At 44.3% G+C, this 143,616-nt stretch overlaps 9 protein-coding genes and 1 pseudogene across 12 annotated transcripts in view; 6 read left to right on the top strand and 4 right to left on the bottom strand.

The window, feature by feature from the left end:
• Window positions 1-43,619: 43,619 nt before the first annotated feature.
• cdhr1a (cadherin-related family member 1a) lies at window positions 43,620-75,152 on the top strand. Its single transcript, XM_056609941.1, has 19 exons — window positions 43,620-43,637; window positions 44,233-44,305; window positions 61,847-61,942; window positions 62,391-62,536; window positions 62,728-62,778; window positions 63,026-63,115; window positions 63,347-63,433; window positions 65,009-65,125; window positions 65,436-65,579; window positions 65,990-66,068; window positions 66,564-66,664; window positions 66,817-67,020; window positions 67,879-68,031; window positions 68,271-68,435; window positions 70,031-70,098; window positions 71,547-71,775; window positions 72,179-72,433; window positions 74,386-74,669; window positions 74,802-75,152. Exons 1-19 carry the CDS (start codon window positions 43,620-43,622, stop codon window positions 75,016-75,018), a joined length of 2,577 nt encoding a protein of 858 aa, XP_056465916.1. The 3' UTR covers window positions 75,019-75,152.
• Window positions 44,866-44,985, top strand: LOC130405259 (5S ribosomal RNA; annotated as a pseudogene).
• chst3a (carbohydrate (chondroitin 6) sulfotransferase 3a) lies at window positions 49,060-56,589 on the bottom strand. Of its 3 annotated transcripts, none has more exons than XM_056609727.1 (4): window positions 56,100-56,589; window positions 53,866-54,086; window positions 52,827-53,312; window positions 49,060-52,719 (listed from the first exon to the last, which is right to left on the bottom strand). In XM_056609727.1, exons 2-4 carry the CDS (start codon window positions 53,943-53,945, stop codon window positions 52,011-52,013), a joined length of 1,275 nt encoding a protein of 424 aa, XP_056465702.1. In that variant the 5' UTR covers window positions 53,946-54,086; window positions 56,100-56,589; the 3' UTR covers window positions 49,060-52,010. The 3 variants fall into 3 exon arrangements, with proteins under 3 accessions (XP_056465702.1, XP_056465700.1, XP_056465701.1); XM_056609725.1 differs by having other exon boundaries at window positions 52,827-53,324; window positions 56,100-56,588; XM_056609726.1 differs by lacking the exon at window positions 56,100-56,589 and adding an exon at window positions 54,985-56,093 and having other exon boundaries at window positions 52,827-53,324.
• A 3,335-nt stretch (window positions 75,153-78,487) lies between the features above and the next one.
• On the bottom strand, window positions 78,488-81,337 carry lrit2 (leucine-rich repeat, immunoglobulin-like and transmembrane domains 2). The gene is made up of 4 exons (XM_056610276.1): window positions 81,222-81,337; window positions 80,109-80,899; window positions 78,712-79,425; window positions 78,488-78,660 (listed from the first exon to the last, which is right to left on the bottom strand). Exons 1-4 carry the CDS (start codon window positions 81,335-81,337, stop codon window positions 78,488-78,490), a joined length of 1,794 nt encoding a protein of 597 aa, XP_056466251.1.
• A 2,031-nt stretch (window positions 81,338-83,368) lies between these two features.
• On the bottom strand, window positions 83,369-86,427 carry lrit1a (leucine-rich repeat, immunoglobulin-like and transmembrane domains 1a). The gene is given in 5 exon segments (XM_056610243.1): window positions 83,369-84,069; window positions 84,072-84,449; window positions 85,015-85,320; window positions 85,474-85,934; window positions 86,306-86,427. Coding segments are annotated over 5 exon segments (1,968 nt in total).
• A 3,153-nt stretch (window positions 86,428-89,580) lies between these two features.
• Window positions 89,581-95,097, top strand: rgra (retinal G protein coupled receptor a). Its single transcript, XM_056610000.1, has 7 exons — window positions 89,581-89,809; window positions 90,153-90,309; window positions 90,813-90,934; window positions 91,674-91,827; window positions 92,405-92,522; window positions 94,230-94,343; window positions 94,934-95,097. The coding sequence occupies exons 1-7, from the start codon at window positions 89,731-89,733 to the stop codon at window positions 95,084-95,086; spliced, it is 897 nt and encodes a 298-aa protein (XP_056465975.1). The 5' UTR covers window positions 89,581-89,730; the 3' UTR covers window positions 95,087-95,097.
• Window positions 95,098-107,386: 12,289 nt separating this feature from the next.
• On the top strand, window positions 107,387-109,467 carry slc18a3a (solute carrier family 18 member 3a). Its single transcript, XM_056610028.1, has one exon. The coding sequence runs from the start codon at window positions 107,397-107,399 to the stop codon at window positions 108,954-108,956; it is 1,560 nt and encodes a 519-aa protein (XP_056466003.1). The 5' UTR covers window positions 107,387-107,396; the 3' UTR covers window positions 108,957-109,467.
• A 1,365-nt stretch (window positions 109,468-110,832) lies between these two features.
• chata (choline O-acetyltransferase a) lies at window positions 110,833-120,396 on the top strand. The gene is made up of 14 exons (XM_056609940.1): window positions 110,833-110,880; window positions 111,215-111,406; window positions 112,356-112,474; window positions 112,867-112,920; window positions 113,112-113,292; window positions 115,281-115,458; window positions 115,576-115,745; window positions 116,422-116,522; window positions 116,724-116,852; window positions 117,012-117,134; window positions 117,230-117,365; window positions 119,214-119,276; window positions 119,375-119,512; window positions 119,950-120,396. The coding sequence occupies exons 1-14, from the start codon at window positions 110,833-110,835 to the stop codon at window positions 120,394-120,396; spliced, it is 2,079 nt and encodes a 692-aa protein (XP_056465915.1).
• Window positions 120,397-122,802: 2,406 nt separating this feature from the next.
• Window positions 122,803-124,607, top strand: c15h10orf53 (chromosome 15 C10orf53 homolog). The gene is made up of 3 exons (XM_056609795.1): window positions 122,803-122,991; window positions 123,101-123,220; window positions 123,459-124,607. Exons 1-3 carry the CDS (start codon window positions 122,898-122,900, stop codon window positions 123,521-123,523), a joined length of 279 nt encoding a protein of 92 aa, XP_056465770.1. The 5' UTR covers window positions 122,803-122,897; the 3' UTR covers window positions 123,524-124,607.
• Window positions 123,637-143,616, bottom strand: part of ogdhl (oxoglutarate dehydrogenase L) — a 21,027-nt gene continuing 1,047 nt past the window's right edge. For both annotated transcript variants that reach the window (XM_056609793.1, XM_056609794.1), the window contains exons 2-23: window positions 143,574-143,616; window positions 142,942-143,112; window positions 141,017-141,119; window positions 139,634-139,749; window positions 139,008-139,162; window positions 138,483-138,629; window positions 138,037-138,127; window positions 137,658-137,837; window positions 136,962-137,090; window positions 136,134-136,313; window positions 134,953-135,105; window positions 134,274-134,376; window positions 133,946-134,074; window positions 133,001-133,151; window positions 129,872-129,999; window positions 129,140-129,318; window positions 128,667-128,738; window positions 127,547-127,672; window positions 126,360-126,432; window positions 125,361-125,524; window positions 124,928-125,082; window positions 123,637-124,775 (exon numbers count right to left, since the gene is read on the bottom strand). The exon at window positions 143,574-143,616 is cut by the window's right edge and continues 228 nt beyond it. In XM_056609793.1, the coding sequence (XP_056465768.1) occupies window positions 124,652-124,775; window positions 124,928-125,082; window positions 125,361-125,524; window positions 126,360-126,432; window positions 127,547-127,672; window positions 128,667-128,738; window positions 129,140-129,318; window positions 129,872-129,999; window positions 133,001-133,151; window positions 133,946-134,074; window positions 134,274-134,376; window positions 134,953-135,105; window positions 136,134-136,313; window positions 136,962-137,090; window positions 137,658-137,837; window positions 138,037-138,127; window positions 138,483-138,629; window positions 139,008-139,162; window positions 139,634-139,749; window positions 141,017-141,119; window positions 142,942-143,112; window positions 143,574-143,616 (2,872 nt within the window). In that variant the 3' untranslated portion in view covers window positions 123,637-124,651. The remainder of the gene's footprint in view (window positions 124,776-124,927; window positions 125,083-125,360; window positions 125,525-126,359; window positions 126,433-127,546; window positions 127,673-128,666; window positions 128,739-129,139; window positions 129,319-129,871; window positions 130,000-133,000; window positions 133,152-133,945; window positions 134,075-134,273; window positions 134,377-134,952; window positions 135,106-136,133; window positions 136,314-136,961; window positions 137,091-137,657; window positions 137,838-138,036; window positions 138,128-138,482; window positions 138,630-139,007; window positions 139,163-139,633; window positions 139,750-141,016; window positions 141,120-142,941; window positions 143,113-143,573) is intronic.

The raw sequence follows: 143,616 nt of genomic DNA, 5'->3' as shown, positions 1-143,616 counted from the left end.
AATGAGCCGGTACATCAGCATACATAACAAAACACATAATACCAGAAATACCAGTGTGATACCAGCAACAGTGCTTGTTTCCACTGTGTGTCCAGTGTTTGTCCAGTGTCTGTCCAGTGTCTGTCCAGTACATTCAGTCATCCTCCCCTGCCTTCTTCTCTTTCTTTCTCTCTCTTACTCACACACACACACACACGCACGCACGCACGCACGCACGCACGCACGCACGCACGCACGCACGCGTGTTTGTGTGTATTTCTCCACAGAGTAACAAAGCTGTTTTGTGCCCAGGAGATATGAAAAAAAAGCAGGGGAACCTGTGTACCAGCGAGGTCGACCACTCCATAAGCGTGTTGGCTCTTCTCATTACAAGCTGTGTCCGTGACAAAGGACAAACAGCTGGGGAAAGAAACGCGACATGGTGGTGGTGAGGGGAGGGCGGGGGAGAGGGGGGAGGACAGAGGCCATTTTCAGCCTGGCTGCTCAGACACTGGCCCTGGAGCAGTCCCTGTGAAGGCTGTTTACTTGACCCGCACAAGAGAGAGAGCCACACACACACAGATTGAGAGAGAGAGAGAGGGACAGAGAGAAAGCATTGACACTGTATGCCTCTCTCTTTTACTCCTTTCTCTCTCTTTTACTATCTGTCTTTTCCCCTCTATCTTTTAACCCCTCAACCTCACCCTGTCCCCCCTCTTCCCCCCTCTCTCTCTCTCTCTCTCTCTCTCTCTCTCTCTCTCTCTCTCTCTCTCTCTCTCTCTCTCTCTCTCTCTCTCTCCCCCTCTGTCTCCCTCTCTGGATCTCTCTCTTTCTCTGGCCGATGACAGAGATAAGCGCTTGAAATGACAGAGCCATGCTAAGGATGGGTCATCAATTACCCAGCGTTTCTCTTCATTAGCCCCACCTGCTGCAGCCACCACCTCGCTAAAACGCCTCATCTGGCTGCACTCTTGAAGTAGCACATATAGGGAGGAAGTTTAAAAGCAAAATAGAGGCTTCTATAGATGTAGTTATGTGGTAATAAAAAAAACACTACTTTTCTTGTTTATGTTGACTGCCTAAAGTTTAAGTATTTTTTTTAAATATTTAAATGGCTTGATGAATGCCAGTAATCTGCAGTGGATATCAAACTGTATAAAATAAATGCATATATTTTTTAATAAGTTAGAAAAGATCATCCAAGTGAAGTTACAAAATGTCATGAAACCCTATATCTCTTTGATAAATGTTTTGTTATAATGTTAAACAATTAACATTCCAGTATACATTTTCTTTTCTTTTTTCAGTGTACGTTGAAATGCTGCTTGTCTGAATCATGACAGGAACCTAACGTTTGCTCTATTCGTGTATTCAACTATTCGGCTCTAACATCTTTTCAAATGGTTTAAGTAGCTCTTTTTAAAAGCAGTTTATGCAATATCATATGTCACACTAGCGATCATTAGGAAGAAAATACAACTTAAAGTACCACAAGTGCCCACTTTTGTTTTACAACTGTGCAAATACATCTTCAGGCAAATGTCATCTTCGGTTAGTTCATTAACCCGCTGTTATTAATTAGCTATAATTCCACTTCCCAAATCTGGAGTCTCAACTTGCATTAAAGTTTTTTTCTTTCTCTTACACCCTTCACATCATTTTAAATACGTACTTAGCCTTATGGGATTTTTAATTAAGCCTTACTACCACCAACAGACCTCAGCAACATAAAAATCATCTACCAGTACCAAAGAAATGCTTTTTGACTTTTAATGGTGCCGTTTCAAATGGCTACTAATTAAAAAGAGAGCGAGAGAGAGATAATGCGAAGGTGTCTCTCTCGGCCCAACAGTCGCTGTTGATTATTTTGGGGAGTGATTTTAGTTCAGGCACCTTGACAACTTCCTGTTGGAGGGAGGACCCCTACTGGAGGGTTCTTTGTCGGAGTATTTCGCTTGCCAAATGCTTCATTATTCATGCGAGTTATGAGATTTCTTATCTCGGCTGACCCTCTGTGCCTTTTCTGTGTCAGAGCCGGCTTTCCTGATGAGCAGATATTTGTTTAGCTGATTTGAGAGCAGCAGCATTCTGTTGTATTTCCATTTTGTTAATCTGAATGATTCCAATCAAGGTCCCCTCTTCACTCTCCAAATGTGAGCGTCCTTACGTGTTATTGTGGGTGGTTTGGGCTAGTTCTTTCTAAAAAGGTAATTTTCCATGTTGCCTATATATTTTTTACCAATAAAATATAGGATAATAATAATGTCAAATTTCAGAAATATTTCAAAACAATGGAATATGGCATTGTTCACGTTATGTAAAGTGCTCAAAATAACTTTAAAAATAATATTCTGACCCCTAAAGTCACAAATTAAAAAAAATATTTTAACTGATGGATCTATAATGTTGATAAATAATATGTATTCAGATGTATTTATCAACACTCATTCCTAAATGTCAATATCGACTTGAATCAATATCCGGTGTACATGTTAATATGAACTAATGAGTATTAAGAGTAACTTTACATTAACTTTACAGTAACTTTACATGAACCCTGCGTGCGTCCTACTGGTTGCTCTCTTTCTGCCATGTCCATGGTATCTGTTTCAGAAGGACACATGCAATATTAATAATACATTGGATATGTATGGAGACCCTAATTCCCAGGAGAGAATGATTTGTCTAGGAGTATTTAAAAGCTATGTGATGTCAATCATAAGCTTCTATATATTTTTCTTTAATTATTTATGCATGTGTATATTGGTAATTAAATACCGCCTGAATTATTAATCCTATTGTGTTGAGTCTGCTGCATTATGCGAGTGTAGCGCTGTTTAGACGACGAACAGACTATTGTCTCAAGAAATGAGATATTAACGGAATTGAAAACCATCCCCGGTCACATTTGATAATTTATTTGCATAATTAGGTCTTAATTTTAATTCACTATGCAAATATATTCCCCTTTTTAAATTGCATTTAAATGTGAACTGGATCCACTGTCAGCCCTAATGTAAATGTATTTAATTTCATTATCTGGAAAGCATGAAGAATTGTTCAAGGCTAAATGAGAGAAAAAGAGAGACAAGAGGTGACATTACAACGCAGTGGAAATAATATACTGCGACGACAATATTGGATGGCGTTTTCTCTGTGTTTAAACAAAGTTCCCTCGGAAAAAAAGTTGTTTTCACACTGTCCTAGCCTTGGTTCGTGTTGATGTTTGGGAGAATTATACAGTATCTGTTTCTGTTTGGCTGTCCCTTCCACGCAAGGGAGGGTCCTCTCTTGTTTCACTCTGAAAAATAAAAGTTGCTTTGAAAGCCACCATCGGCGTCTATTATTCCTCAAAATCAAATGGCTGGTGGGGTTGAAGGGACGAGAGAGAGAGAGAGAGAGAGAGAGAGAGAGAGAGAGAGAGAGAGAGAGAGAGAGAGAGAGAGAGAGAGAGAGAGAGAGAGAGAGAGAGAGAGAGAGAGAGAGAGAGAGAGAGAGAGAGAGAGAGAGAGAGAGAGAGAGAGAGAGAGAGAGAGAGAGAGAGAGAGAGAGAGAGAGAGAGAGACTGGTCCAGTCCAATAGTGGCCTTTGTGAACTCGGGGAACACAAACTCTGAGACGGGACAAAGTCAGGAGGAAATTGACCTGCTTGATCCTTTCTGGGAGTGCAAGGCGGTTCTTCTCCTTTCATCCGGTCCCCTGGGCCCGGCTCTCTGGGCTATACTTAACAAATAAAATACTGTCTGGGCCCTTCACTCAGGGGGCCCCCGGGGTTGTCCTTGTAGCAGGGGTGGGGGAATAGGGGGGGGTGCTGATACCGAGGGTGGCAGAGGACTGGTATAAGGAGCTGGGGGAGGGAGGCAGGGGGAGTGTAGAGTGGGGGTAACCCGAGACAGACAAGCCTCTGGGCCGGGGATGGAGCCAAAAGGGACAAATTAGCCTGAGACAATAGGGGACCTCTTTCCACCGGGGGGATAATTAAACGTTTCTTCATCAAAGCCCAGACAGTTTGCAAGCTGCTGATTTTGTAATTCTATCACGTTCGCCCCAGAGAAATGGCTTCTCTATATTGTCCACACCCCCGTCCCCCTCCAGCTCCCCTCCATCCTTATCACCCGGCCCCATCCACTTTAAGACCCTCGTCCGCAATGCATAGCCATTGCTATTAATTGAGATTGTGTTGGATCTCTCTGTCGGGGAGCTGTTAATTATACAGAGCCAGCCGGGGTGTAATTGCCATCGGTGGAAACAGAGGCCCTCTTCATTGAGGTCAGCTCCGAGATGTTTCCCCTTCTGCAGCGCGCGCTACACAATGACCTTTGTGCTCTCTTCCCAGCCGACACAGGACCCAGCCGACCACGGCCACTTGTTGTTGTGGATGTGAAGAGAACTCTTCTTCTTCCTTTTCTTGTATCACTGTGACAGATCTTTGTGTAGGATGACTAGGCACAGCATCTGGTGTGTTTCTTTAAGTAGAGGTGACCGTGAATGGTGGCATATGTGCCGAACGCATCCTGTTCCATTCATCTGAGATCTGACGATCTGAGGAGACTCAAAGTGTAAACATTGTATCATGGGAGATTAAACGGTGTGTTGTAAAGCAAGGATTCTAGGCATTGTGTGTGAGTGTGTGTGCATGCATGTGTTTCTTTCTGCATGCGTCCATACGCCGAAGCATCTCAAGCAACTCAAGGTGAAAGATTGTATCATGGGAGATTATACAGTATTAACCAAACAAGTCTATGCTCTTGGATTGTTGATCGGTAAATTGTTTGCTTGTGTCTGCACGTGCATATACACATGCTTGTGTCTGCCTGTGTGTGTTTCTCAGTGCGTGCACCTGTGTTTCTGTAGTATGTGAACCACATGGAAGTGAAGGCTGAGGCTTGAGGTGTATATACATGTGTGTGTTTCTTAGTGCATGGGCTGTCTTTATCCATACATGAACATGTATTTTGTGTGCGTACGGGCATGCAGTAGCAGATAGGAGAGAGCTGAGGTACACAGACTGGACAAGGGGTAATGTGCATACATGTGTAGGAAGACTGTCTGACGGCCTCTATTTCTCTCAGGCCGTTGAGCTGTTGCGTGTGCGTGTGTGTTGTGTTTCTGTGTTTAAGTGTGTGTTGGTCTGTTTATGTGTGTGTGTGTCTCTCTCTCTCTCTCTCTCTCTCTCTCTCTCTCTCTCTCTCTCTCTCTCTCTCTCTCTCTCTCTCTCTCTCTCTGTGTATTTGTTTGTGTGTGTTATGTGTCTGTGTATGTATGTGTTGTGTGTGTGGGTGGGTGTCTCTCTCTCTCTTGTGTTTATGTGTGTGTATCTATCTGTGTGTGTGTGTGTGTTGTGTGCCCCTGGATCACAAGGCAGCAGCAGCTGAATGATGTTGCCTCAGCTCTCCGACGAAGAGAGGGCCACGCTCGGCTGGCCTCAGAACAGCCCTAACAGGACATCACAGGAGAAGCTGTGGCTTTTGTCCACACCTCGCTCCCCCCCCCCCCCCCCCCCCAAAAATAACCAAAGGAAGAAAGAGAAAGCGCTGTGTGGTGTTGGGAGGGAGTTTCGTTCTTTCTTTGGAGTTAGTGTTTTTTTTTTCAAACAGATGCTTGAGCAGTGTGTGGCTGACGCACCCCAGTCGCCCATCTCCACAATGGCGCCCTATCTAGCGCCGTGACATCATCGAAGTGCCATGCATGTGTGGGTTCATGCTGTGCGGGGGGGGGGGGGGGGGGAGAGAATGCCTTTACAACGGCAGCAACATGCCGTCTGTTAGGCCACGGCTCGACTCCACTCCCGGCACCCCGGCCTGGAGGAGGATATCATCACGTTACTTCCTGTGTTCTGCATACGGAGTATGGTCAGGACAAGGTAAACCCACACAGGTATTATTATGATTACTATCTTCCTTTATGAACAGAATGACAAGATGTGTTTTGTGTTGAATAGGAAGTGATCATGGTGGAGGGTGTCTCACACTCTTCTCACTTGACAGTGACATAAGGGTTGCTAAAGGCATCAGTTGAAGTGAAGGACGCCTTAGTGCAGAAATATTTGGTTGCTCTAAGCGCCCAATTCATTTTTTTGCTTTATTCGGTTATATTTGTATGTGTGTGCATGCATGTGTGGATTCATGAGTGTGCATATGTGTGAGCATTTGTGTGTTTCGTTTTCTTATGCATGTGTGTGTGCGCGCCTATGTGCCTGTGTTCATCTGTGTGCTTTTGTATGTGTGTGTGTGTGTGTGTGTGCACGTGAGCGTGGTAACCACGTGCGCTGCATTAGCGCTGGGGGTAGAGCATTACGGAGTCAGGCAGAACACTTGTCAGGGTATACCCATGCTGGGAGCAGCCCATCTCTGGGCCCCCCAGCCCCGGGGCTGTAGACAAACCCCTGGGACCAGCTAGGCACTCAAGGGCCTATTTGTTCAGCAGAATGTGTTATTCCATCACAGCAAGCCTGTCACAGCAGCAATCATTCAAATACCCACTCCTTTCTGGAATCCAGGGAAACCTTGAGGCCTCCTGCGCGGCGTGGCAATAAGCCTGCTTCAACATTTGATTGTGAGTGTGTTTTCTAGTGGATTTTCAATCGTTTATCTGAAATAAATGTGCAAATAACAAACGTTTATTTGGCTGAATATTTAATTTGTAAAAATCGAACGTTAAAAATAGTTGAAGCCGATCATTCTTTGGGGTTGAGTATTTTAAGCCATTTGTTCATTTAAAAAGATAACAGAAAAAAAGTGTTATTCCCTTTGAAACCATAGCCGTCCTATAGGTTAACCTATTCATTCCAATTAGGAGCGGAGCGAGCGTGATGTGCGTCAGATGAATTACAACGTTGATCCGACGTGTAATTAAATCTGCTGTCTTCCATCTTGAGGAGTAACAGATGCAAGCGGGGACTGACTGCTATAATGTCACTACAGGAACGGTGGTTGGGATCTTTTATCCATCCCATCATTCATTTTATTTACCTCGCTTATTCCTGGGGAGGGTCCTAGGGGAGAGGGGGGTGTGGTGTTTATCCCACCACACTACAACACTCTTAGGGAACGGGGGGGTGATGAATTGGCAGCCGCTAGTACCAATTTATTGGGTTGGATTTGTACTCTCTTGGTGCTGTTTACACCTAAAAGCAATCCAGGGCCTTTAAAGAGTCTGTAATGCATGTCTTTAGAGGTGAGCAGGGGAAAAGGGACCCATGGCAAACACGGACCAACCTTCTGGCAAAATCGTCCTTTAGGTTTAGTCTTTAGGAAAACTGAAGAGTGGATCGTTTGTTGGAGTGTAATACCACTAAAGACAGTGAAAAGAAAAGAGCTTTCTGGAAAACTTGAGGCTAGATAATGTACAACTATGAGGGCAAACACTAGACTCAATCTGATGAATAATATACAGTATATATAGGTAAAAACGAACAGACCGTTTCATGGTCAATCAAAATTCCTTGGTTCATTTTCGTCAACAAACCCAAGCTAGGTTTTTTTCTGTCTTGAATGCAGTACTGGAGTTTAAATAGCTGTCATTGTACAATGACTGCTGCTGTGTTCACCTGAAAACGAACCTCCAATTGCTGCTTATGAATGTATTTCTAATCTAAAGTGGTATGACTGTGTGGGTGTGTGTTGGTGTGGCTGGTTAGAGCCAGTGAAGAGTGATATAGAAGTACAATAGAGCTGTCAGGCTTGAGGGCTCTCCAACACAGCCAGGGTATAGCTCCCCAGACCGAAGCCAATCACAATAACGGGCCGTATGTAAAACCACCAAGACTTGGAGCGCTGTCCCTCTACCAGGCAAACAATTACTCCATCACATACATACTCAAACACACAAACACAGACACACACACACACAAACACCGACACACACACACAGACACACACACACGCCCAGGTATACCTCCATGTAGAAACAGTTATGGTGTGGGTGTGTGTGTGTGTATTTATGCCCGGCACGCACACACAAGCACCACATACATAAACACGCGCATACCTCCACGTGCACGCAGTGGCGGGAACAGCATAATCACAAAAAAACAAACTTAAGCAGAAGGCAAATAAACAGGTGCCTTCACACACCTACCGAACAGACGATCGATAGGCCTAATCTCCTGAGAGAAGCCAGGATTGGTCAGGTCAGGCTGACATGCATAACTGGCGTGAGAGTGAGTGGTGTTGAGTCGGTGAGGTTGTTGTGAGTAGGCGTGCATATCTTTGGCTCCTGTGTTCGTGTTGTTGTGTGTTCTGAGGTTGTTAGAACTAGATGTTGTAGGGGGGGTTGTGAAGTCTGGGGGGTGTGTTCGATCGATGGCCGAATGCCCCCCCGTGGGGCGGAGCCAGACTGGCTGGTGATCACACCAGTGACACAGATTAGCTGGTTTGAGTAATGCAATGACAAGGTAATGGGATTCTTGTGGTCAGGTTTGGTAGGAGTGATGATGTCGTCGATGGCGGTGTTAAAGTTGCATTGGCGTCAATAAGTCACTCAGGGTTGGATTCCTAACCCCCACTTGTTCCTAAATAACCTGCATTGGATTTGCGCAATCGCAAGTTACTATCAACTGAAAGGTACTGGGTTCTGTTCCAAAATGTCTGCAGTCTATACCTGTAGTCATCCATGACCAGGATACCCCAAAGACCAGCCTTTGCATAAACGAGATGTCTCCAAAAGTATTTTCCCTGTACATGACTTTGAAAGTGTTAAATGAGGTTACAGCCCCAGACATTGGGGATCACGGCCAGTACCTTTGGGCTGGTATTCACTAACACCATCCAGCCAGACAGTAACTAACTAACATAGGCCACCGTACACCTGGCGAGGTGTCGCTATTAATCTTCTGTTATCCCATCTTGTAATGCAAGGGATTAGGTCGTGTCCAGATAATGTTTCTCTGTTTTATTCATTCCATAACTTTCATAACACTAACACCTAATCACGTGCAGAGGTACACGCACCCACATGCCTGCGTGAATATTTTAACTCTAATCTTTGTATTAATTTACCGTTGAGCCACTTAAACAAACAAAACAATACACCCCTCCGATGCCAATTAATTAGGTGCATATGAATATTTCAGTGGCCCCCCTGTGATACAATGGCAGCTGTGCACAGATAGAATTCACAACAACCACTAATTAAATGTTAATAATGTAGGGATGTTATGTGTTTGTTTCTTGGCCTTCAGTGAAGGTGGAGGGAGAGAAGGAGAACGGGTTCATCCACTGGTCAACCTCCTCCGATGTGTTGCCCACTAACTATTCTGTCCCAAACGTTTTTTTTGGTGTCACTCAGCATTAAAACTTTGTGAAAGGGCTTAGTAAAAGATTTCAATTGATTTGTTTCTGTGCCTTGCTTCAGCAATGTTCTCATGAAAAACTCTATTCATGGCTCTGGCTTTTTATAAGCAACCAATGATTGATTCTGCACTTGTGGCTTCGAGAAACTATAATGCTGGGATTAAAACATAACTCTGTTGCCAACCATAGCAATGCATTAGACCTCTGGTAGAATAGCCTCACAATGTATAGAATGCTGGCCAATTGGAACAAACAAACAAGGAAATGAATTGATACAAAGAAATCCAAAATACTAACTACATTTAAATAAACAATTTCTAATTTTGCCATTTTACCAAAATGCCTTCAGAAATAAATATAACCACTGAGTTTGTTGTTTGTTTTTTGTTGTTTCGCAAACCGCTGAAGCTAATACAACCTAATACAACCCTACACAAGGTTTTGTGAGATATAGGGTATTTGATGTATACAGTTGGTTTCTACGTAGGAAACAATGGCCTACTGCAAAATATCTAGTGGACATGTACGGTATTGCAAGCAAACAGACACAAACAGCTTGTCTATTCCCATCAGCGCAAATGAGATCTGTATTTGGATACAGTCCTGAATTAAACAATTTTATTCATCAGGACTCCAAACCATCCAACAATTATCTCCACAGTTTACCAGGCCGTGTAGTTTCCGTTTTCAGCGTCATCCCTTCCGTTCCTCCGCATACTGTATATTGTACACTAAGTGGATGTACGGACAGAAAGCCGTTCAACAGAAGTGAGTTTCTTGTTGTTTAGCTTTCTCCTTTTCCCGGGCGGATGGCGTGCAGCCTGGCAGGGCTCGTGTTATTCATGGACGTGCTCATTTCCTGCAGCAGCCGCCGCACGGTTCAGCGGCGAAGCTGTAAAACAGCGCCAGCTCGCCATAAACACATTTGATTAAAACAAATTAGGAGCGAGAAATAGAACTGACGGAAAACATAACAGGCGGCAAAGGAATCACATTAGCGGGGTGCTCGGCGTAAATAGATTCCGTGAATGGATCAACGCGACATACGATGCAGCCCCCGTGTTGGCCCAACATGTATTTATAGCTTAGATCGGAGCACTTCAGCTTGGGTTCAACTCATTTCTATATTAGAGTTCACAGCTCGGGTCACCTGTTGTCGTAGAGACGCTCAGAGGAACACCTTTTTGGAGGATGGTTGGGAATTCGTAAAAATGGAGATAATCTTTTGACAACATGCGACGAGAAGTCTCTGTGATTTGTTGCCGTGAGAGAGAGAGTACTATTCTTGTTAATGAATTTTTAATATCCTTAATGACAGGAGAGGAACGATGTAATTAAAAGAGCAAGTTGGAGGAAAAAAAAAATCGCTGACTCCAACTCTTTATGGGGTTTGTTTTAATGTTAGTTTAATTGGAAGTAACACATTATCTTAATGAACAGATTGCCTTGGAGGGAGACACCGTTTTCCCTCCCCTATAGCAAAACTGCAGCTCGCCAGTGTGCATACAAAGACATTCCTTGTGCATTCAACAGGGCAGAGGATGAAAGGTACAAAAAAAGAATTGTGTATTCATTGTTTCGGATTCTGTGTGTGTGTGTGTGTGTGTGTGTGTGTGTGTGTGTGTGTGTGTGTGTGTGTGTGTGTGTGTGTGTGTGTGTGTGTGTGTGTGTGTGTGTGTGTGTGTGTGTGTGTGTGTGTGAGGTGAGAGGCTAGCCTATCAGGGGTCCAGAGCTGTGGCAGTGGCTTGGGATTGTCAGTTCGTTGCCCGTAATCAATGGCATGTGAATGAGCGAAAAAAGAAAAGAAAAAGGTCTTCATGCAATGCATGAAATACATGCATACAGTAAAACGCAGCCAGCCGGCGGACACGTTGACCCCTGTATGACCTTGACAGGGGGGGGTGGGGGGCACTTGGACAGCCATCACCATGACATCCACTTCCTCCATCCTTCCCTTCACGAGACTTGGAGGGAAACCTGGGGTTGCTGGATGCCGGTGAGGGTGTGTTTTTTTGATTGTGTGTGTGTGTGTGTGTGTGTTTGTGTGTGTGTGTGTGTGTGTGTGTGTGTGTGTGTGTGTGTATGTGTTTTGCACGCTGGAAGGCTCTGGGCAGTTGAGTTTAATTTGGGATTTACAAGTGACATTGTGCCCTCATGGCTGTCCGGGTGCCGCGCTGGGTTTATGGGGTGGGACAGCCGGGGTCTTTTTCCCCGTGATTAGGAGGGCCTGCGGGCGGCCATGCACAGAGTATTATGGCTCACGGTATTATGTATCAGAGTTTACAGACCCTCCTCTCCGCCCCAAGACCCCTTCATCAGCTCCCAATCAGCCTCCTCTACCGCCACCACCACCTCCATCACACACACCCGCACACACCTTTATACACACACACACACATGGGCAGGCATGCACGCACACACTTACTTGACAAGCACACACACACTCACATCTTTTAACACACACGCATACACATACACGGACATAAATGCACATCCTAACACAAATACGTACACACCTTTACACTCTATCTCTCTGTCACACAGGCACACACACACACACACACACACACACACACACACACACACACACACACACACACACACACACACACACACACACACACACACACACACACACACACACACACACACACACACCTCTAGGGAAGGTCAATGCTCTGAAACAAGGCAACAACAAATGAAGATGTGCTGCATCTCACAGAGGAAATGTAGTACAGAGGAATAAGGACGTTTGAAAGAGGAAATGACCGGAGAGAGAAGAAATTATGAGCTGGCCAGGAATATTATTAAATGATTTAGAGGGCTTTTCCACTGTAGGGCGGCATGGGTGGTATTGGTTGGTGGTGGCTGGGCGGGAGGTGGTGTAGTGACTGGGAACAGCCATTTTGACGAGAGCGAAAGGGCTTATCTGGTGAAGGCTGTTTGGCTTAAGCCCCGGCATTAATACACTGATAGCCCCACAGCATAGCCAAGCATAAAATGAATGTGAAAGGATGAAGAAACAACAAGAAAGAGCGGGAAGAAAGGGGATGAAAGTGGTTTGGCCTCCAGCTTAGCGAGCCTCAAATATAGAAACCAGCAGAAAGCATCACACACACATACACGCTCATTGATATGAGCCGTATTCTGAGACATGAGTTGAGTTTTTTTGACTGCTTTACAAACAAACAAACAAACAAACAAACAAGCAAACACAACAAACAACCTCAAAAAGACAGGCAGAAAAATAGATTGAAACCAATTGAAAAAACTGGATATCATATTGTTGTGGTCTCAACGTGCACAGACTATCAACTGCTGATAAACTACAGCATTTGAAAATGCACAGCGTCATCATTGATTATTTAGTGTCAACAAACACGTTGAGATTGTGGGGGGAAAAAAGCCGAAAATAATAAAAAATGATCTTCCCCGCCGCTTTTCTAACCTCTAGGCCAGCCTTTAGTATTTATCCCTTTCTTTTATTGATTATTATAATACCCCAGTAGCACTAAAAACGTACAGTCTATGATTAATGTCCCTCTCTGTGAAAGGAATTACATGGAATAAATTAAACTACTGCGGCAGTAAATTGAAAAATAAGAATGTAAATGAGCTTCGAATACTTAATATCATCGAGAAACACAGGCAATGAGGCCCAAAAAATGATGAGCGATCGGCAAAGGCAGATGACATTACTTCTAATAACGACGGGGAGCAGATTTCCACCGCTGTCAAACAGTGAACCGTCTTCTGTGGTGCCAGGTGTATGATTCATCGTGACGACAGCCCGTGGAAAGGTCTGTCCCCAGGCTCTACATAAAAGCCTTAAAACCTTTTCTCTGTGTATGGGAAATATCCTCACACATAGCGCTCACACAGCGGTCCTAGAGAACAATTCATAAAATATTGGAAAGATGAGAAGAATATCGGTTCTCAGTTGATAACCCTGCTTTTAAGTATTTGTATTAAGAGTGAAAAAAATTGCGCGCACCCTTCTTCTTCTTCGATCTTTATTTAGCCAAAATTTTGGATCTTCCTGAAATATTGTTATTCAACACATTTATTTTTCGACACACAACATACTTTCGCTTTCGGGAAAGGTGTCCTCCTTTGCCTTCCTCCCACCCCCCCACCCCCCCTCCACCCTCCCCCATCGAGGAGACCATCGCCCCGGCCGCCATGGCTCCCTCGGTTGGAACCTTTAATTACACAGCCCACCGTATCAGTTACAGAAACCTTGCGGAGATGCTAAAACCCTCAGAAGCTTGGCTACTCTTCCTTACTTAATCTCACCAAGGAACGCAGTCCCCTTACCAGCGCCTTCCCCCCCCCCCCCCCCATAACATCAACCAATTAAATCAGCCCGTTGTCGGTCCACAGCAGCCCCCCCCCCCCCCCCCCCCCCACACACACACACCACTACCTGCGTAGACCGCCCAATCCCGCGCTCGGTACACAACACAAGTCACATGACCTAGCTGCTTAGCGTCCTTTGTTCTTTGCATCTGATATTGTTATTTGCTACTTCCTCTTCCTCCTCTTCCTCCTCCCCTCTTTCCAGCGGGAAACGGCGAGGCCTAGCGCGTGCCGCCGAGCTAAAGACGCTATAAAAATTGCTGAGGTATAAAATGGAAAGTGCTCAAGCTGTCTGCAGCTGGAGCGTGGGGTGGTGGTGGTGGTGGTGGGGGGGGGGGTGCGGCTGGTTGACTGGGTGGCGTGCGGGTGTGGGTGTTGGGTTGGGGGGGGGGGGGTCTCGTTGTTGGTAGCGGGTGAAGGATCCCCTCAGCCGGGACCCAGCAGGGCTGTAAATCAGGGGAAAGTTTGAGCTTGTTTGTTTACATACAAGCCAGCCTTTACATACTGCCTCGCGCGGAGGAGCTGCGCGGCCGGGCGGGGTGGCTGTGCTTGTTCTTGTTGTATGCTTCATAAAACTAAAGGAAAACAAGGCTGATAGCCCGCCTCCGTTGGCTCCTCCGGTCGGCCCGCACAGTGCGGTGGTGGTGTGTGTTTGGGACTGGGTTTGGTCGGGGGAAAGCCTGCGCTGCTGTCTATTGCCTCCTTATGCTGCTGTTATATTGTATTATTTTTTAATTTTCCGAAGTGGTCATTGAAAGAATTCTATTTAATTAAAGGGATGATGAGAAATTGTTGAGGCACCCTAAATGTATGAACAATCTTTGAGCACATTATATAAATAACTAGAAATAAAAATATATTTTCAATATATTGTTTTAAGATTTCCAGATTCTTTTAAGATTTTGTAACATGATGTGGGTATGGACTTTCACATTCCAAACATTCCACAAACAATCCATGGTATCACTCGTTCATTCCCCTGCGTTTTCCAAAGCATGTCCCTCTTCCTCCCATCACCAACTGCAACAACATTTACACTAGAAAGAGCACACGTACATACAAGAGGCGGGTACAAAACGCACCACGAACTGCCTGTTCCCGGTCCGCTATGCGGGCTGTCGCTCCTTTAAAAAACACCCAGTCGAGTGTTGCAGCCCACCTTCGCAGGTGTGTACCGTCAGCCCTAAGCACTTATCCATGAGCGACATCAGGCCTGCCCTCCTCCCATCTTATCAGCCGCTACAGTGTACAGAGCTGGCTCAAGGCAGCCGGTCATGCAGAAGCTGCCTCCGCGGGGTGATCATGCAGACTGTGGAGATCACTGGGCGGTTACAGTCTCTCTCTCTGTGTGTGTGTGTGTGTGTGTGTGTGTGTGTGTGTGTGTGTGTGTGTGTGTGTGTGTGTGTGTGTGTGTGTGTGTGTGTGTGTGTGTGTGTGTGTGTGTGTGTGTGTGTGTGTGTAACGCCGTGTTTAAGGGCCTGTGTGTAAACTTGCGTGTGTGTCAGAGAGGCGGAGAAAGAGATGGAGGAAGTGATCGTAGTGAAAAGTGTTGATGCAGTGTGTGTATCCATCCGTGTGTGTGTGTGAAGGTGTGTCCTTTACATGTGCATCCTTATGTATGTCCACGTGTGCGTGTCTTAGTCTGTGCCCATGTCCATATATGTGTGTGTGTCTCACCACTGCTTCAGTGACAGGCGAGGACTGAAGGAGACACTGGATGGTGATGCTGCAGTTTAGTGCCAGCGGTGATCAGAGCAGCTGGGCAGTCACAGTTGAATCTGTTTAGTTTCTCGCGTTCTAAAGAGGTTTTTTATTGAATCGAAAGGATGTTTCTCCATGGCAGATCTGTAGAAAACCTACTGCAGACCACCATGATAATTCGAAACCATATGGATTGCGAATGATGTGCGTGTTCAATGGTTACGTTGCTGTGCTGCTGGTTGTATTGGACAACGTTCTTCATCATTACATTACATCGGCCGTCGTTACTCGCTCACAATCATGCAAACACACACACACACACACACACACACACACACACACACACACACACACACACACACACATTCAACCAGGCACGTGCACAGACATGCACCCAAACAATCATGCAAACACACACACACACATTCAACCAGGCACGTGCACAGACATGCACCCAAACAATCATGCAAACACACACCAACACACACATACATACATACACACACACGCACGCACACACACACACACACACACACACACACACACACACACACACACACACACACACACACACACACACACACACACACACACACACACACACACACACACACGCGCACACGGTGACACAATGCAAAAGAAGGAGAAATGAGGGATGAGGGCCGGAGACAGGTAAACAATTCCTCTGTCATCCCCTGTGCTGTCTTCACTGGGCCACTTGGCATTTTAATGGAAGGGAATGTGATGTAACACACAGTAGTAACTACAGCGGCAGCATCCCCCGCCAGAGGGGCAAAACTTAACTCCTCAGACCTATGCATTAAACATATTGTAGAATAGAGTGTAACATTTATCACTGTCATTCCTACAGAGTTTGTGTAAATTTAAATGCGCTCAAGCGTGCTGATTCCCCACTCCACACCACCAGCACTACCACCACCGCCTCCACAATGTATGCGCACAATGCCAACCCCAAAGCCCTCTTTTCCCTGAAATCCTTCTCATTGTTCTGCACCACCATACCACCAAACAGCTATTCATCTTTGGGGAATATGCTGTATCGAAACGTCTTTGTATTTGTGCGTGTGTGTGTGTGTGTGTGTGTGTGTGTGTGTGTGTGTGTGTGTGTGTGTGTGTGTGTGTGTGTGTGTGTGTGTGTGTGTGTGTGTGTGTGTGTGTGTGTGTGTGTGTGTGTGTGTGCTGGGGCTCTCCTCCGGCCGTGTGCCATGTTTCATGCTAGAGAACCTGTCCAGACGTTTTTCCCATTTGGAAACGGAGCAAAAAAAATACCCCTTTAAGTGTAAATGAGTACATTTAAAGAAATAAATCTTCTCATTCGTCTTAAAGGCACAAAACATACAGTAGTATATATCGATTTTTTTTTTTTAACAAACAAACAAATGTTATTATTTGTAGGATGTTGTCTTTATAAGAACGATACTTGTTTTGTGGACCTTATTTGTTGAGGAATTTATGCACAATGTATTTCTGTCACTTAAAAAATAAGCTTTTCTGAAATGTATTCTATCTCTATATAGAGGCAGTGTCCAAAAAAGGTCTCTAGACAATTTATATAAAACATTTTAGATTTCCCTGAACTGCAGACAGGAGTCAAACGGCGCCTTTAAATATGGAATATATTGAAATAACACGCCATGCTAGTGTGAACTGACACTTTTAACATTAAAACAAATCGCCTAACCTTTACAATGTGCAGTGACGAAAAAGAGAAAAATGATAGATAATGGCTTATTATTCACTATGATATCCTATACATAATAATGATGTCATCAATAACGGCCACGGCTCCTGCGGCTTTTAAAAAACATTTAGGGGAGGGATTATGTTTCTCTTTTTGTCCCTTCTCCCTTTGAATCATCGCTCTGAATCTGGTCCTTCGCCGCTCAACTGTAAAAAAAATAAAAAAAGAGAGAAGAAAAGTCCCCTTTTGAAAAGCACTAAAGACCGTAAGAGACAAAAAGGGGTTAGGAGAACACGGGAGAGAGGGAGAAAGAGAGGGTGGAGGGCATGTTAGAGAGGGGGAAAAGGAGGGATTCAGGCTCACAATTGAAGAAAGTAAGAAAGATGTGGCACATTATGAGTCTGGAAGGCTGCTACCAAATGGCACTCATGAGTCAATTTGCCAAATATTAATGCAAGCAGAACTTGACTAAGGGGGCACATCAGTACCTTTAATGTGCATGGGTGTCACCGGCCAGCGGACCCCCCATATATCTGGGTTGACAGAGAATAGAAATATCCTTCAGCGATGTGGCGGCTAATGGTGGTCTTTCTTCTCCTTTGTGGAGCGGGGCTATAAAGGAAATCACCGGGATGGGGGTTCAGGAAGTCAAAACGCTCCGACGTAAAACAAATAGGAAAACATCGCCGAGACGCACGCTCCTCCCACACACGCGCATGTAAACACGCGCACACACACACACACGCACATGCATTTATACACACACGCACACACACACACACCACAGAAGGAGGATGCTCCAGCGCGCGTCACATTTCACTCGTGTTGTTTTAATGAGCCTTGTTCCTTTGAACACAAAGAGCAGCAGGCTCAACCCAGGGGTAAACTGCTTAACACAAGCCCACCGTCACTTTGCTCTGTGTGGGTGTTGATGTGGAAGGTTTGTGAGGGGATTATTTTTGTGATTTTTGTTACATCTGATAAACCTCAGCAATCCCAATTTATGGTTGCAGTTTTTGGGCTTTCAAACATGAACACTTTTATATTTATAGCACACATTGTAATCGCACACACTCGAACGACACTCATTATGAGGCATAATACAACCGATAGTATTTTTCAGACAAGGGTCATTTCCCCCAAAGGTAGAAGAAGCCGTGTACTCAGAAAATCTTCAAAATAAATTTTATTGTCTGCATCCGGCGTCAGAAATGACTTTCTGCATTTTGCTTCATAATTAAGCTCTCTCACATCCATAAAGTTAAATCACTGCGCCCAGCTGCTGAGGTGTAATTAAAGCATTAAATATGAGAGCGATCAGCTCCGCACTAAACAGGGTGACACCGGTGCTCGCGGTGAAATGAACGCTGGCTGGGTTTATCTGCCTCCATCCTCGAGCCCCAGCCACACACGCCCGCGCTGGGTGGCGGGTTCTGTTTCCCCCCCCCCATCCGTCCCCTCCTCTCCACTCTTTTTTCTCTCGCCTCCTTCTCGCAGAACGCACACCCGCGTAAAAAGCCGTCTGGGTCGCGACTCACACCACACCTCCGTCTCCCCACTCTACCCTACCCCACATGCGAAACAAGCACAAAATACACTCAAAAGAAGCTGCTGGAATGATGCTAACACCATTAGCTGGTGATTTAATGACACTGCAGATGAGGACAGCTAGTTCTCATTTTTTAAACCTCTGTCTCTCCTCCCCTCCTATCCCAGCCTCCAGACTAAGGATATGTCGAAGCGTGTGTGTGTGTGTGTGTGTGTGTGTGTGTGTGTGTGTGTGTGTGTGTGTGTGTGTGTGTGTGTGTGTGTGTGTGTGTGTGTGTGTGTGTGTGTGTGTGTGTGTGTGTGTGTGTGTGCGTGCGTGCGTGCATGTGTGCCCGAATGTTTGTGTGCGACCGTGTGTGTGTGTGTGTGTGTGCGTGCGCCTGTGCGTGTGGCTTCTTTTCTTTTTTTCATCTTTTTTTCTGGAGGACGAGGAGTGTGTGGGGCTCGTATCTCACAGAGCTTCCATTACGCCAAGGTCACCGCGTTGCTTCTCCCTAATGTGATCAGGGAAAGTGTCACTTTTGCAGTTCTGTGGCAGTAAATAAGAAGCGGCTTCTAATTTGAATGTAGTGCACCAGAGGCCCTTTATGGGCTGTTAATTTAGTGTTTAAATACATTTAACAGTTGAGAGAGAGCACTGATTAGGGACAGCGCTACCACGGAGGCTACTCGGGGCTCCTTGTCACCGATTATTGTTATGGAGTGATAGATGCCGCCGCACGCGCCCGAATTAAGAGACACCTCAAAGTCAAAGTGGAAAAAGATGCATTTGTCAATTTTATTTTGTTCTTTCATTAAACGTAATAAAGTCCTATGTTTTAATTTTCGTATGAACTTTTTTATACTTAAGTTATTGCTCATAATCTGTTATACTGCACTGATGATGTGTTGAGGCGTGCTCTATGGGCGTCTGAACACGCAAGATGTTAATCTTACAATCGCTAGTAAGATGTGGATTTTGGACAATTTTCAACCATGTAAAGGCTAAAAATGCTGATTGGTTATTTTGGTAATATACCTTAATTAACTCAACCTTTAAAGCTCCCTTGCCCACTCCCATGCGTAATAATTAATAATATCACAGTGAAAGAACAATTAAAGTGTTTTTATTCGAGGGGAACATCCAGACCGAAAGTACCACCGTGGACAAAGCAGTGGCGCTCTCCCTCCCGACCCCACCACCAGCCCACGGAGTCCTTGAGGCTTCGTTGGCTGTTATTATTTTCCTTTTTAAACCCGTCATTTGTACCCATTTCCTCCCCACCCGGCGGGCGCCAGGCCGTGGCCATGAGAGCCAATCAGTCGGCAGATAACCTAGCCGCCTCCTCCGCCACCACGGCACAGATCCCTCCTGACACCCAACGCCAGTTATGAAATTGGGGGGATAAGTTAATGTGTCACAGCGGCATTGATTTTTCATTTGCTTCCTGCTACCCCCCCCCCCCCCCCCCCCTGTCGCCTCCGCCTCCTCCCCCAACACCACCTCCACCACCACCTCCTCCACCACCACCACCACCACCACCACTCCCAGCCCACCTCCGCCCCCTCCTCTGTGGTTTCAGGATGGATTACTGCGCCCGTGGTGGAGCCGGAGCTCAGAGGACTGACATGGGAGTCAATGCAGGCGTTCATGAGGCAGTGCCACACCTGATTACAGGTGTCACCCGGACTGCGACAGTCGTCCGCGACGGCGCCAGGGCATAAGCGTCGAACATCAGTAGCGCTTTGGTTCATACAGAGGACCTATAGCTCAGAGGAGAACACACAGAGTAGCCTTGGTATAGTTCCCGTTCCTAGAACTATTGCAAAGAAGCGGCTACAGACAGCTCAGTGTTATTGAGGATCGGCTAATATGCGTTGAGCTCACACTCCAGTGACGGCCGTTTTGAATGACCGTAGTTGAGAGGGATATGTACAATTCCTATACATTCAGGGCTGCATCGAGGTGAACTTAAAATGTTAAATAATAAATACAAATACGGAAGAAAATAAATATCAATAACTTTTTAGTTTTTTGTATATTGTGACAGACAGCATACACCTATAATAATGATCCAAAAACATAAAAATATATAACGCTATAAATATTTTATACATAAAAATTGTTATGGTTGATATCAATATTAGACATTAAAAGTCCTCTACAGCTGGAATGACAACGGAGCCTGTGTGGCTCAGGGAGTGTGTGGCTGGTTCCTCGGAGAGGGGGAGAGGAACACGTAACAACAGCACTATGCTCAATGAGCTATGTCCTCAGTTCCATATGAGATCGGTTAATACAAAAGCTTGCCGGCGAAAAACAGCGTCCTGCTCCCGGTGACAAAGACAAAGTGCCTGTGTTTGGCGCACGCGAGTCAAAGGGACAGGTGACAACGGGGAGGGAATTTGAATTTCACATCTACGAGGAGGCAGCGCGTCATTAAAAAGCCTAATTTCAGTGTCAGGTAGACTTACAGGTGATCCATCATGTTGTCACAGGAATTTTATTTCATTTTTTTCATTTTTTTGAGGCAGTTTTTTTTTTTCTATTGTTCAATTCAACGCAGATTTAAAACACAATTAGCAGAATGTGTCTGATCAGTGGGATACTATATATAATATATGTGGATATATATTTGTATATCTATATATATAATACGTATCTGCTCAGGCAGAATGAGTGGAAAACTATCCAATAAACATTCAAATGCAAGACATTAATCTCGGAAATATAAAAAAAAACTGACATTTCAGAGACATATTTCTTGTGGGTAATGAAAGTTTATTTCAAAACCTTTTGGAAATTGGTCCTATAATTTACCAGTTAGCAATGCAGTGGCGTAACACAGCTTCTGCCTCTTCTTTTAATATATATCGCCGCCATCAAACCGCACATCAGCAACCCATGAACGCCATTTATTGGTACATTTCTAAGCGTTAACGCCTGTCAACTCCAATCCCTCCCAAGCTACCCCCCTGTTTTTTTTCATTCTTCCTTTCTTTTGCGTCTGGGAAATCTAAAAAATGCGTTGGAGGCGAAGAGAGAGAGAGAGAGAGAGAGAGAGAGAGAGAGAGAGAGAGAGAGAGAGAGAGAGAGAGAGAGAGAGAGAGAGAGAGAGAGAGAGAGAGAGAGAGAGAGAGAGAGAGAGAGAGAGAGAGAGAGAGAGAGAGAGAGAGATATGAGTTAACTCAGATAGGCTGTGACAAAAACACCATTACCATCCCCTGCACTCACTGCGTGGTTCAGGACAGCGACGGGCCCCTGGTCCCTGGGCGCAGCCCTTCTGAACGAGAGGCTCTCACTGAGGCATGGATACTGGGGCCTAACTGTTTTAAACTGCTTTTCGAGATGCCCTATCGCTTTTTTTGTTTTTGCCTAAGGGCTACCCCTGACACAGACGCTCACCAGATCCCACAACATACTGGACATTTTACAACAGTTTTTATAAGATGTTGTCACCTTGTTTTGGGGGTTTGTTTATTAGTTGCTACTTTCTACACAAATATTTGTTCTTGTATTTAATTAAGAAATAACAATTCAATTATTTGAATTGAATTAAACCGCATGTGTATGCATTCAAAATATGTTTGTTTGATATTTAACTTTTAATAAATTTTCACCTGTTGTTTGCAGCATGTAGACACAGAAGTATTCTAAAATGTGAGATCTAAGTGTGGGTTTGACTCCTGAACACACAAAACATATAGGGTGATGCTTCTTAGCCCATTTAACTGGAGAAACAACAGTGATTGATACTGGTTCGATTTTATCAATAAAGCTGTATATGGCAGCATCAATGAACTGATAAAAAACCCAAAGAAAACCCCAGGCAAGCGGAATAAAAATAAATATTATGGCGAACAAACCCAAAGGTTTATTAGCAACAGTTTCTGCCCAGCATGCTTTGCGACGACAAATGATTGACTTGGAACAATATCTAAGGCGATAAGGATAAAGCACCCGCCATTTCAAGGCTCAGCAAAATTCTAATTCTAATTAGACCTTGCGCCACATTCCAAATAAAAATGGTTCCCAGGATAGTTTAGCCTATCAGGTGTCCCTCGCTCAGACCACTGAAACAAAACGAATAATGAAAATGATTAAAGCGATAACAAAGGCATAAAATCCAAATGATTGCAGCATCACATCTGGGATCTGTATGTCAATGCAATGCTATTTCCTGTTCTCTCTCTCCTTTTGTATCCCTTTGTTTTTCTCTCGCTTTCTCCCTTTGTTTTTCTCTCTTGCTCTCTCTATCATCTCTCTCTCTACCCCCTCTCTCTTGATTTGTTTTCCTCTCCACCTTTCACGGTCTCCCTCTTGGTTGCTCTCTACCTTTCTCTCACTCTCTCACTTATTCTCTCCCTGTCTCTATAACTCCCTCGTTCTCTCCTTTAACTCTGTTTTCTCTACACATGCCTACTCACGCACGCACGCACACACACACACACACACACACACACACACACACACACACACACACACACACACACACACACACACACACACACACACACACACACACACACACACACACACACACACGCACACAGGCACAGACACACACACACACACAGACACACACACAGACACACACACACAGACACACACACAGACACACACACAGACACACACACAGACACACACACAGACACACACACACACACACACACACACACACACACACACACACACACACACACACACACAGGCTCAGGCACAAACATACATGGAATTCCTTTCTTTTTGCATGAGGGCAGTAAAAAAAGAGCAGAGAAGAATGGGTGAGAAAGCTTGAGAGAAAGTGGGAGCTATAGGTGATATACAGGATGAGGGAGCGAGTGAGAGAGAAAGAAGGAGATGAAGAGAAATGGTGAGGAAGAGAGAGAGAGAAAGCCAGAGGAGGACAATGAGACAGGAAGAGACGGAGATGGATAGAAGAGTGGGGGATAATGAAAGAGTGAATGAGACTGAGAGAGAGAGAGGGGGGGGAGATTGTAAGAGAACAGTGAGGGCGAGCTAAAGAGAGGGAAGTGAGAAGGGGAGAAAGGGAAGGAGAGATTGAAAGAGAAGGAGAGAAAGGGAGGAGGAGAGTGAAAATGCAGGGAAATTAAAAGGTATAAAGCGAAAAGGCAGAAAGGGCTCTCAGCTTTAAGGTTATTAATGACTCCTCAAAAACGGGCGACTTTTCCAATCTCTGGGAGAAGCGCTTGAAGGAGTCTGCAGATGAAGCTGACCTTCACAACGTTCCTTGGTCTTTAGTTAAGAAATTCACTCGCCATTATGGCATCATTAGGGAAACAAGGATAAAATTACTCCATGCTTAATGACCTATAGGATCCCCACCAAAATTTGTTTCAGATCTAATAAAACTGTGCTTAACACAGTAGAATGAATTATGGGGACTGCTACATAGGGGTATTAAAATGTGGGGTGAGCTTGAGGGGAGGGTGGGGGAATAGATTTTCCGAAGCTTGGAGGACTGGACTTTTTAGAATCTGATAGTAGAATGGAATTTTCTGGGCAATAAATTCTACCATGTCTCAATTTGATTTTTTTTTTCGCAGAATTTCCTGTGATGGAATCTGTGAGTGGGGCGGCCTCTAAAAATTCATTGCCATTTGCCATCTCCTCCTCCATCCCCTTAAGGTAGCTGGATTGATGGATGAACGACCAAATGGGCAAATAAGTGAAGGAAAGTATAAACCCAATGAAAACCCAATGTGTGATGGAAATAAATGATTAGACACACACAGAGATACTTTAATATCCCATGCGGCATCGCAATGAAGCCGGATATTGGATAACTAGCCCAGTGCTTTAAAGAAATCATATCAAAGTGATGTAATGCCGGTGCAGATGGTGTCGGACGCGGATGTGCGTTTTGTCCAGTGGACGCCGCGGTGACAATGAGTTGGATCTAGCCGTGGTCCTCAGGGCCTGAGAGCTGGCGTTATTAGGAAGAGACAAGCTAAAGAGGCAGGACGTTGAACTATTAGTGTCTCCTTTATTTCTGTCTTTCTTTGCACAAACACACAAGCACACCCACCTACCCATGCACACACCCACACATACCGGTACCCACTCAATAGCGTACACATATACGCCCCCCAACCCCCCCCCCACACACACACACACACACACACACACACACACACACACACACACACACACACACACACACACACACACACGCATACCCACCCAAAAGAAAACACTTACCAACCCACACATATTCACACACCCACCCCATAAAAAACACCCACACCCACAATAACACACACACATACGTTAACCCACAGACATACCTTGCAGCTTTAGTTTGTATACATTTGTGAAACTGTTCTAAATAAAAGCGGGTAAAAGAAGCTTTGGTGTAGCATGGCTTGGTAGCTGCCCCGGAGACGGGTTTGTGAGCTAATGGCATTTGCTCTCTTTAAACTTTAATCTTTCCTATTAATTCTCTGCAACTGGAGAATGTGCGAGAGTTAATGTTCCATGAACGTGTTTCTCACTCCGCAATCTCTTCAAGCTAATTACCTTCAGGTGCTAAATGGGGGGAAATTGCAATCCATTTGGAAGAGAGAATTTTCGCCTCCCCTTTGCCTTACCAAACACAGCGGGTGGCGTTAAAAAAAAACAAAAAAACAAGAACGGAAATCAAATACGGAGGAGCCCGGGTCTATACCGCATCTAATCCAATCCACAAAAAAAAAACACACCCAAAAAAAACAAAATAGGCAGGCCCTTGTCGAAATCCCCTACGCCCCACCCCTCCCGTCCCCTACGATTGGCTGGAGGACAACAAGGCCAGCTTTGGGAAGCGGTAATCTGCTTCCTGTGTGTGTCCCTGCATGGCTGCCCATCGCCCGGGTCAGCTGGGGGTCAGCAGGTGCATGGCTGGACGTGGGGAGGCTCGGGAGCAGATGTTTGATTGACATGGATTATGCATATTGCCCATCAAAGTGCTGCGGTGTGAGAGCATGGGCGAGGCCCCACGGCCGTTTCGCAGGGTAAACACTGAGCAAAGATGGAGGCCGGGGAGGTTGGCATCGGGGCTTTGGGATCGGCCTACGGTAATAGAAAAGTAAATACAAAATTGAGTGGTCCAAACTGACAAATTGAGACGGATTGGCATCAAGCTATTTTTAATAGGCAACATGATGCAGTAGTCTAGTAAGGGTATGACCGTCTAATCGATAGGGTGTTTGACTCCGGGTTCAAACCCCATTCTCGTACTCTACCTGTAGGCCCCCCTGAGAAAGATGTCTTACCCGACGTAATAAGGTCTGCAGGTTGGGTCCAAAACAAACAAAAGACAAAGCACGAACGACAACCGTAACAGTGGATATCTGCGGGAGCGCGACGCATCGTTCGTTAGGCCAGTCGTTGTTTGATAGCCTCTGTTGTTTTTCTCTCCCGCGTCGAGTGCTAATAAGTGACGAGATGTGCACAGCTCATTGCAGACAAATAGCTCTGATAAGAGTTACCTCCAGGGGTGTTGGTGTTGGGGGGGGGGGGAGGTCCCCTGTGGAGGAGGGCTATATACCAAGAGGAAGCCGAGAGGGAGAGATGGTGGCAGGTTGAGTGAGCATCAGAGGCTGACTACCCTCCTCCTCCTCCAACAGAGAAGAAGAGACGTTTGGAGCGTAGAGAGGGACACTTTGTACCCCCCCTGCCCACCCCCCCCCCCCGGCCGAGCCGTTTGATCTCCGCCTTCAGATGTCACCGCAGGAAATTAAAGTTGAAAGGGTTTCCGACTACTGTCTAATAAACACAGAGCCCGAGTGTCCTCAATTGTTGCCCGATGTCCGGTCTACACTATGTGGGGCCCGGTGGGTGATCTTTTCTCTCCCTCTCCCCTTGCAGTGAGGCTGCGCTATGGTCTGACCAGGAACTCATATAGACCTCTAATGGATTAGCAACGCACCTTGGGGAAACAGAGGAACTGAATGTCCTCCTTCTCACTCCTGATGTTCAGCAGTACCAATTTATTTACGAAAAAAATACGAAACATATTTTTGTTATTTCAAATATCGGATTAATTGAATGCTTGCAAATGTATACTTTTCATCATCAAACATTATCTAATGCATGTCCTATAGCCAATGGACAACATAATTTATGACAAATTAGAAATACTTACTTACATTTTTTATGAAGAACCTTATTTTTTGTTATTAGTTCCCGTAACTCAAACTAAAGAGATCCTTCGGCGTGATAAACACAAGAAAGGAGAATCACCCTACACTTTTTCCCAGGCATATTTCTTGCGGGCAATATTAAATGAATTAGTAGTAGGGAGTACTACAAACAGTGTATATCTTAGACAAACATTCACAGTGAAGGCGCTCAGCTCCCACTGTGCAGAGGAATCTCACCCTCACCACATACTCCCTCCTCCCGTCTGTCCCGGCCACGAGAAGGGCGGGAAAATGGAACAACAGATAATTGTACTTGTGTTATTCTAGGGCCCTAGCAAAACCACCTCTTCGTTTACAACCAAAATGTTTTTGCACTAAATAACTGGCAGTAGCACTTTGGGTCGTGGCTGTTGATGGAGATACAGCAAACAATTTTAAAAGTGCATCATTCACAGATGCAAGATATTGGTGTCACAGCAGAAGAATAACAGAACAGTTAAATAATAAAAAATAGATAAAAAGACATATAGATAATTTTAATTTTTATAATTCTAGAGTGATCTCTTGGCTAGAAACTGAAAATTGAAAGTGAAACAAACGGTTGGAAGTGTCACCTCGTGCACTGTCAGTTGATAACTGTTGGCTTGAAGGCTTTAGTTAAAACTCTAATGTTGTTGTTGTTGTAGTTTGTTTTTCACACCGTTGTTACTATTTGTTTCAACGACTCCAGATGCTATGGGCTACATTGGTTCTGTCCTTCTGAAATGCCAAAGCTATTTTGTTGAATCATTACGGGTGTTTATGTGTCTGAAGAGGCTCAGTCTAGTCCTTGGTGCGCGAGTCGCCTAAAGTCAGAGATGCTCCCTTGCGTACTATTGAAAGGTTATTTTCTTCATGAACACTTGAGGGTCCACTGAACCCTTGCTAGTGTCTGTAGAAAAATGCATTGACATTTTATGTGAATGGAGAAAACCCTCTCCCAATTGACTCTCTTCCAATGCTCCCCAGGTTTGGACCATTATCCTCACAATAGAGGGATCGCTCAACCTCGTTGGACGAGAAAACCGCGTTCTCTTCCCTGCTTTGGTTCACCTTTAAACTCTTTACCCAGAGGAGCCTTCCTGAATGTGTGAAAAGGTTTGTCCTGGTTTAGTGTCCCATTTTTATTATTCTATCAGTGGTATTTAAAAGGCTGAGAATGTTGTCTGCCTGGCCAGAGAAATTGGCTTTTAGAACTTCACTCAAATGTGACTTTTTTTGGAAAATGGTATTGAAATACGAATTTGTATTGATATGTAACAATTTAAACATTTTCAGATTTGCTCATCAGATTAATAGGATATGAGCATCATAGGTCAACATGGGTCATTGATTAACCTGTGATTGATTGATTGGCACCCACCGTGAAAGTAAGGTCTCTTCAATCCTAATGCTGCACCTGCTGTTGGTTGTGAAAGCATTTGCCATTTTTTTGAGAAAAAAACGGATAAAACCCATAATTTAGAAAGGCAGCCTCGCCATTTCACGCACCAGTATCTATCTGTAAATACCAGTATTCCAGACTGGATAGTCTAGTGGTTTGGGTGTTTGACTCCCAGCCAAAATGTTATGGGTTCACTCGCCAATGTCCTCAGTCTGCCTCTAGGTATCATTCAGCAAGATGCCCCATACCCCAACCTGCTCCTTAATGCCATGCATCTATAGTATCACTGTAGGTCGCTTGCCTAACAGCTTCTACTAAATGAGTCACTCATAGATAGTAAATAGCAGGGCTGAGGGAAGGGAGACAAACACTGGATGTGAACGGAAACAGAGGCTTGGACCTGGACCGGTTTGAACTGGTTTACGACTGTCTCGGTTTAGAACGAGAACGTCGTTTTGGTACTGCGTTTATGGAAGACTGAGGCCAGATGAAACTCGCCATGCGTACAGATACCACAAGCCCAATGTCGCCCCTTCTGTCTGGGGAAAGGAAAGTCATTTCTTCCACCAGGAAGTCATGAATACCGAGCTTGAATCCAAATCCGCTTTCTTTTTTTTTCACTCCACACTTTTATCAGTGTGTGACCCACCAACAGGGGAGGCAGCGGAGGGGTGGGGGGGGGGGGGGGGGGGCTGGAGGGTGGAGGGGTAGACCGAGGGTGGGGGTTGGAAGGGGTGATCCACTCAGCCGAGACCCTCCACTTTAATCCAATTTACAGCCTCCCCCAGCAAAAGATAATTACAAGCCTTAAACCAGCAAGAGAGAGGCTCGGAAGAAAAGGGCCTCACACACCAAACTGTGCCACCGGGCCCCCAAGTCTCCACCTATGAAAGAGAAGAGAGGGGGGGGGGGGGGGGGCAGTGTCAGCAGAACTCAAGCAAAAGGCCTTGTGACAAACTCTTGTGAATGTGTGCAGCTAATGAGGCAAAGTGATTTTATTCAGCTTTTTTTGTGTTTTTTTTGTCCCGTGCTTTTATTGTGTGTAAATGGATGCCCATCAGGCATGTTTGCTCATTAACATTGAGCACAGATATAAGGGGGCTGTGTATTTTAGGTGGTAATCTACATCTGTATGGAGCTCATGAATCAATGCATATTTAAAAGGAAGGCGAGACATCAACATCCGCTTTTTTTTCTGTCGCTACTAGAATGCAGCAACGCCTGTGGTCCGCATTTTGTCTTAGGAGACATTAGGGCCCTCACATCCAAAGTAGCTTGGGTTTAAAATGGACCCAGCATTGCTGCTTATTGGTGAAATTCATGTATCAGTTTGTTTTCTTGACTGTGAAGCCTGACTGTAAAGCTCGCAAGATGATTGGCTGTTTGATTTGGAAAAGGTATATTTTAAGGATGCATCATTACATATATTTTAACATAAATGGCTGTGTCATGATATATCCATTTATTATGTGAGTTAATATAGTTGATGAATAGAGTAAGATATTCTTATTCATGCTTTATTACACATTTATGCATTCTATATTGGTTAAGAATATACCCTTAATAATATAAAATGTAAATTTGTTTAATTTTGAGAACCTTTTTGTTTTGGAAAAGTTGTAGTTTTTTTATTTTATTGATTTTTATTTTTTTGAGTGTCTCACTCTCTCTCTCTCTCTCCTCTCTCTCTCTCTCTCTCTCTCTCTCTCTCTCTCTCTCTCTCTCTCTCTCTCTCTCTCTCTCTCTCTCTTAGGAGACATTAGGGCCTCTCTCACTCTCTCTCACCTCTCTCTCTCTCTCTCTCTCTCTCTCTCTCTCTTAGGAGACATTAGGGCCTCTCTCACTCTCTCTCTCTCTCTCTCTCTCTCTCTTAGGAGACATTAGGGCCTCTCTCACTCTCTCTCTCTCTCTCTCTCTCTCTCTCTCTCTCTCTCTCTCTCTCTCTCTCTCTCTCTCTCTCTCTCTCTCTCTCTCTACGGTCTTTGAACTGAGAGCAAGTGAATGAGGTTAACTTTTCTTTTTTTTTTGCCCAAAAGAATGTGAAGAAATAATAACGATGGGGCACACGGGGGGAGGTGTGTGTGTGTGTGTGATTGGGAGGAGGGGGGCTAGGGCGGAAACGCCGGGCCAGTCCTAATTAACAGAAGCAGAGACACTCCCGAAGTCCCTCATTCACAAACTCACAATGGAGTCCTCCGGAGAGCCAGAGCCAGAATGGGAGTGCTGGGGCATGGGGGGGGGGGGGGGTCGTCAAGCCTCTCTCTCTCTCTCACTCTCACTCTCTCTCTCTCTCTCTCTCTCTCTCTCTCTCTCTCTCTCTCTCTCTCTCTCTCTCTCTCTCCCTAACCTTCTGCCCCTCTACCTCTCCCTCTCCCTCTCTATTCCAACTTCTGCTGAGATGCTACCAGAACTATTGTTCCACCTCCTAACACCAAACCAGCACCACCACCCAAACCTTACAACGTATTTTTCTGCTCGCTCTCTCTCTCTGACTCACCTCATACCACACACACACAACCACACATATATACACACACACATTTATACATACAGTTTATATACATAAATATATATATATATATATATATATATATATATATATATATATATATATATATATATGTGTGTGTATATATGTGCGTATATCTATATATTAATGTGTGTATTACACACACACACACACACACACACACACACACACACACACACACACACACACACACACACACACACTCACACACACACACAGTGTCCTACTGCTATTGGAGGTGAGCTGCGAATGACTAGGGTCAAGGGCACTGGGGCAGCCAGTGGGGTGGCTGCTGGTTCTGCAGTCAAGTCACTGGAGGGGAGAGTGGGGGGCGAGTGAGGGGCAACAGTAGAAGTGTGTACCCACCTGCCACTACTTATCCCCCAGTTATAGGGTTTAGACTTGACCTCTGAACCCCAGATCCGCCCCACACCACTAATCTGTTAATTAACCACGAAATGCCTTGGAAAAACTCTGCGCCTTTGTCTGTGTGTGTTTCTGTGTGTGCTGGGTCAAATATGCCTGTATGGATGTGTGTCTGTGTTTTGTTTGCCTGTATCTGTCTGTGGGTGTCCGTGTGGTGTGTGTGTGTGTGTGTGTGTGTGTGTGTGTGTGTGTGTGTGTGTGTGTGTGTGTGTGTGTGTGTGTGTGTGTGTGTGTGTGTGTGTGTGTGTGTGTGTGTGTGTGTGTGTGTGTGTGTGTGTTTTGTGTGGTGGTGTGTATGCTAGCACATGTGCTATTTTGGGTGTGTCTGTATTTTCCCCCCCGTTTTGCCGTCTTTATGTGTGCCCGTGCCTGTATATCTACATTTTTGTATCTTTGTATGAGTGAGTGTGTGCATGTGATGTTGAGCACGAGTGAGTGCACCGTCAATGAAGTGATTGACAGAAAATGAGAGAAGGAAAGCGAGAGGGAGAGAAAGAAAGAAAGAAAGAAAGAAAGAAAGAAAGAAAGAAAGAAAGAAAGAAAGAAAGAGAGAGAGAAGGAAAGCGAGAGAGAGGGAAAGAGAGGGAAGGAATGAGAGATTAGTTGAGGAAGGACAGGATGTGTCTAAACACATGCTCTCCATATCGGCATCAGTAGCTAAGTGGGACACTTCAGCTACGTGGCGCTACGCGGCTAGCTCTCCCATTGTTGGCGGTGTATTCATTTGTCCTTTTCCCAACTGCTCCGAGCCTCATTGACAGAAGGGGACGCTTTTTTCTCCCGCCTGACCTCTGACCCCTAAACTGTATCGACGCGCTTAACTTCTGTGGAGTGGATATGAATGAACGCGCAGGAATGTAAAAGGGGCCTCTTGTTTTAGGTTGCCCGGGTAATGCAGGCGATTGTTGTCACTCCTAGTCTGAGTGAAAATAGAAATGTATTTTAGTGGAAGATATAGATGTTGTAACATTTGATGATATGACATTATTTTCTACAGTTATGATCCCTGTCGTGGTCAACCAGATTTTCTGATATACCAAATTTGAATGCATGAAATGTAATTGATAGCATAAATTATTAACATTTGTCAATATCATTCTGTATATATATATATTTATATATATATATATATATGTGCATGTGTACAAATGTATATAAAATCAATGATTCGGGTAAATTATTACGATCAAAATCAATAGATCTCAAAAAGAATATTCCGTTTTATATCAATGATAATAAACAGACATAATATTGGTGTTGATTTACACCTGGTCCTCCGAGTTTACCTGACTGCTGAGGCAGCTGATAAGTGGGACAGGAGAAAAAGAGCCAATTATTCCTGTGTTTATTAGTATGTGACAGGTACTGGGTCATGCAGAATAACTCCGGCCCAGGCAGGAAGATAGGACAGCGGTAATGGTGAAACATGTTCGTCCCCACCACAAAGTAAAAGCCAGCCGATACGAAGACAAAGACAAAAAGTCTGCTCACTTAATTATGTGGATTAATGAAGTTCTGCTTGATTACTTGGTGATGGCATTAAAACGCCTATTTTTTTTCCCGCCCTCCTCCTTCCCCCTGAATGTGACATAATGGACAGTCTTAATACACATAATGGCACTCGTGTTGATTAAAGAGACTAACACATTGAGTGTTATGAAATGATCCCCACCTTAATGTCTGCGATCGATTAATTAGGCCTTGCGAGGGGCCTTGATGAACCGGCTCGAGGTTTCATTTAGGGGTTTGACCTCTAACCTTCAGCCCTTTCTGTCTCTGAGGTTATTGATTGGGTTGAAGGGTTTATTTTTTAAGGGGAACGTCAACACCATTGCTCTGAGAAACAGTAGGTGAAACAAGTGACTCTTTGACCTCAGTGAGGTACTTTTGACGGTGGGTTTTTCGGGTAAAACACTTTTGATCGACTGCCTTTCTGAAGCATCACATTTGTACTCTAGATAACTATTGAGAAACAACCTTTACTCAACAGGATCAATGCAACTCAAATGTTTCTGTAGGCAGTAGATCCTGTTATCTCAGAATAAGATAAAGAAGAATGGAATAAGATCACATTTTTCTGTTAGATGTATTCTCTATTTACATCATTGCTTAAATTGTGTCCCTATCTATATTTGTTTTAATTTCGATGTAAAATTACCACTCTGTCATGAAAATGAATTGATAAGAAATATTTTATCAAAGTACATCCAAAATATGCTCCACACATTGAGTGATCCCTGCCACATGTCGCTATGACCTGAGGGCTTCCAACACGAGGAAATGATGTTTGTCAAAGATACATATGTTTAAGTTATGGTCAACATGAATCTATCTATTTTAATGAATGTCATGATCCCTTAGCTTGGGCCACTGGCAACAGTTTGCAGCAAATTAAGACTATTCAATTATAAATGAAGTATGATTATTTAGTGAATGTGTTTAAAACTATTAAACAATTCAGTGCACTTTATACCCTTTTCTTTATGTTTTCCCACTTTTTCCAAAAAAATTGATCGATTAACACTTCTCCAAACATCACCAACTGCCCCTTTATCAAGTTTATTCCCACCACCACACGGTTTTATATATATATATATATATAAAAAAAAGAACTTAACAAAATCCCTGGAGGAGGATTCAGCAACACGACGGATGTGTCAACACATCAAGTAACACGCAGGGGGAAATGCCACGGCCATATCGGGGGCTTGTTTCGCTGCTTGTTGAACAAGGTTGGTTGGGATTGCTCCCCCCTTTGCCCTGTGGTCCCTCCTCTAGGGTGCAGGTGCAGTGGAAGGTGGGGGGCCAGGGGGGTGCTCTCTGTCCCCCCCCCCCCCTCCACCAGACACCCCAGGGGCTCCGCTGCTAGCCGAGGCAGCTTAGCAAACTGTAAAGGCTTCAACTGAGCAGCAGCAGCAAGCACACAAACAGTTTTTCCGCTCCCTACAAAGAGACAAATGTCATAAGCCTATAATGAGATAGTTGATCTCAGTTGTAGAAAGAGGAAGAAAAAGCCCCCCTGCTTCTTTCCCCGCCTCTGTAGTCAGTGGCCATCAGGGACAGTGAGACCCCATAAGAGAGAGTATGGTATTGGGGGGAGCTGTGCTGTTGTCTTAGGACCCCTCTGAGCGGGGGCCGGCATGACAATGGTGGTCAATTAATTGGTCAAAAAGTGAAAATCCAATTAATGTGTATCAAGCTGGCGGTTTTTGCATGATGATGGCTCATTAGGAGCCCGGTGGCTGTGCCTGAAAGACTGGCTTAGACCCCCCGACTCATTACAGCTCTGTGGGGGGGTTTAGAGAGCCGGGGGGGCGAGGCCGGTGTATTTATGTAACAGGTTCTCCTTGAACAAAACTTTGGGGGGAATGGGGCTCATGATGCTCATTTGGGTGGGGTTGATGGCGATGTAGTGGAATTTATAAACGGCTCGGGACAGTCTCTTGTCGGGGACGGTACCCACTGCCTGTGGTTGTGTGTCTGTGCTGCAATGTGTGTTCACGTGGGTGTGCGCACACACTTCTTTGTGTGTGAACACACAAAAGTGATAGGATAAGCCACTGCTTTAATAATTCCAGACAGGGAATTCCCTCACACACACCGAAACAGACACATGCAAGTTCCATATAAACTCCAAAAACGAATTTGTTCCCAATCTGTTTGGAAGTCCTCTAATGCCCCTTCTGCAAACTCTTAATTCAATCCTGTCTTCTGTGGTCAGTTGTTTGGCCTACTGCTCACACTTTAGTGATAACATCAAATTTGGGAGACAAAAAAAGGGGTAATAGCTCCCTGAACACACTATAGGACAAGATAAGGGCTCTCTCTTCCCAGGATTCCTCCGGGCTCCTCCGCAGTATCGCTTGTGACACTCTATAAAGCACCTCCACCCTGTGCTGCAGCCCGGACCACGTTTATCTCAGAACCTCCACGCTGGATGTGGGAGATTGATACGGCTGCCACAGTTTCTCATAGAATAATGTCACTTTAATCTTGTTTGGTTGGGAGGGGGGGGGGGGGGGGCGCTGAAATTCCAAGTGTGGAGTGTGTCTACTTGTTTCCCCGAGATTACTTCATCTTTCTTGGGCCAGCGGTGTGTGACTGCCCTGCTGTCCCCCTGGCTCTGGATGTCCCATTACCCTTCGCACGCCGCAACTTTCTGCTGTCTGCACAACACTGGCCACAGGACTCACCACTAGACGCTGTGTACCACTGCTGTTTGTGTGTTTTACCTTGCGATGGGGCTGCTTGTTTGTGTGTTGCACCTAGCCCTTTGTCGTAAATTGTGTTTTAGCCTCAGAAAGGGCTGTTTGTTTGTGCGTTGCACCCTGCTCTCTGTTGTAGATTGTGTTTTAACTTCTGATAGTGCCGTTAGTTTTCGTTGCACCTTTTCCCGTTGTTTCCCGTTACCTTCTGACAGGCCTGTTTGTTTGTTGCACCTTTCCCTGGTGTTGTAGTTTGTGTTTTAGCTTCTGATAGGCCTGTTTGGTTGTGCCTTGCACCTAGTCCTATCTTATACTTCTTCTGATAGGGCTGGTTCTTGGTTTCTTTGAGTTGTACATCGTTTTAGAGTTGTTTGTTTTATGTTTCACGCTATTTTATATTATCGTTACATTTCTATTTTTGCCAGTTCCAATCTCTCACTCGCGTTTGTGTAATTACGTTATACTATGATAAACTTAACGCCAAACAACAGCAATGCGTGTCTTCGTTGCATTTGTAACAAGGGGTTATAATTAATGTCTTGTAGTTTTACGACTAAATATAATAAATAAACATCTTTAGTGTAGTGGATTAACCGCAACCAAAGAAAGCCTTGCTCGTGTGTTACTTGATTCCATGAAAATCAAGCTACTGCATTTTAATTAAAACCAACGCATGCAAGTGACCACAGCTGTTAATTCAGTGAATGTAAAAGATTTATTTCACTTCCCTGGTGGATTGGAGTGCGGTGTTCAAACATAGTCTTCTTTTTTAGCCAGTGAGCCTGCCGCTGTTTGGAGAAGGAGTGTGTTTTTCCCCTCTCTTCCTAATAATCTATTCTGTTCAGCCAGCCGCATACATTGACAAATGTTTCCAGCATTAGGTATTTACCCGCTGAAAGGTAATAGATGCAAGGGTCTAAAAGTGCCTCCTGCAAGAAACAGCATGCGAACACTGGCAAAAAAAACAGTTGGAGGCTATTGTTCCGTTCCTTACAATGGGAGAACCGTGTATTGGTTATATCGAGTGAAAATGTGATATAGTTGTTTAGTTCCCAGTTAGCCCCTCCTTTTCTGAACATCTTTTTTATTTCTCTTTATTTATATTTCTATATTGTCCAAGTATTTTTTTACTCCAAACACCCTTGTGGCAATAGAGATGTCTTCATAGTGTTTGTTAAATTATGTTTGTTAACCCAGAAGGTTGTAAAAATTCCAACAAGATATTTGCTTACATTTTTCACATTTAATCTTTAAACTCTCTGAGAATGTACAGTACTTGGTTGTCGTAGTTAGTCTTTACATTTATTTGTGAATCCTGTTTGTGTTTATGTTAGAAATAACTAATGATAATGATAATGCTAAAATACAACTCCCAGTCACACAGGTTATTGCAATTTCCGGTAGGGTTAAGACAGGTTTCAGGTTATCTGTATCAGGTTTAAAAAGAGATATTGGTACAGTCTATGGTTCTTTGTTTGATTTTTACAGGCTAGTTTTCCGTTGGACATGACGCTAGGGCCTTGTATAAACCACACACTGCTTTGTTTCAACTCCCCTCCTCCCCTCCTCCTCCCTTATCCTACCCCTCTCCGTCACCTTTCCTTTCCCACTCCTCCATTCTCCACACACTTTTCTCTTCTCTTCCTCTCTGTAGTGTAAGGCTGCTTTTAGCATGTAATAATATTTTGATTAAACACAGCCAAAGGATTAGTGACTAGTGAGACATAGAGCGATAAGATTAGTTCAGAATTTATGTTTTTCATACTATATCAATATGATACTCAACCTAGAGCAGAGTGTACAACGAATATCATACAAATCTGCAAATAAACCACCCAGCAACTGGTGAAGATTAGATTGTAATAATCACGTGACACATGAACAGATTGTTTTTGAGGAATAATGCTCCTGAACAGAATGCAGTGTTTGAGCGCATTCGGGCTTTTCGGCTGGGGAAGAGAGTTAAAGGGAACCACAGCGAGTTAGTGGTTGGTGGTACACACACCTATACTCCCCACTCATAACCCAGTCTGGTTAATGGACAACTGGAGTGAGAGAAGCCTCTGTTCTTAGGCAAGACAACAATGACCACAGGCAGCTGAAGAATTTGGCGGTCAGTGACTGTAGCGTTTTCCCATACATACATTATTATAGCAATAGCAGGAGTGCTGATTGAATTTCTGACCTTTTGTTGAAATGGGAAAAGGGAGGGAGGTGGGGCGAGGGGGGTGAGGTTGTGGTGCGGGTGGGGTTGTATTTCAATTTTTGTTATGTCATTTATGTCTTAAAATAACTACGGGGATGAAAGATCGTGATTTGATTCAATTACTTTGTTGTGTCAAGGGCTAAAGATTACTGTATTCTACATGGCACCTCACACACACGCAGCCCAGAGACATAACCTTGGATCTTACTCGCGGTTCTTTTTTTCCACACTCACCATTTAAATGGATTGAGGAGATTAGAAAGCTGGCAATATACTTCTGGTCTTCCAGGGCACGTTTCGAGATCTCATTTGTTGGATTAAGTCCTCAAATCGCTGCTGCCATTTGGTTATTTTTCAACCACACTCCCACTAACACCATCCCCACAAAGGAGAGGGGCACAACAGTCTCCACACAGAAACACACCGGTCACCAGGACTGAGCACAATTCAACTTTGCACGTCGGCATATCAAGTAAATATTTTGTCAATATTTTGTCAAGATAACAAACCTGGCATCAAGTCCTCCTCTGACACTAGGTAGAATCCTTTTTTTTTTTAAAGGGGCGGGGTTTAGTGGCTGAAAAACCTGGCCAGCTCAACCAATCAATCGCAAACTTCACATTAAAAGCTGCTGACAGCTGTGGGAGAGAGTTGCAGCTTTCATGTGCGCCTCCCGTTCACCTCGCCACCACCCCCTGATCGCCGCCGCTGCCCTCTCTTTATTAACCCCCCTCCCCCCCTCCTTACATCCCACAATCCACCGGGCCTGGGGCAACGGCCGTACCATGTTGGCTCATCTTTACCTCATTTATTTTGTTGTGTATTATTTTACTTTATTCTTCCCATAACTGTCACACCGCTTTACTTATCACAACTCGTGCTTTTTTTTTAACTTATGAACTACACTTTACCTGATACACTTGAACTGAGAGACCTCCACTCCCTACCCAGCGAAGCCCACCCACCCAGCCAGACTCAACCCGCCAACCTGTTTGCTGAAAGAAGGGTGTGTGTGTGTGTGTGTGTGTGTGTGTGTGTGTGTGTGTGTGTGTGTGTGTGTGTGTGTGTGTGTGTGTGTGTGTGTGTGTGTGTGTGTGTGTGTGTGTGTGTGAGAGAGAGAGAGGGGGGGAGCGGTGGATGGGTCGCAACATGTTTCATGATTATGCGTGATTGTCCTATCCTTCTAATCGCAATTCCCAGTGTATCTATAGGCCTACAGTACCTTTCAAAATAGGAGTAAAGTCGGTCTACAGCAGCATTTGAAAAGACACACAAACTCAAGCGCATCTCATGCAAAATATAATTTCATATGATGACATCATTCTGTCGCCGTTAGTGCACTTTTTTTTCACGTTTATGTCTATTTAAAAATTGTGTCGGTAACCAATAACATGGCAGTACTCCGCTAGAGCGAGAGAGAGCCGACTTCAGCGGTTATTGTGGGCCTCTGCTGCCCCTTAGAGGCGGAAGAGAGGATGACACCTAAAATCATGAACCCGATTTGTTGTGTTTGAATATTGGTGTATATAATGCTAGGCATGTGTTGGACATCAAATATGGATGCAATGAGCAATCACTTACTTATTTATGTGTTTCTAATTTTGATAAAATAGCATGATTCTAATGGTCAATTATTGGTGCTTTGATTTTGTGTGTTTAGCTATAGCTTGCGGTGTCAGAGCCAGATGTGTGTGTGTGTGTGTGTGTGTGTGTGTGTGTGTGTGTGTGTGTGTGTGTGTGTGTGTGTGTGTGTGTGTGTGTGTGTGTGTGTGTGTGTGTGTGTGTGTGTGTGTGTGTGTGTGTCTGGTGTCTAATCCCATTAGCAGTGCAGAGTGTGAGCTGCTGTGTTGTGTCTCTATCGGAGGTCTCTTTATGTCCGCTGGCCTGCAGGCTATCTGCTTGTGTTCCTCAGTAAATAACTACCAATAACACAAGCAAGTTCTACCCTTGTTATTTTCTCAGGTTCTCTTGTAAACCTATTTGGCCTGGTCAGTATATGTCGATGTCTAGTTTTAACCCTTAACTGTTTTCCAATATCTATTTATGGTCAATTGTTTTTCGCTTGTTGTATGCGTTATGTAAACGGCTGACGCTGCCTCCTTAGGTGACGTATTCCTCTTTCAGAAACTCTAACTCAGGATCATGTCCCATTAAGGAAAACAAATGCACATTTTCCCAACTGAACGGAAGGACCTTTTGCTAGAGGCGTCCCGCCACATCATGACCTGCGAAGGTGTTAAGTTCCCCTTTCTTTAAAGAATTAGTACATGCACTTAACCTTCATTCAACCGCCTTCCACCCCCAAGGCCTGTTACCTCGGAAAGACTCCAGTCTCTCTCTGTGCTGATGAGACCCCCCCCCCCAAACCCCTCCACACACCCCCACCGCGTCCCCACCACAAACCCCCTTGAAACATGTCAGGAAGAGACAATGCGGTAGGAAGTAGCAGATAGAGTTGCCCGGGATCTGTTTCTGCGCCGTGTTTATTTGCTGTGTCAAGGATTGAGAGATTACATGGAGAGGAATCTGGTGAGGCCTTCGCCTGAGGCTGAAAACGTCACTTAAAGAGCCCAGAGGAGGACTGCTGACACCTGCACTAAGGATGGAACTCCTGACTGGGGAACATTTAGCTGGGAGTAAGCAGCTATCATCAATCATTTATGGGCACCTTTTTTTTTTTTTTAACATTTACAGAGGCCAAAGGGTTTATTTTGGGTTATAGACACATGGGATAGTGGGGAAGTTGTTTTCAAATAACAGGTATATCTATAGCATAGAGTTGAATGAGTGTAGTGGGATATTGTATAGGCTGTGGTTTCATAAAATGGCAGAAAATATTAATGCTAATACTTCTATTGATAGTCTGCATTCATGAAGAGGATTAGGGTTACTATTTATTTAAAGCTTTGTTTATAAATGTATTTTATCTCTTTGTACAATGGATACAGAAATGTCTTATTTTTGTAATTGTGAATTTTTTTTACATCTGTACAATTGTATCATGAACATTCTTTCACTGTCAGACACAAAAAATTAGGGCTTTGATTTTTCTTTCAATTTGTGAAATATTAACCAGAAATCCAGAAAAATCCAGAAAATGCATTTGTAAGAAAGACCAACTTCGATATTGCTTATCAAGGAACGCTTTGGAACATTTCTTGTATGAGTCAACATAGAGCATTGGTGTAGTGAATTAGTTACATTTAAACCTACCAGAGAGACCAAACATTAGCAACTTGACCCCTGTGTATGTCTGTGTGTGTGTGTCTGTGTGTGTGTGTGTGTGTGTGTGTGTGTGTGTGTGTGTGTGTGTGTGTGTGTGTGTGTGTGTGTGTGTGTGTGTGTGTGTGTGTGTGTGTGTTTGTCTGGCTGCGGAAACCATAAACTCCTGGGCCTGTCAGTGTAGCGTGATTGATCACTGAGAGATAAACATCTGATCAGCCAGTGAACGGGACAGAACATTGATCCACCTGAGATGACTTGTAAAGCACATGCGCACACACACACACACACACACACACACACACACACACACACACACACACACACACACACACACACACACACACACACACACACACACACACACACACATACATACAGACACACAGACCATTATGCACACATCTCTGAGACGTGTCAAAATACCACAGTAAACCTGGAAACTGTACCTGAGTGACTCACAATGACTAACACTGTGGCTCGGACCTCATCTGACTCAGAAAATGACAAGACATTTCTCTTTGTTGTGTTTTTTGTCTGTTCACGCTGAAAGTTGGGTTCGACTTTGGTTCCAAAGGAAAGTAATAATGGGAGATGAATTATTTAAATGTCATAGGAACCGGGATCCCGGTGGTTAAAGGCCCTTGTCCAGGAGCCCGAGGCTAAACCGCAGAGGCCCATGAAGTATTCCCTGTCGTTTTCCTCCTGCTTTTTGTCTCTCTGATGGACCAAGAAACGGGCCCCACAGTCATACAGGACGCCCCGACAAACAATCCCAAACACAGAAGCTATTACCTTTTAGTCATTATGACACTTTTATACTGGGAATCATTCTTACGTTTTTTTTAATTGTATTATTATTTCAAATTATAATCCTAAACCAATATTAACAAGCAGGTTTGGGGTCCAGACTCTCTGTCAAGCGTGCCTACAGTTATTTCAAACCCGTGACCTTTCGTTACCTCTGGGCTTTCCAGTCCCATGATCCACAATGGCCCACGATATTCAAGTTCATCTACAACGACTAGCTCCTCCCTGGTCTGGAGTTTTCAGGTCTCATCATAGCCTCTTCAAAAATATATATTTTTACATCATTAGCAACAGACCACATGCAAGGCCGTGCTTAAGAACAGGAAAAGGAGTGAAAAGACGAAGCAGTAGCTGTGACAAAAGGGGGCCAGTCCTGTGCCGACAGGAAGAAAAGCATTAGGGCCCTTTATGTGTATGGCAGCGGATTTCCGCATGCTCCACTGTCACTGTGTTTTCCCCTTAATTAAAACAGTCACAAGTTTCATTGAGCGGCGAATCAAAGGTTGGCTACACCCAGAGAGCAGAGTCAACTCTTTAACCCTGACTGTGTGTGGGTGTGCGCACTTGTGTGTGTGTGTGTGTGTGTGCATGCACGAGACACTTATGCTCACACAGGGACTGGGATAAAAGAGATTTAGACTACAGCCATTCCCATGGTCAGTCGAACACAATCGGTCATTACCGCCTTGCTTGGATGTGAAAACGTTGATTGGGAATTACTTCTTTCTCAACTTATTTTTTTTCCTTGCCCCACATGGTTCCAGTTCTTCATCCAGGGTACAGAGTTGACCAGTGTGCTTTCCTCAGTATAACAAGGGATTCGAGTGCTCCATGATCGTAATGCAACAGTTCAAAATGCATGTTGAGTGCATTACTACTCACTTCACTAGTGTCAGTGAGTCCCATGACATCAAAGACTTATTGGAATACAGAGGAGAATCCCCATCAATAAGACACTCTGCTTCTTCTTTGAACAAAACAAAAAGGTCAAAGGTCATGCCGTAAACTGCTCAAATTCATAGCGCCCTATCCGGCGGGCATCTCCCGCGACTGTCCCCGAGCAAAGCGCTGTGTATTCAGGACAATACAGGGTCAGTGGAACGAAGACAAAGTTAAAAGTGATGTTGCGCGTTAGCCGGCGTGAAGTCTTCCCCCTGTTTGATGGCTTTGTTCTGCCGCTCGGGTTGGGGGTGGGTGGACCCCTATCCCCTGACGGTGGTGCTGAATGGTGGAACACTTTCCACACCGTTGTTCATACGCTCAATATATCCGCCATATCTCCCCCCATCAATTATGAATTCCCCGGCGACGAGCGGGATTAAAAATGCAGCATTACGTTGTTGTGTTTCGGTCCGCTCGCTCCAAGGACACTCCCCCCGTGTTTTTGTCCGGGATATCCCCTCCTCCCCTCCTCCTCCTCCTCCTCCTGCTCCTGCTCCTTAGAAAAGGAGGACAGTCCAACAAGGAGCTTATCCCTTACAGTTGGTCATGCATAATTCACACAGGAAAAATAATGGCAGAAATTGCTAATCGTAGCTGGGGTAACTGAAGACGGCTGCAGTGAATGGGTGGTTGGGAGGGAAGGGGTCAGGTGGAGATGGGGTGACCAGGGCTGTTATTAAAGTTTTTAAAGTTTGGTCCTTAAGTTTTTCATTAGGCTGTCACCTGTAGCTGTTGCAGTAGAATACAATAAGAGGAGGAGTTTCATAAGGCTGTGTGTGTGTGTGTGTGTGTGTGTGTGTGTGTGTGTGTGTGTGTGTGTGTGTGTGTGTGTGTGTACACTAAGGTACTCATTGAGATTAAATAAAATAATGCTCATTCCCTAAAATTAATATCAAATCCAAGTGGGACTGCAAACAAAAAACCGGTCAGTGCAAATAAAACAGAATATAAAAATAGGGGTAATACCACCAAATTTTACACAATGACTTATGGACTGTTGTTAAGATTAGGGTTTGTCTGGTGTTGAGGGTTATAGTTGCTTACATCAACTGATTAAAAAGAAAAAACCTTATCCTGTTTGTTTTCTGAAGGTAGAGTTGAAAGAATGTGGTGTTGCTGCAAGCGGCTGGAATGGGGCGTGCAACTGACGATGACGGACGCAACTCAAGTGAGTTTCTTCTTAAATCTCTTAATTTCCAACCCTTTGTTTCACATCACTGTATCTGCATGCTAAGTTAATATGACTTGGCTAAATGCACGATGCAGAATACCTGTTCGGACAGCCAATGGGTTATGTACAACTGTGGACAAATGATGTCAAGTATCATACAATTGTGTGATTTAGACAAAACCACACCAGAGAATTTACGATTTACGAAGTATATGTCGTATAATTTGATAAATCACCTAATGAATTCAATATCTAAGTTTGCAAGTAGACACAACGAGATGAAAGGCAAATTTAGACGGAAATAACTTAAATGTTTGGTTCGGTAAATTCACCCCTCACTTTGTGTTAGGTCTTTGCAGGAGAATATATAGCCCATATAGTTAACATGCCATATAGTCTGTGGGCTACTTAGTTCAATGAAATGCACCAGCGTTAAAACCAACTGCCGATAGAATAGGTGGATTGTTGTGAGCCAGGAGTAACGGTAACCGCGTGCTGGCTCCTCTTCTCCCTGACACCATGATGGATTATCTGTTTGACAGCTGCTCTGATTCTCCTGACCCCATTGTATTCAAACAACACTGGCCCCTAGAACAGGAAGAGCAGGGGCCCAAACAACACAGACCCCTCACACAGGACGACCAGGGGCCCAAACAAAGGGGCAGGTGAGTCTGAGGAAACCCCCTCACACACACACACACACACACACACACACACCCTTAGGGGCCAACACTACCTGTAGCTGATTATACCGAGAGAGAGAGAGAGAGAGAGAGAGAGAGAGAGAGAGAGAGAGAGAGAGAGAGAGAGAGAGAGAGAGAGAGAGAGAGAGAGAGAGAGAGAGAGAGAGAGAGAGAGAGAGAGAGAGACGGAGAGAGAGGGAGAGAGAGGGAGAGAGAGGGAGAGAGAGGGAGAGAGACGGAGAGAGAGAGAGAGACGGAGAGAGAGGGAGAGAGAGAGAGATGTGTCTCTGTCCACACCGCTATAATAAGACGCAGGTCTCTGTCTCGTCACTACCTGAGCTTATTATACCTGTGTCGAGAGAGAGAGAGACCTGTGTCCGTCCACACTTCTATTATAAGGATACAGGTCTCTCTCTCTGTCTCCACACTATCTGTGGCTAATTATACCTGTGTCGTGAGAGAGAAAGAGACCTTTGTCTTATGATAGATTTGTGGAAGGAGTGATACATGAGTCTTATTATAGCTATGTTTCATTGTTAGAGCGAAACGGCCATACCACCCTGAACACGCCCGTTCTCGTCTGATCTCTGAAAGCTAAGCAGGGTCAGGCCTGGTTAGTACTTGGATGGGAGACCGCCTGGGAATACCAGGTGCTGTAAGTGGTGTCGGGTGGTGGCCAATAGGTGGCACTCTTCCCTCTGGCCCCTTCTCTCATCAATCCCGATGCCCCAGAGCAGTGACGGGGACACTGTGAGGTGGAAGGTGCCATCCTTCGGAGGAGACGTAAAACCGAGGTCCTCACTCACTGTGGTCATAAAAGATCCCAGGACACTTATCGCAAAGAGTAGGGGTTTTCCCCGGTGTCCTGGCCCAATCAGGCTAAATCAATCTGGCCCCACTAATAATCCTCCTGTACAATTGGCTGACTCATTAAGTCCCTCACTCTCCACCTCAAGCTGGTGTGTGGTGAGCGTTCTGGCGCAGATTGGCTGCTGTGCATCACCCAAGTGGGTGCTACACACTGGTGGTGGTGAGTTAGGTCCCCCCCTTCACTGTAAGCGTCTTTGGGTCATTGATAAGCGCCAATGAATTATTATTATTATTAGAAAGAGAGCTGTGTTTTATGCCTGCGTAGAAAGAGAGAGAGAGAGAGAGAGAGAGAGAGAGAGAGAGAGAGAGAGAGAGAGAGAGAGAGAGAGAGAGAGAGAGAGAGAGAGGCAGGACGTGTCTTAAACCACTGGGTTCGGCGTGTGTGTTGGGTGACTGTAGTAATTGTAGTATCAGCTTTTCATCACTAGAGGGCGGCCATGCTCAACCAAAGGAAGTTCCTCCTTTAATGTAAAACTACTTCATATGGTCTTGGCGTTCCCACATTCCTCCTTCTGCAGTGAAAACATACAAGCTACCTTACAAGACATTTAAATTACTCCCAGCTTTCTCATGAATGCCTATGAAATACAAACATGGTCCATATTAGAACCCATATTTCTAACACTCAAAAGATTTTGAGCAAGCGAGGATGTGAGCGAAGACCCTTTTTTTTTTTACATATAAAAGCACAAGTTCCTTGAGTTGATAAGATTTGTGGGAACGGCAACATTATCATGAATATGGGCCACTTACCCATGGCTACAGGGCTGATAACTTGATAATGTTTGTTCAATGGAGTGATAACGTCCGAAATGGGTGCGATAGGCATTCCAGCCTCTATTAGACACCGCCATCATCCAGCCTTGCTTGTTGGTATCCTGAAGTGATCCAGCTGGGACACATTATTCAAGGATTAGTGCCCCCGCTCTAATCTACCACACTTTCGACCCATTGAGCCCCAGGGAACAGTTATCTGATCATATTCTGACACCGTGGTTGGGACAGACAAACGAGTCAAATTCTCCTGTACGGAGATGGAAAGGACATCCTAAAAGAGATGGGTAAAACATTAGGGGCCGGCAGTGTCTGATAAGGAAGAAGAGGGTACATACACACACACACACACACACACACACACACACACACACACACACACACACACACACACACACACACACACACACTCATATAACGCAATGCATGCTGACAGACTGTCTGCAACATCTCGTGTGAAGAGATGGTTGGCACTCCAATTGGGCATCGCGTGGCGTGCACTGCTCCCTAGAGGAAAAACATGAAACTACACGTATGAAGTTAATTATAAGTAACGAATTTATGTGGAAGAGTTCAGATGTAAAGCTCATTGCTGTCACTCTTATGGAAGTCCAATTGCTGGAGATTTCAATTTTAGGATGTACCACAAAGCCGTTCTATTCTCGTATGCTAGTCTGTGGAGGACATGTTGGCCTCAAAACAAGGTGGCTTTTGAGTGGAGCAACGGCAGAGGGACATGAGTGAACACCCTGTGTTCCACCCTGACCTCAGCATTTATTTACCTTGAGAGAGAGAGTCAGAGAGAGAGAGAGAGAGGGGTAGCCAGCTTTGGGGGGGGGGGGGGGGGACTTAGAGAGAGGGAGAGCCACTCAGAGAGGGAGAAAGAAAGAGAGACGTTAGAGAGAGAGGTAGCCAGCTGGGGGGGGGGGGGGGGAGAGAGAGAGAGAGAGAGAGAGAGAGAGAGAGAGAGGGGTAGCCAGCTTTGGGGGGGGGGGGGGGGGCTTAGAGAGAGGGAGAGCCACTCAGAGAGGGAGAAAGAAAGAGAGACGTTAGAGAGAGAGGTAGCCAGCTGGGGGGGGGGGGAGAGAGAGAGAGAGAGAGCGCGCCTTAGGGGAGAGAGAAATGCAGCCCATTAGGGGCGAGAGACTTAAAGGTGGTCTAATTTATAGAGAGGGTTCCAGGGGTGGATATGGGGGAGGGGAGAGGATTAGCCCCCACCTCCAACTAGGCCCCAGATGTAGAGGTCCTCTATAGATGCATAGAACTCCACCCACCCGAAATAAACGTCTGAGCAAACCAAGCAGTCACGATGTGAATATAAATGAGTTTTATAAATGAGGCTTTTATGAATGTTCGTCATTGCTGTACTTTTTGCTCGAGTTCCAGCAGACCTCATGTGTGGATGCAGTAAATATTAAATGTGTTTTGACTTTTTGATTTTGTGCCTTTACCGACACAGCTACCAATATACTTTAGCCTTTTGGTGCAGACACTAATGGGTAGTCATGGAAACGATTATAGCTATGGGTCAAATAGCCAAAGACCATCCAGACAGAACAAAGATTGATGAATTTCCGGAATTCCAATGGAACAGAACTTTAATTAAATTGACAAGAATGCCATTTTGCAAAGCTGAGGGATGTGAACATCGCCTGATCCAGCACACCATTCCCCGTGAGCACATTGAGGCAAGAAGATAAAGGAACAATAAGGCACTTTATTCCCAAATGGGCTGCTTTAAGGAGTTTGGATAGGGGCAGGGTAGGGGATGTTTTAGGAAAGAGAAACCTGAAAGGGGGACAGAGCAGGGGGATTGAGTAGACAGATATCCTGTTTGCTTGGCGCTGTACCCTTCCCTCGCACCAGCACAGAACCACCATTCAGGCTGCCATTGAATACACAAACTTACATCTGGTAGTATGTGAGATATGCAAGCTGCTTGTGCAAATGCTAGTCAAGTCGGGTGCCACATTTCATACTATCTAATCACTTAGCAGACTCCTTTTACCACAGTTTACTGTGGGTTTGTTTTGAAAGACATCTTTCTTTAATGAGATGATCTGTATACGCATCTTGCTCAAGGATGTCTGGACAAGGCGCAGTGTGTGGCTCAACCCATGGTTCACCCCACAAATGAGCTAACTACAAACAGAATGTTTGTCATAGTGACCTGGATCCGATTGCCGATTGCCACTTATGCTGACTCTCATTCTCCTTCAACCCTTCACTTGCATGTCTCTACCCGCTCTTATTCCATAAAGGAATAAAAAGACCATGAAATATTTTGCATATAAAAAGGACGCCTAGAAACATGCAGAACCTTCAGTAAACAGCTGGGGCAAACCAGCCTTACCATCAGACTATCCTGCTGTCTCCCTTTACGCCATCATGTGTCCTTTGAAAGGAAGACCTACAGTGGGACCCACAGTCTATTCAGGTGGCTGAGGAGGATAAGGTAGCAGACAAGGGCAAAGCCATGACAACTTTCCAGTGCACATGAATGGGAGTGTTCAGGCCCCAATGGAAATATTTTCTATCTAAGCTTCCCTCAGTGCATTCACAGTTCTCGAATAATATTGAAATAAACTGCAGAAAGGCACTGAAATTATCTAAAAATAACTTAGGAGTACTGGAGGACATATATGGGCACATTCCTGACATTAGTCATGGAACCATTTCTGCCTCTTCCTGTTAGTGTTTGAACCTCAAAGGGGCAAAAGAGATTAGCTGATTGTTCCTTTAAAAAAATAAACTCAAATTCCCAAGCAATGAGCTTCATGACATTTGCTTTTTGGAACTGACTCTTAAACAAACATTGCTTGATCTGTGCTTCGAATGAGGCAGATGACAGGACAGACACCGAACTCAGACTGAAACGGCTGTGTTAGTATTACGTTGAATGTTATTGAGTCATTCTGACTTCTACTGCTCCCCTCCCCTGTTAGGTTGATGAAAAGACTCCCTTCTGAGTGGTGATATGGTTTCTCCATAACTTCAACTGGTTTGTATGCTGTGTTGTGAATGTTTTATAGCCCTATGTATATAGGCTATTTCCTTAAAGATAATTTAAAAAACAATCTGAAATCTGAAAATGTGTCTATTGTTTAAGTGTCATTGGAATATTGGTAAAATATGTTGTGTTTCGGGAATGTGCATTGCAGTAATGAAAGACCATGTTTCAGTTATGAACACCAACACTCTAACAGCCAAGTCTTACTAAAATAAATGAGTTTGGCCACTCAAAAGCAGTACATTAAGGCACCAACAGAGGTTTTTTTATTTGGTTTGTCAACAACAACAACAACAACAACAAGTAGTTACTTGATAATTATTAAAAAATGGACATCAACTTGCTCCTCATAAAGGCCACCCTTCTTTTTTCCGGTCATTCTGGTTTCAGAGTATTGTATCTTACACATGACTGAATCGAGGTAGGCCTTCTCTTATGAGTACTGTAAGCCACTGTATGGTGGCTTACATAGACAAAATGGTTTTCCCCTCCACCTCTGAGGTCCAACACATTACACATTACTTCCCGAGGTGTTTGGGTTACACTTTGCAGAGAATTTTTGTTTCATGGCATTTCTCACACCTATCTTCCATGTTATTTTTGGAGAGGTGTATTGCGATTAGGTGGGTTTCAAGTCACCATGATGTAACATTACAATGTATACTAATATGTTGGTTGTATTGTTTTGTTGTAGGCCTATTACATCTTTATAACATTTGTGTTGTTAAACCGTTAGCTAGCAACAGATAACTGCGTTTGCTGTTGTCATGGCAACAGCACCCTGTAACATAATTCGAAAATAATCTGTTTTGTTGCCATTTTTATCTTGAAGCTAATTATTAGCATCATTGATGTACATCCAAACAATATTATATTGCAACCTAACAAAATTACCAATTATCTAACAACTAATACTTTTCTGTGTGTACATTTGTAGGTCTATAATTTGTAAAATAATGTAGGCCTATGCCAAAAGAAATGGCACAAATTGTGAATGATTATTGTGGGTGTGAGTTTAAAACCTTGAAGTAGAAATATTGATGGGGTTTTTGCAGCTGTTGCCGGTCTGAAAAATCCCAAGTCACCAATGACGACTTTGTGGAAACATCTGCATCACGCTATGTTGCTATGGAGATCGACTAGCATTAAGGAACAGAGTCTGAGAACAACAGCTGTGAACTCTGGGTGGCAGGGAATGAAACAGAATGGATGCACGCATGAATGGAGGCACTGTTTTTTGCCTCTGCTCTTTCCCACACAACTTTAGGCGGAGGAACTTTAAACGACACAGAACACTGATCCCCGGTGAGACTGTACCAGTACTACACCCATGTACAGAATGAGGCCTACACACTGGGCACTTCTTGGTAGGCTAACTTTCTTAATTCACAGAGCTGGGGAATAACATACACACATACACTTCAAATTATCCTTTTATGAAAGTGTGCTATACACTACACACAGAACACCAAAGTACTTTATTCATGGGGTGGATGACTAGAATTTTTTTCGAACGAAGGAAACAGTCAGGAAATGCTTAAAAAAGGAACAGGAAAGGACGACTCACGCCAACTTTCTCTCTCTCCGTTATATTATTATTGCAGTATTAGTAAGTGTCATATACAGTAGGCTTTTGTGATTACGTGGTTGCGAAAACCTTGCTTAAAGTGTCTTGCTGTTCTTGAAAATGCTACAAGGAGTAGAAGCTCACTGTATTCACGTGTCACACATATCAAATAGCAATACTAGCACAGCAGTTTCGGCGGAGCCTCAGCCAAGCTGAAGATAAAGCAGCCATTGAAGGGAAATCACAGTGCTTACCTTCATATACCATAAAAGAGCTGCTCTGAGGGCTGGCCTTGACAGGACCTACATTCACCTTCAAGCTATACAGTAGCTGCATTTTACGGAGATCTTACAGTTCAATGGACGTAAAGGCTACCCTAATGTTATAGGATGTGTGTATTCTATATTTGGAATAGGAAAATATAACGTCTGGGATATAGATTTGTATATGGCTTAGGTATCGGGTTCCTGTGCAGAATAACGCTGGTCTGACCTCTAACATTTGTTAAAATTGTTACTATATACTATCATCCTATTTTAGTGCACATCGATAAAACCTCCCTTTCTTCATCTCTTACTCAAACACTCACAGACACAAACCCAGACACACATACACAACCAAATTACAAACAAACATCAGTCCCTTGAAAGGTGTTGCAATTAAACATACAATAGTTTAGTCGAATGACAACGCTCTCTGATTACAATACAATCTATGTTAAGATATTTCTACCAATACATCTGCATTAATACAAATGAATTCACTACGGTGTCGGATAAATGGAATTGACGTAGAGATCACGTCATATTGACCTGTCTTTTACCTTTGGGTATAAGTTTAAGATTCCCTTTTTAACCCTTTCGCCTGACCAACCTTGTAATCTATTGTACACCCAAACGTATCCATCCTGATTCGTGTATGACTTAAAAAAAAATATTTCAAACTTGGTACGGTAAACCTGACTATCTCCAAGCGAATAGAGTTACCTGACCATTTAACCGCTCCGACGAAGAGCCTCCAGGGCTTTGGACATGTGGCGGTCGCGGTGCGGTTACGGTTTCACTCAGCACTGAAAGCGACTCCTCAAGCCTAATCATATAAAATATAGACTGATAAAAGAGCTTAAAATCTCACAATAAATACTTATCTTCTTTTTCCAAGTTTCCCATTTAAAACATGAACTGGTCTTCAAGTGCACTACATCCCTTATGTTTACATGAGGCACGAAACGACAAAGCTTTAATTTCTTTGCATTTCATGGTCAAATGAAAAGTTAAATACGATCCAAAAATATCCAGTCGGAGTCAGTAATGCAGTTCATCGTCCGACCCTTGTTTACCTACACCTTGGTACGCACAAAATCCACCTCAATCTCCTTCCCTGTTGCTAACCGTCCTACATCCTGTTTGGTCCTAGGATCAATCCTGTGAGATTGATCACAGGATTGATCATTGATCATTGATTGGTCAATCCTGTGAGAAGCCAAACCGTCTCTCCTCCAGCAAACTCAGGGACCTGTTCAGCAGCGCCGTCTCGCTATCCACAAACTTATACCCAAACATCTTCATGGCGGGTCCACACAGCTTCTGCACCACCAGGGCTAGCTTGAAGGGGATGCGATACCGCCACTTCTCCGCCTGCTCCGAGGAGTTCTTCTGCGTGGAGTAGACCCCGCTCGCCCCCCTGGTGGTTTGGGTGTTCTTAAGGATCCAGTTCTTGGCCTGGGGACTGAACGGGATCCCGGTGAACTTGTACATCTCCTCCGCCTTCTGCATGGGGAAGTGCGCGATGTCCTCGTATCTCACCAGCATGTAGCGTCCCTTTAGCCAGCTGGGCAGACCCAGGCCCAGCTCCGCCGACATCCTGATCTGGTCGCAGGTTCCCTTGAAGCGCTTCACCTGCTCCACGTCTTCGGGCACGTCGCCCTCCTGCGCCCAGGAGTTCCACGTCTGGTACTGGGCCGAGAAGGCCACCATGCGGGACGCCAGGACGGCCCGCGGGTCTCGGACCAGCTGGATCACCATGACGTCCAGGCGCGGGTCCTCCACCAGGGGCCGGAGCGTCTCCAGCTGCCGCACGCGCACGGTTTTGATGGCGTGGTGTTTCTTCGACAGGCAGGACTCGGCCGCCAGGGTCAGGTTGAGTGGGCCACAACGGCGGGTCCTACAGTGGTACCTGCGACGACAACAGTTGTAGATGTGTTATTATTATTTTTTTAACGGCAAATAACTCATAACGAAGTACATCAACGGAATAGCCACCGAAGAAAAAAAATACTATACCTCTCGAAAATGTCCTTAACGAAGGGGGAGCAAACCGACTTTTCACAGAGCGACGAACTGGACTCTCTACGGAACAGCGCTGCGGTGACGTGGTCCTGAGGAGCCGGCGAGATGTACCTCTCCAGAGAGCCGAAGTCACACAGGAAGAGCCCCTGGAGAACGTCCCGGTACATCTCCGTCAACCCCGTGACGTTCCCGCTCTCTGCCGCGTCGGCCAGCTTGCGCTCGATGTGCCAGAGGGGCTCGAACATGTAGAACATGTTCCCGCCGTGCTGGTTGAAGAACTCCCCCACAAACGAGGAGCCCGACCGGGTGGTGGCCATGAGCAGGATGTGCTTGTGTGGGTCGCTGGCGTTGTAGTTTCCCATAGCTCTATCTCTCGGGTCCTGGTCGTCAGCGAGGGCATTTTGGGTCGTTTCGTTTTCGTACATGGGGCTGGATGACGTCTGCAATGGAGTCTGCCTCTGGGTCAGCTTATCGGACACCCTATTGAGAGTTCTGCAATGGATTATCATGGATCAAAAGCACACACACATTATGTCCCCGATACAATTGAGTTGTTTCGTAAGATTTCCGATTTCAGCCCTTATTGATATTACATGATTGCCTAGTGGTTAGGGTGTTGGACTCCCACCCATAATGTTCACAGCATACCTGTAGGTGATCTGAGCAAAATGTCAAAACCCCTACTTCCTAATCAATCAATGATGCATAAATTAAAATGAACAGTTATTAACTTTGGATAAGTGTGTCTTCTAAATGACTAAATAGTATTGTATTGGTTTATACTAGCCAAGGGATGCGTCTGTCACTGGACATTTGCGACCAGTCTAGGAAACGACAGCCCTCCTTTATAATTGTTTTAGGGTTTTATTGGTGGCCCTAACAGGAAGGGGTAAACAGCATTATCAGCATTATTATTGGTTCAATTGGTGTAAAGTTTTTTAAGCAAAACACCCTTGTCTTCCTCAAGAGCCTGACCATTGTGATTCATGAAAATTAACACATTTCAGCATTCAGGGTTGATTCATCCAAATACCTTGACAGTATGTTGCTCTCCTTCTCGATGATGACCAGGGCCACGATAAAGATGAAGACGATGGCATACTTGGTCTTCATAATGAGTGGGGATTCTTGGATTGACTAAAGAGACCGTTGGAGTTGTGTGTTGATAGATGGGGGGGTTGTCATGCATACGTCAGCTCACTCATTTCTCAGCGCTCCTTTCATGTCTTGTGATGTTATGGACGAAGCCTGAGTCTGGAATCAGGAAAAAAGGCCATGATTACTACTCAATGTAAAAACATTAAAGTAAACTAAGATGATCCAAGAGAAGTCCAATTTTAGGGCATAATAAGCAAGCACAGGTGACTTATTTTAGAAACTTTTTTTGTCATATTTGTATATATACTCTTTACACACCAAGAGCAATCAATATTTAAAATGCTCTGTCCAAAAAAGCAAACAATGTGGTGTCTGTGGCTGTCGCAGGCCCTTAGGAAATGACTGGCTAGCCTACCTGGTAATCAAATAATTTGTTCTACCTACTTACCTGTGCACCTGTGCACTGATTGTGTGCTCTCATTGCGCATGACCAGAGTCTTCCACAAGACTAGGCATACCTTTTGCTGAAGCTAGTCAGCTAATCGCCTGTTTTTGGGGAGTGCGTTTGGAGGCAGGCCTGAAGGGAAGATGGGTGGGATCTTTACTAAATCTAGATTTCCCTTTTGGTGTCACCAAGCCACCTACCCTAATTTGAATGTGATGTAATTGATAATGTTAGTACATATAGATACATTATACTTCATATGGATAATGTATAGGCTTGTTATAGCATGTTAACCAAAAACATCCCTTGGAGTATGCAAATACAGAGGGAACAAATCCACAGTTATTAATGCATGCTTGCCGATGCCCGGAAGCTTACTTTACATGAATCACAACCGCCCATTAAGCAGCAGGAGTTAAACAGAGTTAAACGTTGAACAGGCACCGACATGTGAATAGTCCCATTCAGTTTTTCTTCCTGATACATACAATTGTTAATGTGCACAGGATGAGCTAACGCTACTAACATGTCTGGGCCTGGAAGGGCTATAGGGTCTATAATCCTTCCAGGCCCAGACATATATAGAGCATTGCAATGTATATTGCTCACCTCATGCCAAACATACCAGCCTCAATAAACAGTCACCAGCAAGTATCTTTCAGCAAGCGGAGTGATGCCAAAACACATACAGTATCGCTTTAATGATTAGCTGGACCTGTCAAATCAGGGAGACTCAGTGGGATCTCTGCAAATAACGGAGAAGACACTTTTCAAGCCTTTGATGAGTTCATGTGTGAGAGGCGTCATCGTAGTACAAACACTAGTGTAGCTCATAACACTAATTATGGGTCTGCTCCTTCTATGGACCACGGCACGGGTAGAAGAGATTCACTAGTTTAGACTAGTACTCGTGCCTTGGTACATAAAAGGAGCGGACACATAATTGGTGTTATGAGTGACACTTGCGTATAATCCTACGATGATGCTTCTGTGAAACTAGTGTCTTTTATCTGAGCTTATTCCACCACAGCCATCAAACTGTCAGGCTGAAGGCGCGTTTGCGGCGGAGGGCTTTTGCATATTCAACACTCACTGAAGCGTATGGCAATTTCTGACTATCTGCTGGAGCAGAAATACACATCACCGTGTTTATCATCTCAGTACATATTACGTTAATGGTTGCCTTCAAGGCCTTGAGGCAGTTCCACATGGAGATGTCGTTGACTAAATGGCTGATGATAAGCTTCCATCGCCCACTAGTTTGTCGAATTTAACTGATAATTGTGATGGGGTTTATTTATTTTATTATTCATCATCTTCATCGTCATGTTGAATTAGTCTATGAATCGATGTGTGTTTCTTTGACATTACAACAATATAACCCACATACCCAAAGTAACAACATTTCATTCAACAGACACAAGCCCCTTGTGTGTGTGGATAGGGGGGAGGTGTGTGATAGGTGGTCGCACTGACAATATCGTAAGGATCTCCCTTGCTTACGCTGAAGATATACTTTCCACTTCATTCGGACTGGTCACCATTATTTTGTATTCATCTCATAATGTTGCATATGTTTCTGTAGATTGGCAATGTATAACCCACAAAAAAAACTATGATTATTTGCGTGGAATATAGCCTGTCGTGTCCGAGCTGGTTTTACACGCACAGCCTCAGAAAGATGCAGGAAAAGGTAAGGAAGGTAAAGAAACCAAGCTACAAACCTTTATCTGGCTCCTCGGCAGTAGAGCCACAGTTCACTATCATACATCCGAGTGTCCCTCGTAGCATCTTGCTGCATTGTCTTTGCATTGGGGGCTACACACTGCCCCATTGTATCCACAGATGCCGGATCCTTTCCCCCATGTGAAGAGAAATAGGGACGAAAACTGGACCAGGCTTCTGCGTCTTCAGGAACTCGTCGCTCCCTCAGGGAGGTGTTCTTTTACACATGTCGTCTCTCAGTGAAATGTCCGAATGCGTAACAATAAAAGTTTTCTTTTTTTATTTCATCTCAAAAAAAGGATGAAACGCGTATTTTCATGAATAGGCTACGGTGGCCGTTGTACACCTCTGCATGGCTTTAGGGAAAGTCGTAACGGTGAAAGTGGAATCTAATCGTATTGAATGAAGAACTTTGCCGTAACTTTTCCTGCGCCCTGCTGCTCAGTAGTCGAGGCTACACAGGGAGCCGCGTACGCGCTGTCCTCAGTCCCGTACATGCATGCACGGTCACGTGGTGCCCAATTTACAAGGAGTCCTTGGGGTCTTTTTGGGTTGTTTTCTTCCACACAAAAAAATGGCTTGTGGACGTGCTGTTATCTTTCTAAAACCTGTTGCGTAGAAACTGCTTTTCTTCCTTTGGCCTGATTGCATTTAGTTTATTCACAGTAACGTCCGATTGCAAACCTAGATTACTGGTTGTGGCACCAAACCCATCCCTTTATCGGTAGCACTGTTCCATAGGTTATCTTTAATTTGCTACCCATATATATTTCCTACACAATTTTAACAAATTGTTTTCATTTGATTTCCAAAGCAATTAATTATACATCTTTAAATCTAAATCTATTTTTTTTCTTCAAATTTGCTCTGATATTTAGTGAATGAATTAATGAAAATAACGGAAGCCCAACTCCATCTACTGCTTTTGACCACCTGGTGGCAGCAACGGACAAGAATCCGCACCAGCGGTACCTCTTTCAGCAAGAAGGCTTATTTATGTAGTGTTAACATACCCACACTAAGAAATACGCCTACAATTCATGTTTGGTAAATTTGGGAAAAGTAGCTTTGCTCTTTGATAGAAAAAAAAATACAAATACACTGAACGAGTAACAGATACGAAAATATTGTATATTATTGCTAAGAGAGACTCTGACTGTTTCCATTACCACTAAGCTGTCTATGCTTGCAGTTTGACAAAAACGAAAAGACTACTTTTGATCTGTCTCTACTGTACATGGTGGGATTAAAAGAGTGACCTAGTTTTGGGGGTGGAGCAGAACTAAAAGATAACCCTTCCACCCCAGGCAAACCGCACCACAGATTATCATTAATAATAATGATAATCCAAAACAGTGAAGTCCAATGGGTAGCTTGAGCTCAGGTATTCTGGATTCACAGGTTATTCATAGATAAAAAAAATCCTACCAAACCGGTAACATTATTTATTGTTCACAATTTTTCATAACATCGATTTCCTGTTTTATAAAAACAACACCATTTTAAGAAGCACATATTTTATCCCTCTCATTCAATTGGTTTGTTACCGTGACATTTTGGAGCACATTCAAGATTATTCTATTTACAACGACAGGTTGGTTATCCTGGTAAACAACCTGTTTGGAATTGTAAACACAAATCATTTCTTAGAAATAATCTTAAACGTAAAAATATCCTGGAAGATCAACCTATTTATAATAGGATAGGTTATGCTACTTTTTTATTATTATTTATCACATTTACCTTTGAAATGATATCCATGAACTGTCAGAAATATCCTCTTGTGTGATAAAATTATTATTATCATCAACATGTTTATTTCCGTGTTCTATCTGTATTGTTTCTTGACTGAAAAGTCTATTAGCTTCCATGTCTCCCATGACATGAGACCATACCCCTTTTGGGCACCGCCAGACATGATATTATGGGATATCGTTCTGCGATGGCCTGACGATGGTAGATTTAGGCAGATAAGAATGGAGAGAGTGAGGGAAAAAAAGAGGCAATACTGATCCTATTTGACGAAGGTCTGTCATGGCTGTGCGTTGACGTCTCTAATCTCCCCAGATGATGCAGAGTGAGGGATGCTGATGCTTTTTGCGTTGGGCTCCCGGTGAGATTTCCCATGGGCCAGTGCATGCTGGTGTGTTTGTAGACAGGGGATAAGAAAGTAAGAAGATGACGAGATGGGCAAAAGAGTTGTGCGATCACCTCGTCATATTATATTCAAATCACTGGTTTAGATTTATTTTAGAATTTGCCCATTGGAGGACATATAGGACTATGTTGGGTATTTATGTTTTACAAAAAGTCCACCTGATAAAATCAGACAATACTTACTTACTATTCCCAGACAGGTGTTTTTAGGATAACTGATATTAACCAATAATACAACATTAATACTCTGAGATCACATGTAGTTGTATTTTCTTTAATACAAGTCTTAACTTCTGAGCTTCTGAATGACCCGGGGTCTCAACCACAGACTGGCCCGGGCTGCCTTACAAGCCTAGCATGGGTTGAAGAGCAGCGGGTTAATCTGAAGGCCGCTGCCATCTGCCAGCAGTCCGGGATTTAAACCTGAAACCAGGGCCTTGCCCACTGTCACTCAGAGTTTGAAGTCGGTAGGTGGTCTCATGCGGTCGGCTGAGTGATCGTACAAAAATCAACCTATAACTTTACACAGCAATCACATTGCAATTTTTTCACTTATTATTATATATTATTTATTATTTATATTAGATTGAAAAAAATTAGAACTAACAACATGTATATCTCATGAACTGGCTTGTGACCTTCGGGGTGGCTGCAATGGACAAAGGACAAATTACATATGTATGTGTCTTGTGTGAACAATGTTAACATCCTTCGCACATAGACTTACTTTTGTATTCAACCCTCTTTTGTGTAAAATTCCCTGTGTAAGTAATTCATTCATCAGTCACTCTCTACCCCCACCAGACAGACTGGCCTGTTCTTTAGGGGTTAAGGGTCGATGTGTAGTATTTGGCTGATGCCAGATGGATTAGAAAGCAGATTTGATTCCCTTCCATAAAAATGCACAGAAAAAGGTTTATCCTTTGTATGCAACATGGAACATGGAACATGTAAGGTTAGCATGCAAACGCATCCATTCTCTTACAGATCATCATTTGTTTTCTCCTTTGTTCGTGTCTACACCGAAACCGTGTTTTCAGTGCAATAATTACGGTTTTATAAAATAGTTGGTCTTATGTTACTGAATGGTATCTGCACTACAGTGTTGTACTACAATGCAACAAACTGTAAAGAATAAAGGTACATTATTTAACCATTCATTAAAATGAGTTAATGCCGTAATAAACATTATTATATAGCACATCTAACCTTCTACTACCTTAGTAAACATGAAAACCATTAGCCAATGATTACTCGACCATTAGTTAACTGTTAATTCATTCATTGTTAACCAATGCTATTTACTGCATTGACTATTGTTATGTCATGGTTAATGAATGTAACCTTTTTGTCAAGTGTTACCACTTTCTTTTTCAATGCTTTACGTTTTCCTTTAGGTCACATGCTGGAGTCTATTCTTTGACGGTAGTTTTCGAAACCTAGCCTGAGCAGCCAACAGATGTGTGGACGACAAAGTGATCTTTGTTGTTGTGGTGGATGTTATCTGTGGAAATAGGATCAGTGGTGGAGAATTATGCAACACCTGCCTTCTGTAGTACACCCCACGCAGCTGATTAAGATTATCAAACAACGCCATTAAGCCTCAGTGCCTTAAATACCACGGGAAACTTGCCAGTGTGATAAGATTTTCGACTCTACACTTGTTGGTGAGACGGAAATCAATAAAAAACAAAAGAGGGAAAGAAATAAAGAAATATAATCAAAGATCCTGTTGAACCTCTGAACAATCTTAATTTGTGCTACAGTCCCATAAATCCTTAATTTCCAAGTTTTGTGATAAAAACCCAACGTCATTTTCTAATGAAAACAGAGAACACTGCATTCACCTATGCCATGGATTGCAATCACATCAATTGAAATTCATATATTTATTATATAAAATATAGGTTGTTTCAGTTTGTTTCCGAGGTGGACAGATGGCTATGGCCTGCAGAGCAGATGCTGAGCACTATAGGCGCAGCCATCAGTAGACTTATGATGAGAGTTGATGGACAGGTTGAAGCCTCCTGCCATGTGCATTGGGGAGCCAGACACGGCACCACCGGTATTTTTCTTTATATCAAAAACACCATGTCCTCGTCGTTGTCATTTATTGAACATGTTTGCAGTTAAGTTTTAAAACATGAGGAAAACTGTTGAATACAAAGAGCTCTTTTGTTGAGTAATGTATTGAATGATTTGATTTTTAATTGAAACAATTGTATGCTACATTATGGCACGATATTATCATTATTATATAAATAATATAAAAATGATAAAATATAGGTAATAGAGGTATTACGTTATATTCCATAACATAACAGGTAAAAAAAATTAAAATAAATTGACAACCAGACAAAACAACACAAGACAACAAAAGATAACACATTAGGCTGCAGAAGATCATGCATAATCATTGTTATAACTGTACACATTTCTAAACTTTATGCGAATAAATATATAGAACAGAATACCTGTCAACACTGAGTATGTTTGCCCAAGGCCTTGTCCTTCTCTCCTCTGTGAGGATCTGTGCTGGTATGACTGTAAGGCCCTATGAGTGGCTCTTCGTGAGACTAAGATGTGTCATTGGATTAACCTGTTAGAGACTGTCTCAGCCTTTCTAGTGATCACTGGTACAAAGATCTACCTCTTGCTCTAGCGGATTGCCATCACCTCGACACGGACATTACATGCCAAACACTCTCTTTCCGGCCGTCTTTCTTCATGGTGCGACTCAACCATCTTGTTCCTTAGGATGAAGATTGCGAAGAAGTTAAATATTTCAATTGTTGTCACAGTGGTGCACTTCTGCATTGGTGAGTTGTTCAGACAAAAGAGGAAAACTGTAAAAAAAATGGATGATATATTTAGAATAATCTATGATGTTTGGTTTGTCATTTGAGTTAACGGTTCATTGTGAATGCATTTACGTTAAGTTTGTCCTGTTTTTTTTGCTCCTTTGCTATTCAATTCTATCATTGCTAACTTTCCTAGCAGTCACATGTGAGTGTTTATATTGTCTCTAACTATTGTACTATTATTGTTATTGTATTGTTTTTTTCATCTGTTGCATTTGTTTTATAGGCTTGTTAATGTCAGGTTTCTTGGTATTGTTATGATCGTATAGCATTTCCGAGACTAGGTATGTCTTTCCCTTTACACAGAAAGGGTATTTTAGGACACTGACGTAACTCACCTGTAATCCCAGTCAGAGGGATAGAGCAGGCAGGGGGCTTCAGGCTCCAATAGCCGTAGTAGATTAGCTTCTACCTGGCTTATACTCGGTGGTTCAAGGGATATTTAGAAGAATATCAAATACATGCTGTGTTATGAGAAATATTCACATAACAGAAAACAAAGAATTTGCCTTATCGACCAAGCATCCTTTGCAAGGAATATAAAAACATTGTGTAATTGTGGGCGTGTGTGTGTGTGGTTGTGTGTTTCGATAATTTATAGCACAGTATTGAAGAAATTATGAAATAATTGATGGTGAAAGTCTTTTGCTGAACGAGTGTGATGGCATATGGGAAGTGACGCCCTTTTCCATAGTTTGCTCAGCATCCCTCTCTTTCTTTCTTCACAGCACAAGCTGACTTCGCTCCGTATTTCTACGACAACGGACCCTACATCCAGAATGGAAACCTGGCTCTGTTCAGCCTCTCTGAGGACACAGCAGTCGGTGAGACACGCACACCTGGAACAGCCACAACATTTAGCTTAAACTGGGCGCCGCTCGATAGTGTTTCAAGACAACCCTGAGCTGGATGGAACCGGGATCGATCCTGATAGTTTGCGGGCTAACCTTGAGCAAGACGCCCAACCCTCTTGCCGCTGTTGACATGTATCTTAATTCACCGTTGGAAAAAAACATCTCAATGTCTCGTTGCCCAGTTCACTAAGTAATCAACAACATTTAATCTATTACTCATTCAAATAGGAAATGCCAAATAGTTCAGGTTTGTTTTGTGGATGTGATGATGCCACTCATTGAATTCAACGAGATGAGCTTGATATGAAAGCCTTTGTGTGCACAGCTCCCCAGCCACACCTGACGTGATATGCATCCTTTTTGAGACTATATATACGAGTGCAGAGTATTGAAGGATGATCCTGAATTCTCTCCACAGGCACACACATCTATTCTCTCAACGGGACAGACCCCGAGGGCCAGGAGGTGAGATACGGCCTTGCCTTTGACCCCGGCTCCAAACAATACTTCAGAGTGGACCCGGTTTCTGGGAACATTACTTTGGTGGAGAAGCTGGATCGAGAGGTAAACCTCTCACATTTTCCTAGATGACTGGTTACGGTTTTGGTCCTTATTAAAGGCTTTTAAAAATACAAACAGATATGTTCTTGATTCTTGATGATTCAATAATTATCCTCCTCCAACATTTGTGCATGTACTTTTGTTCTAAATGATCCAAACTGAGGCATTTCTGATTTAGTTTTCATTATTCGTAGAAACAAGATTCCATCGATGTTCTCGTCAGCGTCACTGATGGAAGAAGCAAGGTATGTACTGATGGTTTGAGGCTTACCATATATGGTCCATTGATGTACAGTTGTAGGGTTAGGGTTACCTTGTAGCACATGTAGACCATGTGCTAAATGGTCTACATGGAAGACATTTGTTTGTCTAGGTCAATTGTCGTTATCAACTGTCGAAGTGTAATTTACACAGTTATTATCCATTCACTTCATGTTTTTGTCCTAGACTGAACCTTTTAAGTGGTAAGCGTGTCCCTGGTGTCCCCCACAGGTGGTGGAACGAGTCACAGTGTTTGTGATGGATGCCAACGATGAAAAACCAGAATTCCAAAATATGCCGGCTATTGTCAATGTACTAGAAGTAAGCGATCCAACTCCAAATATATGCATGTTTGAATAGTTCTTTATTGATTTATTTAGAGACATCCTATTTATTTTCTTGATTTGCAGTGTTTCGTCCTTTTGACTATTAACTCCCCCCCCCCCTAACCCTTAGTCCTGGAGCCAGAAGGGGGTCATGAAGCTCGTGAGTGATTGTTCCCAATGCCCTACATGCTGTGACCCTGTATTATCTCCCCGTGTCCCCTCCCAGACTGCCCAGTCCGGAAGCAGCCTCTTCCAGGTCCAGGCACTGGACAGAGACACGGGCTCTGGGGGGTCCATCAACTACTACCTCCAGGTAACCTCCCCCCACCCCATCACCTGACCACTCCACCCAACACGCTGCCACTAAACCCTAGCATAGTCACTAGGTTAGGGGGAGGGAAAAAACCGTAGTGAACAATGTGGTAGGTATCATCAGTGGGTTACTATCGTGTGTGTGTGTGTGTGTGTGTGTGTGTGTGTGTGTGTGTGTGTGTGTGTGTGTGTGTGTGTGTGTGTGTGTGTGTGTGTGTGTGTGTGTGTCTTTGTACATATCTTTGTGTTTGCACGTAGTACATATGGCTTTATGTGTGTATGGTCATACAGTGCATGAATGTGTCTATATTTGTGCGTGTGTATTTGTGTGTGTGTATGTGTGCGTGTGTGTGTGTGTGTGTGTGCGCATGCATTGTTTTCTGTGTTCATTTTGTGCGTGCGTGCCTGTATGTGTATGTGTTTTCATGTACGTTCATATGTCTGTGTGTATGTGTGTGTGTGTGTGTGTGTGTGTGTGTGCGCATGCATTGTTTTCTGTGTTCATTTTGTGCGTGCGTGCCTGTATGTGTATGTGTTTTCATGTACGTTCATATGTCTGTGTGCCTGTGTGTGTGTGTGTGTGTGTGTGTGTGTGTGTGTGTGTGTGTGTGTGTGTGTGTGTGTGTGTGTGTGTGTGTGTGTGTGTGTGTGTGTGTGTGTGTGTGTTTTCATGCAGGTTCATATCTGTGTGTGTGTGTGTGTGTGTGTGTGTGTGTGTGTGTGTGTGTGTGTGTGTGTGTGTGTGTGTGTGTGTGTGTGTGTGTGTGTGTTTTCATGTAGGTTCCTATGTGTGCGCCTGTGTGTATTGTTTTTTCATGTACGTTCATATGTGTGTGTGCCTGTGTGTGCGTGTCTGCTTATGTGGCACTCGTGCTATGGTGAGGCCCGGGATTAAGTCACAATTACATTTGTGTGAGGTATTGGGGGCTTAAAGTACTGCTGCTGCTGCGCGGGCTGCAGGGGGTGGCTCTCTGCACTTTGGGCTATTAGGAACAGAGGACAGCTGGTCCGCCGGGGTGCTAACGCCCAACACATCTGGACCCCGCGGCTTTCACCTGCCCGCCCGTCCTCTGGGCATATGGGCTCTTATGGAGAGATGGAGGGAGGACGGTCTCATGTGGTCAGGATGTGGCCTAATTCAAGTGGCGGTCGGGCGGCCCGCTTTTCATCTGGGTCCATCTGAGCCGTTTCGAATCAAAGCTCACGTGAGGTTTAGGGTTTTCCGAGGGAGGGAAAGGGGGAGTGAGGAAGAGAGAGACAGAGTGAGAGAGGCTTTCTGCCCTGACCTTATCTGAGTTGATCTGTTTGTTTTTTCAAAGGAGCTTATAAAAAAGCACCTTTTGTTAACTCTCTCTTTCTATGCCTCTCTTTCTCTCTTCCTCTCTCTCACTCTCACTCTCACGGTCTCTCTTCCTCTATTTCACTCTCTACCTCCTCATTACTACCCCCTCTATCTCTATTCCCCACATTTGCTCTCCTTTTCCCAAATCTCTCTCTCTCTCTCTCTCCCTCTCTCTCTCTCTCTCTCTCTCTCTCTCTCTCTCTCTCTCTCTCTCTCTCTCTCTCTCTCTCTCAGGGGGCTCAGTCCAGTCTGTTCTCTATAGACAGACATAGTGGGGTCCTCCGCATCCGATCCGGAGAGACCCTGGACTACGAGAAATCCAAAACACACTTTGTCACGGTGATCGCCAAGGTAACGGTTCTACGGCGGCACGGCAACGACCATCATGCTACGCTGTTACTGCACTTTCACTGAGCCAACCCTGTTCAAACTGGGAAAACCGAAGCAACCTGATAATGTGTTCATATAATCAATATCCATACTATGTGATCAATTAATCGACTGTATAATCTATTTATAAAGGGACATTAAATATGATCACGTCTAGAATCATGTATATTTATGTCATTCATCCATGGTTGAACCCGCTGGGCATTTTAATTAAAAGATGCACAGTAACACACATTAAAAATATCTAACCAATCCCAAACATGTGTCCCAGGATGGCGGGGGGGACTTCAATGGCAGGGAGCAGTTCATGTCGTCCTCCGCCTCGCTGACCATCAACGTTGTGGACCAACAGGACACGCCCCCCTCCTTCATCGGCACGCCCTACTTCGGGTTCGTCTACGAGGTCTCGTTGCCCGTGAGTACGATGCCCTCATTGGCTCATACCATTCATCATGTCCCGCTTGGACCGAGATCCGTCTCCAAATCGGATAGGGACACATCTTAGTGGATGTGCCACTAAAGGAGCCTTAATTACATTGGAGCATTAATTACATTGAGTCGTAAGTGTTTTTGCGTTGTTGAATCCCACATCTCATATTTTTTACGGGCATAAATATAGTACATAACATCGCTATACCATTTTAGAAAGTGTGCTATAGGCACATCAACCCACAAGTGTGTTGATGTGCCTTCATAGCACACTTTCTAAAATGGTATAGTGATGTTATGTACTATATAGAGTAAGGAATGTGTTCCTTGGATATATTAACACAAAATGACCAGAAATGACCAAAAGAACTGACAAAGGAAGACATGTTTCCTCAGGGCTCTGAGGTCTACAGGGTTTTGGCCAAAGACGGAGATGCAGGGAACCCAAACCCTATCGTTTACTCCATGGACGACGGTAAGAACCTCCCCCTGCCAGCTCCGATGGTCAGGTGATACAATGAGGGGGTTTGACTCCCAGACAAAAGGTCATGGGTTCCATCCCCAATGTCTGCAGTGTAGTACATCCTTGAGCAAGATGCCGAAGGCCTACCAGCTCATTAACATGTATCTGAAGTCACTGTATTCACTTTGGATAAATGTATCTGTTTATTGAAATACTAGTTACTCTTACAGTCTGACAACCCCTTAGGGGGCAATTGGTTTTGTCCGGGGGTACTTCATTTACCCTATCTAGGCATGTACTCATCCCAACTGTAGGCATTGTTGTGTATGTTTTCTAACTTCTACACGCTCATTAATTTATCGGAAATCACTGTAAGTCGCTATCGGTGAAAGCATCGAATAGTGAGTAAATTGCACTGGTTGAAGTGACTTTGATTAGGCCAGTGATTTTTTTAAGGCTGAGCCTGCTGTGACAGGCCTGTGGTTTGTGTGCTGTTCGTCTCTGCAGGAGACGACGGTGTGTTTGGCATCAACAAGACAAACGGCCGCATCACGCTGCTCACTCAGCCCGGCAATCTGAAGAGAGAGATCTTTAACATAATTGTTCGGGTAAGAGGACATAAATAAAAACTATGTAACCGCATTTTATCAACCTCCGACGCAATGCAAAATATTACTAATGCAGGACAACACCAATGTAGGACAATACAAAACAGTGATGTAAATGTTTGTGTGTTGTTGTTTGTGCGCGTGCCCTATAGGCCTCAGAGGTGGGTGAGAATGGCAAACTGCTGGATTACGGGACGACCCCGGTGGTGATCCGCGTGGTGGACCTGAACAACAACCCGCCCACCTTCTACGGGGAGCACGGCCCCCAGAACACCTTCCAGCTGACCATGAACGAACACCCCCCCGAGGGAGAGATCCTCAGGGGCCTGAAGATCACCGTCAACGACTCGGATCAGGTGGAGATGTAGCTCACAGTGTTGGCTGTTAATAGTCTGTTAACATGGCATATTGTTAGCATAGCATTTAAGCATAACATAAAAGCATAGCATATTAGTTATGGCTCGATATATTGCAGATAGAGAGATGCTCGATGCTGCTTTACTTGACTACAATTGGAGGTAGCATATATTTGGCCATAAATGGAATATAATTTTGACACACTGTATTGAATTTGTGACTATAGTAGTGGATTGAAATAGGTTGGGGGTTTGTGATATTATGCTCATGAGACTAACATAAATTTGAGCAAAGCTCATTCTTCTCTACAATAGTCATTGACATATTCCTAAGTGAAACACCTACATTATAAAAGTAAGACTAAAACAATTACAAATAATGTACTCATTTATACACGGATGCAAGTGTAACTTTATGACCCTACTGCCACTCAAACATAACCTCCAATACTGTGCTCAGACATTAATAAAAATGGGATAGGGAAAAGTAGGCTATTGGTTTCCGTCTAATGGATAATACAATAAAGACAGACACAGCTTTTATTTTGATTGAATGGACAACACTACAGGGATTATCGCCGTCTCTTTCACTCACACTGTTATTATAACAAATGTTGATTACATAAGCTCATGTTTGAATTATCATGGGTTGGCCGAGTTCTGCTCTTTCTAATTTTAGCATATCCATTTCGTGGAAATTGTAGCTTCAAATGTTGTTGATTTTTAGTCAATGCTTAACATCGTGTATTAGCCATGAAAGTTTGCTGTTGATGTTGTTGTTGTTGTTGTTTTGCCAATGGTAACTGTTGTGTATTAGCTGAGAATACTAACTACTGTGTCTATGGTGTGTGCTTGCAGGGGGCTAATGCTAAATTCAACCTGCGGCTGATTGGTCCGGGGAGAATGCTGAGAGTCGTCCCACAGACGGTGCTCAACGAGGCCCAGGTGACCATACTGGTGGACGACTCTTCCTCCATGGACTACGAGAAATACCAGTTCCTCACCTACAAGGTCAGAATCTGAACTCCAAACATGATGGCACTCGGGAGGCAGGATAAGTGTATTGGAGTGTATTGTAAAGCAGTTTGACCCCAATTTGAACCATTCCGGGTTCACAACTAGTACATTTTAAGCCTCTACCTGCTCAATATTCACAATTATCCCAAACAATTCACTGTAAGTCGCTTATGATGAAGGTGTCTAAACGATAATACCAAAGTCACGTTGCTAACACGTTGTCGTGGTCTCAGCTTCTGGCGGTGGAGATCGACACACCAGAGAGGTTCAGCGCCACAGCCGACATCATCATCCACCTGCTGGACACCAACGACAACGCTCCCAAGTTCTCCTCCGACTACTACATAGCCAGGATCCCCGAGAACTCCCCCGGAGGCTCCAACGTCGTCTCAGTGACTGTAAGAGAGCGTTCATCTGACCTGGCTAGAAAGAAAAACTGCCCCTCTCAATGTTGAAAACACAGCCAAAACAGAATGCTAAATATGTAAAGATACAACAAAAAAAAGAGGTTAATTCCCCGATTGAGGATGTTTTTGGGCGGTTTGCGTAAGAGACGAGAGAGGAGAGAAGCTGCCAGATGGCTATCACTTTCATTTTTGTTGTGTAATACAAAATACCCGGCTTTTTGTTTTTGCTAATGCTTAGCCGCAAAAAAAAAAACGGTGCTGTTCTATTCTGGTCGATTATTACTGCATTCTGAAAGCCATACGGGACATTTCATTGGTTGATTTCCAAATCACAGCGACATATTCTTTATGAATATATCATCCCTGATATCAAGCTCATTGTGTTATGGTTCTACATGGCTTAAAATCCACCTTAACACAAAGTTAACAGACGGGTAGCCCACGTCAAATAGGCCACCGGAGTCCCTGTTTCCCGTCAGCACAGTGAGTCAACCTTTAGTAGAAGCTACCAAGCAACAGGAGGGGAGGGGCGGATCACTGCTAAACCCTGCCCATGCATGAACGCTGCAGAGGCTCATCGCTGCGATCTCAGGCAATTTCAATCAGATAGAAATGTAAAAGCGCAGCCAGCCAGTGACCTTGAGCACACAGACAGATAGGCCACTGCCAGACAGTCCTGCACTGAGAGATTAGCTTCTAACGCGATGATGACGACGTCGACGAGGATGTTGGGGATGATAATGATGACGTTTCATGCGACATTGAGTCCAATTCTTTTTTTAGCCGGCCCCCCTACCTCTCTCTCCCCCCGACGGCCCACCCAAAGACCCGTTCGGTGTAAGATTAATTCCATGGCAGCGTTCGGCTCCCCTACTCCCCACCGTTCATTCACGTCAGCTGAGGAATTAAAAATGGCAGATCTCTTTATTTTTTAATGGAAGGATTATACGTTTTTTAGGCATCAAAGTAATTTTTTTTCAGATTTAGACCAATAGATTGAGAGAAAAATGAGTTGGCCTGCTGCACGGTGTAAGCCGTCAAACTCAACGTCACAGCCACAGAACATGTGGTTTAGCCGACTGAGCCTCAGAGTCCCCTAAACCCTAAGAAATACATTCTGAATGAATTGTACAAATTGTACTTGTTTTATCTCTCTCTCTCTCTCTCTCTCTCTCTCTCTCTCTCTCTCTCTCTCTCTCTCTCTTCCTCTCTCTCTCTCTTCCTCTCTCTCTCTCTCTCTCTCTCTCTCTCTCTCTCTCTCTCTCTCTCTCTCTCTCTCTTCCTCTCTCTCTCTTTCTCTTTCTCTTTCTCTCTTTCTCTCTCTCTCTCTCTCTCTCTCTCTTCCTCTCTCTCTCTCGCTCTCTCTCTCTCTCTCTCTTTCTCTTTCTCTTTTCTCTCTTTCTCTCTCTCTCTCTCTCTCTCTCTCTCTCTCTCTCTCTCTTCCTCTCTCTCTCTCGCTCTCTCTCTCTCTCTCTCTTCCTCTCTTTCTCTCTCTCTCTCTCTCTCTCTCTCTCTCTCTCTCTCTCTCTTCTCGCTCGCTCTCTCTCTTGCTAACTCTGTTTTGCCTCTCCCTTCCTCTACTCCAGGCTACAGATCCAGACTCGGGTCGATGGGGTGAAGTTAGATACTCCATTTATGGCTCTGGAGCTGACCTGTGAGTACATTGTATGCTCCATTAGACTTTATCATAGTCTCTCTCTCACTTTCTTTTCATTTTCCAGTCTTTCTTCCATGCCGGTTTGTTTCTATCACTGCGCAGATCTTCCATCGCTCATCCACGTCGGAGTGTGTTTGTCCTTCGTGAAACGCTAAACCTTAACCCTTTTATATTAGGTTACCCTGAATATCCACAATTTGTCAAAGAAAAGTACACGATTCCCACCCAGAATCTGGTTGCACAATTCCCACCCAGAATCTGGTCACACAATACAGTGTCAAACACTCCCATAACAATGCCTCAACAGAAAACAGTGCTTGGAAGTAAGCCACTGATGTGATCTTCACCAAGTTATATGAGGGACCATGAATGAGAACCACATGCCCTTGTGTCATACGCCCTCATACTTAATCTTTAGACAGCTCTGTCTTCATCCGTGTTTAGGCCTCCCTCACACTATCTCCAACATGGTAGACATATTCTACTTCCCTCTCCTTTATACTGATGTTAAATCCGGTTCTGTCTACTTCACCCACATATAATTTATGATGAGTCCTGGCAGAAATAATTAGGGATCAATTCTGTCCCTTTTCCTCATGTGTGTTGTAATGAAATGTAAATCATGTCAGCTAAATGAGTCCAACCAACAATGAGTAAGCAGGCAACATGATTGTTCTTGCTCTATCTCCGTATGCCTCAGCCTGGTTATCCCCATGTGTTCCTGTCGCTAGCTCGTCTTCGCTAATACGCTAATAGGATTGGTGGAGAAAATAGTCTGTGTGCTCTTTGCTTCCACTTACCTGCCATGTGACGGTCACAGTGGGTCACCACGTCACTCAGGGGAAAAGGTATGGTGGCGTCTAGTGGCGTATTCCAACACAGATATCAAAGCTCATTTTAAGTTTCAGTGCCACTCGCTGATATTGAGGACGAGGGATGCAAGTCCTTTTTTCAATCATAATTAATTCAATTCAATTCAAGTTTTCAAAAAGTATATTTTAAATAATTTTTAATAAACACTATATTAAACGACGTTGTTGACACACCACTTGGCGTCATATGAGCCTCTGTAAACATTTTCTACATTAAAAAATTGCACAGTTGACGAGCTAAACCTTAATCTACTGTCTAGTGATATGCACTAGAAAAAGACAAAGCATATGAGAATGCGTATCTTTTTATTGTGTAATTATTTCAGCCCCCAGACAACCCACTTTATCCCCTGCTGCGACACACTAATGTCTCCCAACCCACAGCATAAACACCACCACCATAGGCCTTATTCACGTAGCGGCCATCTTGTTTTCGAAGATGGATGGGGAATCTCCCCACCCGCTGGCGTTTGGAAAACCAAGATGGCCTACAGCCCATAGAAACCATATTCTAAATTCGTCCACAAGCCACAACTTCTCAGCCTCTCATCCTCTCCTCTCTCCGGTCTCCAGGTTCCTGATCCAGCCGGCATCGGGCATCATCTACACCCAGCCGTGGGCCAGCCTGGACGCGGAGCTGCGCTCCAAGTACAACTTCTACGTGAAGGCGGAGGACACGGAGGGGAAGTACAGCCTGGCGGAGGTGTTCGTCACCGTGCTGGACCTCAACGACCACTCGCCCGCCTTCAACCAGAACCTGCTTGAGAAGACCATGGTGATCGGAGCTCCCGTGATGATACAGGTGGGTCGCCTTCTAAAGGGGCGGGGCTCCTCACTCTGAGGTCATTTCCTGCAGATGTTTAATCACGCTGTTTGCAAGCGTATAGGTGTTACACAACCGTTGTCACGTAGTGTGATGCAATGTTTTGGTCGTTTCAGTTCATGTCAGTCTCTCAGTGTGAATGCTCAGACATTTTAGTTCAGCGTCCATATCCGGAGCACATCACACTTATATGCGTCAACTTTTTAAGTGGCCCATTTTAAAGAAATTCATGTTTTTTGGCCTCCATTTTCAGATGTATCTCCTTTGAGAGTAAAACGGTCAAATTAGACAAAAAGATTGACGTTACCATATTTAGGGACCATAGTTGGCACATCGCCCAGAGAGTCAGAAACATCTTAAACGTATGCCCCCCCGCCCTCAGGCCGTGGACGAGGACGCGGAGGAGCCCAACAACGTCATCGAGTACTCCATCATGAAGGCGGACCCCGACAACATCTTCGACATCAACACGTCCACGGGGGAGATCGTCCTCAAGTCCTACGTCAAGTCCATGGCCATCGTCCAGAACATCACCAAGCAGAAGGAGTGCATCTGGTCTGTGGTGGTGCAGGCCCGCGACCAGGGCCAGCCCTCCTTCAGCACCACCGCCGTCCTGAAGATCGACATCACCGAAGCCGTGAGTTCTATTGTTATTATTAAGCCTTTATTTATTCAGGGAAAGGCCACGGAGAGCAGGCTCTCTTTTTCAATGACGCCCTGATTCGAACATATAAAAATATATATAAATATAAAAACATATCCAAATGCACAACAGATATGAACACTGCAATACAGAAAGTAAATAAATAATTAAAGGAATGGGTTGATAAGGTAAAGCATAGTGATAAAATAATTATAGATAAAATATATTATATTTCTGTGGATTATTGGGGATTTTGTGTGCCTGTGATTAAGATAAAGAAGAGCTTTACTAATTCCAGACAGGACATTGGGTGTCACAACAGAAAGTAAAAGACATTAATATTCATTGAAAAATATTCATTTAAAAATATATATTTAACAAGTATATCTGTAAAAAGAAGAGAAAATACAATGGGATAACAAGAAAAAACATTAAAAACATGACAGTCCTCATCCAATGCGATTGTGAGCCTGCCTCACAAGTTCAGAGGCAGGCTTGGCTGTGGTTAAAACGTGTTTATAGATTACTATGAAAACCAGGTGTGAGGTTTGGGGTTTGCCTGTTTGACTCCCAGCCTGAAGGCCGAGGGCTTGGTCGACCGTGGATGTAGTCCACCTGTAGGTATCCTTAATTAAGGGGCCTCAACTCAACCTGCTCGTTAAGGACATGTGACTTAAAGCGGGAAAAAAATCGTAATTGGTCTGTTTTGGAGAACCCAAAACCGGAACAAAGACATCAGTGGTCCAGCTTTTAAGGGATTTTTTTTGCGGGGAGTGAGTTGTTGTTGCAGAACATGATTTAGCACAACACGCACATTGATTTTGCACTCTCTTATTTTTGAAAATAGCCAAGCTTAATGTTTCTCTTGTAGTTTTGGATGTAAGCAGCTGCTAAATGACTAAATCTGCTGTTTCATTAAAGAGTCTTGAGTTAGCTGATATGAACCGTTTTACATAAAGGACTAAATCAACCATGTATGCAATCTTCTGTTTAGCAGTTTGAACCAGCAGATGCTCAACTTCAGTTAAAACAAAGCACAATTTCAAACGCATGCCATTATTATGTTTTCAGGTCAAATCCAGATTTGTCTCATATGTCTTGGGCCTAAGAAAACGTCCGGGGGCTGTGTTTGGGATTTGCTTGACCCTGGTCTCCATCGCCATTTCAGTGACTGTCTTCATTTCAACCCTAATATACTGGAAGTCTGTTAAAAAGACACGAGTCCATCCTCAGGGCAAGATCAGAAAGATTATTAGGAGGCTTTGAGATCATCCAGCAACTCTTTTTTTTCTTTTCTTGAATATCTTTTTTTGTTTTGTTGTATTTGGAGTAGTTGAGTCTGTAAAAGAGTACAGGAGCACATTAGAAAATCGAGTTATGAATGTTTTTCATTCTCATTAGACATTCATCCAGTTATGGAATACATGCCTGAAGACAGTTAGATGATAAATCATTGTCTGAATAGAATACGCAAAAAGTTATTCCTCCGAGCAACACAAAATCATGGGAAAAACCTTTTATTCTCCAAGGGCAACGGCTATACTTGGCATCCCATTCACCCTTCTGATCTTGTCTTGATAATGATAATGATAGAGTTATTCAAAAGCAATAAGAAACTAAAGACATTGCTCGTATTGTTGTGAAAAATATGAATGAAATATAGTCTAAATATAAGAAGGTTTTTAAAGGATGAATTTCTAAATACCTTCAACTCTTATAGTCGAGCTAATGTAAACTGTGGGCCAACGCCCCTAGCTTATGTGCACGTTAGAGTACATTAGAGTTAATTTATAATGTACAGTACAACATTAATGCAGTATATATTGCCTCCAAGCCAAATCAGAGTCCATGCAGTACACTGGGGACCAGGTGGGCGACAGATCAAGAGAAAAGGACGGACTAAAGTGTGTTTTATTCATCAGTCTTCTCCCTGTGCTCTTTCACAGACCCAACTGGGGGGTGGGCCTCTGTCTACGTTTTTAATGCAGAGTAGAGACAAACCGTTGCAAATCCTGGCCATGCTGGCCGGGGTGATTGGCACGATGGTCGTAGTCACGGTGACCATCTCCACCGCCACCTTCATGCGTAACAAAAGGTCCAACCGCGTGCTTCCCCACCGCCGGGTCAGGCGCCGGCCGCAGAAGCCCAGCCAGGGCTGGTCCACCTGGACCCTCCCCCGGCCCTTCGGCCGGGGGTGGGGGCGGGGGGGCGGGGGCGACCCGGCGGACAAGTTCTCCGTCTCCCGGGGGGAGGAGGAGGGGGTGGAGGCGGAGAAGGTCAAGGTGGAGGTGGTGGAGAACATCAACTACAACAACAACGTGACGGTCGGCGACGTGGGCTGGGTGGGTTTGGGGTCGCTCAGGCCTCTACCGCTGGCCCATCCGCCGCCCCCGTGCGCCCCGGCGCTGCCCCCGCCCGCCTCACAGTACCACTGGGCAGTGCCCACCGTGTCCGGGGGGGTGGCGGTGGCGGCCAAGGCCAAGAGGAAACAGAGGAGCAAAGAGGACCTGATGAACAAGGCGCTGGTGTCTGAGCTCAAGATGAGGCTGGAGCAGAAGAGACTGCAGAACCAATACTAGCGACCGGGGGACACTGTGTGTGTGTGTGTGTGTGTGTGTGTGTGTGTGTGTGTGTGTGTGTGTGTGTGTGTGTGTGTGTGTGTGTGTGTGTGTGTGTGTGTGTGTGTGTGTGTGTGTGTGTGTGTGTGTGTGTGTGAGAGAGGGGGTGTGTTGGGGAGGCATGGGTTGGTAGGAGTTAGTGTGTTTCGGTTATGTTATTTGTATCTCATTTTGAGATTTGTTTGTATAGTTTTAAAAAGTGAAATAGATTCCATACCGACTTTCATACCAAAGTGTACCAAACATTTTCATTCATATTTCTCTGCATTCGTGGCTTTTTCATTCAATGTTGTTTGTATTACATTTTGTATATTGCATTGTGTTTTGTTCTTCAGGTTTGATTATCAATCTGTTGAAAATTTGACACTCAGCTCAACGTTTTTATCTGAGTGGAACAGGTTAAAAAGAGGAAAATGAAATGTTCCATGTGACGGTTTGAGATATTACCCTCAGGTCTGGTTTGATAGACAAGGGAAGCATTCTTTATTTAGCTTCTTGAGGTTGTTGACCAGATCTTAAGCTTGAAGAGCGAAGCCAATTAGGAGAGAGCTTTGTAAACAAGCATGAGATCAGCTGCATGACTAATAAAGTTTGAAACTTCTTTTTTTAAAGATCACATTTGTGAGATCATGTTGTTGATGTCAATTTCTCTCTCATCAGAATTATAATAAATATATATATAAAATATATTTTATTTTTGTGGATTATTGGGGATTTTTTTGTGCCTGTGATTAAGATTAAGATGCACTTTACTAATTCCAGACAGGATATTGGTTGTCACAACAGAAAGTACAAGACATTAATATTTATTTTAATATATTCATTTAAAAATATATATTTAACAAAAATATCTGTAAAAAGAAAAGAAAAACAGTAAGAGATGGGTCCTGAGATAAGCATTGAACACAAATATAAAAGCCAAATCATGCTTCCTTCTGATTTAAAGCATCCGCAAATACAAATCATTTCCAAGCCAAATTCATGGTTGAAGAGAGTTTTTACCATTCATAAATTGTTTCGTGCACACAACCAATTATAAAGCTACACCAAACCACTGAGTGGATATTTATGTAGTCTGCCGCTTAACATGCACACCATTCCAAAGTTACATAAAAAGTAAAATCAATTGCAGATTACTCTAATCCAAGACGCAACATGTTCATTTTTGTACAATATTGCATCTCTGGCTAAAGACCAAAAGAACATCTGTCAGTCTGTGTTTGTGAAATAGTTTGGACACGCAATATGTGACTGACTTTAAAGGGATTTTATGAATGGAGCTAGCCTATATATCCTATCAATCTTATAGGTGAAATTTCTTATTATATTATTATGTATGTATTATGTATGTGTATGAATCTGCTTTAAATTATTATTTACTAGAAATGATTGAATTATTAGCATTTCATTAACAAGGCAAGCAATGTTCCAATCAATGTTCAAACCTATATTAGGGCATGTGTCATATATGAAGATGCATGCAAAAATGAACATGCAAACACACACACACGCACATAACCCAGACGTTCTACTGTTTCCAGAGGCTTTGACCCGTGAACGAGACGAGAATGAGGAGCAGTCCAAAAGATCATGCATTATAACATAGAAGTGGGGGCTGGGATTACGGAGCTTTTTCATACAGGATTATCAACTTTCAAAGAGCATTTATGCACCAGAATTAAAGAAAGCTATGTCCAATATTTGGGACATTTCACATTTGAACAGGCCATTAAAGCCCATGCCAGACGTTGAGGACAGATGACAAATGAGTGTTATCGTGCAAACATTGGTTCATATCTGTTATATCATATTTTACTCTCAGCGCTGGCCATGAGAGCCATAGTGTAGCGTGGTGTTAAAATGGAGTCTGCCCTTCCTGTTATACGATTGTCTTTTACTGACAGTATCACAATGAACAGAAATCAATACTACGTCGTTCAATTGAAGAAACACATTTTTTAACATGCAACAGATCAGATGTAGGGATAGACGCTTGCTGGCCAAACAGACTGATAGACGGGCAGACATGGAGTCTGATCTAATGTCTTCATATTTGTGTTGCTTGTATTCCTAACTGATCCTTATCTGCGGAGCATGGATCTAACAGATACCAACTGATCTTCTTGCGTCACAGGTGGGGGGGTGGGGGGGGGGGGGGGGGATGTATGCATAGAAACAGAGGGCACTGGTGGGCTTGTTGTGTCGTCCAATGAGATGGAGGAGGAGGACAACGGGGGGGGGGAGGGGTCGCAGCTGAGGGAAAATGCCAGTGTTGAGTGGACTTACGTCAAATGAACAATGCCATTGGCTGACACATATCCCCGGTGCCATCTGCCCGGGGGCCTGACAGAATGGTCCGGGTTGATGACGCAAAGCCACATTTCACGTGTGCCGCGATGCCCATTTAATATACACACATCTAAGCACTGACGCATTTGGGTGTACTTAATGTTGTGTGTCCAGTGTGTGTCTGTCTTTAAAGGGAATGAAGGAGTGATCCAGGTTCAACATGCTGCATCTGTTTCCCTGATTCCTGATACGGGCGGGTGGTGATCTGCAACTATAAATGTCAGGGTTTACTGGTGGACTTTGAACAGCCCTTTACAAAGGCAAAGACCATCAGCTTACAATAAGGTCATCAGCATAACCTAGGAAGTAGCAGATATTATCAGGATTGAATATTTTTATGGTGCTCATAATAACGCACGCGCACACACAAACACACACTCATTGAAATGCCATTGACATGGGCAACAGGTGCATGTTCTGCATATATTTGCTGCATATAACTTTCAAATGCCTTTGAAAGTTATGGTTGTCAAGTTGTTGCCAAGAAAACAGGAGGATTGTATTTAATTTTAAAAACATTTAAAAACATGCATTTACTATCGACAGCTTGTTTAAACGCATAATAGCATTGCTATTACATTTTGACAAAAACATTTGACCATAACTGCCAATCAAATCACAGTCATTGCTTGCATAATTTGTTTACAATCCTGTCAATGCATGCACAATTAATATATAACAAGATGAAAATAGGGCTTATTAGAGAATGTGATGCTGTGATTAATACAGCATCACATTCTTCCTTCATATCAATCATAAATCTTCAAATCAGTAATAGCAGTCATCGTTTCTCCCGGGCCTAGAACAAAGGAAGAGAAAATATTAAAATAAAGGCAAACTTTTAATCAATAATAAATATACAAAATGCTTTGTATGAACATTTTGTAATATTCTGCTCAACGACAGCATTTTATAACATGCTTTAATGTATTTAACAGCAAGTTATTGCTTGACTAACAATGTGTTGAAGGAAGAGGAAGAAGGAAAGGAGACTTAATACAAAATGAGGGACGTCAATTCATAAAAATAACAACCCAAAACAAATCCAGCCGCCCTCTCTTGTTAAACCCACTATTATCTTCTAATACAGTTCCGCAGTGAGTCTGCAGTGGTCCGCCATTTTGTTCTTCAGCCCCCTATCTTCAGACCTCCTCCTCACCTTTCGGTCTTCGCTGGACTCCCTGTTCACCAGTCCCTCGTCGCTGGCCGCCTGCAGGCTATCAAACGTGCTCTCCCTCTCCCTGCCGGCTCCCCCTCCTCCCCCACCACCTCCTCCACCACCACCACCCCCACCACCCCCTCCACCCCGATCCCCAGCCCTCTGCTGCCTGTTCCTCCAGGCCTTCGCCACGCCCTCGGGGCAGGCCAGCTTGGCGTCCGTGGTGCACGCGTACATCCCCGCCGGCACGGCCAGCACCATGGCCAGCACGATCACCACGATGTGGATCAGCTTCTCCCGCTGCTCCTTCTCCGTGACGTCACTGCCCGTCACAAACACCAGGCACTGGCCCGGCCGCGGGCTGCGGTTCTGCAGCGTGACGCAGATGTCGTACTTGGTGGCGGGCAGCAGGTCGGACACGGCGTAGGCGTTGAGGCCCGGCCCCACGTGCACCGCCTCCCGGGCGCCGGGGGCCCCGTCGGCGCGGCCCAGGTGCACCGTGAACCAGGTCTCCGAGGGCCGCTCCAGCGTGGCGTACCACTCGATGCTGATGCCGCGCACCGTCTGCTTGGCGATACGGATGTCGATGTACACGTTGTCCTCCTCGCCGCCGCCGCCGCCGCCGGGCACGGGGAGGCCGGAGCGGGGCCGGGGGCCGTTGGGGGACGACGGCGACTTGGCGTCGGAGGAGGAGGAGGAGGAGGAGGAGGGAGAGTGGAGCACCTCCAGGGCGATGCTGACAGAGGAGTTGCCCAGGAAGTTGAGGGCGCTGCAGGTGTAGAGGCCGCGGTCCACGGGGTGCAGGGCGGGGATGACCAGGCTGGTTCTGATGATGTCGGCCGAGATCCATTCCTGGGATTCTGGGAGGAGGAAGAGGAGAGAGAAGGTCTGTATTTAAGAAGTTGGAGCAATCACGTTGTGGGAAAGGGGGTGCACAGACGCACAGAAAAACACAGACATGGGTGACACACACACACACACACACACACACACACACACACACACACACACACACACACAGGCAAGACACACAGACACTTAGCCTATAAACACACACACAGACCTACACACACATCGGCAGACACTCAAACAAGCTGTCTTACAATGTCTCATCTGACATGGAGGCCTATGTAAATACATTGAAATGAAAGGCTCTTTAATTTCCCTTTAGTGGGTCAGCAGGCTGGGCTCTGCTGGGAACTCTACAGCGGAGGGTTTAAACGTCTATAGGCCTAGTGACGCGCTGGTTAATTACAGTAGGTCAACACCACGCGCGTATTAGGTGGCGCACGCTCCACCACCGTAATCTCCGACATCTCCTAATCAACATCAGCGATGTACTTGCAGATTAAGAGAATCAGTGGTGATTAAATTGCGGGCAGGCTAATATCTCTAGATATGTCCTTCCCCCTCTTATGGAAAGGCCGCAGCCCGACCCCTTGGTCAAATAAGAGGTTTTGCATCCAAAGTGTGTATTTAAATGTATAATGAGATAGCGGTGACGCTTATGGTGTCATTGGACGCGTCGACATCAGACTCTTACCGCGAAATCCTCTGATTATCTTCAGGCCATATGTCCACCACACCGCGGGCTTGGGCCGGCCGCGCGCCATGCACTGCAGGGTGATGTTCGCCCCCAGGGGCATGCTGATGTTGGTGAATGGGGTGGAGACCACGGGCCTCAAACACCTCTCCAGCTCCGTCTCGTGGAAGAACTTCCCCGCTCTGACGTCCGGACCCGAGCAGGTCAAGTAGGAGTTCATCAGGAGGATGGGCGGGCCAAGAGACTTGGCGAACTCCACGAAGCCCGCCAGACGGCAGTCGCAGAGCCACGGGTTGTCATGCAGCGCCAGCACGACGTTGGGCCCTTGGTGGTTGGTCTCCTGGCCGCTCGTGCTCTGTATTCTCTGGTAGAGCGGCCAGTTTAGGAAGACTTCCCTCGAGATGACCGAGAGCTGGTTGAAAGAGAGGTCTAAGTAGGTCAGACCGGGCAGGTATTTTAGCGCGTGTTCGGGCAACACGTCTAGCTGGTTGTGCTTCAGGTCCAGGATCTTGAGCGCGGGCGTGTCTTCGAAGGCCGTCCACGGCACCGATCGTAGCCTGTTGCCTTGGAGACGTAACTCGGACAGGTTTCTTAATCCCTCTAAAGCCTTTGAATTGATCAGAGTGATGTCGTTAAAGTTCAACCACAGGTTTTCCAGGTTTGGGACGGTTAAGAGGGCTCCCTTGGGGACTTCGGTGAAATGAGACTTTTCTATGCGGATTTTGATCATGTCTACCGGAATGTTGTCCGGTATGGCTCCGAAGGCACTCTCCTCCATGCATATAAGTGACCTGGGGTGGAAGGGAATGCCGTTTTAGTGGCCTACTCTTTTAATTCACCTACTTCTATTATTTGCCTTATCTTTCCTACTCAACTGAATTCAAAGACAGACATACATAGAATAACAAAAAAAATCTCTCTTACTATTTTCTGGATAAAATTAAGTTATAGTAAAATAAAAAAATATCTATATTAAATACAATATAAGATGTTTTTCAATGTGAATCGCGTTTAGTCATTTCAATAAATAAATCATGACAACAAAATGTGCGAACATTTGCAGTGAAAACAACTCTTAATACTAGTGTCTAATTCTGGGTTAACACTTCTTACCTGCCATTACGGTCTGCCACGCAACTGCACCCTGTTAAACATTGAGTCAGAGACTCACATACTTGCACGTTCACGGTCAACACAACTATTAATAGTAGTCTACAAAATATGTCCATAGTCCGATGCAATTCCCTTCAAAGACATGTGCGGGCTACATTTGTGGTCAAGGCATGTCGAATGTTGCAGACGAGAGAAGCCTATTAAGTCTTTAATCCCTTGTGTTCTACCTAAGACACTAGAGGGATGTAGCTCTCAGGAACAAGATGCATGCTTAACACCTGACGCTGGCGGCTGGGCGGACCCGATTGGTCTTATTCCCCTACCATCCGGCTTGGTTCTAAAGGCAAGCTGGCTGGGGGAACTGAATGCAGAATTTGGCCTTCAGTCTCCCCATGGACACCTGAAGAACTCCATTGGTGAGGTTTATGAGCAGGTTGGGGAGTTAGGGCAACTTCTGGACATATGGGTTCTAAACCGAGAACCTGCCGGATGTGGATGACTACCGGCTGGCAGGTTCTGGGTTTGAACCCCAATGTCCCCGATCCCTATCCTGCCCTCAGGCCACTGTCTTGCCCGGTTAGATAAGGATAAAACCGATCAACAGACCAAAGATAATCAATAATATCAATACATCTGTGTTTTTAATCTTTATGTAAACCCTTCCCAGATTACCTTCATCAATCCATTGATCAGACAACAATTGATTAATTTCACGCTACAGACAACGGAATGAAACCATGAATAATAACCCACACGATGCTTCAACAACTCTAAATATAAAAGTTTATTTAAATCCATTCAAATAAACATACTTGGGGATAAATAGATCTATATTTATATGGGGCATGGCACAAAACAGGGGAGCGTATCCAGAGATATGGTACGAAACGCGAGCGTTTCTCGTCCAACCTCGCCTGTCCATTGCCACCTATTTACACAGAGTCTCGCTCAGTCCTTTCTGCTCATATCTCTCCAGCTTCAGCTTTGCCACTGCTTCCTGTGGTGTGTGTGTGTGTGTATGTGTTGAACCACTCCTCGCTCGGTGTGTGTGTCTTCTCCTCCGAGACCACTTGATGGATATATATACTGTATATATATACAGAGGTAAAGAATATGCAAGTGTAAATAATCAGGGGTTTGTATTTACAGCATCACACGGGTACACAAACAATGGAATTCCCCGCAGCGGTCGCGTTCCCCTTTCACGTCGGGTCAGTTTGGTGGAGGTGTCTTTGTGGGTTGTCCGTAAAATGATCGGAAATACATAAACGATTTCCAAGATTCTCAGATTCTTTATCCTTCTATGAGTTTCTTTAGCAGGCTTTGGTTGTATAAACAATATGCTGTACACTTAAAAAATAAACAGTAGTTGCTTCCGAATAGATTCATGACACTCAGTGTGGTCATGAGCTCCAGCCTTTATATCATTGAGTTGGATGTCACCCGTGCACGCGTCATCTTTAAACCTCTAGGGAAGTGAGTAAAGTGAATGAAATCCTCCAAAGTCCCCCCCTCTAAACCGATATCTCCATGATGGTGCACCGTGCGAACGTCCTCCGGCAGAAGTTGACGTGCTGCGGGCGCGGAGGCGTGGGCGGCATCACCCAGCGGGGGGCCGCCGGCGTCGGGGGGGAATCCCAGGGCTGCGGGGTGTGTGAGCGGGTGGGGGGTTGGCTGCCCTCCGCACGATGGCGGGGGGCGGCGGGGAGGTAGTGATGGGGGTGATGGTGCCGCTGTTGAGGCGAAGGGTCCCGGGAAGGAGGTTGGTGGGGTGCGTCTCGGTTCTGTTGACGGTGAGGATGGGTCGGAGGCGAAGGGTCCCGGGAAGGAGGTTGGTGGTGTGCGTCTCGGTCCTGTTGACGGTGAGGATGGGTGGGAGGGGGCTGCTGAGGCGAAGGGTCCCGCGACGGAGGAGGGTGACGGTGTGCGTCTCGGTTCGGTTGACGATGGGGATGGGAGGGACCCGGTGGGTGCTGCCGCTGGGGCGAGGGGTCCGGCGGAGGAGGGGGGGCAGCGTGCGGGGTGTGAGCGTGCGGGTTCTGTTGAGGACGGCGATGCTGATGGGGCGGAGGCGGATGGCGGTGCAGGTGGGCGCCGGGCAGGTGGCGCACGGCGGCGGCGGGGAGGGCTGAAGCTGGAGCATGACGTCAGCAGAAGTACTCGTTGGGCTGGCCCTCGATCTTGGCCGTGGCCTCCGAGTCCAGGCTGGAGCGGGCGGACAGCAGCCGGTTGGACTCCTCCGGGTTGAGCCGGGTCAGGTACTCGCCCTCCTGGCCCTTGGCCTTGGTGGCGGGCGACAGCGTCTCGAAAGTCACGTAGGAGTCCTGGATGTCCTTGGACTTCTTGCCCCAGTACTTCTGGATGCGGCGCTTGAGCGCGCCGCAGCACACGATGACGGTGAGCGGCACGGCGATGATGCACGCCACCGTGATCACGATGACATTGATCAGCTTCTGGGTGCCCGTGGCGCTCGCCGCCTCGTCGGTGGAGAAGATCACGCACTGCTCCTTCTTGGGGATGAGCCCCCGGACACACACGCAGGCGATGTACTTGGTGCGGGGCACCAGCCCCTCGATGGTGACCCGGTTCTGCCCAGCCCCCACGTTGATCTTCCTCATGTCGCGCTCCCCGAACACGGCGTACAGCACGCTGAAGGCCGTGGTGTTCTTGGCCTTGGGCGCCCTCCAGTTCAGGGCGATGGTGTTGTCCGTGTCGCCCACCACCTTCACCGAGCGCACCACCCGGTCGGGGTCCTGCTGCAGGGACGAGGTGTTGGCCGCCAGGTTGCTGAGGTTGGTCTTCTCCAGGTCCAGCAGGCCGTCCTGGGCTGAGGACGTGGCGGGGCCGGCGCCCGGTGGGCCGCCGTCCGAGCCGTCCGACGGCCCGGCGGCGGCCCCGCGCCCCGGTCGGGGGCCAGCGGGGCGGCAGGCTCCGGGGCCGGAGGGCGGGGGGTGGTGTTGGTGGCCGGGAGCGCGTACCGGGCCACCAGTTTCTCCTGGTAGGCGGCCTTGCCCATCGGGTTGGGTTTCTTGGCCTTGGGTTTGCGGTCGGCGCCGGTCTGATTGCCGTCCGCCTTGGGGCCGTTGGACACCATGAGGGAGATCACGGCCTCGGCCTCACCGGCGTAGTTGACGGCCTTGCAGACGTACTTCCCCGAGTCCCGGTAGGACACGGCCGGCACGCTGAGGATGGACCAGGTGATGCCCTCCTGGGAGATCTCCTGCTGGACTGTACAGGACAGAGGGGAACAGCGGCTGTAGGAGGTGGGTCTACTCGCATACACACAAACTAAAGCGCAGCTTGGCTTTCAGAGGTTAAAGTAGACCTGTTTTACTACCTAGACGTGGAAAAATCGGTCAATGACAGTCTTCTCAGTGGACTGTAGCGAATGGTAGGCTTATCTATCCATCCTTCAACTAGGTGGACACGCCCACTTGATGCCACTATGTCACAGGGCAGGGTCGATTTTAATATGGCTTGTAATGGATAATCCCACTCACACCTGGTGGTCAAATGTGGGGCCCTTTAAGAAAACATTATTTAAACCTTAATTGCGTTTGTTGAAGCTATGTTTATTTGTATATTTATTTATATTTTAATATTTTATAGTTAAATATTGTAGAAAAAAGTGCAATATGGTGATTTAATGGATCGTTTAATGGAGTGTAATCCGTTATATATATATATATATTTAAAAAAAAAGATTTAGCCAAAGCGCAGGAACAGTGACCATTCAAGGAGAGAAACGAAAGTGCAACTAACGCAGAGCAAAAACGACGAATCTCAGACTCACCGGTTCCGTTGATCAACTTGCCGTCCGCCCTGCGCCACGTGAGGTCTGGGATGGGCACTCCGATGGTGCCGCAGCGCAGCAGCACGTTGTTCCCCACTGCGCTCCGGACGCGCGCCACCGCGGTGTGGATGCGAGGGAGCTGGCACCGGCGCAACTCCACGTCGCTGAACAGAATCCCGGACTCGCTCTCCGGAGCCGAGCACCGCAGTCGGGTGTCTATGAACGCCACCGAGAGAGTCGGCGACTTCTGAAACTGGACCAAGTCGTAAATCCGGCAGTCGCACACCCAAGGGTTGTCATGGAGACCTGAGGGGACAAAAAAAAAAAAGTGAATAATGGTTAAAAATAAAATGGTTCCCATGAAACCACACACGCGTCAGAGATTCAGACGTTGATTTGATGATCCTAAATTAAATTAAATTTGTGTTGAGCGTTAATATTTAGTACTATCTTCATCACCTAGTATTAGTTTGGAGCTCTCGGGCCCTTGCGCCGGTTTGACGGAGAGCCAGGAGGCCAGCAGCTCAGCAGGCAGGGTCTGCAGGCTGTTGCTGGACAGGTCCAGATAGGTGAGGTTCCTCATGTACAGGTTGGCCTCCAACGGCAGAAAGGTCAGCTGGTTGTTGTGCAAATCCAGCAGTCTGAGGCTGGGCATGTCCATGAGGGTCTCCCAGGGGAACGCGATGAGCGCGTTCCCGTCCAGCCGCAGCTCCTCCAGGGTGAGCAGGCCGCGGAAGCTGTCCGGGCTTAGGCTGGACAGCGCGTTGAAGGACATCCACAGGAACTCCAGGCTGGAGAGGTAGTTAAAGGCTTCGCCCGGGATGATCTGAATGGCCGTTTTCTCGATGCGCAGTTTGGAGGTGTCGGCGGGGAAGCCGACAGGCACGAGGGAGATGTCCTGGTCGTTGCAGATGACGCTCCTGGGGGGGAAAGGCGCACTTTGCAATTCAGATGCGCATCATCATAAGAGATCACGTTTCTACAACTGACAATTAACGCCGTTTTTAGGCCTGTGTGCATTTGCAACATATCCATTGTGATAATAATAATTGCAACATGCAGCCCTAATCCTTTGGATTTGTATAAAATATTACGTGAATAGTTTGTGTTATTGCGAGGTATTATTTTATACAGTAAAATTAGATGACCTTTAAATGCAGTAGTTGAAAATGGCTTTGGGAGATAAGCCAGCGTTTAACAACATTCATCTTTTTACGTCAAACGACCCTCAAACAATCAGCACAAAAAGTGTCAGAAAAACACTTAAATAACTCAATAGATTAACCCTTACCTTGCTTTAGACCCGTCACTCAGGTTGTGGTAAAAACAGCTGCACTGGGACGGACACGCGCCCACCGAGGGGAGAAGCGCACCTGTGGCCAGGTGGAGCCCCAGCACCAGGAAGAGGAACATTTTGGCGCGCGCGTTACATAAACATACACACACACACACACCACACACACACACCTGCCCTACATGCGTCCCCCTCGCGCGCCCACTGAAGTCTCTCAGACGGTTTGGTTTTGTCTCATCGACCGGAATATCACCCGCATGGCTTTGTACCACCGCTCCGCTGTCCCATAGTGATCTGACCGCTTCGAGTCCACAGATAAAAAGGATAGACGAGGATTAACGGAACGACTGGCGTTCTTTTCATTTGGATGCGTATTCCGCATCCCAGAATCCGATAGGCTACACATACACAGAGACAACCCTATTTATTACCACAGGGGGGAAAAAACTTCCGAAATGGTCATAATCCACTCTGATGCGCGCTTTTTTTTTATTGCCTCAAATGTAGCTTGTTCATTTGAGCCCTACTTTCCGTGCCATGGTAATCTGGCAGCTGGACTGAGTTTGCCACAAGGTGGCCCCTATATCATAGTATGTGGCTCCTGAGGCCACTGTGCCTTCATATGCTTACAACACGAAGAACTGAATGGGTGATTAACCCCACTCATCTTATCTAAATTATAACCGATACGATGATAAAAAAATTGATGAAGTCAATTATTCGAATAGTAGGCCTACAATATAAAATTAGCTCAAGACACAATTATTATAAACGTTTTAAATGTGATGTTATGAAAGTCAATCTAAACAGCATAGTAAAACAATACAATACCATTAGTCACATAAGCATTTTACAGCACTCAGTAATTACATTTTAAAACTGCAGCCTTTTGATTAGGTTCCAGCTGAATAAGAGGGCTAAGTAGCTTTCTGTAACTCTCTGTAATTATGACCAGTTTTTATAGACTTTGCCAAAAAAAGAAAAGCTCCTGCGTTTTGCAATGGATAATCCTGCCACTTTTAGACCTCTACATTTAAATTTCCTCGCATTTAAAGTTTAGTGTAACACTTGGAACGCGCTGAAAAGTGTGCCGGCTCTGGTCTGAAGCAATTGTGAACTGATCAGGGCTTCAAATGAGGGCCATAGACCTAATATAGTGTGGGAGGTGGCAGCAGAGGCTTTCTGCTGCCACCTCCCACACTGTAACAGGGCAATAATAGGTTTGAGTAGATCGACGACTGAAATAGGATTCCAGAAGTCAGAAGAATTAGTAATTAAGTTTAAAGGTATAAGAAAAAAACTATAAACACTGTATCTCTCCTTTGTTATTCTCTAATTTAGCTGTGTGTGATTTGTGTGTGTTTGTGTGTGTGTGTGTGTGTGTGTGTGTGTGTGTGTGTGTGTGTGTGTGTGTGTGTGTGTGTGTGTGTGTGTGTGTGTGTGTGTGTGTGTGTGTGTGTGTGTGTGTGTGTGTGTGTGTGAGTGTGTTTCTGTGCATGTGTTTCTGTGCGTGTGTGTGTGTGTGTGTGTGTGTGTGTGTGTGTGTGTGTGTGTGTGTGTGTGTGTGCGCGTTTGGTATGAGTGTGGGTGTTTGTGTGTGATTAATAAAGCACATGCACAGTGTGTTTAAAGTAATATATTGAGCAGCCTTTTGTCCTCCCCTCTGTCCATAAACATTCCTTTCTATCCTGTTTTCTCTTTCAATAAAACCAACCTCACATCTCAGCTATTTTAAGATTTATCGACAGTCTCTTTAAACTGTTCTCAAAATCTGTTGAGCAATCAGAGTCTTTATGTCCAAGGTCTCAAACATTCCATACCGTTAATCTCATCTAAACAAATGAAGTAAGCCTTTTCATTCGTTCGTTCTATTGACCAATGGGACAAGGATTATTTTGAGTTAGCCTTCACCGTTTTATTGTTAACTTATATATATGTTGTACTTCTCATGGGATTGCGACAAATACGTGTGTAACTATCACTGGTTTGGTATTCAAATGTTAATGAAACAAAACATAAGTGATAGGTGTCTGCCTGTTAGATTTATATTGCTCTTTATGTGTATATTCTTTATTATAAGGCATATTTTAAGAATACATTTCCGATGGATTTATGCATCATTATGTTGTAAAGGCATAAGGAAAGTGTTTTAATGGTTTCATATGAGGCCATATGCTTTGTAACATTGCCTGGCCAAATGGTTTTAGATAACAAAAAGTCATGTTTGGCTTTGAATATAATTCACAGCAAACCTAACCACATGTTACTTCTGGTACAAAGAAGTTGGCTCCACATGAGAAAACAAACAATCAAGTCCATTTAAAAAAGTCTTCCTTCAGTGAAATTCTTCATGTTTTAAGATGGTTTTTTTTAAGCCAAGCAAATCTGTTGTTGTTATTCCTTAATGCAAATAGTATTCCAAATTGTGTCTGGTCAAAAAAACATACTCAATGTTTCCTATTCTATTAAAAATTTGCCATGTCATATGATTTTTAAACTTTTCAACACCCCGGGGTCAACAATTTTATAATCCGGAAACCTAGACCTCACCGAAACAATGTCAGGCTTGTCTAACACAAATAGGCTATAGGTCTTAAAAGCATTGGGGTGTCGCAACTTCAACAAAAGAATGATTAGGGATTAGCATTATAGACGTCACAAAGTTGAGCAATTCCTTTTCATAGTCCATTCAATGCATTGCATTGAATCTACCTCCCAAATCTATTATATAGCTTAAATATCATCTATATGCCATCTAATTGATGCCATATAAGGGGATGAGCTAATGTAATGATAGACTAAATGTTAGTAAAATATTTTATATAGAGCCTATTTCATTTTCAATACGACAATAAGCAAATCACAACATGAATTCATTTATTAAAATGTGATCATTAACGACCTATTCAATCGATCAATATCCAATCGATAGATAAGTGAAGGCAATGGAAGCAATCTCATAATGTTCATCATTGCAGTCACGACCGTTTTGCCTGTATTTATTTTATGCATCATCCTCACGGACACCTGTTGTCGTTACAGAAGTGAATATGTGTGTGGGTCTATTTAAACACAACAAAAAAAAACATTGTATCAGACTTCAGGAACGGCAGCGGTGGTCGCGCACACACACAAAGGCTTGTTGTGTAACTAATTGAGGGCTTTTATCTGCAGCGGCGGGCGAACGCGCATTAGGGTGGTGGTTTGTGCTGCTACGTTCATTAAGGCATTCTTCTACAGATTTGTCCAGAAAGGAGGGGAGGAGAGGGGGGCTTTACATAATTACATGCATGCTTTTCACGTGAAATACCCCTTTAAAAGCCCCGTTTCCTTGGAGCATATTGAGGCACATCATAACAAGTGGACAGTAAGCAGTCAGTGGTCTCTCTCTGGTCTCTGTTTAGTTACACTTCGCCGTCAGGATGGTCTCGGCTTACCCTTTACCGGAGGGCTTCTCGGACTTCGATGTTTTCTCCTTTGGATCATTTCTGCTGGTGGAGGGTAAGCATTTGGATTGATTTGTGATGGACTTCAACCCGAAACAATGCGATGCATTGTTGTTTTCCTCATAATGTGTTTAGCCCATGACCGGACCCAGCGCCCGTCTGTCTTGGGTTAACAAGACAAGAGCAATAGGGCAGATAGGGCAATGTTTACGTGTAATGCATGTGTTATTACCTATGCAGCAAGGAATATTCCATGGATAAATGTATGCGTAGCCTAGGCAATTTTTAAAAACAAAACGTAGGCTATATATTGCGCATCGCCGGGCGCACTGAGTGCGTTCATTTGAATTGATGCTCATGATTTGGAGACTAACGTCTGTATATGTTGTTATGACCAGGACTCCTTGGAATCATCCTCAATGCTGTTACTATCGTGGCTTTCTGCAAAGTGAAAGAACTGAGGACCCCCAGCAATTTCCTCGTTTTCAGTTTGGCAATGGCTGATATTGGAATCTCCATGAATGCCAGCGTCGCGGCTTTCTCCAGCTTTTTGAGGTGAGTGACGTCACGTCCACGTTCTGTGCAATAATCGATTTGTTACTTTGATATAGACAGGGATGTGGGTAGTACTAGGGACGAAGGCGCGGTGGTTGGAGCAATGCTTCAGCTGCTTCGTCAACACTTGCTGACACTAATAGGATAGGGTTGATGATGTTATCTGTCGGTTAAAAGTCAACAAAAGCGATTCACCAGCAACGCTACTACGCTCCATTCAACAGCAACGCTACTACGTTTGTTTGTTGTTTTCTGTGGAGCTCTGCCCTTTGCTGCTAAATCCTTGTCAGGTGATGCACAGAGGGGAGGGGGAGAGATAATGAGAGTTATAGAATCACTACGGTTCACCAGCTTACACACCATCCATCATTTGATAAACACACGGGTCAAAGGCAGACCAATTCAATTAAAATGCCCTATATTAACCCTCTGTATGACATATTTATAAAATTGTTTCCATTATTTAAAAAACAACTATGTCGTCTTGTACTGTGTTTCTAAAGGTACTGGCCGTATGGCTCCGATGGTTGCCAGACCCACGGGTTCCAAGGTTTCACAGTAGCTCTTGCCAGCATCCATTTTGTTGCCGCCATCGCATGGGACAGATATCACCAGTACTGCACCAGTAAGCCTCAATTAATCATCTCCGACCGACCCAATTCATCACCCTTAGCCATACCCTCTTGTGAAGATTAAGCTCAATAGGAGATCATTATTTCCCAGACATCATCTGCACAAAAGGCTATTGGTATTTGAAAAATGCCAGTCTATTCACTATGTTTAGGCAGCCTATAGGACTTGGCTCTAGGTCTATTTAACAAGCACATGTGGAGGCACATTGAGACAGCTGTGAGCCCAACACCCCATCAACTACAAAGTGCATCAAAGGGGCCAACCATGCAGACACAATGCAATCAAAACAATAGCATTTAAAGGCCAACCCTCTGGGATTGGCAGTGAAGTTAAGGCCCAAGAAACTTTACTGTCATTGTACAGCTGTACAAGACCACAACACAACACAATTACAATGGCAGTCCCTGGCATCAACATAGAATTGTAAAATAAATAAAGTGGTTGGACAGTCAAAACTAGTCAATATTTTTTTATTATTTATTATCCACTTTTATTCATGTGTTAAAATTGAACACCTAGAATATATAAATCCCAACAATGCTAGTTGTTCCCATCCTACGAATAAACTGAATCAATTACCCAGTGTATCATTCATAGCATAGCTTTATCAGCTACCAGTGGCACATCGACTATTCTATTTACTAACAAGGGCCATTCTTCATCCTCATCTTATCAATGTATTATTAATGTAGGATTCACTAATGAACGTGTTCTTCCTTTGTGTTCCCCAGGGACCAAACTGCAGTGGAGCAGTGCCGTCACTCTGAGCGTGTTCATCTGGCTGTTCAGCGCATTCTGGTCCGCCATGCCCCTGATCGGATGGGGAGCGTATGACTACGAACCCCTCAGGAGCTGTTGCACCCTGGACTACACCAAGGGAGACCGGTAAGACACACTGAAGGGTGCAGTCCGTGATAGAACCTCTCAAGTCAATATCCCATTCCATTCAGCATTCTAGCAGATAGAAAATAACACATTGAAGCAACCCAGTGTATATCGGGTCTAACGTGTCATCTCAATCGATCGTTATTAACCGTGGATGTGTCTTTTGTTCAAGTCAAGCCTTGCTTGTATGGTCCTTAATCATGGTCACAGTCTCAAAGGGCTTCACACAGGCCATGTTTACGACCCAACCCTAAGCCTAGCCCGAAGGGCAAAAACAAACACATACAAAGAAAGAAGCTTTGACAAAGAGAACAGGAGAGGGATGTTCTGCCTCCTCCTGCTTCTGGGGACGGTTAGGCAGTGCTTATCCAAAAGTATTTCCTTTGGCACTAGAGAAAAAAAATCCAATCAAATTGTTGAATTGGCAATAAAGTCCTGAATCTTCAATCTAGTCCGATTCTTCTGCTGCGACACTCGCATTCCCCATCTGGGAGGAATCAAGTAGATATTGTATCATCTTACTTTTGTTTGTGAGCGACATGAAAAACAATGATTGTGATTCCCCCCTGTTGTGTAGGAACTATGTCTCTTACCTGATCCCCATGACCGTCTTCAACATGGTGGTCCAGATCTTCGTGGTCATGTCCTCCTACCAGTCCATTGACCAGAAGTTCAAGAAGACCGGAAACCCAAGGGTGAGAACCCACTTCAGCGCTACAGCACTATACCCTGACCGCCTCACCACACACTTTATCCACCACCACCACCATCACTACCATGACCACCTAGCCACGATCACCACCCCTATCAACACACAACACCTCCACCACCACCATCACTACCATACCATTCTCACCACCAACTCGCCACACGACCACTACCTTCACCACCACCCCCACCAGCATCACTGCCGTGACCGCTATCATGACCACTCTTACCACCACCAACACGCAACCACCCCCTCCGTCACCACCATCGCTACCATGACCACTATCATCCCCGCAACTCACAAAACGACCACCAACACCACCAGGAGCAACTACAGCCGTACAGCCCTACCTCCACCGTCAACATGACCACTATCATCCCCATGACCACTATCACCACCCCTAACACAACAACCATTATTACCATCTCAAACATTACTATATCCATCAGAACAATCTCCACACACAATCTCAACCTTCACCGACGCCACCCTAACAACCAATTGTAGGGCCCCCTTTCATCAGTTCTCTTCTGGTCCTAGCTCGTAGTAGTAATACCTGAAGGAGAGACAGAGTCTCCTAAGCCCTTAACTCTGCCCTCCGGCAAGAGATGAAGATCTTTCAGCATGACTGAACATCTTGTTTTCATTGCGTCGTAGAGGAGCTGAATGAACCGCGGCAATTCAGCCTCGATGTAGGTCATGGCTGCAGGGGGGACCAGCTTTAGTGTCTCAGTGTGTGTCCAGTAGTGGGTTGTGCGTGAAAAGGACAATTTAAGTAGAGAGGGTGTGAATAGGGGGCCCTGTTCGTGGGCAACCTCAGGCCCTGGATCAGGTCTTTGGAGTGTTTGTTGTTGCGTAAGCTCATTACTCGCAGTTATTTGAGTGGCGCATTTTACAACCAAGCACAAAGAGGCAACGTGGCTACAACACACGCATTCCTCTCTTCAACCACGGAGTTACGTAATCCCTAGCTGATGTTGTTGCTGTCAACATCCAACTCCAAGACACAACAACATATTGAATGGAATTGTTGAGTGTCCGCTGCAGTAGTGACAGGGCAAAGCAGAGTCTAACAGCAAACCTCCTAGCAGTGATGGGGAGTGATGGGAGATGACCAGTGTAAATACACTACGACTTAGAGCCCTGTTCACGGTGAACCTGGACAGAGATTAGACCTCTCTCCGCACAATGGCTAGCTTCTTTTGGGGGTTAATTCCCCCAGTTTTATCCTCGACATGTGACCAGAAGCCATGCATGCAATTGAGCTTTTTGGCATCAGGGTCTTATTCTCTAATCTTTTCTTTATTGTCACAAGGGCACCGTTTTGTGCTCCTGTTTCTATTCATCTCATCCCATGTGAGAGTGATAGGAATCTATATTTTCCTTTCATATTATTTCTTCCACTCTCTCTCTCTCTCTCTCTCTCTCTCTCTCTCTCTCTCTCTCTCTCTCTCTCTCTCTCTCTCTCTCCTCTCTCTCTCTCTCACTAACTCATTCTCTCACTCACTCACTCATATGCTTTATCTCCTCTCTCTTAATGCCCAACCCCCCCACCTTTGTATTCAATACTTCCACGCACTCACTCACACACTCCATTATCTACACACACCATCACTTGCTCACGATTGTTTCTCTCTCTCTCTCTCTCTCTCTCTCTCTCTTTCTCTCCATGGGTTGATGTATGGATCTGCAGTTCAATGCCAGCACCCCTCTGAAGACTCTCCTGTTCTGCTGGGGTCCCTATGGAATCCTGGCTTTCTACGCTGCTATTGAGAACGCCTCACTGGTCTCCCCAAAGCTGAGGATGGTAAGGAAGCCTTTGACCTTTGAACTATCACTACCGACTCCCTTGATGGATAAGATGGATTTCCTGAAACAATAGGAGAAGAGATTTGCTGATTGGTCAATAATAAGCTGGGAGCAGTTTCAAATCTAAATTGTCTTATACAAAGGCTGGCACAGTCCACTCTAAACACAGTTTCTCACAGAGCATTTCACACTACACTATTAGCTGACGGATGGCCATGTCATTTACAAGATACTACACTGAAATAATAATTGTAAGCACTGAAATATCAAACTCAAGCAAACCTTCTGGATGGACACTGATGAATTTTATGTCTGAATCTGGTTAAGGCAGGCAAAAGATATCTTGGTGCACCTCTTTAAATGTATATACTTATCTAATAGCCAGTTACCACTTAACAACAGTACATATACTATTTATTCCCCGGTCATTCTCTGAAATGTGATATAATGAGTGCTCATAGTCAACCTAGCCTCTGTGACAAACAAAGTCCTAAATAGAATATCTAGTCATTCATCCATTCATCCATCCATTCATCCATTCATGTGTGTGAAGTATTTGAAAGGGTTTGCGTGCCTGTTCCCCTACAGATGGCTCCTATCCTGGCAAAGACAGCGCCCACCTTCAACGTGTTCCTGTACGCCTTGGGAAACGAGAACTACCGCGGGGGCATCTGGCAACTCCTCACCGGGGAGAAGATCGTGCCTCAAGAAGTGCCTCAGATTGAGAACAAGTCCAAATAAAAACTCAAGTAGTACGCTCTCTGCCCTGGTCATTTCTCTTTGGAAGGTACTTTTGATATGTTTGTTTGTTTGTTTCAAGGTTGTGCGTGCTCGTGGGTGTTGTGTATGCGTACAGTGGTTTAGTGGAGTGTGTATCGTGGATTCGTTGTCGGTCACTACTGCCGGGGCCCCTGTAACGTTAAAGGGGCCCTATTTTGCCTATTTTCTGGTGCCCCCTCATGGACTGTCTGTCAGACATCTGGGTGGACACTTCCACTTGTGACAAATTAATATATTTATAAGTATTTCACATATGACAGCCTTTTGCACCAGCATTTCTGCCACTGTCCGAGTTTAATGTTTAATGTTGATACAGGGAAAAGATGTAACGCCCTTGAGTATCAAGCAGATTTGCCAGGGTTATTGCAGGGTTTACTGTCATACAACTTTGACATGATTTATTTTATGATCCATGTACTGTATGTTTGAATCCATTCCAAGGTGGACGAAATAGATTGCAAAAAAGTGTAGCACAAACAATTAGCACAATCTTATCTAAGTACAATGGCAGCAACACATATTGGGGGATAAATACCATAGCAACAAGATTTCTTCCGTCAATTATCTTTGTGCATTGGTGGAATATTTTTCCCATTCCTTCCCTCTCTTTCAGTCAGCCTAGTCTTAGAATTGGTTTAATAAGAGACAGTCTGTTTGCTATATAAATAATAATCCTGTGAACAAAAGCATATTTTATAAAATTCCTTTAGTTATAGCTATACTTTGGAGATTACTAAGTAGTCCAGGCATGTCTCTGCTTTCAAATTTAGATCTAAAAAAAGAACAAGGAGATCTGGTGCTGAAAGAACGATGCCAAATATAAGAATATCAAGAAATGGCTTTTTAGTGAAGTGAGATCTAGATAAACATCAATATCAACTGAATTAGGAGTACAATTACATTAGGCAAGAGTGAGGCTCCAAACTAAATTCTGAAATCCACTCAGTCTGTTAAGAAGATCCAGTCTCTAACTTCATCCTCTTACAGCGATACCCTAAATGCTTGTCGCTACCAGTAATATGCTATCTACTTCACAGTTGCTTTCTCAAACAAATTACCTCAGACTAGTTTGCAAAGATAACCCATATTTAATTTATTTTACGATTTTGTCCGACCATCCATTCAATAATACTTAATCACAAATGCCTGGCCATTATATAATCAAGCCATACTTCTAGTCGGTTGGGCTCCTAATGCACTGAGCTCATGGATAGGATTATTCACAAACGCACGTTTTGGGTACCGTTTTCATTTAACTGAATGCAACCAGGCTGGAAAATTGCTGCTTCGTTCATAGGCCTACGCCATCAAAGGGGTAGCTTAGGCGATGTTGTCACAAACTCAAGCTTTGACAATCACAGAATGTAAAGGTGTGTAATGACATCACCAAGCAGCCTCAATACCATCATTCCTCCACCCATCAACCATTGAGTTCAGCTCAAGATGGTGGCTTTCAACACTTCACTTGTAGTTATTGTAATGATTCACTTGATGATTTTTCTCACAAGATATATATATATACACATAATATATATATATATATATATATATATATACACATACATGTACACAAATATACATGTGTGAATATGTATAAATGTGGTTCAGCTACACACACCCTAATTCGCTCTCGTCATTGATTGCCCTTTCATTTTGAATAATAATGTTGTGTATCAAAGTAATTGTGTTATTTGAAGAATTGTTTGCTTTATTTCTGTAATGACCCGCCACAATTGGTCTTCTATGAATTGTTTGGCCATGACAAAGGACTTTATGAAGATGTCTTAATCAACTAAATAATAAACCAAACTGAATGTGCAAACTCTGTGTGTCCATCGATGTTTACGCGTTTCAACACACACAAATGTAGCTTCCTAAACTGCCTGAGCGTTGCCGTGCAACAAGATTGTCCATTGTATGCATTCAGATTTGATTACTGCATAATAATCACACTATCCTATAGCCCCTGTGACCTACTGAATTAAACCTGGTCTAAACCCAGTTTTGGGTTACAAAGCTAACGAATCGTCCCCTTGTTGGCCAGAAGAGACATGAATGTGTGGACTCCTCTCATCCTTGTGTGTTCATGTATCCTCCTTCAGGAGGGTTCAGTAACGCTCCTCCCAGTACAGCTGTGTCGTGGACAGCTGTTCCAGGCAGCTGCAGAGCGGCATGCTGGGAGTGATCGGCTGAGATGATGAATGAGAAGAGACGGCTAGAGGCCAAGCGTCGGTTATTTATATCCCTCGTTCTTCACACTCTCCAAGCCTCTGATTGCCCCCTGACAGATCCCACTTTCAAACGAGGTTTCAAAGGAAACCGTCCTAATCCCTGTGGGAAAATGTCCCACAATGCAGATGAAAAAAAAGCAAATGATAAATTGACTATAGAACAAATGTTAACTTGGTTCAATTCTCCTTAAATATATATACAAGTAAACCAACAATTTAAGCCAAATATTTTTTTAAAACTTACAAATGATGTTCATGCTTTTCTTTTCTTTTTTATTTCAAAAGCATATGGTTTATAATAAAAACAGTAAAAGTGTAAACACTTATGTGTTTAGCTTAGTGTGACGCTTGTGATCAATACGTCCCACTTAAACTCTTGGTGTCCCCTGTCTATATATTCTAGAAATGTATCGAAATTTCCTTTAAAACAACATATAGCTAAGTTAAGAGACTAACCAATGATGTCGATAATTTAGATATCTTTGCATCAAGAGACCATGTACTTATCACACTTTATAGAAATAAATGATTCATGCACTTTAATTTCCTCAAGGGCATCAACATGCAGTTTTTACAATAAACTGGACTCAAAGGGGGTAACCCTTACCCAAACCAATAAGTAACCTAACCCTAACCCCAACCCTAGAACTGAAAGCCAAATCCTTGACATCAGCACTCACTTATGCATGTGCATACACACACACACAATCAAAATCACAAAAAAAAATACACACAAATAAACGGAGATACACATGAATGCACGAACACCAGACAAACAAACACTCATGTTGTTGAAATGTTACCCCAAATGTTTCCTATCATCAGGTCATTTCACCGGTCTCATGGTGACGCGTCAACAAAACTCTTATCAGCAGCATATTTTTCTGCTGATAACATCGCTCAGAGATTTGTTCTTCCTTGGCTCAGTCCAAGTCTAAAAACAGATGGATTATCGCATACTTTCAATCCAAATCTCTGGCAGAAAACCATAATTTTTGTATATTTTTATCAGCTTTGACTTGCCTTGCTAGCCCAGAAGTTGTCCTGTCCAACAGATTCAGGAAATTACAGTTTGATAAGGATTATTTTTTTTGGGGTGGGGGCTGGGTAAACCAATTAACTTTTCATATGGGCTTGTTGAGGGGATTACACAGGAACACGCCCTACGTCAGACTGGGGCAAAACAAAATAAACATCTTATAAATATCTTTTGGACAGTTTACGTAACTAAAACCTGAAGTGACAAAGCAAGGTTGCCATATGATGAACTCACTACAGACAACAGGAGTTGAAAGATGTGTAATCCAAACAACTTTGTAATATTACATTGCCAAAACATATGGCTACCCCATATTTTCAACAATATAGAATATTCTCAGGCAACCATTTTTGGAAGCAATATTTTTCATATTTGTTGCAATTCTCTTTCTCAAAAAACGGACAAAAATCTGGTATCTTCAGCTTTCAGAGGGCCTCTAATAAACCTGTCCAACCATTTCATTAGACCCGAATGAAACGATTGGATTGCTTACCTGTCTGTCTACACACCTACCTGGTAACCTGTGTGCACACTGCCAGTGCACTCATGCCACGTGACAAGAGTCTTCTAAATGGCTAGGAAGATCTATAGCCAGCCAGCCACGTATTTTAGGGGAGTGGCTTTTGGAGGGAGAGGTGGGACTGATTTCCAAGCAGGGACGCAGGAAGTCAGTCCGAGGGGGGGGGGTGCTGAGAGAGAATCTATATAATGACGTCATAATAAATACTGCGCATCATCCATTGTTTACAGAGACGAGATGAAGGGTGACGTCACATTCAGGGCTCAGCTCTGATAAACACTCTACTGGTGTGTAAAAAGAGTTCTGCCAACTAGCCACTGTTATTCACAAACGTTAGCAAGTAAACAATGTGGAAATTGGAGTCAACTCGGCTGATACTGTGCTGAATTTCACACACTAACAACATGCCGACAAGCTGTTGCGGTCCGGGATTATACACAGCGTTATAACAAGGATTCAGGAGGTTATTTCTAAAGGTTTACAAAGGAAAGTCTTCATTTTCATCCAGAGTTACGAGTTGTCTGATATGAGGAAAGTGACGGTTTCTCCGTCAAGTGAACCGCCCGTCTTTGCTCTTTTTTTGCCAACCAGTTTATATGCGGGATTCCAGAATCAAAACGATAACATTCAACGTGTCTATTAATATGGCAGCAACATTTTACACCAGTTTTAGAATGTTCACTACAACAGATGTTGAACACCAACATGCTTATGTAAATCAGCATAGTACCGATAATATGATAAATATCATAAAAAGGGTGGATGTCAATAATTGAATGAAAAATCATGTTGTATGATAAAATTATACAAAAAAAAAAAGTATTGATTTGTTCAGAAAACTTTCTCACTTGCAGTTACAGCCAGGGGCCGCTGCAGCACTTCCCGCGTCCCTGGATAACACCGTTGTTTTTTATTGGTCGTCATGAAAAAAAACATAAGGGGTAACACTGTTGTTTTTTATTGGTCGTCATGAAAAAAAACATAAGGGGTAACACTGATGTTTTTTATTGGTCGTCATGAAAAAAAACGTAAGGGGTAACACTGTTGTTTTTTATAATATATCATAAGACATATCATATATCATATATCATATGACATATATTACCACAGACATATTTAAATTACATTTCTCAGTGGGAACTGGAGGGAGCTGTGAGCTAACCCCCTAGAGACCGGGGTTCAAGTCCGGTTGTTATCTTATCTCTCCACTGTTGTTTTTTATTGGTCGTCATGAAAATAAACGTAAGGAGTAACACTGTTGTTTTTTATTGGTCGTCATGAAAAAAACCATAAGGGGTAACACTGTTGTTTTTTATTGGTCGTCATGAAAAAAAACATAAGGGGTAACACTGTTGTTTTTTATTGGTTAACCTTAAAAAAAAACGTAAGGGGAAACACTGTTGTTTATTATTCGTCGTCATGAAAAAAAACATAAGGGGTAACACTGTCGTTTTTTATTGTTCGCCATGAAAAAAAACATAAGGGGTAACACTGTTTTTTATTGGTCGTCATGAAAAAAAACATAAGGGGTAACACTGTTGTTTTTTATTGGTCATCATGAAAAAAAACATAAGGGTAACACTGTCGTTTTTTATTGGTCATCATGAAAAAATACATAAGGGGTAACACTGTTGTTTTTTATTGGTCGTCATGAAAAAAAACATAAGGGGTAATACTGTCGATATTTATCAATTAAAACATTGGGGGTAACACTGTCGTTTTTATCAAATGAAACATGAGGGGTGACACTGTCGTTTTTTATCGGTCGTCATGAAAAAAAACATAAGGGGTAACACTGTCGTTTTTTATTGGTCATGAAATAAACCATAAGGGGTAACACTGTTGTTTTTTTTATTGGTCGTCATGAAAAAAAACATAAGGGGTAACACTGTTGTTTTTTATTGGTCATCATGAAAAAATACATAAGGGGTAACACTGTTTTTTTTTTTATTGGTCATCATGAAAAAAAACATAAGGGGTAACACTGTTGTTTTTTATCGGTCATCACGAAAAAAAACATAAGGGGTAACACTGTTGTTTTTTTTATTGGTCGTCATGATAAAAAACATAAGGGGTAACACTGTTCCTTTTTTTATTGGTCTTCATGAAAAAAAACATAAGGGGTAACACTGTTCCTTCTTTTATTGGTCGTCATGAAAAAAAACATAAGGGGAAACACTGTTCCTTTTTTTATTGGTCGTCATGAAAAAAAACATAAGGGGTAACACTTTTGTTTTTTATTGGTCGTCATCAATAAAAACATAAGGGGTAACACTGTTGTTTTTTATTGGTGGTCATGAAAAAAAACACAAGGGGTAACACTTTTGTTTTTTTTATTGGTCGTCATGAAAAAAAACATAAGGGGTAAGACTGTTCCTTTTTTATTGGTCGTCATGAAAAAAAACATAAGGGGTAACACTGTTGTTTTTTATTGGTCGTCATGAAAAAAAACATAAGGGGTAACACTGTTCCTTTTTTATTGGTCGTCATGAAAAAAAACATAAGGGGTAACACTGTTCCTTTTTTTATTGGTCGTCATGAATAAAAACATAAGGGGTAACACTGTTGTTTTTTATTGGTGGTCATGAAAAAAAACATAAGGGGTAACACTGTTGTTTTTTATTGGTCGTCATGAATAAAAACATAAGGGGTAACACTGTTGTTTTTTATTGGTGGTCATGAAAAAAAACACAAGGGGTAACACTGTTCCTTTTTTATTGGTCGTCATGAAAAAAAACATAAGGGGTAACACTGTTGTTTTTTATTGGTCGTCATGAATAAAAACATAAGGGGTAACACTGTTGTTTTTTATTGGTGGTCATGAAAAAAAACACAAGGGGTAACACTGTTGTTTTTTATTGGTGGTCATGAAAAAAAACACAAGGGGTAACACTGTTCCTTTTTTTATTGGTCGTCATGAAAAAAACATAAGGGGTAACACTGTTGTTTTTTATTGGTCGTCATGAATAAAAACATAAGGGGTAACACTGTTGTTTTTATTGGTGGTCATGAAAAAAAACACAAGGGGTAACACTGTTGTTTTTTTTATTGGTCGTCATGAAAAAAAACATAAGGGGTAAGCCTGTTCCTTTTTTTATTGGTCGTCATGAAAAAAAACATAAGGGGTAACACTGTTGCTTTTATTGGTCGTCATGAAAAAAAACATAAGGGGTAACACTGTTGTTTTTTATTGGTCGTCATGAATAAAAACATAAGGGGTAACACTGTTGTTTTTTATTGGTGGTCATGGAAAAAAAACATAAGGGGTAACACTGTTCCTTTTTTTATTGGTCGTCATGAAAAAAAACATAACGGGTAACACTGTTGTTTTTTATTGGTCGTCATGAATAAAAACATAAGGGGTAAGACTGTTCCTTTTTTTATTGGTCGTCATGAAAAAAAACATAAGGGGTAACACTGTTCCTTTTTTTATTGGTCGTCATGAAAAACAACATAAGGGGTAAGACTGTTGTTTTTTATTGGTCGTCATGAATAAAAACATAAGGGTTAACACTGTTCCTTTTTTTATTGGTCGTCATGAAAAAAAACATAAGGGGTAACACTGTTCCTTTTTTATTGGTCGTCATGAAAAAAAACATAAGGGGTAACACTGTTCCTTTTTTTATTGGTCGTCATGAAAAAAAACATAAGGGGTAACACTGTTGTTTTTATTGGTGGTCATGAAAAAAAACACAAGGGGTAACACTGTTCCTTTTTTTATTGGTCGTCATGAAAAAAAACATAAGGGGTAACATTGTTGTTTTTTATTGGTCGTCATGAATAAAAACATAAGGGGTAACACTGTTGTTTTTTATTGGTGGTCATGAAAAAAAACATAAGGGGTAACACTGTTGTTTTTTATTGGTCGTCATGAATAAAAACATAAGGGGTAACACTGTTGTTTTTTATTGGTGGTCATGAAAAAAAACACAAGGGGTAACACTGTTCCTTTTATATTGGTCGTCATGAAAAAAAACATAAGGGGTAACACTGTTGTTTTTTATTGGTCGTCATGAATAAAAACATAAGGGGTAACACTGTTGTTTTTTATTGGTGGTCATTAAAAAAAACACAAGGGGTAACTTGTCAAATAATAATGTTGTATTTGTCAAATAAAATATAAGGGGTAACACTGTCGTGCTTACATGCTTATGTAAAATCAACATAGTACGATATTCAGCTATCGACAGTTCTGCGTTGTGCGTCATAGCCTACGTCAGCCTACTCAGACAATGTTCTAAATAAAATGAAATGATAATATGATAAATATCATAAAAAGGGTGGATGTCAATAATTTAAGGAAAAATCATATTGTATGATAAAATTATAAAAAAAAAATAAAAAAAAATTTGTTCAGAAAACCTTCTCACTTGCAGTTACAGCCAGAGGCCGCCAGGGGGGGGGGTGCTGCAGCACCCTAAGCACCCCCAGTCCCGTGTCCCTTTTTCACAGCCATAATGGAGAATGATTTTCTGTGTCATAAATTTAAATTCTCTGCTTCACGTAATAATGAAGTGCTTTACAATTATGCAGGAGTGCTTCCTTTGCCTGGTACTGAGGGCTGAGTGAGCAGCCACTGCTGATGGTCTGTGCTGGAGCTCAGGCCCAGAGGGGCAGGCAGGCCTTGGAAGGAGGTGAAACGTCAGTCCTCTGCTCTGGCTCTACCAGTTACTTGACTGCATAGATGGGCTAGGGCTCTCGGATGTGGAGCAGATTATATAACTGTCCTCCCCATTGGACTACAAACACACACACACACACACACACACACACACACACACACACACACACACACACACACACACACACACACACACACACACACACACACACACACACACACACACGCGCGCACACACACACACACACACATACACACACACACACACACACATACACAAAAACATAAAATACACTAACACACACACACACACACACACACACACACACACACACACACACACACACACACACACACACACACACACACACACACACACACACACACACACACACACACACACACACACACATAAAAACACACACTCACACACAGCAGTAACAGAACAATCAATGGTGATGTTGTGGTAACATCTGCTCGTATTTCTCCAGTCAATCTCTGACCTTGGCTTGGGACAACCCCTCAGATGTAAACATGGTGTCTCACCACACACACACACTTGTATTAACAAGCTGCAGATGGCCATTACTAAATACAATTATATTTGCATAACATTTTAATATTATACTTTGTCCTCTGTCTTTTCCTTTGTCTTGCGTTTAATACAACCGTCTATTTAAGGAAATGTATATTTTAAAGGATTAGCATTTGAAGTGTGAGCTGGATTAAAGCAGGGCTGTGCGTCACTGCTCTTTGAAAGCCCTCTGTTTTAATTCAGTCAACTATTCTTTTGAACTGTATACAGCGGACTATACAATGTGGTGATCCCTGCACAGAAGCCAGGGCTGGAGCAACATTCAACCAACCCTATTTCTGAAAAGGTTCTTAGAAGATGAACTTCCAAAACATTGTCAATACAATTAAGGCTATAACAACATGATGTAAGCAAGGACTATGTCTTACCAGACTATGATATTGGTTTTACTGTTTCACCCTATGTTAGTTTCCACTTCTCAATGCAATCAATTATTTTTCACAACCATATAGATTCGGCTACAGGTGGATTATCTAACTGTATTGATCGATATGCATCTACTTTACTCCTTCACCTCTCCGGTGATAGATGGTTTAGCTTGGCCTAGAGCCTACTCTGCCATCAACACTCGAAGGCAGCACGGTTTTCATTACATTAATTGTATTCACAGGCGTAGTGGTGGTGACGTAATCTTTTGCCGTCAATCCATTCAGTTGCATGGATTATCCATCTCGGTTAATCAACTTTTAGAGTTTCCAAAACAGACACAGTTTCAGCCTGTCTTTTAAGACTATAGCTCTGCTAGGCCATATGGTGTGAAACAACAGGACTTTTGAATTATTTAAAGCTCCACATTAGATCATTTGGAATAGTCTATCGCCTGTTTATTTCTCATTAAATGTGAGGATTGAACTTCAGCTGTAGATACAAACCTGTTAAACTGTTAATTCCAGCCATAAACTGCCTAATAGTTTGCTTATGTGAGCGTAGTTTGTCGTCATATTCGTCGTCCCCAACAACCCTCAACCAACAACACATGTTATAAATAGAAACAGTTATTTAATATATGGCCTCCATTCAAGTCACTGATGTTTAGGCTGTGTGCATTTGGCTACATGGTGTGGGATTTTGTCTGACCGTCAGAAATTAATACTTTGGCAAATGCAAAAGATTACACCATGGTCTTGAATCTCTCGAGCTTGGTTTCAAATCAGATAAGAGCGGAATCAAAAGGGAAAAAATGTTGATCCTCTAACTCAGCCAATCCAGTTATGAGTGCCAGTCTGACTGCCCCCTGAAAAGCAACCAATACAACAAAAATAAAACATATATTGCTTGAATAGAAAGTCCCAAAGAATGAACGACTGAAGAATGAATGAAATAAACAACGATAGAAGAAAGACCATGGATGCATTCGCATAAGTGTACACAAATGTGTGAATTATCTGTTAGGCTTTAATGTCCTGGTAGAGGCGTTGATATGTAGCTGTGAATAAGAACATCTAGGGAAATAATTTCAATGTGTGCGCGCGCGCGTGTGTGTGCGTGTGTGTGTGTGTGCGCGCGCGCGGGATCGTGCGTGGAATATGGCCGTTTGTCCTGTTTGCAGAAAAGTGTTTTACACGACATCTGCTGGTGGGAATAGGACAACTATCTATTTTTCCCATTATAAGAGCCTTTGAACTGCGACAAAATAAGTCACCTGGTAATTAAATGCGTCGGAAAGAATAGGTCTAATCTCTGCACCCAAGGCAAATACTACACATAAATCATCCCTACCACCCTAACCCTATTCAATCATTTCGAAATATACGGGTATAATTTATAATTTATAGGGTATAGTTTCAATGTACATAGGACAGTTTACATGGGGTTTTAAGAAACACAATCTGTGATTGAAGTGTGTTGTTTTTACTGATAATTCAGCCAATCGCCACAAGATGTCAGTGCTCTTCTGCGGGAGTTCAAATCCGCTCTTCCGTCCATTCGGGGCTGATGCCCATTACGCACCGCTAGATGGCGCCCTCATACAAGGGCTAAACCGTCTATTACCCGAACCCTGAGGGAAGACTCGCTGATCCAACAACGGTAACTACTGGTTAACCCTCTCGTGTGTATAGCCTACGTTTTTGATCAAAATGATTAAAGATATAGATTCATCCAGACTATGTTTATACTCCGTTTTTCTTCATTCAGCTATTATATAGCCTACTGCCTGTTGTCGGTCATTTAGTCACTAAATAGGTCTTATTAAACGAATAATAAACCAAATAAAAATAAGAAAAGTGGTGTAATGAGCAATTTTATTGTAAGTAAAGCCTCAACAAATTATTTTCGGATAGTTGAGATGTGAACATGTGTAGGCCTATGTATTCCTTCGTATGTAAAACTCCGACTAAGTTAGTTTCCTTTCACGTGCGACCCAGTGCGGTTCCGATTCACCGTGTGTGTATTCATGCAAAACGTGCGAGCAAAAACAAGACATTTGGTGACTTGGCGCTTTTCGTCCATCCCCTTATTCCAATTAGTATAAAACATATAGCGGAGGGCATCGAGGCTGTGCCTGTGCGTCACGCCCTCGCGGAAGATGGGAGGGGAAGGAGCGTGTGTGTGTGTGTGTGTGTGTGTGTGTGTGTGTGTGTGTGTGTGTGTGTGTGTGTGTGTGTGTGTGTGTGTGTGTGTGTGTGTGTGTGTGTGTGTGTGTGTGTGTGTGTGTGCGTGTGCGCGCGTTTGAGTGTGTAGGGGGAGGAGGAGTGTGGGGGGGGGGGGGTGGGCACCTAACGGAGTCGACAAACCGCAGTGATGTGTAGTCCTGCCACGGCCAACAAAACCAGCCCCGTTGATGTGGAATGATGACATAGCTCACAGCGTTACAGGTGACTGAAGACGACCGAGAGAGTTGGTCCAGAAGGGTCTGCTGGAGGTCCGACACCGGCACGGCGTGTGTGAATGAAAACCACCATTCAACTGCCAAGTGAATCCCCTAAACTTGGGGGAAGCCCGGACTGCTAGTCGGAGTGGATGCTGTCAAGGGGCCCGCGCGTCACCCGAATGACGGAATCAGAGACAATGAAGCAAAGACGGGCGACGGGGATAAAACGCGTCCGATTCACGGGAGTCCAAATGTGCATTCAATGACAGCCGGCGAGCAAGGTAGTGTCAATCATACGGGAAATCAACCACGGGTTAGCGACTCAGAGACCCACATTGAGCGGATGCGCCTTAAGCGCATAATCTGATAGAGAGTTCGATCCGACGGTTGAGACGGTTTTCCTTTTTTCTTCTTCTCAAGAGAACAGTCACCGAACGGGGGAAACAAGACGTGATGGAGCCGGAGGGTGTACCGGAGGCGCCAGCGATGGCTAATTTGGCCCAAACAGCCGCCATGAAACTGTCCCAAATGAGCGAACGAAGTAAGCAGCTGGGCACCGCCATGCAGAACCCGGACCGCCAGAGACGGATTATCCTGGTCATAGTTTGTGTTGCACTTTTGTTAGACAACATGCTGTACATGGTGATCGTGCCGATCATCCCCGACTACCTGGCAGAACTGCAGATCGAAGCGGAACACGCCCGTCCCGTCCAGCACTACAACTTCACCAACGGCACGGTCCCAAAAGTAACCAAGGGTAACTTCGACCTGCAGATCGGGGTACTTTTCGCGTCCAAAGCCATCCTGCAGCTCCTCATCAACCCGATTAGCGGCACGTTAATAGACCGCATTGGTTATGACATCCCGCTGTTCATCGGACTCAACGTCATGTTCCTCTCCACGCTCACGTTCGCCTTCGCGGAGAATTACGCGACGCTGTTCCTGGCGCGCAGCATGCAGGGCTTCGGCTCAGCGTTCGCGGACACCGCGGGCATCGCGCTCATCGCGGACACGTACACTGAGGAGCGCGACCGGAGCCGAGCCCTGGGTATCGCGCTGGCCTTCATCTCCTTCGGGAGCCTCGTGGCGCCCCCATTTGGAGGCATCCTCTACCAGTTCGCGGGGAAGCGCGTGCCCTTCCTGGTCCTGGCCGTCATATGTCTCATCGACGGCATCATGTGCCTGGCCGTGTTGAAACCGTTCTCCAACAAGGAGAGGGCCAACATGCCCGTGGGGACCCCAATCTACAAGCTGATGTTCGACCCCTACATCGCCGTGGTGGCCGGTGCGCTCACCACCTGCAACATCCCGCTGGCCTTCCTCGAGCCCACCATCGCCAACTGGATGGAGGACACCATGAACGCCAGCGAGTGGGAGATCGGGATGACGTGGTTTCCCGCCTTTTTCCCGCACGTGCTCGGCGTTTACCTGACGGTGAAACTGGCGGAGAAGTACCCCCACCTGCAGTGGTTCTACGGGGCCATCGGCATGGTGTTCATCGGGGCCAGCTCGTGCACCGTGCCCGCGTGCAAGAACTTCGGGCAGCTGATGATCCCGCTGTGCGGGATCTGCTTCGGCATCGCCCTGGTGGACACGGCGCTGCTGCCCACCCTGGGCTTCCTGGTGGACGTGCGTCACGTGTCCGTGTACGGGAGCGTGTACGCCATCGCGGACATCTCCTACTGCGTGGCGTACGCGATGGGGCCCATAGTCGCCGGACAGATCGTGCACAACCTGGGCTTCGTGCAACTGAACCTGGGCATGGGCCTAGCCAACGTGCTTTACGCACCGGCGCTCATCCTGCTGAGGAAAGTGTCCCAGATGAAGCCGTCCTTCTCGGCGCGCGACATGCTGCTGGAGGACGGGCCGACGGGACTGTACAACACCATCAAGATGGAGGACCGCGAAAAGAGGAGAAAGGGCCTGTGCACGACCATAGACGAGAACGGCGTGGAGACGTTTGCGCAGCGCTCCTACTCCGAGGAGGAGTCCTCGGGCGGGGAGTACGCGTAATAACGCCAGCCGTGAAGTGGCGGTCGAAGTATCAAAGTGCCAATATCAACGACATGACAGTACATTCCCATCAATATACTCGTTTGTTATCCATCTACGTTATGCAACACAAGAGTCCCCTCTAAAGTCCGTTCGGTGCCCCGTCCCTGAGGACGCGTGTGGTCATCTCAATAAGAGAAAAAGCGCGTTTTAACTTGAGCGTAACCGTGTCGTTAAAAGAAAAAGAAAGAATATGCTATCATTGTAAACCATGGATTTCGTGTGAGCTTCAGGGATTGTATGTAATTGTGTTTTGACTAAAAGAAAAAAAAAAAAGGAACATCAAATGTCCATCAGATTAGGTTCATTTTGCCAGAATTGTGCTGCTGAAATCATATGCAATACGTGCTACTTTTAGAGAGATACCATAGATTAAACTGAATTGAAGTGGACCGTGTCTTGATGTCTGTACTCTATATTCTGTTTATTTTGGATGATGTCCTGACTGGAATACATAGCCTAACATTTATAAATTCCCAACTGTACAAATGTGTATATTATTGTACATAATTAAATATAAGTATGTGAAACAGCTCTGGTTTACCAATTATTCTTCCAATAAACACACTATACACAGCCTAACAAATATCACACACGTAATTTCCATGGGCCTATTCATAAACAACTATTATTACACAATAATTAAATTATCCTCAACTACAACGATCATTAATAACATTTCTCCTGACATTTCAAGATGCATTAATTTGATCAAATAAAAATTAAATTGAGTTTTAGTGCAGAACAAAACAAACAACACGCAATAGAGTTACTGAAACAGTACGTTACTATTGGAGAGGTCATGTACGTCCACAGCCGTCCTCATTGATGGTCAATAATAGCCCATAAATTTGAATAACAGTTTTCAATATTCTGCAGGTATTTTAGGTCAAAAGTATACTATTTGTTTTTAGAGGAATTATGAAGTTAACATGGACTACATTGCTTTGACCGTGCATAAGTATCAATCAACATGCCTATTGTATACACCGCACCTTCAAGGGGATAAGGACATAATTGGCTGACTTGAAGAAAGCAATTAAAAGAAAAACACACTTCCCGAAGTAGCGTGTTCATCCGCATCACCTTAAACTGCACACCTAGGCCTGTGTCATGGTGCGTGATGGCAGGAGGGACGCACTTGTCCGTGCACGGCGGTGTACGTAGGCTGGTGGGAGGAGTCTGGTTGGCCCGACTGAAGGTACCCCTTCTTCTCCTCCTTCCATCCCCTCCTGCCAACAAACTACCGGTGGGGCAGGCACACACAGGATTACCACTCAGTCCACAGCTGGGCGGGGAGCTGACGATTTTGGGCGACTATTCTATGGAGATGGATCCTTTCATGACGAACACACCTGAGACCTCTTTGCCTTCAGGGGTTATGGATTAAATTGCTACTTTTTGGTAAGTTGACCTGATATGATGATTAGTATAGGTAGTAGTATAGGCATAAAAAATATTTATTTTTGTAAGAAACACATTGTAAACAAATAGCAAAGCAAAAACCAGCAAGTTTGTAGTGATAAAGTCCTACATTGTATGCCTTTGTGATTTATATGACTGTTGAATTGGACGTCAAAAGTTTTCTGAGTCATGGATTAAAAAAATGCGCTGTACATTCGGTGCGTAATTACCGTTCCCGCGGTTCCAGAGGTACAGCACCATTATCTTCCACGGTACAGGGAATGCCTCCCGACGCGTACCAACCAGCATTACTGCAACCGAGGGTGAGGTTGGACACCATGTCATGTCATGTATTTTACGCACACGCAGAACTGGAGCTGAGCCGAGAGGAAATTCACCTGACCGACCACGCCTTGCGCCTTGCGCCTCCATCATGCCCGTTCTGGACCGGGAGCGCGAGACAGAGCAAGGAGGGGGTGATGTAAATACAAATTATGCAAATCATGACGTATGGCATGATGTGAGAGCATAGGCACAATGATATGAAACAATGTTTACGTCTTAAAATGGACAATCTTTATTACTTTAAAGTTAATTCCTCACGATCTGATGGGTTTATTTAGTACTATTATGTTATAGTCTATTACATTTTTTCGCTGTCTAATTAGGACATAGTTCTAACCAGTAGTATTGACTTTACATAGATCAGAGTGAATGAATATGTTATATTTCAAATCCAGTCCAGATGAGTTGGCTCTTAATGCGTCCCAGCCGATCTAAAGCTTATGAGGTTCTCCTGCTCCGCCGTTGGCCAGGCTTTGCCCAAGCTGCCCTTGCCCGCCCTGGGGGACACGCTGGACCTCTACCTGAGGACCCTGCGGCCCCTGCTGACAGAGGAGCAGTATCAGGAGACCCTGAAGATAGTGACTACGTTTGGGGCTCCTGGGGGCCTCGGGGAGCTGCTGCAGCGCAGGCTCCTGGAGAGGAGTGAAAACAGAGCCAACTGGGTGAATATAACACTAAGCGGTCATCTCAGGGGGACGATGCAATGTGGTGAACTTTATTAATGAAGGAAACAGAATGCCACCACTCACACAGACACAAAGGCATGCAAATGTAAACTAGAGCCAGCCCACACACACACACACACACACACACACGCACACACACACACACACACACACACACACAGGCACGCACGCACGCACGCACACACGCACACACACACACACAGAGACTGCAAGCAGGATCATATGTTCATAGAACATATGATCCTGCTGATCCTGCTGATCCTGTCTGATAACTAGACCTATAGTCAACGTTCATATTTCAACACCTTGCCTAGACAACTAATAGGAGAATACGTAGCGCCACAAACATGTACGGAGCTTTGACAGAAAGTTTGATATTTCAAGACTGGTTCACACATCCCCAACAGATGTGCTTCTTTCTTTCAATTCAAGAATTGAACCAAAACCTTCTTTCCTGACATGTCACCTGCAGGGCGAGCCCAGCTACAAGACAGACTGATGACCGCTAGAAGCATGTACAATGCTTTTGTTAAGTGGGTCTAATGTAAAGGGAATCGGTGGTCAGGAGACGTTTGAATTGTTTGATCTCTAACACTTTCCACATTGATGGCCTCTCTTCTGTTTCTTCACCCATGTCTGCTTTTCATTGAGCTGATGAATTCACCTTGATTGTTTCCATAAAAATCTTTGCAACTTTAAGCAAAATTCCTATCTATTTGATCATCCTCCCATCCCCAATCATGTTTACTACTTCATTTTGTTTCTGCTTGATTATTAATGTATTCTGTTTACAAGTCCCTTCTTTTAATCATTTTGAACTACCGTGTGATGCATACAAAGAGCTTTTATGCTAATGAAAAAGAGCTAGACAAAAAGTGCAAAGAATGACTACTGGCTGAATGACATGTACCTGACTACTCTCCAGGTGTATGACTACTGGCTGAATGACATGTACCTGGCCAACCGAATGGCCCTGCCCATCAACTCCAGTCCGGTCATGGTGTTCCCTCCACAGCACTTCCGGGCTCCAATAGACTCACTAAGGTACCAGCTGCATGTGTGTGAGTGTGTGTTATCATTCTGTATGTATAACATGGTAATTCGGCACTGTGACATTGACAAGCCCAGGGTCATTTGTGTAAAAAGATTGCCAATGCTGCGAAGGTGTAAAATAATATGACATTTTGCGGTGTGATGTCTTTCCATTGCATGACGCCTTAGTTGAACACTTCCGTGACTTATAGTCGCTATTCTTATAAGGCATAGGGGTGGGGGGTGTGAAGGGGGAGGATAACAAGAGTCAATGGCCTTGGTTGCAGACATAATGACTCTGAATGGTTTCAGTTTGGTGAACATTGTATTGATCTGGCAAGAATGATCACCTTGTAACAGTTGATTAAGTTGAAGCATGTCTCGGCTGTAACGTTTTTCCTCAGGTTCGCTGCTCACCTGATTTCAGGGATGTTAGAGTACAAATCCCTCCTCGATACGTAAGTCCAACGAGTAATCACATTTTAAACACAGACTCACACACAGACAAACAGAAACACATTTCTCAACATCTATGTCAAAGAAAGTAAAGAAAACGTATTACAACTGACAAAGCAATGCCTGATGTGTGTCTTACCGTGTTTGTGTATATGTGTGTGTGCGCACATGTGTGTTTGTGTATTGTGTGCAGGCGCTCCTTGCCTTTGGACTATGCGCGGGGTCAGCTGGCTGGCACTCCTCTGTGCATGGAGCAGTACTACCGCCTGTTCACCTCCTACCGCCTACCGGGGCCCCAGAGGGACACACTAGTGGCCCAGCAGAGCAGCGTGATGCCAGAGCCTGAGCACATCATCGTGGCCTGCAGAAACCAGGTCAGACACCAGAGAGAGAGACTACCAGGTCAGACACTAGAGAGAGAGACTACCAGGTCAGACACCAGAGAGAGAGAGAGACTACCAGGTCAGACACTAGAGAGAGAGACTACCAGGTCAGACACCAGAGAGAGAGACTACCAGGTCAGACACTAGAGAGAGAGACTACCAGGTCAGACACCAGAGAGAGAGACTACCAGGTCAGACACTAGAGAGAGAGACTACCAGGTCAGACACCAGAGAGAGAGACTACCAGGTCAGACCCCAGAGAGAGAGAGACTTCCATGTCAGACCCCAGATATAGAGGCTACCAGGTCAGACACCTGAGAGAGAGAGAGACTACCAGGTCAGACCCCAGATATAGAGGCTACCAGGTCAGACACCTGAGAGAGAGAGAGACTACCAGGTCAGACACTAGAGAGAGAGACTACCAGGTCAGACACTAGAGAGAGAGACTACCAGGTCAGACACCAGAGAGTGAGACTACCAGGTCAGACACCAGAGAGAGAGACTACCAGGTCAGACACTAGAGAGAGAGACTACCAGGTCAGACACTAGAGAGAGAGACTACCAGGTCAGACACCAGAGAGAGAGACCACCAGGTCAGACACTAGAGAGAGAGACTACCAGGTCAGACACCAGAGAGAGAGACTACCAGGTCAGACACCAGAGAGTGAGACTACCAGGTCAGACACCAGAGAGAGAGACTACCAGGTCAGACACCAGAGAGAGAGACTACCAGGTCAGACACCAGAGAGAGAGGCTACCAGGTCAGACACCAGAGAGAGAGGCTACCAGGTCAGACACCAGAGAGAGAGACTACCAGGTCAGACACCAGAGAGAGAGGCTACCAGGTCAGACACTAGAGAGAGAGACTACCAAACCACAATGCGTTGGATTAAAGAACATGCAAAGGGACATTTCTGTTATAAAGAGTTATATGCAGTATAGTATATGCTATGTGATTATTGATTTGTCAAGCATATGATAGAAGCTTTCATCCAAAGCGACCCACAGGGAATTCAGAAAAAGGTGAGTAAGGAGCAGGTAACTGGTAGCTTCTTGCTCAAGGATTACTAGGTTAGACTGTGGATATGGGGGTCTCAAACCCAGTTCCTTTTCAGACACTCTAGCCACTAAACTATCCTGCCCTGTGGGCCTAAGCTGTTTTATTCAAATACAGAACAATATATAGTGAGACATACCATGTAAGATGGAAAAGCAAACCCTCAAAACATCCATGTAAAAACAACAAAAGATAACTGGTTCTAAAGCCATCTCTTAAAATGTGTTCAGCTGCTTATGGTATTAAAGAAGGGGTTTTAAGACGATAAAGGCATCGTCGTTCCCCATCACTTATCTCCTCATCCTAATTACTGTGCTCACACAACATGAACATGAAACATGTCTGGCAGATTGTTTCAGCTAATTAGACTGAGGGATGGACTCCACGTTGTGGCCTTGTCACGACACAGCATATGGATCACCACTGACGGAAAATAAGAGGTTCAGAAGGACCTCTTGTTAACAGCAATGCGAGGGAAAAGTGATTAGTGAACGGCACCCCGGGTGACAAGCGTTCTCTGTTTAGTTAATTAAGTGTGCCGAGCGTGACATTTATGCAAAGATTAACCAGCAACCTTCGGCTTTGTGACTTCATTGAGAGTTCATATGGGGCTTTGTTTGGCTGACGATGCAGACGATGTATGATGTGTTATGGCGGCTGGTGTTTCAGACGTATTGTAGAGATGGATTAGAAGAGCTAGGAGTGCTGCAACAAAAACACTATCCAATAATAATTCATCAAAATACTAACAAAAACTACATTGGAAGATTTCTGTGGACTGAAGCTGGGGTTCTTCCAAATGCGCTTTGCTGAATTATTTTCTTTAAAGACAAACATTTCACGCCATATATCAATGTCCTTAAGTAGGATTTAAAACAATTTGGTAAAAATAAAATGAGTACAAAGTGCTTCTACTCTGTAGTTCTTCGTCATGGACGTGGTGATCAACTTCCGTCGACTCAACGAGAGAGACCTGCTGACCCAGCTGGACAGGATCTCTAAAATGGCCGACAGCGAGGAGGAGCGCCTCCCTCCTATTGGTCTACTCACTTCAGACGGTCGCACCGAGTGGGCGGAGTCCCGCCGGGTGCTCATGAAAGGTAAGGTTTTAACCACAGGAAATGTAAAGCTCCAACTGATATGAATGTTTTCCATACGCATGGAGGGCCAAGCGCATGTGTTCTCTGCAGTTAACGGTTTGGTGTCCTTCTCTTTAGAGTCCACAAACAGGGATGCTCTGGATATGATCGAGAGGTGCCTATGTCTGGTGTGTCTTGACCAATCGTCTGGCCTCGATTTGACTGACACCTCCAGGGCCAAGCTGATGCTGCATGGAGGAGGCGGGGCTAAGAACGGGGGAAACCGCTGGTATGACAAGCCCATGCAGGTAATGCAGCGATGGGAAAGTAGATCTATGACTATTGGGGTATGATGTGCAGATTGTATTCCAGTAGTGATTGATTAGCCTACTTCCATGTGCTCTGGACATAAACTCTACATTTTTGAATTATAAGCTGCGAAAAAATAAGGGAGGAAAGCAGGCAACAAATAATATAGAAGACACAAAGACAGAGGGAGAAGATAGAAAGAAGATTGTAATAAAGAAAGATCGAAGGGAAGCTCAAACCACTCATGATCCATGGCATGCCCCATTTTTTGGCATAATTGCATGCCCAAAAAGTAAAGAATATGATTAGGAATGATCTCGAAGATCCCATTGGACGAAGACCCCATAGCTTCCAAAGTCATCATTAGCTGTTTCTCCATGTTTTGATGAAGAATTCATCTGGTTGGAATTACATCATTCATTTGTCCCCCTAGTCTGTGTAGACTCTGCCAAGACAGCATACATTTAACATGTTAGCGTGTGGAATGAATAGCACGTCAGATAATCAGGCTGGGGCTGCAAGTCAACCTCATCTACTGTTGTGGTAACCCTGCCTCTACACTTACGCAAATGTTGATTGTTCTCAGCATCACTTCATCAGTTGCTTGGATGACAGTGTCTGGTGAATGACAAAATGCATGTATAAGTGATGGTACTGTAAAAATGTCTGTGTTAGTTTGTCATAGGATCCGATGGCTGCTGCGGAGTGGTGTGTGAGCATTCTGCTTTTGAGGGGATCGTCCTTGTGCAATGCACAGAGTACCTCCTCAAATACATGTGAGTACAAACTCAGTCATGTGATTTTAGAAATTAAAGTAAATTTACTATTAAGTCATTTAGGAGATGCTTTTACCCAAAGCAACGTGAATACGGACACAGGGTTATAAATAAGGAGCTGTTTAGCTGTTTAGCACCTTTAGGTTGGGAATCGGCAGCCATTTGCCACCAACTGAAACACATGGTTCTTTGTGACCCCAGGAGAGGCAGTCCGTCTAAACTGGTTAGAGCTGCAAGCGTGAGTGAGCTTCCCGCTCCTCGCAGGCTACGCTGGAAATGCACTCCAGAAATTCACAAGCACCTCTCCTCTTCTGCAGACAAACTCAACAGGTCTAATCTCACCGCACGGTTTCTCCAGAAAATACAAATATACCAAAAAAAAGGAAAACAGAAGTCTTTCTTTCTTCTTTATTAAATTGTTTCTTCTCTCTCCTTGTCTCCCTCCTTCCAAACGTTGGTAATCCCAACTGTACTTTTGCCCGCGTCCAGGCAGGTGAGAAATTTGGACATGGACGTTCATAAGTTCCATGAGTACGGGAAGGAGTTCATCAAGAAGCAGAAGATGAGCCCGGACGCCTACATCCAGGTTGCCCTGCAGCTAGCCTACTACAAGTAAGACACAGACAGGACTAGATATGCTCTCTAGCTATGGATCCACCAAACAACAGACCTCCCGCTTTAAGGAAGGTTCCCTTCTGACTCTGCAGGTGTCACGGACGCCTGGTGTCCACCTACGAGAGCGCGTCCATCCGTCGTTTTCAGGAAGGTCGAGTGGAAAACATCCGCTCAGCCACCGCCGAGGCCCTGGGGTTTGTCCGAGCGATGGCCGATTTGAAATCGAGTGTAAGGTGGCTCTTATAACCTCGTATGTGGTTAGAATTCTGTTAATCGAAACTATACATTATTTCATTCATTTATTCGTTAATTCGATGAGCTGATTACAAATATTCTGCTCATGGGAATTCATCAACATGTAGTGAAAATAATAATATAGCAGCTAAGCCCAGAAAAGGGGAGTATTTTTTATGAAAGATGCACAAAATTTGGGACAAACTGTAGAAAAAACTGTCCTCATGTATGTAATGACTATAGGGAGGAAGCTAGGTGATCCTTAAAGATCCCATGGCATGCTACTTTATGAATGCTTTTATAAAGCTGTTATTGGGCCCCTAATACAGTATTTAAAGACGTTCAAGAAATTCAGCCTTGGTGCTCATGTACTTCAGGGAGTCAAAGCCAAAGTTACATTCCCTCAATTCCTTCTCAACCATGGCTTGGATAACCCCCACTACGATTCTCGTTGTAGAAATACCAGAGATGTCAGAGAACCTGATGCGCCAGAAAACCAACAGCAGAACGGTTATCCAAATAACAAAGAAGTGTATAAAACTTGCGTTACAGTGTGTGTATTCACACACACACACACACACTCACACGGTCGTATTGTCTCATTGGCGTGCCAAATTCTCTGAGAGAATAGAAGAGAAAGGGGAGGTAACATGTCCCCGTATGACGACATACGGGGAAAATTCAAAACCGGCACGTCTGAGCTTTATTTTTTCAAAGGCATAGCAGGATATCTAGTGCTCTTTTTACACCTAACGCCATTTCTAGCAACTAGAGGACAATAGGCAGGCTAGGGGAACTCATATTAATGTTAGAAAACCTCATGAAGTGAAATGTTCATGCCATGGGACCTTTGAAGGATAACTGCAAGAGTTTTCTACTTTGATCGTATTTTCCCATTTATAAGTCTACATGATTAGTGCACTTAAACAACGATTATTTTTTCCCAGTATTGGGCGAGAGTGCTCAGACATTGCCGCCGCGAAACAGGCTGCAATGTTACCCTAAGGGGCAAAAGCACCCAATCAGTGAATGTCCTCTAAATATGCTTTTTTTTTCACTGATAGTCTCAGATTGTTAAGGGTCTGACATCATTATGGAGGGCATCCCTTCAGAGAAATTAAACGTTTTCTTCACCTTTCGCTTGATTCTATCTGTTTGTTATTTAGTCTCCCCAAGTCTTGGTCAAGGGGGAGTCTCGCTCTGAAATCTTATGAGAGTTGAGTTGTTGCAGTAAAGGTCCTTATTTTTATTACAATCTCAACCCTCCTTCCCCCAAGCTGAAGGAGGTTAAAGAAGCTCAACATCTTTAAGCTCTCCCTGCTCACTCTCCCTCACCTCACTACAAATGGTGTTAGTCCTGCTGGTCTAAGGGGGACATTGTCGATTCAATCTATGTCAAATGAAAACAAAGTCAGATCAAATAAAACATGATGAAACGGGGTCGGCTTAGCTCAGGAGCTAGAGCAGTTGTCAGGTTGCTAGTTCGATCCCCAGCTCCTCTTAGCTGAGTGTTGATGTGCCTGAGCAAGACACCTAACCCTAACTGCTCCCGACGAGCTGGCTGTCGCCTTGCATGGTTGACTCTGCCGTCGGTGTGTCAATGTGTGTATTAACTGATGTAAGTCGCTTTGGATAAAAGCGTCTGCTAAATGCCCTAAATGTAACTGTAATAAAACTAAAAATCGAATATAGGTATCAGAAAACTCTAATATAGGTATCATAAATACCAAATACTGGAGTAGCGTTTAATTTAATGCTTGGAGAGCACATTATTCGATCGGTCACACCAGCACATCAATAAAAATAGTAATTCAAATGTATTCATATAATTTCCATTCCCAGGATACAGAAAAGATGGAACGGTTACGCGCAGCAATCAATGCACAGACGAAGTACACGGTTCTGGTAAATAAAAAAAGGACACAATATTTGGTCATGCTATGCAGAACTATGGCATTCAATGACTAAATACCCTAACAAAAAGCTATATTCAATCATTACAGGCTATCACTGGGAAGGCCATTGACAATCACCTACTGGGACTCCGGGAAATAGCACAAGACCTGAAGCTGGAGAAACCAGAGATATTCAAAGACAAGGCCTTTCTGATCAGTAATCAATTCATTCTGTCTACAAGTCAGGTAAACTTTGCTACTTAACCCCCCCCAGCTAAAAATACACTTCATTCACATTGAGTCAAAGAAAAATATCAGCACATCTCTGCTCCTAAAACATACATAACAGCATGACTTTATTAACTTACCCCTGTCTACCTACCAACTATATTCAATTATATCATTGCATTAGTTTATGCTATAAATGCATTATCCTGCTGCCCTTTATGCCTGTGCTTTACCCCCTAGTCTCTCTGCATCCCAACGTTGTTATCTTTCCCCAGGGGATCAATAAAACCAGTCTAATCTGATTCCATCCAATAGAAACCTTTATATTTTACTATCCCAAATGTTGTTTTGTTTTCATTCAAGCCCTTTAGTGCATCATTGAAACAGATCCCTAGTTTATAACAACGGAGGAATGCATGAGTTTAAGCCTTTTACACTGTACGTACCTCCTGTAGGTGCCCACCACCGTCGACATGTTCTGCTGCTATGGGCCGGTGGTCCCGGACGGCTACGGCGCCTGCTACAACCCCCAGTCGGACCACGTCCTCTTCTGCGTGTCCAGTTTCAGGGACAGCCCTCAGACGTGCTCCGAAGAGTTCGTCCAGATTCTGGAGCGGGGCCTTCTGGAGATGAGGGACTTATGCGTCAGACACAACGCCGACACCAATGGGAATCCTAGTGGAAAAGCCGATGGGAGACCCATTGGGAAGCCCAAGGAGGAAACTCTGGAGAGGCCTGTGCAGAGCCAAGCGCCCAGGATGGTTGTCGGGACACCATCCGCTCTGGGGGACGTCCAGAGACCTCCGCCCCAGGTTTCAGTGAGCAAAGCAGCGGCGAAAAGCCAAGTGGATATCCAGACTCAGACGACATCGCAAGGAGGCTCAAAAGAACGTAAGATTTGAAGTAAGTAAAAAAGGTTATAAAGATATCTCGTGGTGGACCGTTTATTGTCTTAGTGTATAATATTGGTGTTAGTAATAGCATTGCTTGTATGGAAAATAGTTCATAACCGAATGTATGGAGAAACAATGAGCCATCTTCTTAGATATTCTTTTAGTTTGCAGTATGACCTTCCCATAACCAAGAGCCTTCTTCCCCCATTTTACAACTCCTCAATTGTGTACATCCTGCTAAGCATTTGTTTGTAGGTCAGGATATTAATACAAGTTAGAATACATAATCATTAGAAATGAGGCAAACCTTCTGCTTACAGATCTTCTGGAAACCAATCTTTGAAATTTGCGTCTTTGAGTCTCATGTGTTGCACTCTGCTGGTCGTTCCGATCCTGTCTTAGAACCCAGAGCATCAGCAGTTGATGCTGCCAACTCCTCCACAGCAGTAGTACCACCAAAGCATTAAATCCAATTTTCCCTCCAGCATTCTAGTCTGATTCTAAAGTCTGTCTCCTCCCCAGTTCTCGCCGGTAACCAGACCACTGTAGTGTGTGGTATAATATCAGAGGACACCATTGCAGATATTCTGGACCCCCCGCTAGTAATGTGACGTTATACCTACTTTAAACTGGTCCAATCGGTGGCCCAATGATGATATCAGAGGACGCTTTCTGCTCCCTGCAACATCAGTCAAGAATGAAAAGTAAACCACTAAAGCAAGTCTTCTCTTTGTAAGACCCACTGCACTGTGCCAACCAAACAAGGTTTAAGACCACCATTTCATACAGATACAACTTTATGGTGAGTTAGTGAAACCAGTAAAATCCCCTTTTAACAATGTTGAAATACAATGTTGCACAGTGTTAGTTGCTGGTTAACCGATTTAAAAAGATGAAAGACTCCTGAGACTTAAAATGCTAGCAAGCAGTGATGTGACTATTTATCACGCACACCAGGGCAATATTTAATGCCCATGAAGGTGTGCAAATTGGGATAATCCCCCCCTCCCTTACCGAATGGTTCTTCCCAGGATGAGTTATTTTAACATTGTTGGCAAATCTTAGTTTCTTTAATGATGTTGTTATGCAATCATTCAACCAAATAAAACACAGTGTACCATATACAGACGTTGGCTAACCGCAGGCTGGAAGCTGCTGCTATTGGTCAGAAATAGAGAAAAGTTTGTTTCAATATTATAGAACAAGGAAAGGAAATGTGTCAAGTTCGTCTGTGCTATAACATGTGTTTCTCCACGCCTGTTTGTTTAATATGGATGTGTTAATGTGTGTTTTAGACGTTTGGCTAGCCATCAGAACCTAATAATATTTTTAAGAAATCATTGGGTTAACATCAATGACAATTCAACCTACGGATTAGGCCTAATGTATGCCTTATTTATTTATGGAGTTAAGATGTTTTGGTTGTAATGTGTTATTACATGTATGTGCAGGATCACTTACTGTGTAAAAAAACATTAGGAAAAGAAATGCCAAACTATGCTGTCTGTGGGTTCGTATGTTATCAGAGTGGTTGTCTCAGTATTTAGCCAACACCCGCAGGTGCAAACCTTTATGTGTAACAGTGACCATGTGACCATTGCCTGTGATGTTGACAAAACTGATATGTGTGTCTATGTGAGTGATTGTCAGGGCTGTTATAGAGCTATTGAAAGGTCAAATTGACTGTTGCAATACAATTTAAAATATATGCATATGCTATACTCTACATATAAATATAAAAAATTATAGTCTGAATTTAAAAAGATAATATATTATTAATAATATATGAGGATAATACATATTTATTTGTTTATTGATTGTCGAAACTAAAAAGGGACTCAATTTATTTATTTTTATATGGCGTTACTTTTACAGAAAAGTGAAGTATTATTGTCTATATTGTCTTAACTAAAAAGATTAAAAGTTTCGATGTATGTTTGATTGTACCAGATTATTATTGTTAGTCTGAAATGATACAAAAAGCAATAAAATCATCTGAATAATTTCTCGATAATTCACTGAATGGAGTGAGCTGGAGTGCGTGGTCAACTGGGATCAGAAATAGGATTCATTCTGAAATATGATAAAAGATGGAAGCCTACTTTGTGTTACTTATGAATGATTGAGGGTCGTGAGTCTACAATCCATCATAGGAGCCGTTTGATAGAGAAAAGAGTTCAAGCCGTGGACAACTGAACAGGTGATCCCGATGATTATGTTGGTTCATACAAGCCGCAGTGACGTCAGCTGGTCAACAACGTCCGCTCACTTCCATGGAGACGCGTATGTTTGACCAACACGTCCTCAGACAATTAAGACATCCAACCAAATAGATGCCTAAAAATGCAACCGTTTTCGTGCTTTATGGACCGTACGAGTCATGTGGACTAGTGGCATATCGCACGTTCCGTCTAGAAGGACTAGAGTGTAGGTATTCCCAAATAAATTAATTAATGCGCGATCAATGTATTCGAAAATAGGCTAGTAGCCTAGGCTACCCAACCAAATAAATGCCTAAAAATGCAACCGTTAGCGTGCGTTATGGACCGTACGAGTCATGTGGACTAGTGGCATATCGCACGTTCCGTCTAGAAGGACTAGAGTGTAAGTATTTCCAAATAAATAAATTAAAGCGCGATCAATGTGTTCGATAAAAGGCTATTAGCCTAGGCTACCCTAATTTTCCCTTGTTGGACTGACTTCCTGGCTAAAGCTTCCCTTTTAGCACGCGGGCATCGCTGCGTCCTCGAGGAGAGCAGAGACTGGAACACGGTGGAGATCGTGGTGCACGGGGAGTGCGTGTTCACCTGCGGCGTAAAGGACCTGCAGTTCGGTGAGTTCATAGGCTGAAGGCCCTCATGTTACCACGTCCTACTACATGACTCACAACCATTCATATCTGGCCTACGTATTGGACAATTATGATCAAACATATAATAAGATTACGACCAGAATATCGTAATCGTGAAGTGTTCACATTTATTAAACATTAAGGAAAGAATGTAATGCAGAACTAAATTGTTTGCATTGACTTTATTTACGAATGTTAACTATTTTTCCTCATTTCAAAGGTGGAGACGGGAGACTGGATCCTGTGTGCCAGAAAGCCGTTATCGCTGTGGAAAATGCTTACTGACAGCATTAGTTTCGGGAATCAAGACCATGCATTGTAATTTTTTTTTTTTTTAAAGTAAAGTATGTTTTATATAGAGTTTTATATATATTATAGATTTTAAAGAAATATAAAGGCTTCAGACACATGGAATATGTTTCAGCATTTATTGTTATTTTCATTCAAGTTGTCATTCAATATGACTACAAAATATTTAGAATTCTACATTTCTATATTTCTTATTCCATAAACTTTCCATCACCTGTACACAACCGTGTCAATACTTAAACTTAACTTTAAAACACAATAAACAGATAGTTTTTAAGCAACTACAAAAATATGTATAGAACTATACGGTTTGTGCTTCTGTTCATTCGCAGTGCTGGGGTTTTAGCTTGACAGGATACGGACGCCATTTTGATAAGTTCCGTTCGGCACAACGCTCCGTGCTCTAAGGTTTTCTGACATGACAACCATCACACAGACATACATGGACATACAGACATACACCATGTGTCCATCTTTCCCTGCCAGCTGGCTGCTGTCTTCGGGTGTAGACAGGTGTGACTCAATCCAACACTCATTCAACAGTCCGACGAGTAGACGAGAACAAAGTAAAGACACAAATACACTCAAGCAGGAAACCCGCTAGGCGTTTAAAAACATGTCTTCATTCATTCCCAATGTCATTCTTGATGGCATTGGTCTATCTACACAACAGCAAACACAACACTTACAATTATGATATCTAAAGGCTCAACATCGAGACGTTGTGTGTGCTAAAGTGCCATCTATTGGGGATTGCATAAATGTTCTACAATGAGAAAAAGTTACTTGAAGGAAAGTGGCAGGAAGTTAAAGGAGTAAACCACATGAAAAACGAAAAAAGGGAACAAATGATCGATGATTTGTTAATTAATTATTCACCCTTTATAGCCTCGGAACGCCTTAAGGAAAATAAAGTGGCATTCTCATAATTATACCTTTGTAGTTTTTCATGTGGTGCATTGCTTAAATAATTATAAAGTGCTGCATAGACATCCACTAACTAACCCGTCAAAGTGCTTTGATAAATAAACGTGTGCCGACGCCATAGTCCGCCGTGAGGTCCGCCCCAACCCACGGATCCAACCCGTTCTTCTCTAGGTTCCCCTAGAACTTCCTTCCCTGGAAGACGCTGAGGTTGAACGCGGTGTCCATGAACCTCCTCAGCTCGTTGAGGTGCGTGGCCTTGTTGCCAGTGGCGGGCGCGGCCGCGGGGTCGCGACCCACGTACCTGAAGGTCAACAACAAGGTCACGTATCACACTGACCCCAAACGGAACCGTCCCACCTCGATTTCGACCAATCGCATCGCAGGGGTGATGAAACTTTGAAAAATAAATATTTTTATTTTTTGGAAGTGGTGTTGGATATGCAAATGACTCACCAAATAGGTTTCTGATTGGCCACCACGGTGAGGAAGCGCGGCCGGACATAGTCATAGTAACCCATGTTCTTGTGTTCCTCCTGGCACCAGACCAGCTCCGCGTTGGAGTACCTCTCCACCTCGCTCCTCACCAGGTCGAAGGGGAACGGAGAGATCTGGAACCCAAACAGCAGCACCATCAGTGAAAAACAATCCAGCTTTCTGTTCGTTTTAAGCATTGGGGGTTATAACTGGAACCAATGGACACAATCATGGGATACACCATTTGCGAGCACACTGGGTGGTGGGGAAATTAAATGCAGAACTAAAAACAACGCATCGAGTTCCCCGCGGTTCCCAAAGATTCTAGGAGGTTTCCTCGCTGTATTAACCAATGTGGCCACTAGTCGAACAAGGTCCAGAGTACATAGTAGAAGAAGAGCTATTTAAACACCTGTTCCAGTCGGATGAGGGCCACCTCTCCCTCCAGGTTGAGGACTTTCCTCTCCCGGGCCAGTTCATAGTACACTTTCCCGGTGCAGAAGATGACTCGCTTCACCTGCTGGGGGTTTTCACTCGCTGGGCCCTCGTTGGGAATCAGCCTCTTGAACCTGGTCCCTGGACCCACCCAAGGGGTTGAATAGTGGAGCGGTGGATACGGGTTAATACGAGCGTTTGATAAGGGTTTGGAGATAAGATGTACTCTGTTGTTCCCAGAAAAGACTGGACAGTATTTGTAAAGATTTTGAAGATGTCAAATAGATTAGAAAGTGTAATAAAATGATAAAAAACTAAATTATTAATAATAAGAAGAAAAACTACTGTCTTGTAGCTGCTGCTGTGGCTGACTTGTGATCAATGAAGTACCATCTTATTTGACAAAAGGTACACTGAAAATATATCTATAAAAAACACAATTAGAGTATAAATGTAGATGCAAAAAAAAGAAAGTAAGACAGCGAAGTAGACATTACAGATACTACAGACTACATTACTGATGGTACAGACTACATAACTGATAGTACACGCAACATTACTGATAGAACAGGCTACATTACCGATAGTACAGACTACATGACTGATACAGGCTACATTACTGATAGTACAGACTACATTACTGATTGTACAGGCTACATTACTGATGGTATGGACTAAATTACTGATAGTACAGGCTAAATGACTGATAGTACAGGCTAAATGACTGATAGTACAGGCTACACCACTTACTGATAGTACAGGCTACATTACTGATGTTACAGGCTACATTACTTACTGATAGTACAGGCTACATTACTGATGGTACAGGCTACATTACTGATAGTACAGGCTACATTATTTACTGATAGTACAGGCTACATTACTGATAGTACAGGCTACAATAGTGACAGGCTACATTATTGAAACGACCACATCCTTTGTGTAGTACACGAGGTTAACTCTGTAAAACCGGTACCTTTAGAGAGCTCATCAAAACTGGACCTGGCATCGGGGAGTCTCAGCAGGGACTTGGGGGTGAAAACGATCAACTGTGGAAGTTGGAACATTACTTTAAGTTTCATTTTCATTCATTTACATTGAGCATTTAGCAGACGCTTTTATCCAAAGCGACTTACAATAAGTACATAAGAGGTAAAACAATATATCGCTGTCGGTACAGTGAAGATGTTCATAGAACCAAGTGAAGGTACTAACAATCGCTAGGCTTACCCAATTCCCTGTATACAGCAATGATAGCTAGCTAATGCTACCTCATTAAGTACTACGAATAAATACAACATACAGTAAGTGCATACATTAAGTGCCATGACGTATAACATACAATAGTGGGAGCGGGAGACTGGATGGCTATGCAGAGTCTAGGTGAACTCTGAACAGGTGAGTTTCGAGTCTTATTCGGAAGCTGGTGAGTGACTCTGCGGTCCTGACATCGGCAGGACCCATTCTGATCAACAGAATGATTCTTGTGTGCTTCGTGCTTTTGGGAGGGAAAAAACCCAAGAGATGGGAGAAAAAGTTTTCTTGCTTTTTTTCTTTGTTGCTTCCTATATGGCACACGCTTCTACGCTGGGGAAAACGTTTTTTCTGTTAACCCTCAAATAAATAAATAAACCCACTTTGCTGCTCAACCAACCGTAGTTTCGGCTTCTCTCTCGTAGAAAAACAAACAATAATATCCCCCATTGACTCCTCTCGCTAATTTGCAAAGGAAGACGTTTTTTCACGCTCTGCAAAGCGCTGCATTCAGATACAACAGGGGAACGCTTTACACACTCACTGTGACCAGAGAACGAGAGCAGAGTTAAAGATGTTAACTCTATGGCAACTTTTAAAAAACAACTTTCTGAAACAATTAGGAGTAGAATTGAGGTGAGAACGATTCCCAGCATCCCCAACCTCCTGCCCGTTCTTTCAAGCCATGTATAAAAAAAAAACATCATGGATAAAAAGTCATAAAATCATAAAAGAAAGAAAATAATGAGATTTAAGTAATTGTTATAAGATAAATTAACATGAACAGCAGTTATAGTAGTAGTTACTGCAACTACAATTACAGAGCGATAAACTGACTTGCATCCGAAAAATATTGCAATAGGTCAAATTAAATCAAGGATGAGTGAAAGAGGCTGGTGAGCTCCTTACCGGTTTCCTGAAGGGCAGCAGGACCTGCCTCCTCAGCATGTGGCAGAAGTTAGCCGGAGTGGAGCAGTTCACCACCACCCAGTTACAGTCAAACAGCTGGTGGACCTCGAAGTCTCCGCTGAACTCCTTCATAGAACAATCAAGACCAACCAAGGAAAAAAACAACTTTGACACGGAATACTGGATTGGATTAGGACTTGTTACAGACCCACTGAGGTTGTGTGTAGGTATTTTCTTATGGATGATGTATATATGTATTATTATTATTTCAAATTGTTATAAATATGTATTACGGGTTAAATAGTTGTGTATATAACCATTTATACCACAATACATAATTAAAAAAATTGAAAATTAAACAATGGAAATAATTAATCTTGTTATTAATTTCAGTATGTGTTGAGAGAAGAGGGGGAAATGTATAGTGCCAGAACTTCACACATATGCAAGCCCCCCCCCCACACACACACACACACACACACACACACACACACACACACACACACACACACACACACACACACACACACACACACACACACACACACACACACACACACACACACACACACACACACACACACAGTGCATCAAACACACGCTGGCATTGGTGTTAATCCTGGTGTGCTCCCACTAACTGCTGGATCAATATCCCATTTGTGAAACTAATCCACCAGGATGACGCTGAGACATAGAGTCAGGGTTTGGTCTTCTACTGGTCACCACTACCCACTCACTCCCACTCTCCCCCTGGGAGATGGGCGTGGAAATACTCATCAACAACGCTTCAACAATGGGCTAAACATAGCATTGCATCCAGTGAGCAGTTCAAATGTTGTTAACGAATAAAGTCAAGTAAGGAAACATTTGTGGTCTAGTGAATAAATATAACTCTTAAACGGTTAAAAAAACTAAACTAGGTTGACCCCATTGAATCAGCAGACAATGTGGTGTTGAACATGCTTCAATGAAAAGGAACAACAGACTGTTTCGAACAGTTGAATCCGTTGAGCTAGGTGGATGCCGTTGAATCATCAGTTCAATGAGCACAGCTTTGACCCCAGTGGTCAAATGCATTGAGCTCTGGTTACTTTCATGCGTTGGTTTCTAAGGAACGTACAGGGAAGCGGTCTGGGTCGTCCTTGCTCATCTGCAGGAAGCGCTCCGGTCTGGCCGACGAATGCTCTGGACCCTGGGGGGGGGGGGGGGGGGGGGTTAGGAGGAGAACATCAGTGAACAACACTAGAGACCATCGTTACCTCCAGTTGATATTGTCATTGAATCAACCCCGCCCTATAAGAGATCTGTATCAACGGGGGCTAGACGAATATGCACATGAGGATAAAACATGAGATCACATTCGTCTGGTTCCCATGCAACCCCAGTCTACCAAATGATGGTGATAGAGATATATATATATCTATACTAATTATACCAATTGTTGGTGAAATAAATGATTTGTGTCGAAGAGCAGTGCTTAGCAGTGCAGAAAGGAAAAAACCCAAAATACAACAATGTTATCAGTAGGAGCAGGTAATGCATTGTGAGTTCCAGGTATAATACGGTTAAGTTCAGACCATTTTCATTCCTCACCATCCCCTCCATGCCGTGCGGCAGCAGCAGGACGATGCCGTTGTTGCGGACCCACTTGGCCTGTCCCGGGCTGATGAACTGGTCTATGATGCACTGGGCCGTGTTGTGGAAGTCTCCAAACTGAGCCTCCCACAGCACCAGGGCGTTGGGGCTGGCCATGGCGAAGCCCAGCTCGAACCCTGCAACCGGTAGCCAGGTCAGGCACGTGCACAGAGGCGTGGCTACGCTGGCTAAGGCCACCGCCCCTTTGCCCTCATTGGCTAATGTGACGTCTGGCCCAAAACATGTTTTTACTAGTGAACAACAAGTTCATAATAATTACTTTATCGGTGTAGTTGTTACTACTTCAGATATTGTTGTGTAGCATAAATATATAGCTCTCTCTTTAAGTTTCTTCCGACAAATGTAGTTATTGTAAGTCGCTTTGGATAAAAGCGTCTGCCAAATCCCCTAAATGTAAATCTAAGCTAGTTTAGCATTAATCATTACAAATTTCTTAATTTGCTTGGGTCACTGATCCTCACAATGTCTTCGCATGGCACAGAGCCAGATAAGGAAGAAAACGCTTATTAATTTTGAAAAATTGGAATATGTGCATTTTAAAAAGATGGCAGTATATGTGAAACAGCCTCAAAACAAAAGCCGTTTCTTAGCTTTCATTTGTGAGGTTTCTTATCACATGAGATAAACAGTACATGGCTATATAGGTTTTCCGGCGGTTCTCATACTAACCCAGGACCCCGTACTCCGACAGGGAGCTGTTGCAGACCGTGTAGGGTGCCTGGTCGGACCACAGGTGGTTCATTGGAACACAGAAACGCCGGTCCACTTCCTGGTCGTGCAGGACGTGATGTCGGTGACTGGGGTAAAAACACATAAACAGAAACAATTCATTTATTATGCATATTTATTGTGCATAGATAAATAATAAAAACATGAATTTGTACATCAAGTCTTTTGAAATGTTAAAAGTCTTCAGTTGTACAGCAAACACTTTAATAGGAACCAGAGGACGACTGATAAGAAACTGTTCCCCATGATATCCGGTCTTTATCCTCAAAAGTCATCACTTGTATTCTCTGACACACTCACATAGATGCTAGTGGTTCATGACACACAGACAATCCAGAGAGAGAAAGAAAATAATGATTGAGATAGAAAAGGAGTAAAAGCAAGAGAGTAAGAGAAAAAAAGAAAGAAAGAGAAAAAGGGAAATAGAGAAAAAGAGAAAGAGAGAAAGAGAGCGAGATGGAATCAGGCAGTGTGAGGACATGGGGTGAACAAGAAGAGTGGCTGAGAGCACGGAGGCGAGCGTTAACCAGGCCTGCCAGCACACTCGTTTAGAGCAGGAGAGTTAGCCATCACTTCCAGCGGGATGAGACAGGGACTTAAATGGCACCTTTAACATCACTTTAATGATGTCCACACACACACACACACACACACACACACACACACACACACACACACACACACACACACACACACACACACACACACACACACACACACACACACACACACACACACACACACACACACTATTGTATGCGGTTTATATTTAAGTATTGAATAATTGTATCAGTAATTGAAACAATCTCCACCAGTTTTTTTTCTTTCTGACCATCATTTCCCTAATTGGGACTGAAATAATGGGAGAAAGCTAATTATCAACTAACCAGGCCAGTTCCTGCATACTTGTTCTGTTTGATCGCTGCTCCACATCTGCGGGATATTTTCATTCTCTTTAAGAAAGACTTTTGAATGGTGCAAGAATCAAAAACGCAATGTGTGTTTTCTTCTCTCAATGCGCTCGTTTACTATCAAAAGGCACCGCAGCCTCTTCTCTACGACAACGGCCTCATGAACTGCTAGCCTCTCTGTCTACGTTTAAATCATCCCATTCGTCTTTTCATTTTTTGCCTTATTTCCCCTTTCGTTTTTTTCCTCCCCCCTCCACCATTTCTCTACCCCATCGCCTTTCTTTCGCTCTCTTTATTTCTTTCATATACAAACAAACAGCTTTCCCTTATACAGTACATACAATCACCCGTACACACACACACACACACACACACACACACACACACACACACACACACACACACACACACACACACACACACACACACACACACACACACACACACACACACACACACACACACACACACAGCCGCCTGGGGGCCCCATTAGTCAGAGATGGGGGGTAGGGGGGGGTTCTTGCTGCAACGCAGCCGAGCACAGACTACTGAATCCATTAGTCCACGCAGTTACCTACATCACCACGACGTGAGCCGGACCCGTCAACTGTAACGCAACAATATGCTCAGTTCCACCCGTCAGAGAGCGACCGCGGGGATATGGGCAAAAAATGAAAGTTCTACAAAAAAGAAAAGAAAAAAAAAGTCAAAAAAAAAAAAGAATAGGAAAGAAAAATGTATCATTCATTTTGGAAACATTTTTACCGACTACATTTTTTACATTCTACGTCAGGGGTGAATCAAGGAGCAGGTGTAAGGGGAGGAAGGAGCTGTGAAAGATAGAGAACAGAGAGAGAGAACAGAGAGAGAGAACAGAGAGAGAGCTATGGCCTGACACCAAATAGAAAGTGACACTGACGTGGGGAATCGTATTCGACCCGACACTAAACCCCAGTCGTGGACGTGTCGTTTTGGCTTCTCTAATACATTTTTGTCCTCCCCATCTATTTACCTATTTATTTTTATTTCTTTATCGGCAAGCAGCCACTGTGTTCGTTGTCTTCATCCAGGCATACCATCACAGCAGACAACACACCGAATGGAAGCAATAGATGGTAAAGTGCGCCAGAGAAGCGGTGGCTGGCCGTTAGTTAGCTTGATATATGGGCTGCGACGCTAAGTGGAGTGCTTCCACGGAGAGAGATAGTCTGGTTTTGAAGACCTGAGGTTGGACAGATGAAACTGGCAGCGAGAGAGAGAGAGAGATGGAGAGACAGGGAGAAAGAGCGCAGGGAAAGGAGGAGGGCTGGGTTTGATTTCTATCCCGTGTCACTTCCTTTCCTCCACACCATGTCGTTGTCGCTATCTTTTCTTTTTCTAGACGTAAGAGAGTGAACCACAAGAACCACTTTGGGTTGAATTTCTGAGAATGCAAATTTTACGCCTTGTGTCTGACTAAAGGGTATCGTGTTAAAGTCCAATATACCAACAGGGGAGGGCTAAATGTCATGGGTGATATAAGGGGCTTCTTTGACAACTCGAGCTGCAGTTTACTCCAATACAGCTGCTTAGCGTCCATTCATTGAACTCTGGTTAAACTGGGCAGGAAGCAACCAAAATGCTTCTTTAAAAAGGGATAAGCTATAGTCTGAGGGAAATCAAACTTTTGTCCTTAACAGCATCCAGACAACAAAATATGGGTGACACATGATTACCCTAATTTCATGTGCTGTGATACTTTGAGACAAACTTGCCATCGTTCAAGAGAGACCATTAGTCCCACCCCCGTTGTTTGCTATTGGTTCAGTTTAGGTAGGAGATTGATTATTTTCTCTTTTTGAGTGTAGGAACCAATCAAGCAAAGACCAAACAGATAAATAACTTTTATGATCGCTCTCACCACCAAGGGAGTCATCACACACTCCCTGGGGTATGATTGTAGCGGTTGTTGTTGTCCGCGATCCATTTGAGGCTAAGCAGAGCAGTTTTAAATCAAGCACAGAGCCGGTGAGGTTTACTTTCCACCCCTTGGAATCATACCAGTGAAATACTAAACGTCTTAATCTGTTCAGTCCGTGACGCCGTGCTAAAAGCGCCACAGAGTTGGGGTTCATTGTAGCAGTGTTGGGGGGGGGGGGGGGGGGGGGGGTCTCCTCACCTGAAGGTACCCCTCTCCACGTCCTGCCCGCTGAGCCTCACGTGGACCCCCTCCTGGAGCAGGGACCCAAACGCCATGTACTCCCCCAGGGCCCAGTCCATCTGACGGGCCTTCACCAGCTCAGACCGGCCCCGCAGGATCCGCGACACCCCTGGGACATACACACACACATACTGCATGTAGACACACTTCACACAGTCACAGCAGACTGACACACACTTGTCTAAAACTCAGTTGCAGACACACACAACCACTTCCATATATGATTGTGCAACACACACACACACACACACACACACACACACACACACACACACACACACACACACACACACACACACACACACACACACACTAACGTGACAGGACGAACAGGGCGTCATACAAGAAAGGTCAATAACAGCAGCAATGAGTCTGTCAGAAGGTAAAAGCCAGCGGGGCCGTGGCGCTGCGAGGTTAATAAGCAGTGGTGGAGCTCTGAGGAGGAGCCTAGCCAGGTGCCGGGCCAGATGTGCGGGTCGCAGAGCGGCTACAGGGGACGGATGGGCTGTTCACAGGTGATGCTTTTAATTGGCTCTCCGAAGAGCTCCGCGCTACAGTTATGGTAATGTCAAGCCAATAAACAAGATAGACTGTGGGAAGGTTCGGGTCGTTGAGAAGTAAACATTTGGTGACCCAAACAGGGATGGGGGAGCTTTCGGCTGTTCAGAGTTCAGAATAGGAACCACCATGTGGTCGACGGCCAAGCAGGCTAACGCATACAAAAGATGTTCTATTTTAGATTGAAAGAAATTAAAATACAACAATACAAGAAATACATCCATTTACTGTATACATAGTACAAAAAATTAAAATAACTAAAATATGAAAAGTGTAACTAAATGTTTTATTAAAAATGTGAACGTTGATAAGGTGTGGACTAAGAGTGGGGGGGGGGGGACTGACCGGGGTGGAGGTTGAAGCCCTCCAGAGGGACGGAGCTGGCGGTGAGGCCGATGTGCTGCAGCACCCCCTCCTCCAGGCCCGTGGGGGGGCAGCTCATGCTCTTCGGCTCCCCTTCGGCCGTGAAGAAATCTGCCCCCAGATCACAACGGGAGGGACTCAAACCAAAGGTTGACATCAATTATGCAATGATTCAATTTACGGAGCCTTTTATCCAAAGTGACTTGCACTTAGAGTATGGACGACGGGGCTCAAAACCAGAACCTTTTTGCTGAGAGTGTGACTAACACCTGTCCCCTGATGGAGCAGGTATTGCAGGGTTTCTGGATACCTGGCCAGGGTGAGTCCAGCCAATGGCGGATGTGAGATATCTTTTCATCTTTGGAGCTGGTGTACGCCTCCTCGCAGATCTTGTCATACTTGGCTACTTCCTCCTGAAAAGAGATATTGTATGTTTAGAACCACGACATACAATGAACATTACCAGAGGTGCGAGCTCAGGTGTGTCTGTGTGTGTGTGCTTGACATGATGGTACAAGGGAGGGGGATAAGGAGAAATGAAGAAATAAACTAAAACCTAGGAAGGGAACTGAGCTGAGAAGAGACAGCTCAAACTGTAACAAATTGGACACTCTTCAGCAACACGCCGTATTTCTTTGCAACGGCCTCCATTCATCTAAATAAAAAATGATTGACTCCGGCGATGTGGCCCCCGCTCCTAAGGAAGCAAACCGCCGCATCTCCGAGCGGTCGCATCTGCTAGCTCTACCATCGGGTGGGAAGGGGGTGGGCGAAGGAACAGAGCGGGAGGCAGTAAATCTAAGACCGGACCGGCGCTTTGCTGTGTCAACACAGCTACGAGAACGACAGGGTAATATTTAAACTGAATTTAATGTGCTTAGTTCAGCAGAGCGGGCTGCTAATAAACTGCGTCGGGACACCGCGGCGACGGCGGTTGTAGCTTTTAAACAATCTACGACGTGAAAGTGGCGGGAAAACTGGGCGGGAACCTCGAACTCCTGCAGCGTGACCACGCCCTCGGAGATGAGCTTGTCCGAGTACTTCTTCAGCACGTCCTCCTGCCGGCGGATCTGCTTGTACATCAGCGGCTGGGTGAACATGGGCTCGTCCATCTCGTTGTGGCCGAAGCGTCGGTAGCTCACCTGGAAGCAGACAAAGTGGAGCCGTCAACAGAATGCCGTTTAATAGGTACCAGGGTTTCCCACAGCACTTTACAGCTTAGGCGGCCGCCGAAGCAACACACGCCTGCCGCTTTAACACTGTCATTTTGAAAGGTTCTGTCCACAGAATGTCAACATTCTGTCAGAAATGACTTACTTTAAATTAAATTACGCTTGCAATACGTGACTGCCTGATAACAATTGTACTAATTAACTGCCGGTTTACAATTTCCTAATCTGTGGTGTTAGTTGTGGGTCTAAGTTTCATATTCAACCAACACTGAGTGAGTGAATAAAACTCCCTCATTAATCCCGCTACATTTTGGTACATTTGGTATGCATGATAATGTACTATTTGATAATCTCATTAAACTTCAATTGGATTGGATTTAAAATAGAATTATAAAAGTTTGATTAATCGCGAGTTAACTCACCAATACTATTGTCCAGGGAAACAATTTTTAGATCTTTCCTTCCTAACGGAGACACACAAAATACGTTTCCACATGCAGTATTCTGCTACATTACCTTGATAACGCCCAGACTAATAAAAGCCCCCCTCAGACCTACACACCCCCACCCTCCCCCAGGCCATCGGGCTGAACCAGGGCCTACCAGGTCGATATGAACCAGGGCCTACCAGGTCGATATGAACCAGGGCCTACCAGGTCGATATGAACCAGGGCCTACCAGGTCGATATGAACCAGGGCCTACCAGTTCGATGACCACGTCCTCGTTGTAGGTGCTTGAACCAGGGCCTGACAGGTCGATGAACCAGGGCCTGACAGGTCGATGAACCAGGGCCTACCAGGTCGATGACCACGTCCTTGTGGAAGGTGAACCAGTGCCTACCAGGTCGATGACCACGTCCTTGTGGAAGGTGAACCAGTGCCTACCAGGTCGATGACCACGTCCTTGTGGAAGGTGAACCAGGGCCTACCAGGTCGATGACCACGTCCTTGTGGAAGGTGAACCAGGGCCTACCAGGTCGATATGAACCAGGGCCTACCAGGTCGATGACCACGTCCTTGTTGAAGGTGCTGCGCCACTCCGCGGCCACACGGCACACGTGCATGACGGCCTCAGGGTCGTCGGCGTTCACGTGGAAGATGGGCGCGTTGACCACCCGGGCCACGTCGGTCGGGTAGGGGGAGGAGCGCGCCACGCGGGGGTCCGTGGTGAAGCCGATCTGAAGGGGACACGGATAGTGACAGTCCGTACTATGAGAATAAGTGGTAGATCAAATAAAAAGGATTACATTAAAAAGCTCATTCATAAAATCAATCCCATCATTCCCAGCAGGGCTGCAGCGATTGGTCGATTCATCGGTGAGTCGATTGAAATAAAAGGTATCAAATCTGATTTTGGTATTGGATTAATTGTTTCGGTTTATTTAGTTCACGGAACAAACATTTGCTGCTTTATGTAGCAGTTCATTTCAAATATGTACTTCATGGAACGTGTGATGGCATTCGCTATTATTAATGACAAATTACAGACTCAACATTTAATCTATGAATTGAAAATAATTGTTGGATTAATCGACAATGTTGATCATTAGCAGCAGCCCAGTCATCTCGACCACCATCATCACAAGTAACATCATCATCCTCATCACCATCGCAAGTACCATCATCACCACCACCTCCACGATTACTAGCATCATCAGCACCACCAACACCCCCATTATAACCACAAAATCCCCATTCTACTACCACCAACAGGACCGTTATCACCATCAACAACACCATCACCACCACCACCACCAACACCACCACAACCATCTTTTCTTAGACAGAGTACCAGCCGTCTCCCAAAGGGTCCCCCTTTTCCATACCTGATTGTTGACCACGACATGGATCGTACCATGTGTGGTGTACGAGGGGAGTTCGCTGAGGTGGAAGGTCTCGTATACGACTCCCTGTCCAGCGAAGGCAGCGTCTCCGTGGATCAAAATGGACATGACCTGTGACCGGAGAAAAGGCACCACATCCATTTTCAGTTCTGATATTTGACTATTTTGCAGACGCTGTCATCCGCCGCAGCGTACAGTGAATCCAGAGCCATGTCATCAAGAAGCAGCAGCTAGGGGTTAGGGATCTAACTCAAGGGTGTCCCAAGGGTTACGCTGTGGACCTTGGATACAGTATCAAGTCCAAGTTTCAAATAAACCAATAAAATAAAATGGCTGTTCTGTAGCCCAGCTATAAACTTGTAAAAATAATGAGTTCATATATAGTAGATGTTTATATATATTGTTGCATTTGGTGTATAATTATTCTACACAGATGTTAAGTTGAAAACATTTCAAAGGATCAAAGTCAGTTCAAACTTCACAGGCGAGTATTTCACCGTGAAACATTAACACAGCGAGAGAATGTGTGTCAAAACAACAGAAAGGGACAAGAGTTAAATATTAAAAACATTCCAATCATCCATTCAAGGTAGAAGGTAGAAGCCCCTCTACATTTACATGTAGGGCCTCGAGCAGATACTTTTATCCAAAGCGACTCACAACAAGTGTCGCCCCTACCTTCTTCCCCTGGGAGTCCCCCCGGTAGAACTGCTCCGCCTTAGCCTTGCCCTGCACCACGGGGTCCACGGCCTCCAGGTGGGACGGGTTGGCCATCAGGGACAGAGTCAGGGTCTTGTCCGTCTCCCGGTTGATCCTCTCGTGGTACATGCCCAGGTGGTACTTGACGTCCCCTGAACCCTGACCACACACACACAGACAGACATAAACACAATTGATGGAATGGATTCTACATGGGTGCACTGTTTGTTTGACACACACACACACACACACACACACACACACACACACACACACACACACACACACACACACACACACACACACACACACACACACACACACACACACACACACACACACACACACACACACACACCTCGTCTGCAGCCTCCAACTTGGGGTCGAACTGGCAGAAGATCTGGTTCAGTTCCTTGCGAATCACGTTGGCCAGGACATTCAAACGACCCCTGGCAGAAGAGAAAGGTTTCTATTTATTTTCACCTAAGTGACATCAGAGGTTCATCGTCATAACATTGGTATAAGCTACATTTTAAGTTTCTTTATATTTTTCATTTTTTTTCCAAAGACAGGGAAATTCTGGACAATTTTACAATGAAGATATATTTGATATATGTATATTTTTATAGTATTATTAGTAAGTGTACATAAGTCATTATTCAATGCAGGATTAATTAGGATGTAAAAATACGCATCAAGGCGATCTTGATTATGAATTTGGCATGTTTCTCTGAACGCCATATGATCAAACAACATATTTATAGAAAGATATACTATACAAGGTTTTTCAAAACAGTCCAATACCGATGAGGCATCCCCATGATGATGCTGTCGATGCCAGCAGCGCTGGAACTGTCTATGATCATCTTAAGAGCGGGAATGAGGACCTCGCATCCCTCCAGACCAAACCGCTTCTCCGATGACCACTTCCTGGCCAGGAAGTCCTCAAACCTACATAGGAAAACCCATTAGGTCCAGTAGCTGTACCTGCCCACCTGTAGGCACCCTTGCCCAACCCTACCTGCTTTTTAATGGCACGTATCTATATTCACTGTAGGACACTTTGTATAAAACCCTTTCGGCACATTGCACTCCTAACCATCTCTGGTAGGAGGGATCTTCCACTCTGCGTTCCTTCTCAAGGTTTCTTCCCTGATTAGAAGTGCTTCCTTGCTCTTTTGGGGGATAATGTTAGGGGAGGTGTCATAAAATGTGTCTTGTGAGCCATTTGAGACTGTCACTGTGATTCAGGGCCAACTATACCGATACTGATATATTTTGATAATGATACCAATTCCAAACAAATAAAATGGAGGTGTTCTTGCTGACCGTGTGGATCTGACCAGGCGGGCCAGCAGGGTCCTCTTCTCGGCGCTGGTGAAGTGCATGGCTCCGGGGGGCTCGAACTTCCCCCGGATCCACTGGCACTGCTCCACACTGTTGATGAACATGAACTCCACGCCCACGTGGCCACAGTACGACGTCTGGGAGAGACCAAGAGACCCCACGATTAAACACCAAACAGACTCAACGCTGTCCAGCCTGTCCCGGACATTACTGACCGAACAGGAGAAGTACACTCTTTACTGACCGAACAGGAGAAGTACACTCTTTACTGACCGAACAGGAGAAGTACACTCTTTACTGACCGAACAGGAGAAGTACACTCTTTACTGACCGAACAGGAGAAGTACACTCTTTACTGACCGAACAGGAGAAGTACACTCTTTCTCATCCATCCGACTCCACTGGATCAAGCTCCCAACTATTATTATGAGTGGGCAGGGTAACTTAGTGGCCAGGGTTTTCTACCAAAAGGGTATTGCACACTCCGAGCTTCCCATGGCTTATAAGCATCTGTGAGCCAGCTGCATACCCTGCACCAGATAACATGCATCTGAACCCTTACTGGGAGTCACTCAGGCAGGTAGACTATCATGGACAACCAACTGTACCTCCAGCCTGCGGATGATCTCCCTCAGGGGCAGGGTGGTGGCCCCTCCCCCGATGAAGGTGGTGAAGGGCAGCCGGAAGGTCTTGTCCAGGTCGCTCTCATCCAGACCGTAGAACCCTTTAACACAGGCCTCAGGTCAGTGGGGGAACAGCACACAGAGAGATGTGGCCAGGTTATCTCTGAGACAGCGTAACTTCTGTCGGTATCCATCACTGAACAAGGTGGTCTTTTGATATTTAGCCAACCCCAATGCTTGTCAAGTTGAACACTAGTCAGTAAAAGTGAGAGTAAAACCGGATATGAAAGGAATGCAGGATTATATTTAGACCTAAATATAAAATAATTGAATCTCATCCATGATCTTAATTAACTTAAGTGAACAACCATAGCAACAAATAATTAAAAGTAGGTAAATGTGTTTTTAAGACGAGCCGGCGGAGTCAGTGGCTTCTACCTCAGCTTAGCATCTCCTGACCACCACAGGCTACCTGGAGGGGGAGGGGGGGGGGGGGGACTGCATGAGCTCAAATACTACCAGCAACACAAGAGGAGACAGGTGCAAATCGCATTACAAACGCAGGATAGAGAAAAGCAAGGATAGACTTGCATGTCCAATCAGGAGGACAATAGATGGAGAGGGCCGACATAACCAACATTACCAACTAACATTACCTGTCACTGAAGGAAGCGGTGTATCTGCTTAAGACGATACAGATCGCGCTACGGTATATCCTGGCCAGACAAGCATCCCTGATAACAAGTAGTGAACACAGCTGCAAATCCCCCCCCCCCCCCCCTCTTTCTTATCTCGTCTCTCTTCTTCTATGGGGACTGTTACGGCCAACCAGAGGCTGTTTGCCTGTTTTACATCCGCTCATCCTCAAGGCCGCTAAATGAATTGGGAGCGCAACGAGCAGCGTGGCTCTCGGATGAATGGCAGCATTACACAGCGGCCTTTGAGAACGCAGAGTTGTCGTGAAATGGTGATGTAGGTTTTTATGGTTCTGAGAGAATCCAAGCCCAGCGAAGAATGACTACCAAAGGACGAGTTATTTATTGGAGGGGGGACTAGGATAAAAAAATATGTGTTGTTGATAGATTCAAGTTTGTCAATTCTAAGTGCTTTTGTATATAAGTAAACCATTTAAAGAATCGAATTGGACAATGAAAAGTAAAACGCCGCAGTGAGTTCTAAAGTCGTCGCAGTAAGTTCATCGCAGTAAAACATCGCAGTAAGTTCTTAAGTCATAAAGGCAACAAAAAAGCAAAAGTGAATACTGTAAACAGTAGGTACCTCTTTATCACCACTATTATCCGGCCCTGTTCGCAGCCTGTTTGAGGCAGCATATCATTCTGGTTAATAAAGAGGGGGTGTTTCATTTACCCAGTTTGTCGATTGTGGTGATCAGGTCGGACGGCACAAAGCAGTCCAAGTCAGCTTCCAGAATTCCCAGTGGGTCTAACTGGGCGACGTGGTGTCCACGGATCTACAGGAAGAGATGAGACACATGAGGGTGGGCTATGGAGGAGTAACCGGGTCTTGGTGGAGAGGGCAGTGGTGGTGGTGATGTCGACGATGATGGAGATGGTTGATGTAGCGGTTGGTGGTAGAAGAAGGGATGATGCTGGCTGTAGTCAGGGTAGCCGGTGATGATGGTTGAGGTTGTGACGGTGGGAGTGACGGCAGTGTTGGATGTGATGGTGGTAGTAGTGAGAATAGGTATTGGTGATGGTAGTAGAGATGATAACGATGTTGATGGTGGTAGAAGTGATGGTATCGATGGGGGTGATGGGAGTAGTGATAATAGCGGTGCTGTTGGTAGTAGTGATAGTGGGGGTGGTGGTGCTGATGATATAGATGCTGCTGTTGGGACTAAGTGACAGGTGAGAGAACAGCAAAGCCACTACGGTGTGGTAAGCAGAATTAGATACGAGGGGAATGAGAGTGAATGTGAGGAGCAGGTCATTCTGACGACACAGAGGAAAATCCCTTTGGGAGTTCCCTTAAGCATGAACACACACACACACACACACACACACACACACACACACACACACACACACACACACACACACACACACACACACACACACACACACACACACACACACACACACACACACACACACACACACACACACACACACACACACACACACACACACACAGCTTGTGTAACGAGTGCACTAAAAACACAGAATCTTGACACAACACACACACCATTCCCCCAAGGTTTGTAGCGAGTAGGGAATAAGAAGATGTCATTGCCAAAAGACAGAATTTAATAAATCCCTGGGATAGTTCCTCTAATTAATGTGAGGGCGAGGGGAAATGCTACCACCTGTTTTGCTTAAGTAGTCTCTTTGATATTTCCATTTTCAAAAAGCTACTCGGCTATGTAGGTTACAGTTAATCTTGCAATTAGCATAACCTCATGCAGTGACAAACAAATTGTGTATTCCTTTTAATAAGCGCTGGCAAGCAGTGCAAACAGCTTCACTAGCCCTTCCAAGGGCCCTGACAAGTCAATTCCACATATTGGTTTTTGACAGGTTTTAAATAAAAACACAAACGCACCACTAAAGGGTAACAAATGAAATGAACAAATTAAAAATAAATGCAACCCAGACATGCTACATTTGACCTGGGGTGAATGAAACTGTACACATAACCACAGCTGTAATTAAAGCAAAACAAAAAACAATACCCTTTGAGAAATGTACATTTATCAATTGCGATGACACACATTCCCCTCTGTGTGTGCGTGTGTGTGTGTATATACTGTATATATGCAAGTCTGTTTGTATGTGAGTAAGTCTGTTTGTGTGTGAGTGAGTCTGTTTGTATGTGTGTGGGAGTCTTATTGTGTGGGAGTGAGTTTGTTTGCGAGTGAGTGCGAGTCTGTTTGTGTGGGAGTGAGTTTGTTTGCGAGTGAGTGCGAGTCTGTTTGTGTGGGAGTGAGTTTGTTTGCGAGTGAGTGCGAGTCTGTTTGCGAGTGAGTGAGTGAGTGAGTGAGTGAGTCTGTTTGCGAGTGAGTGAGTGAGTGAGTCAGTTTGTGAGTGAGTGAGTGAGTGAGTGAGTGAGTGAGTGAGTGAGTGAGTCCGTTTGTGAGTGAGTGAGTGAGTGAGTCCGTTTGTGAGTGAGTGAGTGAGTGAGTGAGTGAGTGAGTGAGTGAGTGAGTGAGAGTGAGAGAGTGAGAGAGTCCGTTTGTGAGTGAGTGAGTGAGTCCGTTTGTGAGTGAGTGAGTGAGTGAGTGAGTGAGTGAGTGAGTGAGTGAGTGAGTGAGTGAGTGAGTGAGTGAGTCTGACCTGGTAGGCTCTTATGAGGGTGTGCACAGCCAGGTGATCCTCCACCACCTTGCGGGCCATGCTGGGAGTCTGGTGGCCAGCACGGCCCTGCAGCAGGGCAGAGGGGGGACCCTCCACTGCCCCGTCGGACACAGCCCCAGCCTGGGCGTGGCGGAAGAACGTGTCCCAGGACTATAGGAACCAGGACGGATCAAGTGTCAACACTCCTTACAATAGAGCATAACAACAATGATGTGAAAGGACGTCAATGGATAACTCATGAAAGGGCGTTCTTTCACCTTTCCTAATTGTTGGTACTAAAGTACAAGTAATACAGTTATTGAGAGTATTTAACAATATCATCTAATAACTCTGGGGCCAGTTAAGGCTCACGCTAACATTGCATCTTCATTTCCCCAGGCCTTGAAGTAACACTACTGAGACAAATATTTATTACCGCTCACCATTTAAGGTAAGATCATATTTCGGTAGGCCTGTCCTACTGTTTCACAGAGCAATTTGGGTGAGATAGTCATCAATAATCATAATATATATGAATACTTATTAATAATAATGATCAAAGGAAACACTTGTTTGAACAAGAGCGTTCAAAGGGTGAATAACAGGACACACATTTAGGACATCATCATCACCTCGTGGACATTTGTGGGATCCTCCAACCAGGCGAAGTACATT

The sequence above is a fragment of the Gadus chalcogrammus genome, chromosome 15, assembly GCF_026213295.1.
Source record: "Gadus chalcogrammus isolate NIFS_2021 chromosome 15, NIFS_Gcha_1.0, whole genome shotgun sequence".
Lineage (NCBI taxonomy): Eukaryota > Metazoa > Chordata > Actinopteri > Gadiformes > Gadidae > Gadus > Gadus chalcogrammus.
This window is presented reverse-complemented; position numbering and strand designations above follow the sequence as displayed.

Excerpts from the sequence above, each read along its gene's own strand:
- cdhr1a (XM_056609941.1), top strand. Across the intron at positions 65,580-65,989 it reads TCTACGAGGTCTCGTTGCCC|GGCTCTGAGGTCTACAGGGT; the intron begins GTGAGTACGATG and ends ATGTTTCCTCAG. Across the intron at positions 70,099-71,546 it reads TATGGCTCTGGAGCTGACCT|GTTCCTGATCCAGCCGGCAT; the intron begins GTGAGTACATTG and ends TCCGGTCTCCAG.
- chst3a (XM_056609725.1), bottom strand. The coding sequence starts at position 53,945 with ATGAAGACCAAGTATGCCATCGTCTTCATCTTTATCGTGGCCCTGGTC. Across the intron at positions 53,325-53,865 it reads GAGAGCAACATACTGTCAAG|AACTCTCAATAGGGTGTCCG; the intron begins GTATTTGGATGA and ends AATCCATTGCAG. Across the intron at positions 52,720-52,826 it reads GTTAAGGACATTTTCGAGAG|GTACCACTGTAGGACCCGCC; the intron begins GTATAGTATTTT and ends TTGTCGTCGCAG.
- lrit2 (XM_056610276.1), bottom strand. The coding sequence starts at position 81,337 with ATGGACATATTTTGTAGACTACTATTAATAGTTGTGTTGACCGTGAAC. Across the intron at positions 80,900-81,221 it reads GTGGCAGACCGTAATGGCAG|GTCACTTATATGCATGGAGG; the intron begins GTAAGAAGTGTT and ends CTTCCACCCCAG. Across the intron at positions 78,661-78,711 it reads GCAGAGGGCTGGGGATCGGG|GGGGAGCCGGCAGGGAGAGG; the intron begins GTGGAGGGGGTG and ends GTGGGGGAGGAG.
- rgra (XM_056610000.1), top strand. The coding sequence starts at position 89,731 with ATGGTCTCGGCTTACCCTTTACCGGAGGGCTTCTCGGACTTCGATGTT. Across the intron at positions 90,310-90,812 it reads GCTTTCTCCAGCTTTTTGAG|GTACTGGCCGTATGGCTCCG; the intron begins GTGAGTGACGTC and ends GTGTTTCTAAAG. Across the intron at positions 91,828-92,404 it reads GACTACACCAAGGGAGACCG|GAACTATGTCTCTTACCTGA; the intron begins GTAAGACACACT and ends CCTGTTGTGTAG.
- slc18a3a (XM_056610028.1), top strand. The coding sequence starts at position 107,397 with ATGGAGCCGGAGGGTGTACCGGAGGCGCCAGCGATGGCTAATTTGGCC.
- chata (XM_056609940.1), top strand. The coding sequence starts at position 110,833 with ATGCCCGTTCTGGACCGGGAGCGCGAGACAGAGCAAGGAGGGGGTGAT. Across the intron at positions 111,407-112,355 it reads GTGAAAACAGAGCCAACTGG|GTGTATGACTACTGGCTGAA; the intron begins GTGAATATAACA and ends ACTACTCTCCAG. Across the intron at positions 117,366-119,213 it reads TGGCCGATTTGAAATCGAGT|GATACAGAAAAGATGGAACG; the intron begins GTAAGGTGGCTC and ends TTCCATTCCCAG.
- c15h10orf53 (XM_056609795.1), top strand. The coding sequence starts at position 122,898 with ATGCCTAAAAATGCAACCGTTAGCGTGCGTTATGGACCGTACGAGTCA. Across the intron at positions 122,992-123,100 it reads CCGTCTAGAAGGACTAGAGT|CTTCCCTTTTAGCACGCGGG; the intron begins GTAAGTATTTCC and ends TCCTGGCTAAAG. Across the intron at positions 123,221-123,458 it reads CGTAAAGGACCTGCAGTTCG|GTGGAGACGGGAGACTGGAT; the intron begins GTGAGTTCATAG and ends CTCATTTCAAAG.